Source organism: Spermophilus citellus (genome assembly GCF_964194105.1).
Source record: "Spermophilus citellus genome assembly, chromosome: 17".
NCBI lineage: Eukaryota > Metazoa > Chordata > Mammalia > Rodentia > Sciuridae > Spermophilus > Spermophilus citellus.
Genome location: NC_138199.1, coordinates 55,067,084 through 55,179,229, shown reverse-complemented (window position 1 = coordinate 55,179,229; position 112,146 = coordinate 55,067,084). Strand labels below are relative to the sequence as shown.

Below are 112,146 nucleotides of genomic sequence, written 5' to 3'. Positions count from 1 at the left end.
TTGGGTGACAGAACTTTTGTCCTACTATCAAGACTTGATTCTTGGGCTGGGGATGTGGCTCAAGCGGTAATGAGCTCGCCTGGCATGTGCGGGGCGCTGGGTTCGATTCTCAGCACCACATAAAAATAAAGATGTTGTGTCCACCGAAAACTGAAAAATAAATATTAAAGGGGCTGGGGATGTGGCTCAAGCGGTAGCGCGCTCGCCTCGCATGCGTGCGGCCCGGGTTGGATCCTCAGCACCACATACCAACAAAGATGTTGTGTCCGCCGAGAACTAAAAAATAAATATTAAAAATTCTCTCTCTCTCTCTCTGTCTCTCTCTCTCTCCTCTCTCACTCTCTCTTTAAAACAAAATATTAAAAAAAAAAGACTTGATTCTTATTGGGGTTCATTGCCTAGAGGAAGCCTCCCTGACTCTTCAGGCTGGCACCCTAGGCTAACACACATGGGCACAGCACTGACACACTGGTTAGGTGTGGTTTGTTCCCTGGATCGTGTACATGAGTCCCACAGGTTTCTTTCTGTAGCTCCAGGGCCTGGCCAAGAGCCTATCATGTAGTAGATCTTGGTGCAACACTGAACAGAAGCATGCACTGAGGGCAGAAGATGAAAACATAGGTTGACAAGTGGAAAGTTTTGAGCGGAAAGGCAGTCATTTTTTATGGAAGAGGATGGGAAGATTAAGAGTGCCAGTCTTACTGGCATTGCATGCCTTGCCAAAAGACAGGTTCGCAGGAAGGCAATTTGAGAGGTCTGCTAGGAGTAAAGGAAAATCCATAGCCACATCCTCCTTTTTTTTAACAAGCACTCTACTGACTAAGCTATATTCTCAGCCCTGATCTGTAATCTTTTTTTTAAAATATTTTATTTAAAATTCTCTCTCTCCCTCTCTCTCACTCTATCTTTAAAAAAATATTTTATTTATTTATTTAAGAGAGAGGAGAGAGAGAGAATTTTTTTTTAATTTATTTTTTTTCTCTTCTTTTTTTTAAAGAGAGAGTGAGAGAGGAGAGAGAGAGAGAGAGAGAGAGAGAGAGAGAGATGAGAGAGAGAATTTTTTTTTTAATATTTATTTTTTAGTTCTCGGCGGACACAACATCTTTGTTTGTATGTGGTGCTGAGGATCGAACCCGGGCCGCACGCATGCCAGGCGAGCGCGCTACCACTTGAGCCACATCCCCAGCCCAAGAGAGAGAATTTTTTAATATTTATTTTTTTAGTTTTCGGCAGAAACAACATCTTTGTTTGTATGTGGTGCTAAGGATCGTACCCTGGCCGCACGCATGCCAGGCGAGCGCGCTACCGCTCGAGCCACATCCCCAGCCCTAAATATTTTAATTACATTTTAGTTTTCGGCAGACACAACATCTTTGTTTGTATGTGGTGCTGAGGATCGAACCCTGGCCGTATGCATGCCAGGCGAGCGCGCTACCACTTGAGCCACATCCCCAGCCCCAGCCACATCCTTTTGATCTATATTTTCTGATCAAACTCAGCCACCCTGTGCCATCCTGAAGTCCCTTCAGCTCCTCCCTTCCTCTTGTACTTCATCTCAGCACACAGCTAAAAATCCTGTCCCTGACTAGGCTAAAAGATCCTTTAACTTTAGTCAGGGCCTTCTTCATTGCTGAATTCCCAGTGTCAAATTACAAGGCACGCAATTTGTTAGAATGAATACTTAACCCAGTCTTTTTTTTTTTTTTTTTTAGTTGTAGATGAACACGATACCTTTACTTGTTTATTTTCAGGTAGTGCTGAAGATTAAATCCAGTACCAGGTTTGAACTCAGTGCCTCCCACGTGCTAGGCAAACCCTCTACCATTGAGCCACAACCCCAGCCCTTCACGTAGTGTTTTATTTATCCCTACCCTCCCACTGTCCTCAACTGAGTGGTTACTGTATTACTGGTGTATTCTGTGTAGCCCAATACTAACTCACATTTCATTCAAGTTTTCAAATGTACTTACTCTGTTCAAGGCTCTGAGTTGATAAGGTATATAAAGATAACCTTCAAGATCCTACATTTAATCTAGAGGGAGTTAAGATATTGAACACATATAACTGCTGCAGAGGGATAACAAGTATATCTCATTAGGAAAAGAATGTTTCTCACAACAATCCTATGAAATAGGTACTATTATGACAATTTTATAAACACAAAATCTATGACACAAGGGAGTTTTAAGTGAATTGCCGAATTTTTCAAAGTGAATGGGTAACAAAACTAGGATTCAAACACAGGTTTGAATTGATATTCCAGCATAAGGAATGACATAAGGGAGAAGGAACACAGAGGTCAATTACAAGGAAGGAAGGGCAAATAATGGATTCTGGACAGAGTGCTTAAAAGTGTAGACTTGGGCATGAGGGTGGAAAGGAGGTGGAGCTCAAATCACTGGAGGTCCTCTAATGCTCTGATGCCTATTAGATTTGCAGGGGATGGAGAACATAAGATCTTTTCAGTCTGGGAAATAAGAGATCCAATGATCAATTGTGCTCTAATTTGGAAGACTGTACTAGCTGCCTGTGGAGAGAAAGAACTGGTGAAGGAAGGATTTAGTGGGAAGATCAGATGGGTAGGGATTGCAATTCTGTTCTGGGTTATAGGTGATGAGGTCTGGACCAGGGTACTGGTGGAAAGAATGAGAGTGATCAGAAATTAGACTCAATAGGTGGCTGCAGCCCAGCATGGTGGCACACGCCTATAATCCTAGCAGCAGGAGAGTTCAAAGCCAGCCTCAGCAACTGTGAAGGACTAAGCAACTCAGTGGGACCCTGTCTCTAAATACAAAATAGGGTTGGGGATTTGGCTTAGTGGTCGAGTGCCCCTGAGTTCAATATCTGGCACCCCCACACACACACACAAAAAAAAGCTGGTTGTGGTAGGGAGGTGTCAAAAGCAATTCAAATTTTGGGTGGCTTGTTAGGACATTTTTACCACTAATTTTGAAAACCCAAGGAGGATCAGATTTAGGAAAGTAGAGGAGTTGACTTTCAATATGGATTGTGTTCTTTTGGTGTCAGAGTTGGGTTGATCTCCCATCTAAGAGTGGGAAGAATGCTGACACCTTGTTCCCACTTCCCAACCTACCAGCCAGTCTTAGAATCCTTCAGTGAATTCATAATTCTGTTAAGGTTTCATTTAGCTAGGAATTATTAAAATAACCTCAACTGCTTCAATCATGTGCTTGCTTGGCACTGAGCAAGGTGATGTGGAGGTTAAAGAAACTTTTTTTTTGGTAGTAATAGGGATTGAACCAGGGGCACTTCATCACTGAGCTACAACTCCAGCCTTCTTTATTTTTTGAGACAGGGTTTTGCTCAAGCAGGCCTCAAATTTATAGTCCTCCTGTCTCAGCCGCCCCCGTAGCTTGGACTACTAAAGGCATGTGCCACCGTGCCTGGTTTACAGAATTTTTTTCAAATCTTTTTTAATGTTCCCTTGTATAATCTTCAGTTAACAGTATTTTATTTTGCTCACCTCTTTCTTGAGCATATCTTTTAAAAAAATGTTTACTATTACCCACCATGCACACCTATAATCCTAGCTCTTTGGAAAGCAGGAAGACCCTAAGTTTGAGACCAACCTAAGCAACTTAAAGAGACTCTGCCTCTAGATAGATAGATAGATAGAGAGAGAAGAATCAGCCCGCCATCCCAGAGTTCACAATCTTACTAGGAAGCAGTGAACATAAAATCATTTTATGTTCATAAAAGAACAAGGATTCTGAAACACCAGTTAGTTTTAGGGAGGCCAGCCAGGAAAATGCTGTAATAATTCAGATTTGGGTTGATAAGGGTGACATGAGGATATTTCTGGCAAATAAAAATGGAAATGTTTGACAAGGCCTGACTTAGTCCTCAAGGGTATAGAAGAGGAGTGGTTGAGGCCTTATCAGAGCAAGGCAGCTGCACATACTTACACACCACACTTTATACAAGTCAGTTTGCCTCTTTTGCTTGTTACCTTCTTTGTTCTCAGAAATTCACTTTTTTTTTCTTTTTCTTTTTTTTACAGTACTGGGGATTGAACCAGGGGTGCTCTACCATTGAGCTACATCCCAGGATCTTGCTAAGTTGCTGAGGCTGGCCTAGAACTTGTGATCCTCCTGCCTTACCCTTCCCAATTAGCTGGGATTACACATATGTGCCCCTTTGTGATTTTTTGACATGGATGAGTAGGGTTTTGTCTCATTAACAATTTGGGCTTGTTTTCTTAAACAAGTGGAAGGGCTCAAACATTGCAGTGGTATTAAAAAGGTTGAAAATGGTAATTCAAGCCCAGTTATACAGAACTTCAACAGGAGACCGAAGGCCAAGCAGATGACTATTGTAATCCCACTGCCCTTAAATGAACCCCAAATTCTAAAAAGTTGGAAGTTCCATGTCAATTTAGTGAGCATCTCCACATTCTATGTATTCTACTATACAAAGATTATAGAGCTAAAATGAGGGGGGAAAAAAAAAGAATAGAAGAAAAGCCATGTGGCAAAGAGGGAGCAGAAAGGTACACATTCCAAATCAGCTACTTAAGACTAAGAAAAACCTCACTACTAGTCTTCTTCCCAGGGCTATCTTTCCCCTCTCCTTGGACAAACCTGAACTTCAGAAACACAATTCCAAATACCTCAAATTGATTCACAAGAAACTATCCTTTGGGGCTGGAGTTGTGGCTCAGCAGTAGAGCGCTCGTCTAGCATGTACGAGGCCCTGGGTTCGATCCTCAGCACCACGTAAAAATAAAAAAGAAAAAAAGAAACTATCCTTTAATATTTTCAAATAAGGTGTTATTTATAAACCAAAACTCCAACCATTCCCAACCTGATTAGATGGGGCAACAATCACGACAGACTCTGCTAGTTTCCACAAATCATTGGTTTATTAGAAAGCTCCTTTCCCTCATTTTACAGCATATATAGCTCTATCATATGTGATAAAGTTAAATACAATCTGTTATGCTTGTAAGTAAGGATAGGTTATTTTGTTTTTCCTTTTTTTTAGGTTTTAAAATCACTATTCTGGAAGTTAAAGAAAACTGCCCCCAGGAAGGCAGAGAGGTGGCCAGAGTATGGCTCAATCTACAGGCTAAAGGGAAGCAGCACAAAAAATATTAATACTGTATTATTTAAATATTTACATGGGCTGAAAGCAAAGAAAAATGAATCCCTTCACTTCAAACAGATGATTTCATTTTTCCAGTGCTAGCTATCCAAAAAGTGATACTTCTGAATCAGATGAGGAGCACTGAGGAGGCAAGAAGGGGTGTTCAGCCAAGAGTCTTTGTTTGTCTAGCACTTGCTTCTCATTAGCTCAAAGCCTTTTTCTTTTGGGAATTTGAGAAGAAAGGCAGGAGCAGAGTCTTGGCCCAGGTAAATATGGTTTGTTTTTTTCTGTCAGGTGACCACTCAACAAATTCTAGCCACAGGAATTGGTAAGGAAATGCCAGAGGAAACCACTAACTACACCAAAGGAGATGGGACCTGCAATACAAGCAAGCACCTTTGCGTGTGTTAATTAGAGCTGAGAGCCTGGGTGAAGAGGCAAGAAGAGGGGGAAATGGGGCTGAGGCGGCAATTCCTCTGGTCAGTGTCATGGGAGAGACAGAAATAGGAACCACTACTGCTGAAACTGAGCTGGGTAGAAGGCCTGGAACTATGAAGCAAAAGGTATCTATAAATGTGTTCACCTCCCAACAAAAGGAGAAAACTGTCCCAACTCTATTACCCTCTGGTCTACTTCTACTTCAGTTTCTAGCCAACCCAAAAGGCACATTAAAAAAAAAAAATTGTCAGAGGGGCTAAGTTCTAGGAAGGCAAATGGTCTGCTTGGAATAAGGTACCCAGGGAAACCCAGGAATTCCCCCCAGATAATCAATGAATCTCACTGCTTCCAGAGAATCAAGCTGCATCTCGCCCTTCCTCTGCAGGGTCCACCTGTTTCTCTGTGTAAAACAACAAAGACCATCACAACTGAGCATCCCTCTGACACCCGCAGCTGAATGCTGCCCATTAACTCAAAAATCCCAGTGCTGGGGGCACCACTTAATGCAAATTACCTAACATTTTGTCCCAGCAAAAAATGTTTTGACATTTTTATAGTTCATAACTTCAAAAAATACATGAGCTTGATAAAATATACATGCTTAGTCATTTTTTGTATCTAGCAGAAAACAAATACTTTATTTTTTTTTTTTGTTTTCATTTTATAACCTTTAAAGTTTCTTAATTCAACTAGGGCAAACATATTTACACAAAGCCACCAGAACAAGGATCACTTAAAGAGCTGGATGTAAAAAATATTATTGCAGTATACTACAAATATGGAACCTTTTTATATGAGCTACAAAAAGCAGCATTTTACGTTTATAGAGTTCAGTGCAATTTTTACATTTAAAAAATCCTATAAATTAAGAAGGAAACATCAACACAACAGAAGAAAATATACCCTTCAGACACATGAGCTCCTCTCTGGGGAAGCACACGGGAGACTATGTTCCGCATAGCTTCAATTCATGATAGGATCTTCTTTTCTGAGATATGCAGATGCCTTTTCTGGGATGAGGGATTTGAGTAGTGCCAAATGTGTGGATGTTTGGGTGGAAAGTGGATCAAATGGCAGCCTGAGTTGCATCTGGTTCCAGGTCAGACTCCCTTTCCACCTCACCTGGGATAACATGTCACTAGGGGATAGTCAAAGACACTGCCCAAAGGTACCCAGGGAAACTGGGAAAGTGCTCCAAGGTCTGGTGCTATAGGCAGCAAGCTGGATTCCACAGGATCTAGTAGATCTTTCACTGTTGGAGAGATCGCTTGGCCTTCCTTTGTGGCACTGAGAAGGCAGAACCAGATGGGCCCATGGCAAGTGCTTTGGTGACAACCCACCAGAGAGGAGGAAAATGTTTTAAAATTTATAGAAGGGAAGAGCACAGGATAAAAAGTAGAAGGAGTAGGGAACTATTTAAATTTGACATTTTGGAGACATTGCTGCAAAGGGTTGGGTAGCACTTACTGGTGTTTCCTAGCTTAGAAACACAGGAGAGGGAGGGACAAATAGAAAGGAGGAAGGGGGGCGGGTAAATCCCTGATAATAACCAAAAGCAAACCTCAAATCTAAACCCATCCCTGCAAGCCAAAACAATTCTTTGGCTGTCAGACACTGCCCATCCCAGCTTTTGCTTGCTGGTATTAATGGCTCAACACCCCCAAGGGAAGAATCTTGGGTCACCTTCCCTGGCCCTACATATACTCCCATCCCCCAATTCATGTGCCATGGCTGGGGGGGTGCTGCAGGTCCTGACCTGAGAAGATGGGGTGAAGTAGTGGGTGAAGGTGGAGGGCAGTAGCAGCTGCTGCAGCAGGCCGTGGGGCAAGAAGGGTAGGGTAGAGGGCAGCATGTGGGACAGGGTGGAAGGTGAAGGGTCCAGGATGAATGGCTGAGGCAGGAATGATGTGGATGGGATGGCTAGCAAGAAAGGTGGCAGGGTGGCCAGGGATGATTGAGTGAGTGAGGTGGGACAAAGAAATTGGGGTCAGATGGGGCTGAGGAATATGATGCACTTGGGCAAGTGGCTGAGGATGAGGGTGGGGGTGAATGCCAATGGCGGCAGCAGCAGCAGCAGCATGATGTTGTAGGATGGCATGCTGAACAGTTGTGATGGAGGTGGCAGAGGCTGTGGCTGGCTGCTGAATGTGGATGGGCTGCAGGGCTGGAGTTGCTGGAGCCAGGGCTGCAGAGGCTGGAAAGGCCTTTACTTGCTTGGCCAGAAGCTGCTGCTGGATGTGTTGCTGTGCAGCCTGCTGGAGCTTGCTGTACTTCTCCATCTCCTCAGGTGTGAAGGTGATGGGCTGGCTCTCCAGGGGGGCCAGGGAAGCATCCTCAGCCCCATCTGTTGACCCAATACTAGGTTCCCCACTGGGAGGTGCATAACTGGGAAAGTGCTCAAGGTCTGGTGCTATAGGCAGCAAGCTGGATTCCACAGGACCTGGCTGACTGCCACTATCCAGGGACTCTAAGGTATCCCCATCACTGGGGTCAGGGAGGTAGTTATGGGAGATGGTTGGGTCCCCAGAGTAGCAGTCAGAGTGTGCTGGGGTACCTAGTGGAGCCACAGCTTGATCAGCAGTAGCTTCTTCAGACTTTGGCTCTTCTGGGGGTGGGTCTGATAAAGGGCCAGCTGTTTCCTCTGAGGGGAACTGATGCCCAAAGGGTGCATCATTACTCCCTGAGGGCCCTTCTTCCGTCTCCGACTGTTCTTGTTCTTCCCCCCTTTCCAAGCCAGACTCTTCACATTTCTTGTTGTTAGGCTTTCGGGTAGCTGGGAGCTTCCCTATCAGTGGAAGAACAGGCTTATTGCCAAGAGAAGGGGGAAGCTTGGGCCCGAAGTAACCTTGTGGTGGGTCCTTGAGCTTGAGCCCAGCTTTACTGGGGGTGGCCTGCACCTCCTCACTCATACTGGGTTTCCTCTCCACTTTCCTAGACTGGATCTTCTCCAACAGCAGTTTGGCAGTCACAGAGTTCTTGTCTTCAGGGCTGCAGTCACTTTCTGACCCCCTTCCTGTGCCAGTATTGCTGTTCTGGGAGGGTGGGCCTGTCCCTTTATTGTCATCTCCCCTGCCATCATCTTTTTTCCCAGTACCTTCACTCCGCCCTGATCGAAAATAGTGGGGGGACTGAGAGCGATAGATCTTTGAGCGAATGAAGTCCCGACGACCAGAACGCCTTTCCTCAGGACTCTCATGACCCCATGATCCCTTTCTGGAGCCTGATCTCTGGGAAGGGCTCCTGGTACTACGGCTGCGATCCCGGCTATAGCTCCGGCTCCGCTGCCAGCTATGGGCTGTGGTGCTGCGACTTCTCCTCTTGCTCCGACTGCGACTACAACTGCTGCTACGGCTGCGGTCCCGGGATCTTGAGCGCTCTCTGGTATGACTCCGAGAACGACTTCGAGACTGGCTGCAACTGAGGCTATAGTCATCATCAGAAGATGAATATTTGTGTCGTTTGGATCGGTGCTTGGAGCTGGCATAATCTGAGTCATCTGAGTCATGCGAGCGCTTAGAGTGTCTTCGTGATCGGTCACTATAGTCACTATAACTGTCATCAGAGTAACTGTGCTGTCTACTATAGCAGCTCTGGTCTGAAGAAGCATCTGAACTACTTGTGTAAGAGCGTCTGGAAGAACGGTGTGAGGAATGGTGCCGGCCAGACCGTGAGCGGCTTCGGGAATGCTCACTGCCTGAGTCTTCCTCCTCCTCTTCCTCCTCCTCCTCCTCACTATACTGGGATGGAGACTTTGGGTGCTGCCTGCGTGATGAAGCATCATCACTATCCTCATCTCCACTACTGGGTCGGCTCCGATGGCTAGATCGGCTGCTCCGTTTGGTGCCAGCTCTCCGCTGGCAGGATGAAGCTGGTGGTTCACCTTTGTGTTTCCTCCCACCATGATCCTGGGAACTGCTACCACCCCCACCTTCATCTTTTTTGCTACTGCTCCCTTCTTCAGCAGGGAGGGATCTCCTCTGGGAGTCATCTTGGGCACGTCGCCGTCTTCTTGGTGGTGCAGGGCTACCACTTCCAGGAGGTTCTGGTTTGGGTCCTCGTTCAGAATCTGCTGGGGCTGATGACTTATTCTTCTTTCGTTTTCGTTTCTTACGCTTCTTAGACTTCTCCCCAGACTCTGCCTTAGAGCTTTTCTCTTCTGTGTCAGCCTTGTGTTTCCGTTTGTGTTTGCTGGACTTTTTGTGTTTCTTTTTCTTTTTGTGTCGGTGGGACTTCCCAGATCGTTCTTTCTTGCTAGGAAGGCTTTTCCCTATATCTTCAGTCTCTGACCCATGGCTGCCCCCAGGCTCCTGTTTGTTCAGGCTGCTACAGGCAGGCCCTGAAGCAGGTACTTCCATTCTGCCTCCTGATGAATGTACTACATTCTCTCCTACTTCCTTGCTTTTATTTGGCTCACCAGGATCAAGGCCTTGGAGCTGGTCCTTTGAGGATCCTCCCATATCCTTCGGTTTTTCTGTCCCTTTACCCCTGGCATCTTTGTTCCTTGAAAGTTTAAAGTCAAAGTATAAAGGGTTACAACTGTAGGAAATGGATGGTTCTGCCTTGGTGAAAATTAATAGTTCTGATGGCCACTGGAGGGCAGTGCTTTCATCTTTGCTCAAAACTGGGAAAAAGGGGCCAGTAGGATGTTTGGGTCCTTCCTGGCTTTCTTTCCCAGCTGGGATGGCCTGACAGGTTTCTTTAGAAGGATTAGACTCACACATTTGGATCTCTGAAGACTTTTGACTTTGACTTTCTAAACTCTGCTCAGTTATATCCCCTCCTGTGGTCTTTTTTGTGTCAGGTTTGCTTCCAGGCTCTGAGGGCTCAGTCACAGTGGCTTCCTTCTGCTGCTCAAAGACTTCACTAACTGCCTTTTCTGCTCCTTGGCTTGCTGTCACCTTAACACAGCCTTTAGGCTTGGGAGAATTACTTTTTTTGCTTTCTGGGACATTCTTTGAGTGTGTAGTATTATCACCTTCCATTTGTTCACTGGCTCTCATAAAGAGTAAGAAGGGAAAATTAGGTTTTACTTTGCAGTGCGCTGGGGGAATATAGTGGTAATACTCTGGCTCTGTACCTCCAGTTCCTTCCTCTCGCTTCATCCTTTTTAACTTGGATAATGTTGAGGCAAGAGACCCTCCATCCTGAGGGTCTTCATCTTCTTTTTTACCATCAAGATTACCGCTACCATCAGCATCTCCCACCTTTTGCAGTCCTTGATCAGAACTCTTCTCATCAGATTTTGTTCCATCTTCAGAGGGCCCTTCCTCTGCATGATCCTTGAAAACAGATGCTATTGATTCAAGTTTAACAGGAGCCTTCTTGGCAAAGGAAAATGACACTCCCAATTTTTGCAATGGGGTCCCCAAATTATTCTTAAGGCCAAAGCTGATGCCTTGAGAGGATGACCCAGAAGCTTGTGCCAGTCCAGTGGGATTAGTGATCTGTACTGCAGTGAAGGGGCCTCCTTTATCTGTGGAGAATTCAGATCCCAAGCTACAAGTAGCAGTGGTACCTGTGCCACTATTTGTAGTTGATTCATCCTTGTCTTCATCTCCACCTTCTTCATCTACAGCCACCGTGGTTGGTCTAAACATAGGACCACTTCCAGGTGCACTGCACAATGGTTTAAAAAAGTGAGAAAAAAACCAAAAACAGGTTTAAGGCATTTTATATATCTTATAACGTACTCATCTTTTATGTTCTACCATTCATCTTAGGTAGGTCTCAAAGACACTAAGAGGTGGCCATTCTGTATCGCTGTGCTAATGAAGGAAGCTGCTCAGTGGAAGTTAAGCAACATCTCACTCTATTAACCAACCAACCTAAATTCCCAGGGCCAGCCAGTTACTGCTGTTTTTTCTTAAGCTGTCTATATTACAAAAAAATAAGGCTTATCTCAAATACCCCATCACTACCATCTTGTATAGTCTATCGCAACCTGCTTCTGATCATATTTATTACTATTATTATTCTACCCATTGGTATGCTAGGAAATGTACGGCTATATATAACTCTATCCACAAGGTTATATTTCATTCAGCTAAAGAAAAAAAAAAAAAGCTAGGCATGGTGCCAAATACCTGTAATCCCAGAGACTCAGGAGGCTAATGCAAAATAACTATAAGTTCAAGGCCAGTTTCAGCAACTTAGTGAAGCCCTAAGTATTGTACAAACACCCTATCTCAAAAAATAAAAAATTAAAAAGCTCAGTGGTAAGTTAATTGAATCCTCAGTACCAAAAAACAAAAGCAAAAACAAAAACAAATTTCTCAGATTTCATTTTTCAAAAAATGGGCATATTCTGTATTAAACATAGAAACTTCTACCATGATACTTCTACCATGGGTTGTTATGTCTGTTTTTGAAGCAAATAGCCTGTGTATATATCCTGGGCATTACATCCAAACATTTGCTTTGGTTTTATATATAATAATAGTACCTCCTCATCCATGGGGGAAGTTTCAAAACCCACAGTGGATGCCTGAAATTGTAGGTAGTACTTAACCATACACACATGTGCATGTACGCACATACGCTTTTTTTAAAAAAATATCTTTTTAGTTGTAGATGGACACAATACCTTTATCTTATTTATTTTATGTGGTGCTGAGGATCAAACCCAGTGCCTCACACATTCTAGGCAAAAGCTCTACTGCTGAGCCACAACCCCAGCCCCAACACACACACACACACACACATACACACACTCTCATCTATAATGAAGTTTAGTTTATAAATTAGGCACAGTAGGAGATCAACAACAACAATAAAATAGAATAGTTATAATAAGATAATAATAAAAGTTATATGTATTTGGTCTCTGTCTAGTGGGCATACAGCATCTGAAGTATGAATAGGTTGAACAAAGGGATGTTTCATGTCCCCAGCAGGACAGACTGGGACAGCTTGAGATTTCATCACACTACTCAGAATAGCACACAATTTTAAAAAAACTTACAAATTCTTTATTTCCGGAATTTCAAATTAATACTTTCAGACCACAGCTGAGTGTGGATAACTGAAACTATAGAAAGTAATATCACAGGGGCTACTGTATTTTCTGGGTACTCAGAACAATGGTCACATTGCTATCAAGCACTCTTCAGCTTTGACAACAGGTACAGTGAGAAGTCTTAAGAGTAGGATTCTAGGGCTAGGTTGTGGCTCAGTGGTAGAGCTCTCACCTAGCACATGTGAGGCCCTGGGTTTGATTCTCAGTACCACATAAAAATAAATAAATAAAGTGTGTGTGTGTGTGTATACAAAAGAGTAGTATTCTAGGGACTGGGGTTGTGGCTTAGCAGTAGAGTGCTTGCCTAGCATGGGTGAGGCCCTGGGTTTGATCCTCAGCACCACATAAAAATAAATAAGTTAATTAAAGATATTGTGTCCAACTAGACTAAAAAATAAATATTAAAAAAAGAGTAGCATTCTAAACTGCCTATATTGCCTAAATTTCACCATGTGTGGACTATCCAGTATTCTTTGAATTCCAAACTCAAGAACTAAATAGAATTATATATCCATTCAGATAAAAACCCTTGTTATATGACCAGCAGCTACTAAGTGTCCTCAACTCAGTTACCAAAAAACATTCAGATGATGTGGTGGTATCTCTTGCTACATGAACTGTTGCTATTGGAAAATGGGAACTCAACAGATTTGGATAGTAAGAGATATGCTATGTTATAAAGCCTACCCCACAGAAACAAACTACCTATACTATACAGCACAAAACTCTCAAACTGAATAAAAATATTTGTTTTGATTTTTTTGTCTTTGCCATGTTTAAAAAATTTTTTTTGGATGCTGACAGACCTTTATTTTATTCATTTATTTATATTTATATGTATATTATTTATACAGCTAAAGACACATGCAAGGCAAGCACACTACCACTGAGCCATAACCCTAGACTCTAGTCTTTGCCATTATTTCAATAACTACTATGGGGTCATGCATTATTTCTAGTATGAAGAAATATCTGATGATGGATCAAATATATATATTTTTAATTCTCTTGAAACTACTTGGTCTTTTTTTTCTTTTCATGGTGCTGTGGATCAAACCCAGGGCATTACACATGCTGAGCAAGTACTCTGCCACTGCACCTCTAGCCCTACTTAGTCATCTATTAAGTATTCATTTAAAAAACTGGGAACTAAAAGTTTCCTTTAAAGAAAAAGATGCCCTGAACTTTGGTGTACAATTTTTTTTTCTTTTTTTTTTTTTTGTGGTAATGGGGCTTGATCTGAGGGGTGCTCTACACTGAGCTCTATCCCTAGTCCTTTTTATTTTTTATTTTGAGACAGGATCTTGCTAAATTGTCCAGGTTGGCCTTGAACTTGTAATTCTCCTGCCTCAGCCTCCCAGGTAACTGGGATCACAGATACATGCCATCATTACACCTGGCATAGTGTATCTATTTTAAGGAGGCACCATTGCAACAATCCCAAACTTTCTTTTGTGTTTACATAAAGAGTTGCCAGTTGGGGCTGGGATTGTGGGTCGGTGGTAGAGCACTTGCCTAGCGTGTGTGAGGCACTGGGTTTGATTCTCAGCACCTTTTATTTATTCTCATATAAATAAATAAAGTGAAGGTCCATTGACAATTTAAAAAAAGTATATATTTTTTTTTAAAAAGAGTTGCCAATACAGGCACTTGTCTGTAATCCCAGTGACTTGGGAAGATTGTAAATTTAATGCCAGCCTCTGCAACTTAGAGATCTTGTCTCTCATAGTAAAATAATAAAAAGGGCTGGGGATATAGCTCAGTGCCCCTAGGTTCAATCCCCAGTATCAAAAAAAAAAAAAAAAAAAAAAAAAGTAAAAGGAGGTACAGAATCATTTTATAGGCAGTTTAACTCAATATTAGAGATTGCAGGCTAATTCTGTTAAAAACTTATACTATATATATTCTCTCCCTTCCTTCTTCCTCCAGAATGCAAGTCAATAAGAAGGAAGTGTGTGTGTTTGTGTGGGGGTGGGGTACAATATAAAACTAGTAAATCCAGTTGGGATGAAGTTCAGTGGTAGAGCATTTGCCTAGCAGGTGCAAGACCCTGGATTTGATCTCTAGCAAACAAACAAACAAACAAACAAAAAACAACTCGAAGACTGGGTCTCCAGAATCTAATTGTTTGGAAGTTCTGTCCTAGGTAAGGTAGTCTTCTTAAGGCTAAATTCCAGACAAAAATTCAATAATGAATAAGAACCATAAAAGAACATTAAAAACAACACTCAAAGGGGCAGGACCTTATAGAGAAATAAACTGATGGAATTCTGTAGGTTTCAGAGTACTAACTATATAGTACTTAAAAGGTAATGACAACCCTTAAATGTGTGCCCTAACATTTTTTCCTATAAAAAGAGGAATATTGGAAATGTGAATAGTAGTAGTGGCATCATTTACTGATTTACTGTGCCTCTTAGATGTGCCAGGCATTCATTTTTTTGGCGGGGGGAGGGTACTGGGGATTGAGCCCAGAGGTGCTTAACCACTGAGCCACATCCCCAAACCATTTTTATATTTTATTTTGAGACAGGGTCTCTCTGGGTTACTTAGGGCTTCACTAAGTTGCTGAGGCTGGCTTTGAACTTGCCATCCTCCTGCCTAAACCTCCAGGATTACAGGCATACACCACCCACCAGCATGCCAGGCACTCTTTTTAAGTGCTTACAACTGTGAGAAGTAAATTGTTACAATCTTCATTCTACAAATAGAGAAATTAAAGCACAGAGAGTTTAGATACAAGTTGAATAAGTAACACAGATAGTAAATAGAATATGGCCTGAAAAGAACATATAATCAATAAGGTTCTACTGAAAATCTTAAGGCTAATACTTTAAAGTATAATCTTAAAATCTATTAACTTAAAATCTTAAGGACTGTAATTATCTGTAGAGCACTCTGAAAGAAAATTTCCTTACCATTCAGCTTGTTTTCTTTGCTCTGCCAACTCATGGAGCCGCCGAAGCGCTTTTTCTTGTTTCTTCTCATCCTTGCGAGATCTTGAAGAGACATTTCGGGCAAACTCTCTCTGTTTGAGATCTTTTAATCTCTGGGTTAATGGAAAGAAAGAAACAGAAGGTGGTGATTTAAGAGTAACTGAAAGCAAAGCCTTTAAAAATTTACCGTAAACCAATGCTTATAGTACTAGTGTAGAATATGTCATTAGACTCTCTTATCATACTGAAAACATAATAGCAGATTACTTTGTGTATGACACTTGGACTATCTGCATTTCTAATTAGTACAGCATATTATTTGCTTTATTGGGCAATATAAAATTATTTCAGTAGCAATGAGGAGATTTATAACATTGGGAAGAAAGAAAAGGGACTATTTAATCACCTGCTCTTCCAGGATGCAAAACTAGACAAACAGAACATGAGATAAATTGCAGTAACACAGGTCAAAGAGAACAGAAAGGGTTTAGGCTATTACAGAAAATCGCTCAAGGTGCAAGATCTTAAAAAGCAATGTACAGCTTACATAGGGAGGTTATTTGAATCAGAACAAATAGAAAACATACTTTTATTTCACCATAAAAGGTGTTATCTCTTTTCAGCACAATTGGAGATTTCTTGATAACTATTAAACAAACCCAAGAGAGGTCTTCTAATGCTAGCATGTTCAGAGCTCACTAGTCTGACCAATTTCCTCTGGTCAGTCTGTTGAAATTAGAGAGTAATATGTATAGCTTTTCATTCCTTCATGACCCTGAGAGGAATATTCAGGGGGTGGGGAGGGAAAATAGAGATAAGTCAAAAATTTTATTACTTAAAATCCAGATAACAGGATGGTCTTTTATTTTCAGAAGCTACTATACAATTTTCCTTAAAACAAAAGAAACAGCAACAACCAAAAAAAGAACAGTGCCATGACACACTGGTGACAGAGTCCAGACATATCTATCTGTAATGAAGACAGAACTAAAATTATTTTCAACACCTTAGACAGTATTAAAAAACAAACAAGATAAAACATACTCATTAGCTTATGCTTTTACAATAGCATTGAGAAAAGGAATTTGACCCAATATAAAGTGGACATTGCTTTGTGGAAAGGCATGATGTTCAACAGACAAAGGAGTTTTCTTACCTAATATTTATGAAATGTATTTTGAATCTTTTTTAATTGGGAGGAGGAAGGGTAGAAAGACACACACAAAAAAAGATATACAGCTAAAGACACTAGTAGAAAAACTCACTCTTGTGATCTGGGCTCCCAAATTAGAAGGATTTGCTTTCAATACATCAGCTGAAAATGTCACATCACAAAGAAAAAAAAGTAAAAAATAAAACAAGAGTAGAAGAGAAAAAAAAATAAAGCAAGCATTACTACACAAGCTCTCTTAGTCAAGTCTACAAACTTATACTGAAAAATCAAGGACAAAGCCGTCAACTCTAAAAGGGCTGGGGAAAGGGGAAGCACCTACACAACATATATAGGTGTACATACACACAGACTGACACAGCAAACCCACCTAGATAAATGAAATTATCTATTTTTTTTCAAGAAAAATGCTTACAAACTTTGAAAAAGACCAATGCTGTCTAAAAGCCATTGGTCTTGTTTTCATTTATCTTTATTTTGGGGAAATTCAAATAACCTACAACTGGCAAAACTGTTACTGAGTTGTGCTGCCCACTATAATATGGAGGATCAACTATTTTAAGATGTTTACTTAAAATAGTAAAATACTGAGAGATTCATGTTTAGAATTCTAGTTTCCTCCTTATGATGGAGATGGGGCAGACAGAAAGGATCCATCAGCCTATTATATCTTTATTTTAGGCTACAAACCTAGTTTTTTAATTCTCCAAATAGGTTTTCCAGCTCAAATTTAAATAGAATGTGTATTTTTCTCTTATCTGCTGTCTTTCCCTAAGCCTCTTCATAAACCTGAACAGTCTCTTCATGCCCAGTCATTCCCTTCTTTCTTAAAAATATTTCATCACTCTTAGGAGGCACTTATTAACCTACAGTAGGGCACTGTCCAAAAGGTCGATTTTTTATAAAAAGTCTGAAGCCTCCAGGTTGAGTCAGAAATCAGGCTTTTCAATCATTTAGCAACCGCTTCCTGCATCTAAAAGTTAAAAGGACAGGAGCAGGTCCACATCATCGTGAAGACATCCTACCTCAAATCCCTGGTGCAAGCATACAGATGAAGGCATGGATGGAAAAAAAATGGGATGATGCCAATAAAATAAAATCTAAATTGCCTAGGCTCCCTCTAGGCAAATATATCTTGGTACTCTATAAGGTACAGCAAACACTCCCATGTCACCTTTACAAACTTTATAGTCAAATCTGGACTCTCAAAAGCAGAACTGGGAACCCCAAAATTTTACCCCAATCTTAAGATGGCATTCAGCAAACACTCCCAAACCCAATATGTACATTTGAGGTTTCTCAGGAAACAACATTCTGATGATAATAATGGAAAGCCATGCATTAACGCTCATATTTTCTTTTACCTAACTCCAAGTCTCTCCTTCTTACTGAAGTCCCTCATAAGAAGACTGAACTGTTAGCACTTTGTCATAACTCTAATCTAGCAACTGTCAGAGTTATTCATTCCTGTCTTTCAGAAAGACAGTATGTGTAAAGCTTCAGAATTAGAAAGACTTGGTTCAATTACTAATTACTGATAAAGCGATTTCACTCCTTGTAGCTCCAATTCTCTTATTATAAAAACAGGGCTATCCATCAATAGATTTACCAGATTAAATGTAAAAATAAATGTAAAGCATTTAATAAGTCACAACTGTTCAACACTGCTTTTTCCTTTATGTTGGATAGGATTATAACCTTTATAATCAACCCTGCAGTGCACAGAGCAGAATTAAATCTATAGAAGGGATCTGGCAAATGTCTAGTGGATAATGTGATTTTTCCCCCCCAAATAAAATTTCTATTATTTATAGAAGAGGTTGATATGAAATATTCTCACATTTCTAGTAGTGACATAATCAAATTATATAATATATTCTTCCAGCTATCACTCATATAAGAATTAAATTTCTTATTCAGGGAAACAAAAACCTGCAGAGAAAAGACCTTAAATTCTTTATATATATATATATATTATATGTAAATGGACCTTTATTTTATTTATATGTGGTACTGAGACTCAAACCCAGGGCCTCACACATGCTAGGCAAGTGCTCTACCACTGAGCCACAACCCCAGCCCCCTTAACAAATTCTTCACAAATGATCCAGGATTCAGAACTTTAAGTACCAAAAAATTAATTGTGGCTCTTTGGGTTAAAGACATCTTCAAATGAAAATGATATTCCAGTTCTTAGAACACAATTTAAACAGCATTAAGCTGGCAGAAAAATCTCTCAAGACACTAGTTTCTGCTCTACTAACTCAGAACAGATTTTATGAGGAAAATGTGAATCTGGTAAATGTCAATGTGGGTAACAAATTTACAGAAAAGGCTAGCCCATTAGCCATGTACTTTTCTTTAATTGCAAATTTCATGAACAGAAACATTCTGCCTCATAACGTCTACTAAACCAGAGGAACTATGGTAATCGGGCTTCATAGAAGATCATCTTTAAAATAATCCTTAAGAAATATGACATTTTACCACTGAGCTATATCCCAGTATTATCTTCTTTGAGACAGGTTCTCAATAAATTGCTTAGGGCCTTGCTAAGTTGCTGAAGCTGGCATCAAACTTGTTGTTCTCCTGCTTCAGCCTCCCCCAAATATGGCTTCTTTCTATTGTGTTTCTAGAACTTTTAAGACAGTTATTACTTTGTCAATCGAAAGGAGCAGCACTGTTCCTTCTAAATTGTGTATGAACTGGGAATAAATGAGACAAAAATATTTCTGCACATAATTTCCCTAACAATATAGTAAGAGTATGTCCAAAGAGTGACTTTTTATAAAAGTCTTTTATTAATCTTTTTTTGTATCTTCTGGTGCTTTCTTCTATCAAAACTAAATTTGATGTTTATATTTGATTGAATATACTTAACTAGGAATAAGTTCAATTATTATTCTCAAATATTTAAAATCTACTAAGTTAAATAATTAATTATCTGGGGATGTGGCTCAAGCGGTAGCGTGCTCTCCTGGCATGCGTGCAGGCCGGGTTCGATCCTCAGCACCACATACAAACAAAGATGTGTCCGCCGATAACTAAAAAATAAAATGTTAAAATTCTCTCTCCCTCTCTCTAAAAAAAAAAAAAATAAATAATTATCTGCAGTACTGGGGATTGAACCCCATGGCACCCTATCACTGAGATATAGCCCCAGCCCTTTTTAATTTTTATTTTGAGAAAGGGTCTTGCTAAATTGCTGAAGTTGTTTTCAAACTTGCAACTCTCCTATTTCAGCCTTCTAAGTACCTGGGATTACAAGTGTGCACTGCTGTACCCAGCTTCTACCATCTAAATTTAAAGAAAACAACAAAACAAAAAAACCAAAGTTCCCATGTGAAAGGTATTTTAGGTATCATAAAGCAGGCACAATTTAAAGTTCAATACTCTTTGCCACTAAAAATCCTGTGTTCTGTATTTACTCAGCTCTACAGAAAAAGCCTGATTTTGTCTCTTTAGCATTAAAAAATTATTCACGGTTTGTTTCTCTGACCAGACAGTAACAAGTCTCCCAGAACAAGGACCAAGGCTGTCCTAGCACTGCAATGTCCAGACTGTTTGACCAAAAAAAAAAAAAAAAAAAAAGAGAGAGAGATGCTCAATAAATATTTATCAAATTGGTTTCATTTTTGTTTTCTTTCTTTCATTCACTCATTCAACCATTCATTAGTACTGGGGATTGAACCCAGGGACACTATCACCGAGCAACATACCCAGTTCTTTTTATTTTGAGATAGGGTCTCACTAAGTTGCTGAAGCTGGCTTTGACTTGTGACCTTCCTGCTTCAGCCTCCTGACCCACTGGGATAACAGGCATGTACCACTGCACCCAGCAAGCATATTCAAGGTTTATATATGTTGTAAGCAGTGAGTTATTCCTTTTTATTGACAAAATAATATTTCCTTGTATGGGTATACTATAGTTTATTTATTCATCAACTGATGCATGGATTTGGGGTTGTTTCTATGTTTGGCTATTACGAATAATGCTGTTATGAACACTATTGTATAAGTGTTTGTGTAGACATGTTTTCATTTCTCTTAGATAAAATTGGTCATATGGTAATTCTAGGTTTTAATATTTTCAGTAAGTATCAATCTGTTTTCCAGAAGGGCTGCACCACCTTATTATTTCATTAGCAATATAGGAGGATTCAACCTTCTCCAAAACCTCTCCTAAACTGGTTAATTATATCTTACCTTTTTTGGGGGGTAGAATGGGGTTGAGAAAGAAACTCAGGACTCATATATGTTAAGCATGTGCTCTATCACTGAACTATATCCCCAGCTTTGTGTCTTTTTTTAAATTTTAGACATGCCAGTGGGTGTGAAATGGTAGCTCATTGTGTTTTTTGTGAGTTTTAAGTATAGACTATGTCCCTCCAGATCATACCTGGAGACAAATATTTGCCCTATATGTAAAATTTGAAGAAACATAATTTATAAGGGATATTTGGGTTCAAAACAAATATAAGAGCAGCATCTCAGTTCAGAGTTCTCTTTATAGTATTGTCATTCACAAACTTGTATTTACCTTTAATCTTGCTTTAATCTTTCAGACTACAATAGAACACAACAGCCTAATCCCAGAATTTCCAAACTACAGTCTATCACTATGATGAATTTAAGATTACAGGGCAGAAAACAGGTTGAAATGGCACAACATGAAAAAGGTTGAATCATTTTTATTTATATTGGGATTGTGTGGCAAGATGAAGAACAATTAGAAATACACAAGAGGATGCCTATTTACCTGCAATATTAGTTCCTGAAGGATATAAGATTAACACTACTCATAAAAGCATAACATTTCCCTAAGTAGACATAAGATTTTTTCCCCTTAATTAGGGTGTGATTGCTGGGTTTAAGTAGTCTAATTCCAAAGTTAAGCATAGGGTATGAGTACATAAAGATTTAAAAGGTGAAAAGGCTGAAAACATGCTCAATTTGTGGAAAACTGATAAAACGATTCAATGTTCTATCAAGCAAAATAGTCCCAAAGAAAATAGCATCTATAGTAATACTAAGCACAAGAGAATTTAAAATTTTCATCTTCCTGCCAGAGGTTAGTAAAACAAAACAACAGTATGCTCAAGTTCTGAGATGGATTCCTCTCTTCATATTTATTTTTCTCTCTCCGACTCTTTACCCAATGCTAGAGATGAAATCCAGTGCCTCACACATGCTAGGCAAGTGTTCTATCACTGAGCTATGCCCACAGCCCTTTTTTGTTTCTCAAAGCATAGCTTCAAAGTGAACTGTGTTGTTTAAGTCAACATTTATGAACCTCTGGGATTCCTAAGTACTTTGTGATTTTCCATTTTTGCCAATAATTACTTTATTTTTTTGAAGGATAAACATTCTAGGAACACCCAAAATACAGAGCACCTAAAGAATAACTTCAGGAGTATCTGATCTTGGTGGTTTTAAAAATTCTTTTAAGTGTGATGTTCTCTTAATTTTAGCTCTTAGGAATATCTTATCTTGCCGTTTTTATTTACTTCTGTGTTCTTCCTTCACTGAATATCAAAACAACACTTAAAAAAAAAAAAAAAAAAAAGGTTACATTTCTTCAAAACTGCAGTGGTTTGGCAGAAGTACAACTTGCTTTGATGTGCCTATTTGTCCGGATGCTATATGCATGAAGCATATAGAGAATCAAATGCTGGAAAATATCTCGAGAGACAAATATCCAATAACTAAATGGTAAAACCCCAAGTGGAAAGTGACCACTCCAAATTTTAATGAAGTCTTTGTGAAGCCCAAAAATGATCTTTCCTTCTATCATCAAGGAATTTCTCAGATTACATTTAAATTCAGAACCTATTTTATTTTTGAGCAATGAGGGAAATTCTAAAATTCTTTTGTCTTTTGTAATATATACTACCGGGTACTGAAATAGTCAACTAACAATAAGTAATTATCAAAAAGCAGCAACAAGTTGAGACAAGTTAACTAAATAATGTATTAATACATTCCATCCTACAACTCAGATTAGAGAAATCACTGGTTACTGTTAATGCCTTCATTCATGTTAGTTCAGTTACTTAAAGCTTAGAAAACTAGTACTATTATTTACAGCTAAAACAGACCTTGGTAGTAAATAGGATTTCGGTCTTTTCAGAATGTGTAAAAAGTACAGGGGTTTTCATACTAAGATTATTTTAGCAGAAAAAAGAGGTAAGCTGAAAACATTCTTTCCTGACTGAGATTCTGATTCCTTCTACAAGTTAAAGGGATTTCTGAAACCTCTTTATTTGACAAGTGATCACTGAAATAGCAAGGAAGCTGGTTCCAACACCATCAGTAAGGGCACAACTTTTCAATGTGCTACTTCCCCAAGAGTCAGTCAGAACTCATGGGGGTGGGGGTAATAGGCCTGGGTCAGAAACTCAAGTGTTCAGAGGGGTTTGGCAGATAACATAATGGGTCAGTCACATAGATGAATGTATGAGAAAAGATGAAAACCAGAGCTAATTGTACAATGAACAAAGAGACAACTTTAATTAATGGTTATGTTGAAATGTAGGCCCAAGGTCAGATATTTCAATTTTTCTCAAGACAAGCCAAAGCCTGAATTATGTAAACTCTCCTGAATAAAGTTTGTTTGTTTTTTAAATAAAGAGATGGGGTCTTGCTATATTGTGCACACTGCCCTCAACTGCTAGCCTCAAGTGATCTTTCTACCTCAGCCTCTCAAGTAGCTAGAACTACAGACATGCACCATTGTGACCTGCTTTGATTTTTTTAAAATATTAGGAACCGGGCTGGGGATGTGGCTCAAGCGGTAGCGCGCTCGCCTGGCATGCGTGCGGCCCGGGTTCGATCCTCAGCACCACGTACAAACAAAGATGTTGTGTCCGCCGATAACTGAAAAATAAATATTGAAATTCTCTCTCAAAAAAAAAAAAATATTAGGAACCAATTAAAATTAACAAGGGAAAAATAACACCATGAAGACCAGACAAAGTACATGGGTGAGACAATTTGTGATCTGCTTATGTACCTGAAGGACCCTTAGTGACACAAATAGAAGATAAAATTAGAGGAATTAAAAAAGAAAGAAAAGAACTACATCTCTCGCCTTTTTATTTATTTTATTTTTTGGGAGCATGGGAGTACTAGGGGCAATTTACCACTGAGTTACATCCCTGACCCTTTTTTAGGGGGAGGGAGGAGTACTAGGGATTGAACGCAGGGGCACTTGGCCACTGAGCTACATCCCCAGCCCTGTTTTGTTATGTTATTTAGAGACAGGGTCTCACTGAGTTCCTTAGCACCTCACTTTCGCAGAGGCTGGCTTTGAACTCGCAATCCTCCTGCCTCAGCCTCCTGAGCCACTGGGATTATAAGTGTGCACCACTGTGCCCAGCTCCCTGACAATTTTTATTTTTTCTTTTGACACAGGGACCTTTTAAGTTGCTGAGGCTGGCCTTGAATTGGCAGTCCTCCTACCTTCCAGTCCCAAGTTGCTGGTATCATAACATGTGCCCCCACGCCTGGCTCCAGCCTTTAAAAAATATATACACAATTTTTTTTTTTTTTTGTACTCAGGATTGAACTCAGGGGCACTCGACCACTGAGCCATATTCCCAATCCTATTTTGTAATTTATTTAGAGAAAAGGTCTCATTGACTTGCGCACCTTGCAGTTCCTGAGGCTGTCTTTGAACTCACAATCCTCCCAGCTCAGCCTCCAGAGCTGCTGGGATTAGAGGCATGGGCCACTGCACCTGGCTAAAAAATTTTTTTGAGACAGTAACTTGTAAAGCTACCCAGAGTGGCCTCAACTTGAGATCCTCTTGCCTCAGCTTCCTGAGTCACTGGGATTATAGGGATGTGTCACTGTGCCCAGTTCCAGACAAGTATTTAAAAAAAATATACAAATGATTAAAAAGATTAAGGATGGGAATGGAAAAATCTTTAGTTTCAATTTAACTCAAAATAAAGCCAAGAGAGGTAAGAGATGATCAACTTAATGTTCACTGAGTGCACATTAGAACTTATAAAATAGCTTCAAAAAATGGGTTATCTTTTGAGGAACTGTAGGGACTATCTTTGGAGATTTCAAAATGTAATAAAACTGATCACTTGAAAACTAGTGTTAAACTACTGAGAAGAGCCAAAATGTTCTGCTAGTTTTTACATTTATGAAGATTAAGATGGGTCTTCTTCTTCTTCTTCTTTTTTTTTAAGTTGTTGATAGACCTTTATTTTATTTATTTATATGTGGTGCTGAGAATGGAAGCCAGTGTTTCACACATGCCAGGCAAGGGCGCTACTACTGAGCCACAGCCCCCCTTAGCTGGGTCTCAATATTTTTACATTAATAACTTCGTAAGACCTTAGAAAATTTGAGAAAAACTAGTAGAGGGAGAGGCATATGATACCTTCCCTCACCATAAATAAGGGCAACTATGTAGCTTTTTTTTTGAGGGATTATTTGAGCTTAGTAAAGGTAAGGGTATTTTCAGGTCCTGCATATACTAGTAGTTTACCACTTAAAGGTCATTTCTTTGAAAAACTTCAATAGTCAAAATTTGATGGAAGATGCAAATTAAGGATTACTAATGTGGGGTAAAGTACTTACCTATTATCTCAGATTCATAATAATCCTGTGTGCCTTCCTGGAAGACAAGACAGGGTGTCTTTATGATTTTAGAGCATGAATTTGGGAAAATGGTAGGCCCATTTGTACGCTGAGTTCATGTCCATGAAAGAGGAATGAAAAATACCCTATCTCTTATTAGGGGTTATTTAATTGTGTTACACAAAGGATAATTAAAGGTTCCTTAGAAATTCAAAGTGAAGAAAGGAATTGCATAAAAATTTAGTACTGGTTTTAATGTTGATAAGTTTACAACATCCTATTTCAAGATTCTACCATTTGCAGTAAGATAGCAATATGAAGAAAGGTTTTGAAAAGGCCTACATTTCAACCAAATGAATAACACTCCATCAAAAACAAAACAAAAAATAAACTTAAAGTATATCTGTTCTTTTTTTAATAGTTAAGATGAATTCTTGATTAAGGTGAAGAAATGAACTCATGTGCTCATTAATCATATAAGCTAAAGAATTTTCCCAGATCAGGGATCACAGACACTGTTTCAGCGGATAGGTATAGTTCATTTCTCTATGAGAAAGTCTTTCTTTCTTTTAAAGTTTTTTTTTTTTTTTTTTGTAGTTGTAGATGGACAGCATTGCCTTTATTTTATTTGTTTATTTTTAATGCAGTGCTGAGGATTGAACCCAGCGCCTCACAAGGCAAGTGCTCTGCCTCTGAGCTACAGCCTCAGCCCTCTGAGAAATTCTTAATTTTATATTTTGATTTTGATTATGATCTCAACAAGTAATCAGTGAATATTTTGGGTTACTTTGATGAGCACTTCATAAATGTTTACAACAACATTAGGGATGTAAAATGATGATATGTTTGTACTAAGCAAAGGCCAAATGATATTACAACATCACATGTATTTGAAGGTTTTCAGTAGTTCTAAAAGTATAGGGCTTTTTAACCTCTGCACTATTGATTGCCATTTTGGTCCAGGTAATTCTTTGTTTCAGTGGGCTTTCCTATGCATTGTAAGAATGGCCTTTACTCACTTCATGTCAATAACACTACCCCACTAGTTGTGACAACCAAAAATGTCTACAGACATTGCCAAGTGTTCCTGGGGGACAAAATCTCCCCAGGTTGAGAACTACCTCAACAGAGAACAGTATAGAGAACAGTGGTGAAAGAACTGAGTTAACACAATGTGAGCAGGAGAGTAAACAGGTGGATTTAATAAACCAAAGCTATCAACAATTTCTACCTCACTCAGGATGGGAGCAACACCACTAAAACATTATCATAAGTCAATTAAATTAAGGTTCATAGGAATTTTATTAGTTCTATACTATAGTTCAGATTTAATTTGTAAATCTGTTTTGGTAAAATTTTTCCCTGTAAAAAGCAACTAAAAAAAAAAAAAAAAAGACTTCACTTAAAAAAAAATAAAAAATAATTATTTTTCTATACAGTATTCAAGTTTGAGTTACACTTCCCCTGGTTTACTTCTAGCTGAAACTTTACTCAAAAAACTTCCTATCAACTAGAAGTATAATCCTTCTATATGTCCCTTTTATGCCTTAAGTATCATCTGGGGCCTTTTAATATATCACAGACACTTTTTAAAAAATGTTTTTTATAGTAGATGGACACGATACCTTTATTTCATTTTTATGTGGTGCTGAGGATCGAACCTAGTGCCTCACACATGCTAGGCAAGCACTCTACCAACTGAGCTATATCCCCAGCCCTCACAGACACTTCTTAACTCAAGAAATTCTCAAGAGCCCCAAAAGGTAGGCAAGTACCTCTGTCTTTGTTAATACTATCAAAAATGATAACTTGAAAATTGGAAATTACATACACAGTGAAAAACTGGAAAAGTTACCGATAAATAGTATTCAAACTGGGCATGGGGGCACACACCTGTAATCACAGTGGCTCAGGAGGCTGAGACAGGAAGACCACAAGTTCAAAACCAGCCTTCTCAAGCACAGCTGACAGTATATTAAAAGCAATATCCCAAAGGAGTGTAATAAATTGAAAAGCTGCCTTGAATATAATTTTATCTAGAAGAATCTTAACTTGGTTATACATGATTAAATATGAAACAGATTGTTGCAAAAAAAACCAAAAACCCAACAACAAAAAAAAAAACCATCACAACCAGCTTACAAACTCTCCTTGTCACAGTAAAACTTGGTCAAAGCTTGTCTTTTATGCATGGAAATCTTCATCTTCCACTGGTTACATGGAAGATGAAGGAAAAGCTAAAAAATAAATAAATTTAAAAAAACTTTTTTGGGGGTTCAACAGTTCCAGCTTAAAGACACAAAATTATAAGTCTAACAAATACAAATATTATACTCCACAAAGACACAAGTCATGCAAAGTCCTACAAAATGAAAAGGCTCAAAATTCTTTAATGAGCCAGATTTGTCCTACAGATCCTAAAAATTCTTTTCCCCTTTCTAAACTTCCCATGGGAATTACTGCCAGAAATTAATCAGGTACAAGTTTCTTTTCTAACTCAATAAAAGCAAAAAAATGCAAAGAAAGAATAATTTCTCAACTCTTTCAATATGCAGCATTAGAGATGTTCTTTGTTTATTTTAAAAGTTAGATAGCAGCTAATTTTATTTTCCTTCTCAAGATTTATCCACCTTCCAAGGTAGTGAATAACAAAACGACTTACTGGTAGAAAACAATAGTGAATAAAACATAAACTCTTAGACTCACAGGTTGAAAAGACCACAGCTTAGAAATAACTCTTTTAAATTTAACAAAGGGAGAAATGGAAACAAAGCTTCTGGCAATCCTAGCTGAATTACCAAATTAAATAAAAATTTAGAAATTCCTCAAAGCCACAAATACATAAAGTTTATGAAAGTCACAATTCTTCATTATACTTAACATAGGGGTGGGGAGTGGCAGGGACAGGAAGGGGGTGTCTATGTCAGGACTTCTGCTACTGAGAAAAATCAAGTATGTCAGATGACTTCATATAAAGATTGGAAGACACAGAAACTACAGTCACCAGGTTTTTTGGGTACACTCAAAAAATTCAAAAGTGACAGCAAGAGATAAAGTATCCTTAGCCTTGTTAGGAAATAATTATCCCTCACCTGCTTGTGTGCATGATCATAGGAGTTAATGTGGTTGTCAAATTCCTGATGTTTCTGATACTGTTTATCACAGAGTTCACAGTAAAAGTTGGCTCTGAGGTCTTCCAAGGCTTTGGCAATTGCCTTCTCTTTGTCGACATAATCCTGTAAGAACCAGAAAATAACAAAAAATAAACTTGGTAGAACCTAAAAGGAATGTTACAGTCTTATCTAGCAGAGAGAGCTTTCATAAAATTTAGTGGTACTAGTAAAAGCTGGATGAAACACAAGTAGCAATTTGGTGAGGCAATTTGTTTGTGGTTGAACTAACAGTTAATTTCAAATAAAAAAATCTAACAGTATAATTTTACTTTCCCTTTGGCAATATGGTAGACAAAATACTCTGAATAGTCCTACTCCATTACTGGCTAAAAACCAACAGATTCAATATAAAACAATATTTATTTATTTAGTACTGAGTTGAACCCAGGGGTGCTTAACCACTAAGGTACATCCCCAGCCCTTTTTTAATTTTTATTTTTTGGTACTAGAGATTTAACCCAGGGGTGCTTTAACACTGAGCTATATCCCCAGCCCTTTTTGTTTTTATTTTGACACAGGGTCTCACTAAGTTGCTTAGGGCCTGGCTGAATTGCTAAGGCTGGCCTTGAATTTGTGACAGTTCTGTCTCAGCCTCCCAAGCTTCTGGGATTACAGGCGTGCCTGGCTCATTTTCTATTTTGAGACAGGGTCTTGCTAAGTTGCTGAGGTTGGTCTTGAACTTGCAATCCTACTGCCTCAGCCTCCTCAATCAGTGGGATTACAGGTGTGAGCCACCATTCCTGGCTTACAACAATTTTAATGCATTGCTGGAAACATAGGAAGAAAAGTAAATCACGAAAAGGAACCATAGGAGAAAATAAAACTAAACTATGAACTGAAATTGAAACCTGAGTTCCTTAGGACATGTGAATGACAAGAGGATGCGTCACTGGGATTTGAACAAGATGAGGTACGAGAACATTCATTAAACAGAAGAACATGGGATGGGATGGAGAAATTCCAGGATCATAGAAAAATTTGAATAAGAATGTTCACAGTGATATTTTTCATAACATACACACACACACACAAGTCCATCAACCGATGAACAGGTAATTGTCACACATTCATAAAATGTCATAATATAATTTTGCCATAGAAATTACTGATGATACATGCTATAACATGGAAGAACCTTGAAAACACAGATAAATGAAAGAAATCAGATACCAAAACATATTGTACGACTCCATATATTTGAAATACTCAAATTAGATTAAAGTAGATTAAATGGTTACTAAGGGAATGGGGAAGGAAGAAAGAACAAATGGCTGAAGGGTACAAGGGTTTCTTTTTGGGGTAACGTAAATGTGCCAGAATTAGTGGTGATGGATACACAACATTGTGAATATGCTAAAAATCATTAAACTATATTACTATAAAATGGTTAATTGGTAAATATGGTGTTATATAAATTTTATCAATAACAACAACAAAATCTACCTTAAAAAAATTCAAGATAATAATAAACCAAAAATTCAGGATAGTGCTTTAAAGGAGGAAAAAAAGGAATGTAATTATAAAGTTAATGATAATGCTTTTTTTCCTAAATTAACTAGAAGACAAACAATTGCTTATAGTTTTTCTTTGTATCTTACACATATTTTAAAAAATACCTTGTCAATATTTAATGAAATAATAAGGTGCCAAATGGATCTACAGTTTTTTTTTTGTTGTTGTTTGTTTTTTTTTTTTCTGTTAAAGGCCAAATAGCTATCCAGCTTGAAAAGAGCATGTCTGTCATTCAGAACCACTGGGGATGTTGAAGCAGGAGGACTATAAGTTCAAGGTCAACTGGGCAACTTAGCGACCCTGTCTCAAAACAACCACCACCACCAAAACAAAAACAAAAACAAAAAACAAGCAAGCAAAAACCCCCCCCAAGAGCTGGGGATATAGCCCAATGGCAGAGGGTTCCATCTCTAGTATGGTGGTGGGGGGGTGGGGGTGGAATTTTAAACAGGTGCAATGAGATGTGCCAGTTGTCCCAACTATTCTAGAGTGGGAGGTGGGAAGATCACATGTGCCCAGGAGTTAAAATCAGCCTGGGCAACACAGTGAGACAACATCTCAAAAAATACATAAAAAATGAAAATGTTTATATTTCAGACAATTCACCAAATATATCTGGCTTTTTCTATTATTTCAAATAATTTATTTATTCAACCAATATAGAATACTTAAATGCCAAGCACAGTATTGAATATAGTGTTTTTATTTGCAAGCCAATAGACACAGTCTCTCCTCAAAGCCCTTTCTGACCAGTATAATAAGTGAATGTACAAAAATTTATAATTATAAAAGAGGATGTTGCAAGACAATAAGGTAGAAAGGAGAATTGTTTAAATTGGTTGACTAGTAAAGATGTCTAATGAGGGTAATATTGAAGCTAAAAAGGATAAAAACGAACTCTGAAAGATGATGAAACATGGTGTCATAACAATTCTTGGCTATAGACAGCGCAGAAAGAAAAACAGGGTCCAAGTCTGGACCTGAAGAATGCCATATCCAAAGTTCAGGCAGAAAAAATAGACAATAAGAGAAATTACACAGAAGCAACAATAAAGATTAAAAAGAGAAATTCACAAAAGTATCAACTTCTAAAACTAAAGGAGCTGGGTGTGGTGGCACACACCTGTAATCCCAGAGACTTGGTTTGAGGCCAGTCTGGGCAATTTAGTGATACCCTGTCTCAAAATAAAAAATGAAAAGGAACTGGGACTGTAGCTCAGTGGTAAAGCACATCTGGGCCCCAGTTACACCCACGCATACACATACATAGAAAAAGAAAGGAATGTGATACTTTCATGTCTTAGGCATGTAATAAACCTCATGTTTTCCCTTTTATGAAAAGAAAATGTTTTAAATAGACATAATGGCCCATTGTATTGAATGCTGCCAAGAAACAGAATAGGAAAAAAAATATTGAAAAGGTCTATTGGATTTAACAGAGGTATTTAGTGGTCTTGAATAAAGTGGCTCAGTAAGAAGTACAAAAGCCATTGAAGCGTGAATACAGAGCAACAGGGAGAAGAAAATGGGGAGGGAAGGAAGTTGGAAGGGGAGAGGTTGCACCATATTATAATTCCAGATAAAATAAAACATACAAAAATTTAACATATTGCGGAGTTCAAATACAAGAAGTGGATAGTTCCCTAGTTACATGATGATAAGGTCTCAGGGCCTACAAAAATCTCAGATATGAAGGATTGGTCTCACCCTTAAAATGGGGACCAGAAACACAGCACTGTCCTTGAAATCATTAAGAAATTTGCCTTTGCTTTTCTAGTGGTCTCTAGCTTGCCATTTATTTTTCATTTAAGTGATATTTTCCCCAACATTTTATTATGGAAATTGTCAAACATACAGAAAAGTTGAAAGAACTATGCTATGAATACACATTAGGATTATGTAAATATGTTTTTTAAAAAGCTTTGAGAGTTGATGCCTCTTTAAAAACTGTTAAAATTTTCTTCTTTTTTTTATTAGTTGCTCAAGACAATACAATGATCTTGACATATCATACATTTGATTCAAATAGGGTATGAATTCTCATTTTTCCACGTGTACATATTGCAGGATCACATTGTTTATACATCCATGTGTATACATACAGCAATCCTAGTGTCAGTTGTATTCTGCTGCCCTCCCTATCTCCCCCTCCCTTAAAATTTTATTCTTTTCTCCATTTTACTGTTTTTTATTGTTTAAATAATGCCCTGCCCTTGCTGTTTTTTTCATTTATTCCTGCCTTTTCCCTTTTTGAATATTTTAGATATTCTTATACTTTTTTTCAAAATCTATCTGTAATACTTTTTAAAAATATTTATTTATTTTTAGTTTTCGGCAGATACAACAGCTTTGTTTGTATGTGGTGCTGAGGATCGAACCTGGGGTGCACGCATGCCAGGCGAGCGCCCTACCGCTTGAGCCATATCCCCAGCCCTATCTGTAATACTTAATATGTGTTTTATTTAGTTTTTTGGTACTAAGGATTGAACCAGGGACACTTAACCGCCAAACCACATCTCCAGCCTTTTAATTTTTTTTTTTTTTTTTGAGTCACTAAGTTTCTCACTAAGTTGTTTAGGGCCTCTGAATTGCTGAGACTGGCTTTGAACTCAAGATCCTCCTGCTTAGCCTCCCAAGTCACTGGGATTATAGGCATGAGCCACCACGCCCGGCTATTTAATAGTGTTTTTATAGTTAGTTGCTTCTCCTGACTTTCTCACCATGGTTTGTCTTCTTTTGTGGTTTGTAATTTTGATTGGCATCCCATTCTCTGTAGGAGTTCCTCACATCCTGGATTTTAGAAGGAGTCACTTCCACATATACCTTGCCCAGAGCCTTCACTGGATATGGACTGATTTTAGAAAGCTGATATCTAAGCCAAGAATTCCTGCTGTGAATGAAAAATGTAAATTCCTTAAGGTCTACAAGTGACTTAAGTGTGAAATTCTAACTTCTTATATAGGACTCTTTCCATTTCTACCCTGATAGGGACATCTAGAAAAAAATAAACTTTGCTTTTTTTTTTTTAATATTTTTTAGTTTTTGATGGACCTTTATTTTATTTATTTGTATGTGATACTGAGAATCGAACCCAGTGCTTCACACATGCTAGGCAAGCGCGTTACCACTGAGCCACAACCCCAGTCCCTGCTTTTTTCCTTTTACATTTTAAATACGTAATTTACCTTCAATTAATTATTTGAGTTTGTGAAAGTATTGTTATGTTCCAAAATTATTGTTATGTTCCATATGAAAAGGTAGGAACCAAAAGGTTCCACTTATCTTAGACCCTTTTATTGAGCTAGGTGGGGGTAGCTCAGGGGTAAAGTGCTTGCCTAAAGTGTACAGTGTATACAAGACACTGTGTTTAATACTCAACATTAACACCACTACTACCCCCCAAAAAGCCTCCTCTTATTGAAAAGTTTATTCTTTTCCCTACCTTCTTTGTTTAGTTAGTAGCAAAATATGTAAGAGTGTGCATCTTGGTTACTTTTTCTGTTCCATTAGCCTATCTCTGTGCCAAGATGATACTATCTTACTTATCATAGCTTTATGAAGACTTATGACTGGTAGAGCAAGTCCTTCTATCTTACATAGATGTTTATGACTGCTTTGACTATTCTTGGCTTTTGGCAGTTCCATATAAATTTTAGAATCAGCCTATCAAGTTCCAACAAAATCCCATTGGGAATTTCATTGTGTGTTACCCAATGAAATATATGAGGAATTATATATGAAGAATTTTTTTTTGGAAAACAACATCTTTACAACACTGAATTGGCTACCACAAACAAATCACTTTAAAACTTCATTTCATTCAATTGTTCTTAAATAACTTTCAATAATGTTGCATGTAGACTTTTTGCTGTTAAGCCTTTCACATCTCAATAGATGTATTCCTAAGAACTTTATCATATGTATGAATTTTTGTGGTACTGGGCACTGAACCCAGGGTCTCACACATGCTAGGCAAGTGCTCCACCATGAGTTACACCTTTAGCATTAACATGGCATTTAAGGATATACATATTTGCTATCATGTGTCATACTGCTCTAGTTTATCCTACAAGTTTTGATATATAATACTTCTTTATCTTTCAGTCCAAAATATTTACCAACTTCTACCGTGATTTCTTTTCTAAAGGATATGTAAAGATGTGATTTAATTTCCAAGCACAGGACTTTCCTTAACTTTTCATTGATCACTTTGTGGCTTGATAACTGTTCAAGCAAATGTTCCATGTTTTCTATTTCTCTTTTTTTTAATTGAGTTCATAAGTATATACTTAACTGTATATAATGATTAAGTAAAATTTGTTGTTTGTTCAAGTCTTGTGAATGTTGTTGATTTTTCCCACTACTATCACATGAGAGCCATGTTAAAATCTCCCTATAATGTTTGATACAACATTTCTCTTTATAGTTCTCTCATTTTTGTTTATTTCCAGTATTAGGGGTTGAGCACAGTGCTCTACCTTGAGCTGCACTGTCCTTATTTTTTATTTTGAGACATGGTCTTGCTAAGTTGCTCAGGCTGGCTTCAACCTTGACTTCAAATGTATTATGCCTGGGATAATTAATAGCATAAGATAAGATAATAGAGAATGCCCCAAATATATCAGTAATTATAAATTAAATATAGTCAAACTCAGGCAGGATGTCAGGCACATGCCTGTAACCTCAGCTACTTGGGAGGCTAAGGCAAGAGGATCACAAATTTGAGGCCAGCATTGGCCTGTCTCAAGATAAAAAATAAAAAAGGGCCAGGGATGTAGCTCAATGGTAGAGCAACCCTTAGTTCAATCCCCAGTATCAAAGCGGGGGAAAAAAAAGTTTAACTCTGGTTTCTAAACTTACATGCACATTATAGTCACCCATGTTTTTTTCTTTTTAAATTCCAAAACTCAGCTACACCATTGACCAACTGACATTTGGCAATATCCAGTAAATTGCAATCTGCAGGCATCACTATATTTTGAATAATGTTTCTTGTCTTCAGACAAGGTTTAGAAACCATTGGACTAAATAAATATCCAACAAAAAGACAAAGATTATTAAACTTAATTTTAAAAAATCCAATTATATGCTGTTTACTAATGATGTACCTGAAACCTTACAGAGGTGGATGTTAAAGAAATGGAAATACAAACACACACACCATACAAATTAAGGAGAGCCAGTTGTAGCTTTTGTCAGCAAAACAGACATTATCACTAGAATTCACTTCACTGGTAAAATAAACACTGTTAACTTCAAAATACACAAATCAAAAACTGACAGTCAGCTGGGTGGGCACAGTGGCACACATCTGTAATCCCAAGGGCATGGGAAGCTGAGGCAGGAGGATCTCGAGTCATGCTAGGCAAGTGCTCTACCACTGAACTATATATCCCCAACCCTCTTTACTTGTTTATTTTGTGACAGGTTCTCCCTAAATTGCCCAAACTTTCAATCCCACAGCCCCAGACATCAGAGTCACTGAGATTATAGGCATGCGTCATCATGCCTGGCAAAATAACAGATCTTTGATTTTTAAGGCTGACAATAAATCCTTATGACCACTGGCTGAAATATATTACTCCTTTCCTTCTTCCACACTACTTTAAAGAAGTCAAGATCTTAGATTAAATTTTTGGGCAGTTCAAAGTAGTTGTGAGACCTTATAAGATCTCATAAATTCCTGGGTAACGATAACTCACACAGCTGATGGGCTATAGTTTTGCTTCTTGAACTCCTCCTTTTTATGGTAGAACAGATTTTTAAAACTAAATCACATTTCTTTTTCACCTTAAATATCATGAGCAAAATAAGTTTCTATATGATAATCTTAGTTAAGTCTGTTTTGTATCTTCTAATTTACCTATTTTATGGAAGAGACTTAGTGCACTATAATGACTTAAAAGGAATGATCCCTGATCAGGCTTTTTCCACCCCCTTGGTATTGGGGATTGAACCAAGGGGTGCTTTACCACTGAGCTACCACCTAAGCCCTTTATTTTTAATTTTGAGAAAGGGTTTTGCTAAATTGCGGAGGCTGGCCTCAATTTGCAATCCTCTTGCCTTAGCCTACCAAGCTGCTAGGATTATAGGCATGTGCCACTGTGCCCAGCCTGACCTGGTCAGCTTTTTGAAAGCTAACTTACAACATGTTCTGAACTACAGTTTTATATATAACTAGGTCCTTATAAAAGGAAAATACCGAAAGAATAAAATTCAATTTGATACTTACACAGGGCATAATAAATCAGTGCTTTAGAATTGAGTTTAATTAGCAATGAACAAAAAAATTTCAACTAGTTATTTTAAAATTTATCTCGTTCATTTAAGAGAGAGAGAAAAGGAAAACCTTATCCATTGGCATCAAGCTTTCAAAGTACTTTTCTTTTTTCTTTCCTGGTGGTACTAGGGATTGAACCCAGTGCATTGAACATTTTAGGCAAATTTTCTAACACTGAGCTACATTCTCAGTCCTTTCACTAACAATTTTACCTCTGCTACTGCTTGATTATATGTGTACCAGGTACTGTGTTTTCAAGTACTAACTAGTCAGGCATGGTAGCACATGCAACCTGGTAGGGTTAGACAGGCAGATTATAAGTTTGAGGTCAGCCTCAGTAACTAAGACCCTGTCTCAAAATTATAAACAAAAAGTACTAGGGATGTAGCTCAGAGGTAAAACACACCTGCGTTCATTCACCAGTACAAAAAACAAAACTAAATCAGTAATGTAATCTTACCAGACTTATGAGGTAGTAGTAGTATCTTTATAATTTTTACAGAGGCAATAAATAGGAAAATAACAGAAACCTGAAAACTACTACTAGTCACCACCAAATGTAAATAAATACTGTCATCAAGAGAGATCTATTTCACCAAAAATGAGTATCTCTTTTACAGCGTGAAGACCAATGATACAAAAATGACTTCATTTAGTTACCTTGTACTTTTGTCTCAGTTCTTCTGTGTCTTCTTTTTCTACTTCTAAGACACGGCGGCGTTCGGTAGCATCTTCGGCATAATCGAGCTTGACAAAAGAGATAATAATTAGTTTTCTTTCCTAAAGTATCCTAAGATTAGCTATGAAAAAGTTATTTGCGGGCTGGGGTTGTGGCTCAGTGGTACAGTATTCGCCTAGCATGCTGGGTTCGATCCTCAGCACCACATAAAAATAAGTAAATAAAATTAAGGTATGTGTCCAAATACAACTAAAAAAAAATAAATATTAAAAAAGAAAGAAAAAGTTATTTGTACAACAATGTTTGAAAATAAAAACTTATGAATTTTGCTCAGCTACCTCATGCTTTATTGTCACCCCACAGAGAAAATAGCATGCAAAAGAATTCATTAATCTGGGGCTGTGGCTGTGGCTCAGTGGTGGATCACTTGCCTAGCTCGTGTGAGGCACAGGGTTCAATTCTCAACACCATATATAAACAAATAAATGAATAGGGATCCACCAATAACTAATAAAAATTAGGAAAAAAAAAAAAGAATTCATTAATCCTTTCATGATGGTGGCTTTCCCAACAGGCACATTTGTTGATGATAATTGACTGCAGTTCTCTGCTGACTACCAAAGAATTAAGGGTAAATTAATAAAATATTTGAGGCAATTAAAAAAGCAGGTATTGCCAGGCAGAGTGGTACACGCCTGTAATCCCAGCATGCTGGGAAGCTGAGGCAGGAGGATTTCGAGTTCAAATGCAGCCTCAGAAATTTAGTGAGACCCTCCACAACTCATTGAGACCCTGTCTCTAAATAAAATAAAAAAGGGCTGGGGATGTGACTCAGTGGTAAAGCACTTCTGGATTCAATCCCCAGTACCAAAAAAAGAAAAATCCCAGGCATCACAGATGATATCTATACACAACTTTACAAGGGGAAGTTTTCTACCCCACAAATATTTAAAAAATTAACACTGTCTATTGAAATAAGCACTAGGTCTGGGTCTAAGTCTGATCTTGCCTCGCTGTATAATCCTGGGCAAGCCACTCTTTATGCCCCAGTTAAAACAGTGACATTATTTCCATCCTATTTGCTTCGAAAATAGTACTAAATTAGACTGTAAAAAATAGTTTTAATTGTCCAAAGGAAATTATTAAAACTATATTCCATCTGGTTGGGTATAGTAGCACACGCCTGTAATCCCAGCAGCTCAGGAGGCTGAGGCAGGAGGATCATGAGTTCAAAGCCAGCCTCAGCAACTTAGCAAGGTCCTAACCAATTTACAAGACCATGTCTCTAAATAAAATATAAAAAATGAAGGGCTGGGGTTGTGGCTCAGTGGCAGAGCGCTTGACTCGCACATGTGAGGCATTGGGTTCAATCCTCAGTACCACATAAAAATGAATAAACAAAATAAAGCTATTGTGTCCATATATAACTAAAAAAATATTAAAATATGTATATATAAAAATGGGGCTGGGGATATAGCTCAGCTGGGAGTGTTCTTGCCTCTCACACACAAGGCCCTGGGTTCAATCCCCAGCACCACAAATATGTGTGTGTGTGTTGTGTGTGTGTGTGTGTGTGTGTGTGTGTGTGTGTGTGTGTGTGTATGTATATATATATATATATATATATATGTATATATATATATATGGCTGGGGATGTGGCTCAGTGGTTAAGTGCCCCCTGAGTTCAATCTGAGGTCCCCCCCCACAAAAAAAAAATCTATATTCCATCAGATAAGCATGCTCTATTGGCATCTAAATTTAGAGTTAACATCAATTTTAAACATCCATTAAATTATTGGTTAATGAGATCAATTTACCTCCATTTCCATTCGACCCATGCCCATGACATCATACTTGACAACAATTGGAATGGGATCTGTTCTTCCTGTAACAGGAACACATAATAAAGGTAAGACACAAAGTTAAGCCAACAGCTCACTTTACACATTAGGTTTGGGTGGTTAGAGATCTTGCCTTGGAGTGCAGAGACCAGAAAGCTACAGTGAACCAAACACAAGCCATTCTCACAGCTTACATCCAAAACTTCCTGTCCTAGTTTAAACCCAACTAACCACTTTGGTTGATCTTCCAGTTGGAGACAACTCCACATCACTATGGCAAAATTAAAATAGTAAGTAATGTAAACCAATTCTAAGAAATGGCACCAGGAGGTTTAAAATTTAAAACATTAGAAGTTCTTTTTTGAAACAATCCAAGAACAAATTCCCATCAAATATCACTTTACCCTGTCCACTAATATCTCCCCTTACTTAAAACTGGTAATAACTCATCTGATAATCTAAAATAGTCAAAGTAATATTTTTAAACACGATGTAGTAAAATTCTATAATTACAAGTCAGTATGGGTTTGATTTATTTTCGAAAGATGCTTACAATTTTAAATGGGGCTGTGAAAATTTTTTAGTTTTAATCTGGTGCTTGAGGTCCCATTTCCCCAAGTGGATTTAATACCGGCTGTGGTCAACAGTAAGCTGTGAAAAGGACTAGTTGCGAAGAAAATTGACTTTAAACTAATTGATCTATGCTGGAGATTTTTTTTTATAAATATATACTTAATCCACTCATAACCAGCCAAACAAAGCAAAATGGGGCAGACAAGCACTTTACTACCACAGCTGTTTTACATCACAACTTGCGCTGTTCATTGTGATGTAAGCCCACTGAAAAGAGGACTTACCTTATCCGTTGTACACCTTTAGTGAAAAAACACAATGTTTACTTCCCTCATCATTTCACTCAGGCTGGTGTAAACAATTGTTTTTTTTGTTTGTTTGTTTTTGTTGTTGCTGTTGTTGTTTTGTTATATACACATATATATTATACCTTTGGGCTAAAAACTGAGTTTTGTCAGGCTAAATCTGAAGTAATGGAAAAAAAATTTTTTAAATTTGATGATCATGACTGGCTTGGGTCCTGCAGAAAAAAGAAGAAACCATTTTCAAAATGAAATGACTAGCAACCACTTGTATCCAGTTGCTCCATATTTGTGGGATTTAATTTTTGTCCTAAAAACAAATTCAGAAGTTTACCTACTTAGTACCACAATCCCATTATTGTTTTTAAACAATAAATAGGGAGATAATTAGGAATAATTACTATAGTTTAAAAAACTGCTTAAGTCAATAAATAACATCTTACATCAGGGGAAAAAACAAAAACCCCAAAAACTTCTAGAATACAGTCTTCTTTTAGATACTAATGAAAATGCACTACTACCTTATGCCCAATGGTATAATAAATAAGCAGTGACTGCAATCTTTAGCAAAAGGACCAAATTAAAGACAGGTTATAAAAATGACTTCCTAAGTGCAATATCACTTTCATAACGTCTCAATCAGGGATTTACTGGTAAAAACAAATGGTCCAATGACAGAATTGAAAAGAAATTTATTTTTGTTTCTTTTTTGATCTATCAGAATTTGTTTTTTAAGAATCAAAATATTTTTGGTACAAATTCATTACCTCTGTAAACCCCTGTTTATAAACTCTGCATTAGTACTTTTGCCTTCTAAGGCAGTCAAAGTTTGTTTTAATTTATTTATAAATTGCAGTAGCCAAGTGCTAGTGCCCATTACATTGGGGGGGAAATCAAGTTTTTGACAGTATTAGAATTTAATGTGTAACTGATTTTTTTTTGGGGGGGGCAGTTCTAACACAGATACATTCCTTCTTAACATTACCCTTTAATGAACAAGGATCAGACAAGTTGCATAAGGAAAGGAAAGGAAAATGAAAAAGACCAAGCAGAAGGATGAAGGCTACAACAGAGAAAGTAAGCCTAACATATTGGTGCACTGATGACAAAAGGAGTAATTCAGTCTGAAAATAAAAAATTACCACTGCTAAGTTTACCATCACCACAACAAGTCCAGGATCATAATGCTGTAAAAAAGAAACACCATTTGTTAGGAAGAAACCATTAGGGTAGGAAACAGGCCTTCTAGCAGGCAGACAGGATAGTGTAAAGTACCAACTGGGCTTTGTCCCTCCCCCAATTTCAGCTGAGGACAGAGGAAGGACATTTTGTGCTGTAACAGCTGTTTTCATACTGGTCAGACAAGGGTGTGAGATTTTTGTACTGCTACTTGAGAACATGAACACTCTCCTTTTCAGTAATGCAAGAGTTGGGGGATGGGGTGGAGGTGCCAGTCAGTTTAAAGGGAGAGAATTAGCTATAGCTTCCAATCTCCCATTTAACTATTCGTTCTACTAATGATGTGATTACCAAATGGGGCAAATATGGGATTTTTCCATAAAGAAATCACATCAAAGACCAGGTCAGATCAACTGGACAGTGATCAACTCATTTGCTTCACTAAAAGAAGGTTTGGGGAAGAGTATGGGGAACAGGGGTTGGGTTTCAAGACCTCTCTGAAAATATATAACAATTAAGAGGTCCAGAAAACAATCTTGTATATTCAATGCTTGGAGAATGCTGTGAATTTTTCTTATAACCGAATAAAACTCTTTAAGTGGTTTTCCCCTTTGTTTCCTGCTAATGAAGACTTCCCAGGCCAACCAACATTCATCTTTCTCCAAGCAACAAAGCCAACCTTTGAAGGAGAGCTTCAGAGAAACTTCAGTAAAAAATAGCATTAAAGCAGGGCACCTTGCTGCATGCCTTAAGCCTCACTACTAGAAGGCTGAGCAATTTAGTGAGACCCTTGTCTCAAAAAAAAAAAAAAAAAAAAAAAAGAAAAAAAAAAGAAAAAAAAAAACAAAAACAAAAAAAGGGCACCAGAAGAACCATAAAATTTGCAATTACCCCATTCAGAGTTAACTCACAGAAAATAAAAAGTTTGGCTTTCAAAGCAATCTGAGGGACACATGACTTACTGCCTGGGCCAAGTACTAGTTTCTTAACATTATTAAAGAGGCTAGGGGCTGGGGTTGTGGCTCAGTGGTAGAGTGCTCACCTAGCAAGCACAAGGCACCGGGTTCGATCCTCAGCACCACATAAATGTAAAATAAAGATATTGTATCCACCTAAAAGCTTGAGAATAAATATTAAAAAAAAAAAAAAAAAAAAAGAGGCTATAGGCCATGGAAAAATCACAATGGGAAAAGACACTAAATAATACAGACAGGAAGAGGCTGCACCAAGTTTAAAACAAACAAACTTAATTATTAATTTTGCTATCAATAATAATTTGCAGTGATAACTTTTCAAAAGACAGGTAGCAGACTATCTGGTAATATGTGTTCTCTACAAAACTCGAAGTTTTTTTTTTTTTTTTGATATGGGGATTGAACCTAAAGGCACTTAATCACTGATCGATATCGCCAGTCTTTTTTTTTTTTTTGAGACAGGCCTTGCTAAGTTGCTGAGGCTGGCCTTGAACGGTGTGATCCTCCTGCCTCAGCCTCCTGAGTCACTGGGATTACAAAGTGCTCTACCATTGAGTTCTATTTGTCTATACACTAAAAGGTCATTTTATTTCTATTATAGTAGAAATAAATGCTCTTATTATATAACAGGTCTTATTAAAATGCAAATGCATTAAGATTTATAACCAGAGTGAACAAGATAAAATACAAAGTTGGGCATGGTGGTGTATCCCTGCTGTCAAGCTACTTGGGAGGCTTGGGCAGGAGGACTGCTTGAGTGCAGTACAAGGACAGCCTAGGCAACATGAGACCCTGTCTCAAAAATCAACCAACCAAGCTGGGCATGGTGGTGAATGCCTATAATTTCAGTGACTCAGGAGGCTGCAAGTTTGAGGCCAGCCTTGGCAAACTTTGAGAAATCCTAAGCAACTTAGCAGGACCCTGCCTCAAAAAAAAAAAAAAAAAAAAGGCTGAGGATGTTCCTCAGTGGTTAAGTGCCCCTATGTTCAATCCCTGGTACCAAAGAACAAAAACTAACCAACCAAAAACCTCAACAACAACAAAAATATATATAAAAACTCAATGATTACCTATAGCCACCTTGTCTCTGAAAACAAATCCTTAGGAATTCATTGTGAATTTAAAATATTTAAGGATATACAAATCTACAAAGCTAGCCCAAAGAACTGGATTTATAGAAAAAAACTTTCTTTTAGAGAAACACTATATTTAAAGGGACATACTCCAGGAAGAAAATATTTAAAAGGCAATCATATTCTGGTAATTAGCCACACTTTAGAAAGAGAAGACATATACATGACTTCCCTACAGAAATAAAGAAGTATCTAAAATGATTATTCAAATGATTGAACTGTCTATAGATGTAAGAAAACCACTATTTCTGTTGCTGTTATAAAGATTCATTCAATGCAAATATTTACCGCAAATATTTTATTAACTCTTACTACACTCCAGGCACTGTTCAAGGCACTGGGCATAAAACAGTGATAAAAAAGATGTTATGCCTCCTGAATTACCTATAATTAGACAAAATAATCCTTTTTTAACATGTGAAGGGAATAAAATAGAACATTTGTGGACCTAATGCACAAGCAGGTCACAGAGCTTTGAAATGTCTAAAAAGTTAGTGAACATGGTAGTGTACACCTGGAATCCCAAAGACTCATGAGACTAAAGCAGGAGGATAGCAAGCTCAAGAGGAGTCTGGGCAATTGAGACCCTGTTGCAAAATAAAAAACTAAAAAGGGCTGGGGAATGTAGTTCAGTGGTAAAGTGCCCTGGTATTAGTCTGCATTAATAAGGGTAAGGACTAAAGATTGACCCTAATAGGCCAGGTGCAATGGCATACACCTGTAATCGCAACAGCTCAGAAGGCTGAAGGATCACGAGTTCAAAGCCAGCCTCAGCAAAAGTGAGGTGCAAAGCAACTCAGTGAGACCCTGTCTCTAAAACAAATACAAAAAAGAGCTGGGGATGTGGCTCAGTGGTCAAGTGCCCCTGAGTTCAATCCCCGGTAACCCCCACCCTGCCAAAAGAAAAAAGATTGACACTAATAAAGCAGAAGTAAACATAAAAGTCAATGCAGTGGAGCCAGGTGCTTGCCTGTAATCCCAGAGGCTCAGGAGGCTAAGGCAGGAGGATTCAATCCCTAGTACCAAAAAACAAACAAAAAAAGTGACTACTTTCAGAATCATTTAGGTATTTTTCTTTGTAACTGTAGCATATTCTTTATAGTACATCTCAGGAAACACTAAACAGAAACATCAAGCAAGATTATAAGGTTTATATAAGAACAAACACTTTTTTTTTAATAAACTTTTTTAGTTGAACAACTTTGTTTTATTTATTTATTTATTTTATGTGGTGCAGAGGATCAAACCCAGTGCCTCACAGAGGCAAGGCAGACAGAAGCTCTACCACTGAGCCACAACCTCAGCCCCTAAAAACAAACACTTTCTACTTGAAACAGAGTTCTAATTATCCAGTACTACAAAAGCTAACTATAATCTTCCCATGTCCTACAAAACAACCAGAGATTAATTTGATTTTTCCCATGCAAATGTTTTGTAAGTTACAGAAGTTTAACTGTGACCTTAAGAAATCTCCATTTGATACTTTATAGAATTATCACAGCTGACTTTCCAGAATAAACAGTTTAATTTTAATCATAAAACCATAATGTTAATAAACAGGAACAAAGGTGAGGCAAAGGCAGAAGGGTTATGGAATCAGAAAGTCTGGAAAGGATATTTCAACCAGGGAAAATGAGATCCTCAAGCCCTTGGAAGAAGTAATAAAGAACTATGAGGTACTTTCCATTCAAGAGTAATTAAGAGTACTTTCACCCGAGATAAAATTATCTGAACTAAATTTATACTGACTTGTTGAAGGCCGTCTCATGCTAACCATTATACAATGCTAATTTTTAAAAATAATTAATTTTGGGACTGGCGATTTAGCTCAGTTGGTAGAGTGTTTGCCTAACATGCACAAGGCCACCGGTTCAATCCCCAACACCACAAAAACAAAACCAGAAACAAAAATAAATAATTTTGGAGCTGGGCACAGTGGCATACCCCTGAAATCCTAGCTACTCAGGAGACTGGGGCAGGAGGATTGCAAATTTGAGGTCAGCGTAAGCAATTTAGTGAGACACTGTCTCAAAAAAAAAAAAAAAAAAAAAAAAAAAAGGAAAAAAGAGCTGGGGATGTAGCTAAAAGGCATTAGGATAGCATCCTTGAGTTTGACCACTTTTTTTTTAAGTTTAATTAAAATAAAATAAAAATAGGTGCACACAATATCCCAAAACATGAGACTCAGGATAAAGGAGGTAGAGGATAAAAAAAAAAAAAAAGGGTCCTCAGTTTAAAGAATGAAATGGGGTAACACTTCTATAGAGTTTTACTTATGTTTGCATACTAATACCTGACACATTATGTGGGGGGCAAAGTAACATTTAATCAAAAAGCATTTGTTGACTCAGAATGAACATGTTCAAGGTGGGTTTAAACTTACTCAGGGATCTTGTGCAGTGGCATATGCCTGTAACTCCAGTGGCTTGGGAGGCCAAGGCAGGAGGATTTCAAGTTCAAAGCCAGCCTTAGCAAAAGCAAGGCGCTAAGCAACTCAGTGAGACCCTGTCTCTAAATAAAATACAAAATAGGACTGGGGATGTGGCTCAGTGGTTGAGTGCTCCCGAGTTCAATCCCCAGTACCCGCCCCCCCAAAAAAAAAACTTACTCGGATATAAATATTCCATCATCGTGATGCTTTTTTGCTTACCACCACAAGACACTCATGACTTAATTCTTTTGTAATCAAGAAATTATTTTATTAAGTAGAACCTATGACTATATTATACAGGTCTCCATCTTAAAAAGTATGCAAACTGTTCTAAATTAAATACTTGAGTTTTGCGTCCACTGTTCATTAGCAACTTGTTCAATTTATCTTATCTGTCATCTCATCTGCCCCTTAGCAGTCAAGGGGCAGAAGGCATCACTTTGAGAGGGTAGTGACCCTGGGGACTGAACCCAGGGATACTCTACCACTGAGTTACATCCCCAGCACTTTTTATTTTTTATTTTGAAACAGGGTCATCTCACTAAGGTGCCCAAAACAGCCTCAAATTTGTGATCCTTCTGCCTCAGCCCCCTGAGTCTCTAAGATTACCAGCATGCACCATCTTGCTCAGTTGGCCATCAAATGTTTAAGGAAAAAAAAAAAAAGGAGATTCCTTAAGATCACAGTTAAACTTCTATACCTTAACAAAACATCTGCACTGGAAAAATCAAACTGATCTCTCAATGGTAGACAGCTTGTTAGCATATATGCAAGGACCTGGATTCAATCCCAGCACCAAAGCTCTATAGAAATGTTACCCCATTTCATTTTTTCAAAAAGAAAAAAAATTAAGGAAAAAGAAAACTGGATAAAGAGCTTATACTTAATATCTAATAATAAAATATTAATAAAAATCTGAATTAGAAAGAGTCCACATGGCTGGGGATATAGCTCAGTGGTAGTGTGTATGTTTGGCATGCATGAGGACCTGGGTTCAATCCTCAGTGAAGGAAGGAAGGACAGGAGGGAAGATGAAAGGGAGAGAAGGAGAAGGGAAGTTCACTTAGTTGCTATAACCCATTTCAAGGATGGGAATACCTTAATTCATCCCTCTTAACAACAATGTTTTCAGAAAATTAGGACAAATGGTCTATTAAATTATGGAAACAGCTGGGCACAGTGGCACATGCCTGTAATCCCAGCGACTCAGAGGCTGAGGCAGGAGGAGCACAAGTTTGAGGTCAGCCTCAGCAACTTACCAAGATCCTGTCTTGAAATATAAAATAAAAGGGCTTAGGATATGGGCTGGGGTTGTGGCTCAGTGGTTGAGTGCTTGCTTCACATGCATGAGACACTAGGTTCAATCCTCAGCACCACATAAAAATAAATAAATAAATATTTTTTTTAAAGGGGGGGAGGGGCTTAGGATATAGCTCAGTAGTTAAGTGTCCCTGGTTTCAATCCCCAGCACCAATTATTTAATTAGTTAATTCTGGGGACATTTTTCCTCTTTAAAAAAAACAAAAACAAAACAGCCCCAAGTGAAAGTGAAAATTAATTGCTGCTTAAAGTACCTAGAGTGCACTCCAATGTACATGTAGGTGGACCAAAAATTACTGGTGGACTTCCAATCTATGTGGCTATCTCTTAACTAAAGAATTCCAAAAGAATGTACTTATGAAGAGTGATAGCCCTGGAACTCAGAGGATGTGAACTACAATTCTGTCATTAAATGGGTATGTGACATTAGCTATGTTTGTTTCATGATCCAAAAATAAAGGAGTTAGATTTAATAGTCTACAGGGTTTACTTTAATTTCTTTCTTTCTTTCTTCATTTTTTTTTTTTTTTTTTTTTTTTTTTGGTGATAGTGGTGACAGAAGCCAAACCCTTGCACATGCTTGGTAGTGCTCTATCACCAAGCTATACACCTACCCTTTTAATTTTTTTGATACAGGGTTGCATCCAATTAATTACCCAGGCTGTCCTAGAACTTATGATCCTCCTGCTTCAGCCTACTAAGATTGGATTCTAGGTATGTACAAACAACTATACTTGGTTGGTTCACTTCAATTCCAAAATTGAAGGGTAGAAAATATTTAGGGGAGTTATATAGATGGTGGCAAGTCAATAATCCAATGCCTTCTTAGAATTATTTTATGACTGACTCAGTGGTCCCTAACCACACTGAGAATTTTTTTATTCCAGGATCACTCTGTAACTGAAAAGACTTTCCAACTTCCTTTAAACTGCTCTTTCTTTACCTTTCATAGTACCCTCCCCCCACCACAATTCATTTCATCTTTTAACTCCTTCTGGAAAAGAGTTAGGTCCCAGGTAGAACCTAAATAAGGCTGGGCTACAAAATCTGTTTCCTATTAGGAGACAATATCTAAATAGGTTGGTGACTTTTTACAACCACAGCTTCAGTCTGAACAGCCCTCTCTACAAAATGCAGATATGCCCACTTTCCGAACTGGCACACAGATCAAAAGAAACAACAAATGGAAGATGGTTTATAAACTACAAATCACTATATAGAATGCTGTTAAGCTTTCTAAAAACGCCATCTCAAGAATTCAGGAAAAAAAAAAAGTAAAGTATTCCTTTTATTTCCAATTTTGTTTTTGTTTTGGGGGGTACTAGAAAATGAACCCAAGGATACTTTACCACTCATCTACATCCTCAGCCGTTTTCATTTTTATTTTGAGGCAAGGATCTCATTAAATTGCTGAAGGCCTTACTAAATTGCTCAGGCTGGCTTTGAACTTATGATCTTCCTGCCTAGGCCTCCTGAGTCATTAATACACTTTTGATGAGTGAAAGAATCATCTACCCTACTTGCTATAATAAAGGTAATTTTGTTAAAAAGCTCATTTTATTCATATAATCCACAGCAATGTTTTTCTAGCTATGGTTTATTCTATTTGCTTTACAATTTTTAGGAGGATTTTTTTGTTTACTTGTTTATGGTACCGGGGACTGAATCCACTGAGCCACATCCGGGCTCCTCTTTATTTTTTATGTTGAGACAGAGTCTTGTGACAGAGTCAATGACCTAAGTTGCTTAGGGCATTGTTAAATTGCTGAGGGTGGCTTTGGATTTGTGATCCTCCTGCCTCAGCTTCCTGAGTTGCTGGGATTATGGGCATGTATCATTCATTGCATCTAGCACATTTCCCAATCTCTGAAGTGGCATTATTTCTCACATTGTATGTTGGAGAGGAAAAATAAGACACAGGTATATAAAAAATTTATGCCATCATATTTAATTCCTGAAGCATCTCCCAAATCTTTTTAAAATTATGGGTGGGGCTGTGGTTATAGTTTATTGGTAAAACACCTGGCTAGCAAGCTTGAGACCCTGAGTTTGATCTCTAACATCACAGAAAAGGGGAGCAGGTTAAAAAACAAAAACAAAGAGTTGGGGTTGTGGCTCAGTGGTAGAGCGCTTGGCCAGCACGTGTGAGGCACTGGGTTCAATCCTTAGCACTGCATAGAAATAAATAAAATAAAGGCATTCTGTTCATCTACAACTAAAAAAAAAAAAAAAAAAAAAAGGCTGGGTGCAGTGGTGCACACCTGTAATCCCAGCACTTGGGAGGCTGAGGCAGGAGGATCGCAAGTTCAAAGCAAGCCTCAGCAAGAGTGAGGCACTAAGCAACTCACTGAGACTCTGTCTCTAAATAAAATACAAAATGGAGTTGGGGATGTGGCTCAGTGGTTGAGTGTCCCTGAGTTCAATCTCCAGTACTACACCAAACCAAACCAAACCAAACCAAAAATAAAACAACCTGTGTGCTTAACAAGATCACACTGCTTACTAACTGCAGAGCTGGAATTTAAACCCAGATCAGATTTCGAAGAAGTTTACAAAGTAGTAACCCAAGGTGGGTAAAACATAGGACTGGTAAGGTACACTTACATCATTTTAAACTTCGGGTCAACATTTATCAACTAGGAAGTTTCACAGCCATCAGGATTTCTGATTTCTTTAAAATATTCAGAAGATCTGACATTGAGACACTTCTATGTGGCATCAGCAAGAGCTGAATGGCAATGACTCCTCTCCAATCATAGCATATCTCACACTACTTCCTATAGTCTTAGTTGGCATCAACTGCATATATAATAACCCTGGCCCCAATTCTTACTTCAAGGTCTACATTCTTTGCTCCCTCCTTCTAAGCTTCCACTGGATTTTTTCCTGTTAACTCCCATTTGGTAGCTACCTCCTTTATAGGTTGTAGAAGGTTTACTAGGAGCAGAAAGATAGGAGTTAAAACTAATGAAACTACATTTATACATGAAAGATATTGTTTTGTTCTGTTTTCTAGGCATATGTGTCCCATTATTTTGATTTTGGTGGTAATTTTTAAATAAACTCCTTTTTAAGCTTGCTTTTTTTTGGGGGGGGGCAGTAATGGGAGTTGAACGCAGGGGCACTCTACCTCTGAACTACAACCCCAGCTCTCCTCGCCCCTCTACAAGTTTATCCAGCATAAAATAATCCCCTTCAACTTCACTGAGGTAGATGACCATGTCCACAACCCCATCCGCCTCTAAACTGGAATTCAGTTGCTGACCCCACCCCAGCTTTCTTATTGGCACCAGAGGGCACAGCACTCTGTCTATGGGTATCTCTGTTGGCCTCCCCTCTCGTGAGTCTTGCAGGCTGCTTGCCCTCCAGACCTTTGGGGCAAAGCCTACCAGTCTCTGGTCAGCTATGACGTAGAATGGCAGATACAATCTCAGGCAGCAAAAAGAGTTAACTGCAGAGATATGGATGCCCTCATTGACAAGGTACCAGTAGAAATGTCTCCAGGCAAACTGTTCCTTCACAAAGCCTCAAGACTTGAAGACTGCATGGCCTTCAAAACATGAAGGTTGGGCTCGTTCTCATCTGCCAGTTCCAGGTGCTTGGGCATGTAGACATCCTTCTTGGCTATCATCATTCCCTCCTTAAAAAAAGTTCATAAATGGCAATCCGATTCTTCTTGGGCAACAACATCCTGGAGGCTTCAGGGTCAGAGGGCAAGGCTGGAAAGGAGGGGGCATGTGTGGCCAGCTCTTTTTATTTTAAGACAGGGTCTGGCCAAATTGCTGAGGCTGGCCTCAAACTTGTGATCCTCTTGCCTCAGCCTCCAGAGTCACTGGGATTATAGATGTGTGCTACTATGCCCAGCAATTTTTTTTAATGAAGTTGGTCTCTTATAAGAAACTTTTTACTTTGCATTATCATCTTCACATTTCGATCTACTTTAAAATAACAAGTTATTGAAGAATGAAGAGATTCCACCAACATATACATACATCTACTAATAAGCATATTTCAAATGAGTTCACAGAAAAATCTGTAGATAATTATTTAGATATGAAACCGTTGCTTGCTTCGTCATCCTCACAATCTGATATTTTCCCACAGGTTATATCATTAGAGAAATAAAATGAAATTCCAAGTTAAATTGTTTGATATTCCCTCCCGCCCGCCCGCCCCCTCAGTACTGGGGATTGAATCCAGGGGCACTCGATCACTGAGTTACATCCCCAGTCCTTTTAATTTTTTATTTTGAGACAGGGCCTTGCTGAGTTGCTGAGATGGGTCTCAAACTTTTGATCTTCCTGTCTCAACCTCCTGAGATGCTTTGATTACAGGCATAGGCCACCTACTGCATGTCTTTAACTTAACCATTATGTTATTCATTATACTGAATATATATTGTATTTATTTGTTACATTTATCTTCCTTTTAAATGTAAGCAGATAGAGGTTATATCTTAATCATCTTGAACACTCAGTACAGATCTGGTATATTCTATGAATTCAATAAACATGCAGAAATAAAAAACATGAACGTAATGAGAAAACACAAACATAGTAATTATCATTCTTTAGGATCTTAAGAGTCCAGTGAGGATAAAAGAGACAAATAAATAAAATTCATATAATATGAAATATTAAAAATCCCACAAGATTCAAGTATTAGAGAAGACCAAATAGGAAAAAGCTGGGGATTGAACCCATGGGCCATATACATGCGAGCCAAGTAGTCTAACCACCGAGCTATATCCCTGGCCCAGTATTTGCTTTTTTTCTAGAAACCAATTACCATCCCTAAAAATTTGGCCAAGGTTCTTACCATTCATTTAACATCAAGTTTCGAGTGAATTCATAGTCATCATGAAAAATAAACATGGGACCTCCTTAAGTGGCCTATAAAATATGTAACATTTAGAGTCATCTCCAATTTTTTTATTTTTTGTGATACTGGAAATTGAACCCAGAGGTGCTTTACCACTAAGCTACAGCCCTAGCCCCTTTTTAAGATTTTGTTTTGAGATAACTGGCCTTAAACTTGAGATGTTACTGCCTCAGCCTCCTGGGTCTATAATCATGTACAACTGCACTCAGCTTCATGTACAACTGCACTCAGCTTCATTAATCTATTTATTTTTGGGCAGAATGGCTACCATATATTTAATTCTGTAGTACAATACTGGCATTTCTCACCACTTCATATCTGTTCAGGAGACTGTAGTGAGCCTGTACCTACCTACAGTTTAGGTTTATGATAGCATATTGATTAAAAGCATAGGTTTTAACACCTTGATCACACCACTTACCTGTTACAAGCTGTTGAGCAAATTATTGCTCAGAATGTCAATTTCCTCATCTGTAAAATGGAAATTATGTCTACTTCAAATAAAATTTAAGTGAGAAAATCCATGGTTAAGCACTTGGTAAATGCTTACCAAAAGTTAGCTATGCTAAAGGATTAACAATAAAAACTCAGTGAACAGGGGCTTGCTATTCAGACACAAGCATGAACTGACTACACACTGTGCTTCATAGCTGATTTGTTTTTATCCTCCTTAATATCTACACCTTCTTTGCATTTCTATTGGTATCACCCTATTCTAAATCTTTATCAGCTCATACCCAGACCTCTTTAAATCACCCATCTTCATCCTCAAACATACTTTGACTAGATAGTATTTTACTTCCACAACAAATGTCTGGTTGGTATAATAAAGAGCTTTTCTAATCATTCCTTCTTTTTTTTTAAAATATTTATTATTTAACTTTTCACATGGATTTCCTCTTTATTTTTTCATTTTTTTTTAACAGAGAGAGGGAGAGAGAGAGAGAATTTTTTAATATTTACTTTTCAGTTTTCGGCGGACACAACATCTTTGTTTGTATGTGGTGCTGAGGATCGAACCTGGGCCGCACGCATGCCAGGCAAGCGCGCTACCGCTTGAGCCACATCCCCAGCCCTCATTCCTTCTTTTGAGCCCTTCTGGAATTTACTATTAAGACTTTCCTCCTTTTTTTTTTTCTAAAATAAATATGCAACCTATTTAATTTCTTACCAGTGACTGTCTCTTCAAAGTAATTACTCTATCTTAATAATGTCCAATTTACTTCTTTTAACTGATTCACTCTTTTCTAAAAATAGGTATTACTAAAACAATAAATCTGTTCTAATCTTCATTTGAAATGCTTGTGTTTTCTGATTACTTTGCCATGAATTTAATATTTTTTAACTTAACCACTGAACCACATCCCAGTCCCTTTTATATTTTGAGAGAAGGTCTTGCTAAGTTGCTGAGGCTAGCTTTGAACTCACAATCCTCCTGCCTCAGCCTCCCAAGTCGATAGGAAGCGTGTGCCACCTCACCTGGCCCCAATCCCTTTCTGTTTAAGCCCTAAACTCAAACTTACTGTAGACTGCCAATTCTAATTTTATTAACAACCTGGACTTCATCTCTTTTATTTATATTATATTAATTAAATTCCACTTAGAATATCAAAGGCTTTCTCACAACCCATACACTTCACTAAATCTGATTGTGAACTACTAAAATTATGCTTGCCTTCAGAAAGGAATAGAGGCTATTATAACTTAGCTACACACTCCCTGGACTAGATGAGTTCTGTATAAGTATGCCTTTCTGACAATCCATATTGCAGTTCTGGGACCTACATTTGTTGTTCTCCCCCAATCCACTCATTCTCAGTATTAGATCTTTCTGAGAAAGGAAAAGGCATAAAAATAACATTGATTTCAAAGTCAGACTTAAAACTGAATGGCAGAGACTCAGTAGCTACATGATATTTCCAAAACTGTTTCACTTTACAAAATAAGCATATTAATATCTATTTCATTAAATGGGAAAATAAGAATCATCTAGATTCTAGATCAATATTTGGTCCATAATGTGCACTTTTTTTCCCCAAAAGCAAACACAAATTTCAAAAGGAAAATACAGTAAAAGGCCAACTTTTCTTTATGCAAAGGCTCTATCCAGAAAAATGTTATCTACGTCACTGTAATATTAAAAGAAAACTATTTTTTCACAAACAATTTTTTTTTTCCTAAGTTTGTGAAGCTGGGGATACAGTTCAGTGGTAGAACACTTGCCTAACATGTGTGAGGTCCTGGGTTTAATATCCAGCACTGCTCAAAAAATAAATAGCTGGGCGCAATGGCACATGCCTATAATCCTAGCAGCTTGGGAGGCAGCGAGTTCAAAGCCAGCCAGTGAGGCGCTAAGCAAAACAGTGAGACCCTGTTTCTAAATAAAACTACAAAATGGGACTGGGGATGTGGCTCAGTGGGTGAGTGCCCTGAGTTCAATCCCTGGTATCAAATAAATAAATAAGCAAGCAAGCTGGGTGCCGTGGCATATGCCAATAATTCCAGCTACATGGGAGACTGAGGCAGGAGGATCCCAAATTTGGGGCCAGCCTGAGCAATTTAGTAAGACCCTGTCTCAAAATAAAATAAAAAGGGCTGGGTTTATAGCTCAGCCTGGTTGAACACTTGCCCTTTGTGTGAAGGCCCTGGTTTTGATCCCAGCACTACAAAACAACAAACAAACAAATTAATAATAAATAAAAATTTTGAAAAGAAGTCAGTGAAGTTTTGTTTGCTTTTTGGTTGTTGTGGTTGTTGTTGTTGTACATGTGTGTATGTGGTGCTAGAGATCAAACCCAAGGTCTCACACATGCTAGTTAAGTACTCTACCACAGACTACATACCCCTATCCCCAAGTTAGTGAAGTTTTAGAAATCAACATTCCAATGTCATGACAAAGTCTAAACTATAACACTACATATTTCTATTCTATTGTACTGAAGTTTTGTTTTCCTTTGGTAATAAAATGTAGTATGAACACTAATGTTGGCCTTACCTACTACTTTCACCATTTATTCCCTAAGAACTAGAGAAGGAAGGGAGTATACATACATAAAACCAAAGAAACACCCCCAATTCTACTCTGCTTTGATATTTTCTACTCTAGGTCTTCCCTAAGACAATTTTATATATTGTTCTGAACAGTAAATACAAGTACATGACATTTAAAAACTTACAGTAAAAAGCAATTCAGTTCCCCTTCACTGAGTCTGCCTTTACAAAACTTTTTCCTGGCATGATCAAGTAAATACAAATATAATTCCACAGAATTAACCCTTTTAATTTTTCATGTTAGAATGCCTCAGTTTGGGGCTGGGGATGTGGCTCAAGCGGTAGCGTGTTCGCCTGGCATGTGTGCAGCCTGGGTTTGATCCTCAGCACCACATACAAATAAAGATGTTGTGTCTGCCGAAAACTGAAAAATATTAAAAATTCTCTCTCTCTCTCAAAAAAAAGAATGCCTCAGTTTTAATGCCCAAACTATTAAGATGTTCTCTCTTGGGGCTGGGGTTGTGGCTCAGTGGCGCCTGCCCTGAAAGTGTGAGGCACTGGGTTTGATCCTCAGCACCACATAAAAATAAATAAATAAAATAAAAATACTGTATCTACCTACAACTAAAATATATATATATATATATATATATATATATATATATAAGAATGTTCTCTCAACATATTTTTCAGCCAGCCAATGACTGCAGCCAAGAGTGCAGCTACCTGAAGCATAAGCTTTGGAGTACAACATCACATGCCTGGTTTGTAGATCATCTACTGGATTTGTGAGTCTAAGCAAGTTCTTTTTTGTTTGTTTTTGAGACAGATTCTCCCTAAATTACTCAGGCTGGCCTCGAATTTGTGATCCCCCTGACTCAGTCTCCCATTTTTAAAAATTTATTTATTTTGGGGGGTACTGGGGATTGAACCCAAGGACACTCAACTACTGAGCCATATCCCCATCCCACCATTTTTGATTTTTTGTATTTTATTTACAGTCAGGGTCTCACTGAGTTGCTTAGTGGCTTGCTAAATTGCTGAGACTGCCTTTGAACTCCTGATCCTCCTGCCTCTGCCTCCTGGACCACTGGGATTACAGGTGTGTGCCATGGTGCCTGGCTCAGTCTCCCAAATTGCTGGGATTATAAGAATATGTATGCTACCACACCTGGCTCAACCAATGATTTTAGATAGTAAATTTTTTATGTTTAAAATGAATTAAGGGGCTGGGGATGTGGCTCAAGCGGTAGCGCGCTCGCCTGGCATGCGTGCGGCCTGGGTTCGATCCTCAGCACCACATACAAAGATGTTGTGTCCGCCAAATACTAAAAGAAATAAACATTAAAATTCTCTCTCTCTCTCCTTCTCTCTTACTCTTTAAAAAAAAAATAAAAAATAAAAAAATAAAATGAATTAAAATAATACAATTCAGAAAAAGATGCAAGAAAAGTCTGGCAACACATTCCAAATAAACAAGAACTTTGGAAAAGCTACTTCAGTACAAACAAAAGAGATGTACATGCTACTGCTCAGAAATTAATTGTGTATTAAAAACCATATAAACTATTTGGTAATCAGACAGAAATAAGTTTAAGTATCTTATATTCTGGACTTGGGATGTGGTTCAGTGTTAAAGTGCTTGCCTAACATGAGTAAAGTTCTGGACCCAATCTCCAGTTTCCGAATACTTATGATCCCAATAAAAAAAATGTTTTAAAAAGCATTTTATATCCCAATTAATTTTTAATACACTTTTAAATTTTGTTTTTGAGACAGGGTCGTGCTATATTGCCCAATCTGGCCTCAAACTCCTGGGCTCAAGAGATTTTCTTGTCTCAGCCCCCTGAGTGGCTGATCTATAGGTATGCACCACTGTACTCAGCTTTAAATCATAATGAGCTTTAAAACTTCATGAAGAGACAGTTTCCTGTGTTTCAGAAAATAGTTAAATTTGGGGATTGGTGTGTAATTCATTTAAAATAATGGAATGGGCTGAAAATATGGCTCAGTGGTAGAGCACTTGCTTAGCAAGCATGCATGAGGCCCTGGGTTTGATCCCCAGTAATGTTAAAAAAAAAACAAAAAACATAATTACATAAATTCAGAACATAATGGGCAACAGGTTCTCAAGTAAAACTTTCATATAGAGAGTGCATTTAAATATCTATGATCATTTAACACATATGGTAGTTTACCATATTATGCACTGTTCTGTACCTTGCTTTTCCTCTCAATGCTATCTTGGAAATTATTCTATACATATTTAGTATGTACTAAATTACTCCAATCTTTTTAAACCCATATGGTTTCCCTTTATACCATTTTATTATTCTATTTCTTCAAATCTAAAATGCCAATAATCATAAAACATTTTATGTGCCCCTAAAAAGAAATTAAAAAGGTGCTGATTGTAACTATAACATCATTAACAAAATGCATCTGATTTTAGTTTTATTAAAATATGGGGAAAATCTTAGTATCAATAAAATATGGTAGACTGTTTCTAATCTTTCGTTACTATAATCAGTGATATGAATAACCTCAATCATATGTTATTTTGTACAGTACAGAATATATTCATTTAGATGGTTATAAATAGAATTACTGGATTCAAGGATACCTGCATTCTAATTTTTTTCTTTTTTTTTGCAGGGGGCGGTACCAGGGATTAAATTCAGAGGCACTCAACCACTGAGCCACATCCCTAGACATTTTGTATTTTTTATTAGAGACAGTGTCTCTCTAAGTTGCTTAGCACCTGGCTTTTGCTGAGGCTGGTTTTGAACTCACTGTTCTCCTGCCTCAGCCTCCCGAGTCACTGGGTTTACAGGCATGTGCCACCACGCCCAACCTAAAACTTTTTTCCTCCCCGCTGCTTGTTAACCTTTAAGCCATCCAAACTGTTCTCAGTAATGGTTTTGCCAATTTATATTCTCATGGTTATAATGCAATTAGCTGTTTTTCCATAACCTAATTAGGTTTTTTTTTTTTTTGCCTTTTTTAGTCCAAGTAAAACATGGTGTCTCATAGTTTAATACACACAGCTCTTATTAAGAGAAGGGTTTGAGGGCCAGGTGCATCGTGCACACCTGTAATCCGAGTGACTTGGGAGGCTGAAGCAGGACGATCATGAATTCAAAGCCAGCTTCAGCAAAAGTGAGGTGCTAAGCAACTCAGTGAGACCCTGTCTTTAAATAAAATACAAACTAGGGCAGAGATTGTGGCTCAGTGCTCCCAAGTTCAATTCCCAGTACCTGAGAGATGGGGCAAGGTCAGGGCGGGGCGGGGGTGGGAGGAGGTTGAGGGTATTTTTATGTTTAAAAGTCATCTTCATGGCTTTTCTATATACAGTGTTTTTATTTCCCCTTTTCAATTTAGATAATTAATCTTTCATACTAATAAATACATAAAAGAAATTTGTCCTATGTCTATACTGAAATATTACAGATAGTTCCCCAAGTTTATTTGTTTTTAGGCTTTATTTATGATGAAGTATAGCCAAATATCTCATCCATTTGGTGGAGGTGGGTACTGGGTATTGAACCCTGGAGAGCTTAACTACTGAGCCCCATACATTCTCAGCCATTTTTATTTTCTATTTTGAGATAGGGTCTTGCTAAATTGATAATAAGGCTAGCCTTGACATTATGATCCTCCTGCTTTAGTCTTCCAAGTATTTGGGATTACAGCTCTGTAACATAACAGATAAATATAAAAGAGCTGAGTGCAGTGCTGGGATTACAGCACTACACTCAGCTCTGTTATCTTTTTCTATGTTTTAGGTTAAATTTAGAAAAGTATTCTTTACTCAAATATTATTTTAAAAATAATATTTCTCCCATTGAGCCATCCTAATAATTTTATGATTTTACTTTTTAAAATCTTTTCTGCGTCTGAGGCTGGGGGCATAGCTCAAATGGTATACCACTTGCCTAGCATGTACAAGATCCTGGGTTCAAGCCCAAGTAGTGCACAAATTTTTATTCTCCTAAAATCTAATTTGGGGTAAAGTATGACAATGAGAATATGACTTTTTCTCTAGATTGTTATCCAGTTGTCCCAACAATACTGTTAAGTGATTGAGGTTCTTTTTAGATGTAAATCAGAGTTTCAAAAGCAGAGATGACTAGTGAGCTCCTCGGACTCAGCATGACAGGAGCTGATAAGGGATTTAGGAGCCCTAAAACCTATACAACATTAAAAGCACAGATCCTATAGTCAAATATCTAACAATATAATGTATATTAATTATTACTGTTGTTAAGTCTGGGAAACAGAGAACAGAAGACACAAGTATCTCTATTTATGATTTTTATACATTTAGTTCTGATTAAGACTTAAAAATGGATTTTCTCTAATTCACTTAAAATACTTAAATATGGCAGGACATAGTGGTGCACACATATGATCCCAGCTACCCAGGAAGTTGGAGCAGGAAGAATGAAAGTTCAAGGCCAACTTAGGCAACTTAGTAAAACATTGTCTCAAAATGAAATAAAAAGGGCTGAGGATGTAGCTCAGTGGTAGAATACATGCCTAGCATGAATAAGGCCCTGGGTTCAAATACTAGGAGGAAAAAATATCCAAATCTAAATATGCTCTATACAATAGAGATGGTAACAGTAAGCATTTACATAGTATCTTACAGTTTTCATAAAGTGATTTCACTTACATTAATTTACTGCATCCTCATAACCATGACTAAGAAAAGATGGGCAGAGTTAATTTCCATTTATCACTGAGGGGAATAATCCATTGATGATGGCTTTTCCCTTTACTTAAAGGAAATGGCAACACAGCACAAAACTCAAACCCAGATCTTATGTTTCCAAATGTCGTTATCATACTGCCTTTATACCTTGTTATCAATTATTTTTACACAAAATAAATGAGAATCCTTACTCAAGGAGCTTGAAGCAATATGTCCATCAAAAATTCAGACTGATCACATGCTTAATTCTACACATGACACGAATCCACAGAATTATAAAACATGGTTCTTTGCTTGAAGAATCCTTCCAAGACCTACACATGTTAAAAAGGCAAGTCTTGGGGCTGGGGTTATGGTTCAGTGGTAGAGCGCTCACCTAGCACGTGTAGGCCCTGGGTTCGATCCTCAGCACCACATAAAATAAATAAATAAAATAAGATGATATTGTGTCCAACTAAAAAAATGTATTTTTTTAAAAGGGCAAATCTTGGGGCCCTAGAAAATGAGGGGCGGGAACCCCATCTTATCTACTTTATCCATGCCTTATATTACTCACAGCCAGCAAAACTAAAACATTTTATTAGCTCAGTATATTTATTGGTTATCTAAATGTATTGACTGAACCCCTTAGAAAGGCTAAATAATGAAAATAGTATCAGACCTCACTCATTTTTTCCCAAGAGCTGAACTTTTGTTTATGATCAAAGAATCAGTCAAATCATCAAAAAGATCTTAGCAATAACACAACAAAGGAAGTTTGGGCACCATTTCTGAATTACACCTACAGACTAAACTTATCTCACAACAAAATAAAGATTTTTGAGCTACATTCCATTACATTTCAAAGCTGCATTTCAAAGGTTTAAAACAATTTCCAGAACCGAATCCAGTTCAACTGGTACAAAATACAACTATCATTCACTATTGCTTCATTTCCAATTAAAAACATCCTTCTACCTCTACAATAAGCAACTGTCCATAATATTTCTCATTAACACAGTTTTCTTTGTGTTATTTCCTTCAGATGATACCTTGTCAACATATTTTTATACATAACTTTTATCTTTTAATACTATCATCTATGATATATAATAAAAGTTCTTTTTCCAAAAAACTTTTCAATTATTTTAATAAATACAAAGGGAGAACAAAAGTAGTTAAATATGAAAATTCAAATACAAAAATAAACCCAGTGCAATTTATATCCTGACACAAGAAACTTCATTCCAAAGTTAACATGCTTTATTATTCCCCACTCTATCCAGTGACAAGATAGCTACACTGGAGCCCCAAGGACTAACACTGTAAAAGTCTTGTAAAAGTCAAAATAATTTTTAAACTTGACAAAGAAGCCTAATGAGACCAGGTTTAAATTTCAGTGGATGGTTGCATGTTAAACATGTTAAGAGTTTCAAATAAAAAGAATTCAAAGTTGACAATAATCTAGTGAAAATAAAGAACTTACAAAGTGGGTTGGGGATGTAGCTCAGTGATACAGCACTTTCTTGGCATGCATGAGGCCCTAGATTCAACCCCAGCATGTGAGTGTGCTCACGTGTGCACAAACACACACACAAACTTACAAAGCTTGAACCACATACAGTGATCAGTCTAGAAATTACCAAGGAAGCATTATCATTTTCTCTATAGTTACAGGGCTTTCTTCAGTGGGTATTTATAGCAAAGTTTTTTTTTGCGGAGGAAGATGTCATAAAATACCTAAATGCCATAAATGTGGTTATGTTCTAGGTTAAATCATGTATGAATTACAGAAACAGCTATGTGAAAGAAACAGTATAAGACCTGATAGTGTTAAATCTGACACTGGGAAGTAAAAATTTATTTACAAAACAAACTCTGCCCTTAATATTGGAAACATTCTTTCCCAAGGATAAAGACATGTACTAACCATTTAAATAAGCTTCACAAAACAATATGAATATACTTAACACTAACCTATATATTTGAAAATGGTTAAGCTATAGGGATGGTGGTGCAGCTCAATGGTAGAACAAGGTCCTGGGGTTCAGTTCCCAGAGTCAAAAAAAAAGAAAAGAAAAATGAGTAAGGTGGCAGACTTCATGTGTTTTTTACCATAATTAAAAAGGAGGAAGTTTTTTCCAAAAGGCTTCAAAATATAAAGTGTTCCTTTACATTTTAAATGAATAGATGTATGAGCTATTAAGTGCTTACCATATGCCCATTACTAAGGAGACAGAAAATACAAATAAAGCCTAATTTCTCTTTTCAAGGTGCTCAAAGTTAAAAGAGAACCAAAATTCAAAGGAGTTCTTAAATAATAATTATTATTTTGGATCATCTATCAATTTACCCATCTTTTTTTTTTTTTTGATCTGTTTATTTTGAACCCAGGAGCACTTTACCACGGAGCTACATCTCCAGTTTTTTTCTTTCTTTCTTCCTTCCTTCCCTTCTTTTTTTTGAAACAGGGTCTCAGAAAGTTGCGGAGACTGGCCTGGAACTTGTGATCCTTCTGCCTCAGTGTTCTCAATTGCTGGGATTAAAGATTAGAGGCATTGCCTATTACACCCAGCTACCTATCCTTTCTTAAAGATACACATACAAATTAATAAATACACACACACACTCCACCACCAGGCTCTAGTGGTACTCTAATCTATTGTGTACCAGAGTCTTATTTATAGGACAGCTATAAAAACTTTGTTGTTCAATTTGGGTAAAAGTGTTTGATTCTCAACGTTAAAAATTCTGGGATTCAAACAGATCTGCTCACTTCTATGACATGTCCCCATCTTGTGTGCCTAAACACAGATAGCAGCAATCAACAAGCTCCTGGGCATCCTCAATTAGGAAGAGATATTTCAAACTGGAAGAAAAGATCACATCTAGTCTTCTGACCCTCTTCTAAGCAATCACCTCCACTCAAATGAACCTAACACAACTACTATATAACTGGGACAAAGTCTATCAAAAATCCATCTCTATTTCACTCCTGATTACTCCATCTCTCTTCTGGACTCTGATAAAATCTGTGGTCTATGCCATACAAATTCACAGTTAGAGTATTCTTTGTATTGTCTGCAGAGTTTTCTGCCACTTGGAAAACAAGTTATGGTAATCAAACCTCTCTCACCACAAGAAAAGATTAATACTTGGTAATAAATATTCAATAAAAATATATTTGTTGAGCCTAAGGATCACCACTGAATAGAATTTACAGAAGTAGAATCTTAAAAGCAAAGGTTTTAATGTTTGAAACATCCTGTTTCATTCCCTGTCCTCTTGCTTCTCTTAACATGCTTAACTGATAACACTCCTGTATTCAAATGGTGAAAATCTGTTTTCAAAATTCAAAGGAGTTAAATCAACATTAGCATACCTAACTCCAAACATCCTTTCTATAATGAGCCTCTCCATAATCAGATGCAGAAGTATAATGATTCCCCTCATTTCTGAGGTAGCATCCATATTACATGTGTATCAAACAATAGCTAATAAATCTGAGAGAACTAAAAAGTAAATGCAGGTGAATTTTTTTCCAATTAACAACTCAAAAGCAGAAATATTAGTATTTTGTTTTCAAATAACTAGTAGAGTTAAAAAGAAAACTAAATGCAATAGAAACCTTAATCCAAACATTTTTCAGGCCTGATCTGAACCTGAAAAGTGACCTCTCTGCTTAGAAAGCCCTACAATTTTCATTCTAGTTCATGTAGGTTAATTTTTTATCTTCACCACTACATGGATTCTAATCACAGAGCTAAAGAGCCAGAGTAATCACAAGCTTCAGACAGACTTGGGAAGGACAAAAGTTAAAACCCTGTGTTGAATTCTATTTATAATACTGAAGCCAGGTGTAACTCTGATACTATGTATTATTTTTATTTCACCAATCTACCACCTCCATTTAAAATTTTTTGTTGTTGTTTTTGAACAAGTTGAGCCCCACACAATATGTTTGACCTGAAAGTTTTAATGACACAGCAGCTTGCTTCTGCAAATTACTAGCACACGTGGAGGATATACAGAAACTTATAATACAATCATAGGAAAAAATGGACTATTCTAGTGGGGGAAAAGTGGGAAGAAAACCCCAAACACTTTTTTAAGAAGACAACAAATATATTCAGATAAAAGATTTGCATCAGAAACATTGTTTTCTTTCTTTGTTTTGGTAAATTTAAAAAACTTACCCTGAAGAGATTTTCCCAATCCCTGGCCCAGCTTCCACCCATGTTTCTGGAGTAAGCGGTGTCCAATATTATCCTGACAGACAGAACAGAGAGACAAACCAAAAATATTCCAATAATATATTCTTCCCTTCCTAGTGACATTTAAACAGGTGATGAGCAAGAGGTAATTCTACATATATGCATGCAAAAAAGGTGCTGATAACAGGGTAAATGTGCCCAATAAAAGGGACATTAATGTAAAAGAAATGCTGGCTAGTATTTTAAATGGGAAGAACATATTGGGTAAGGGTCCTTTTGAATAGTGTGCTGGGCAACTTTTGTACATAACACTTAAAAAGGGGAAGGAAAAGGGGGAAGAATACATTTATGAAGTTTTAAAACTAACATTAAAAAGCATAAAATCAAGGTACTTATACAATCATATCCACCACCTAGACAGCACAACTTTAAGATTTTTCTTTAAAAAAAAAAAAATCTACATTGTGTTTAGTTATTTTGTTTATGTGTCAGGCTTTCAAGAAACAAAGTAAGCTGTAAGTGTAAGACTACCCCACCAGTAGAAATGAAAAAAACAATCAGCAAATCCAGGCTAGACTTGATTGGTGTTTTAAATATATATAATATAAAATATAAATATTTAACTAGCATGCAGCCAATATTAAACTGAAAAAACAGTGAGGTTAGTAAAACAAGAAATTAAATTGATTAAACAAAAATAAAATGAGCTCAAGCACAGACTGAGTGATGCATTTCAACATGTAGTCTAACAAAAATGCTAAGATGTTAGAATGAAACAGGCCTAGCAATAAGTTAACAGTAAAGAACCATTAGTGCATGTAGGGGGAAAAAAACCAACATACATAATGTCTCATCTTCCTAGGAGAAATCAGAAAAGGTATTTCAACGTAAACTGTATAAAAAGATTCCAGAAACAACAATTAAGTGTCAGCTTTTGCCTAAAGGATCAAGGTATCAGAAACTTCTACAGCCTTCTGTCCAATTCTCTGCTTTTTACAGTTATTATAAAGTACTCAGATAAAACTAAACAACCACTAACTGTACCAGAAAAAAAAAAAATGATGCTGCTCATTCAAAAACAACAACAACAACAAAACACTTAAAAATTATAAACCCAGGGCTAGTGATATAGCTGGTGGTATAATACTGGGCCTAGCATGCATAAGTCCTTGGGCTCAATCACTATACTGCATGTATGTATCTATGTATGTATGTGTGTATGTACACCTATATGTATACACAAAATGTTCAACATGCATTTAATTTATAATATTAATCTAGTATTGCCATTTGGAAATAACCACGTTATGTAAAATCTATTTACAAATCTAAAAAAAAAATCACAAATCTCTCACTATAACTAAACATTTCATATTAGACTGCTTCTTTCCCAGTTCCAAATGCAAATGATAAAATGCTTTTTGGAGTCACAGGGGGAAGAAAAACATTATACATACATATAAAACAAGTGTGGTTCACAAAAGGGCACTAGAAATTATTTTTACTAATAATTTAAAGAATTAGAAAACACTATATGGTATGTATAATCCCAAGAGATGACTTTCACATTAAACAATCAACCCTGTTACAGCTTCTGTTCTACCCTGTATTACCTGGAAATGCATCTTCTATCCCAGTACTAAGTGTGTCTAAGTATTTACTAACTTTATTATTTTAAAAAAAAATTAAGCACTGAGAATATAGCTCAGTGGTAAAATGTTTGCCTAGCATGCACAAGGTCAACCTCCAGCACCACAAAAAAATTAAAATTAAAAAATAATAAAAATCTCAATAATAAGTAATACTAGCAGAAAATGGAAAGGTAAAGAGGCCCTTATGGTTTTAACATGGAAACAAACTTACCTGCATATAAAATCTTTATTTCATATCATAATTTTTATAACTGAAAACTCTAGAAAGAATATAAGGATAGTAGAATGACTATAGTTCTGTAATTGATTAAATTATTATTTAATCTATTACTAGATAAACGCTATAACTATATTTGGCACTAAGGCTTGGGCATTAATGCTGACAAAAATTGTTGCCCTCCCATCTGTTGTTTTGTTGTTGTTTTGTTTTGTTTTTTAAAGAAAAAAAATTTGGCTAAGTGGAGATGAGACATTATGCTGACTGTGTTATATTATGAATGCACTAAAATAAACAGACAGATGAAGCAGTATGCTATTTCCAAAAGCAGTGCAAGTGGAGTGAAAGCATTTCCATACGAACCTGGCTTTAAAACTGGGCTGTCAAAAGAACAGTTAAATGTAACACAAAGTAAGAAACTGTCCGATCACTAATGGTCGTTTTTTTTTTTTTGTCTTGTTTTCAATTCACTGCTTGCAAGTAATGTATTTATTAAAGAAGAGTGAAAGCATAAGTAAATTCACGAGTCAAGACCAGCTGAGAGATTCAAGAGCAGCATGTTGTGACTGACAACAGTGAAAGGAAAAGCAAATGTTAAAGGCAGAAGGAGAAAAAAGAAAAACTTAAAGTTATACACATTAGCACCACTTTTACAAAACCACTCAAGAGGATGGCTGTCATTTTCTCAAAAAAAAAAAAAAAAAAAAAAACCTACTGATACAAAATGATAATGACATTTCTCTTCTAAAACTTAGATTAAAACTTAAAAAAAATTAAATTTATTTTCCCAAGTATGAATAGGAAATGAAATGTTCAGGGCTATATTAAAATATTTAACCTGTCATCTTAAATTCTTAATCCTTCTGATTAAAATAAAGGCAACAGAAAGAGACACATCTCCCAGAACCTCCTCTTCTCACCAATCTCCTAGACTCCTCACCAATCTCCTAGAGTAAATTAATACAGCAAACCTGGACCTTTCTTATCATTTTAAACTACCTGCTTTTGGAGGGGGAAAAAGCAGTTCTGGAACTCTCCAGGAAAAGCTACTATTCAGGGCTGGGGATGTGGCTCAAGCGGTAGCGCGCTCGCCTGGCATGCGTGCGGCCCGGGTTCGATCCTCAGCACCACATACCAACAAAGATGTTGTGTCCACCGAGAACTAAAAAATAAATATTAAAAATTCTCTCTCTCTCTCTCCTCTCTCACTCTCTCTTTAAAAAAAAAAAAAAAAAGCTACTATTCAGTATAGTTCCTTTCTTTAAAAAAAACAAACAAAAAAAAGTTTTATAAACACTTGTCAAAATCTAATGGGAGCCAAGTGTGGTGGCCCATGCCTGTAATTACAGCAGCTGTGGAGGCTGAGGCAGGAGGATCGCAAGTTCAAAGCCAGCCTCAGCAATTTGGAAAGGCCCCAAGCAACTCTTAGAGAGAAGCTGTCTCAAAATAGAAAATAAAAAGGACTGGGGATGTGGCTCAGTGGTTAAGCACCCCTAGGTTCACTCCCTGGTACCAAAAAACAAAAACAAAAACCAAATGTGATAAGAATATAGGTAGGGGCTGGGGATGTGGCTCAAGCCGTAGCGCGCTTGCCTGGAACGCGTGCGGCCTGGGTTCGATCCTCAGCACCACATACCAACAAAGATGTTGTGCCCGCCGAAAACTAAAAAATAAAGATTAAAAAATTCTCTCTCTCTCTCTCTCTCTCTCTCTCTCTGTCTCTGTCTCTCACTCTAAAAAAAAAAAAAAAAAAAAAGAATATAGGTAGTACAAGGAGCACACAGCAGAAAAACTTATGAGTACAACAAAGCAGACCTGTCTACCTCTGAAATGATCAAAACTTTCACTGTTAAAAAACAAGGGACTTGGGGGTTGGGGTTGTGGCTCAGTGGTGGAGCGCTCACTTAACATGTGCGAGGCCTTGGGTTCATCCTCAGTACCACATAGAAATAAATAAATAAAATAAAGGCATTGTGTCCAAATACAACTAAAACATATTTTAAAATATTAAAAAAAAACCAAAAACATAAGGGACTTGGGCTGGGGTTGTAGTTCAGTGGCGGAGCACCTGCCTCGCACATGTGAGGCACTGGGTTGATCCTCAGCACCACATAAAAATAAATAAAGATGTTGTATTCATTACTAAAAATAATATTAAACAAAACAAAACAAGGGACTCTGCCAGGCCTGGTGGTACAAGTGTAATCCCAGTGGCTTGGGAGGCTGAAGCAGGAGAACTGGAAGTTCAAAGCCAGCCTCAGCAACTTATCGAGATCCTGTCTCAAAAAAAAAAAATGTAAAGGGCTGGGGATATGGCTCAGTGGTTAAGTTCCCAGGGTTCAATTTCTGGTATCCCACAAAAATGAATTTTTAAAAAGGGAGTAAATCACCAACCTACAGAAAGTAATATATTCTTGGGCTGGGGATGTGGCTCAAGTGGTAACACACTCGCCTGGCATGCGTGGGGCACTGGGTTCAATCCTCATCACCACATAAAAATAAAATAAAGATGTATCCACCGAAAACTGAAAAATAAATAGTAAAAAAAAGGAATATATTCTTCCTATTTAGGGATATGATTTTGCTAATTATTCCTGGATGCTGTTTATAACAGTAAATTGACATAAATAACTTATAGCTCCAACAGGTAATCTAGATAGAATAAGGGCAATATATACTGAATTTACCTCTAAAATAATAACTATAAGGAAAAAAAATTTTAAATGAACTCTTTACTATTTCAGTCACTATAATAGTGACTAAAAACCAGCCAAGAATGACGGTACATGCCTATAGCACCAGCTACTAGAGAGGCTGAGGTAGGAGGATCACTTCAGCCCAAGAATTCAAGACCAATCTAGGCAACATGACAAGATGGGGTCTCAAAAAAAGAAAATAGTTTTTATTCGTTTTAATTTATTAACAAAGTTGCAAGGAAATCCAAATTTTAAGATAATTAATATGTCAACAGTATTTTGCCCAAGGGTGATGAGCAAAAAGTTGGTTTTCCACATGATTCACAGAGAGTTCCCACACACCACCTATTACATTCTGTTCTCAAGATTCAAAATGGTGGCTATGTGGCATGCTTTTTGGTTGGAAATAAAGTTCTTCTAATTGTGGTTAAAAAATAAAGCTGAACTGAAAAGCCAATGTTTTTTTCACCAAAATTACTTCAGTTGGCTTATTTTTCCCCCTCAATTTAATTGTACGATTAAAATACTATACTTTGAAGCTGGGTGTGGTGGCCACATGACTGTAGTCCCAGTGACTTGAGAGACTGAGGCAGGAGGATTCGAGGCCAGGAGTTCGAGGCCAGCCTCGGCAACCTAATAAGGCACTAAGCAACTGAGCAAGACCCTGTCTCAAAATTAAAAATAAGGGGCTGGGGATGTGGCTCAAGCGGTAGCGCGCTCGCCTGGCATGCGTGCAGCCCAGTTTTGATCCTCAGCACCACATACAAACAAAGATTTGTGTCCACCAAAGGCTGAAAAATAAATATTAAAAAAATTTTTTTTAAATTAAAAATAAAAAAAGTTGGCACAGTGGCGCATGCCTGTAATGCCAGCGGCTCAGGAGGCTGAGGCAGGAGAATCAAGTTCAAAGTCAGCCTTAGCAATGGCGAGGTGCTGAGCAACTCAGTGAGAGACTCTGTTTCTAAATAAACTACAAATTAGGGCTGGGAATGTGGCTCAGTGGTTTAATGCCCCTGAGTTCAATCCCTGGTTACCCTTCTCCCATTGCCGCTGCCAAAAAATATATAAAAAAATAAAAAGGGTTGAAGATATAGCTCAGTAGTAAACACCCCTTGGTTTCATTCATAGTACCAGGGAAAAAAAGCTGTAAAAATGTCCATATTTCCAACCTTTGTTCTTCTCTATTATGTGAGAAGAGAGGTACAATTTTTAAATGGGAAGATCTTTGAAAGCAACAAATGTATATCATAAAAACTTATGAATATGGGCTGGGAATGTGGCTCAAGTGGTAATGCGCTCACCTAGCATGTGTGAGGCACTGGATTCGATTCTCAGCACCACATAAAAATAAAATAAAGGGGCTGGAGATGTGGCTCAAGCGGTAGCGCGCTCGCCTGGTGTGCGTGCGGCCCGGGTTCGATCCTCAGCACCACATACCAACAAAGATGTTGTGTCCGCCAAGAACTAAAAAATAAATATTAAAAAAATTCTCTCTCTCTCTCCCTCTCTCCTCTCTCTTTAAAAAAAAAAAATAAAATAAAATAAAGATGTTGTGTCCACCTAAAACTAAAGAATAAATATTTTTTTAAAATATTTATTTATTTATTTTTTAGTTCTTGGCGGACACAACATCTTTGTTGGTATGTGGTGCTGAGGATCGAACCTGGGCCGCACGCATGCGAGGCGAGCGCGCTACCACTTGAGCCACATCTCCAGCCCAAGAATAAATATTAAAAAAAAAAACTATGAATATGCTGAAAACAACATCAGCAATTAAAAAAAAAAAAAAAAAAACACTTGCCAGGTATGACAGTGCATACCTATAATTCCAGCTACTTTGGAGGCTTACGAAAGGAGGATGGCAAATTAGAAGCCAGCCTGGGCAACACTTAGCAAGACTCAGTCTCAAAATAAAATTTAAAAAGCAAGATGGGTGGAGGGGGAAGCTCAGTGGTAGCGCTTGCCTAGCATGCCTGAGGCCATGGGTTTGATCCCCAGTAAAGGGGGTAGAAAGGGGAATATTCATTAACTATTTGTATTTCTCAACATTTTAATTTATTAATTATCAAGCAGAAAAATTTCCCAGGAAGTTCTCTCTGCTCCATGTAGTTTTATACCACCACAGTAACAAGGACTATTTTTGCAAAAGTACCACCAACATGTATGATAGGTGCCTGCCAAATCAAAGATAAAATTTTACTGTATTGTATGGGGCTGACTCCAAATTTTTATACAAGAAAACACAGTATTATATTTCAGGAGAAAGTTATGCTACAGGCATGTAAGTGACTAGATGAATTTCACAATGAATTTTCTTTTAGTTGACAGCCATATTCAATTTACACACTTTAGCATATTTATTTTCAATAGTGACAAAAATAGCAAGTCTCTTGAGTGGATTGTAAGCTTTGCTGATTGTGTATCAAAGACTGTGTAAGCAAGAACCAAATGCTACTAGGTGAACCCATGCAAACAACAGGTTGTAAAAATTCCCAAAACAAAATAAAAAAAATCTATAGCTCACTACAGATAACACAATGAAGACTAGAGAGAAAAGCCATATAGTAATGCTACACCATTCAGCTCCAAGAAGCACATTTATAGTGCAGTCCACATATGGTCACTGCTAAATGTCAAATCAGCAGTCTTATAGAGTTACAGTTTGGAACTAGTGGAGTCCACAGATCTAAACAGATAATGCAACATGACAAAAATCCAACTATACATATACTTCTAAATCCCTAGACAAGCAAACTAAACATCAGCAACTAGAATTTGAAGTGACACTAATTTTTAAAATCTACTCAATCAACCTGACAACTATTAAGCCAGGATTTTAATCAGTCAAATAGAGCAAAAACCAATTTAATGCTTATTGGTAGTTGCACTTCCAACTGCAACAATGACTGCATATTTTAAGTCTACAATGTAGGTATCTTGCCATCTATATAATTTAACATCATTCCCCCATCTGATTTCTCACATCTTCAAACTATAGTCATAAGGACCAGACATCCTAAATCATACCAACCAATTCTTCAAAGGATGATGGAATCCTAACTTGATCTATGACTTTAGATAAAATTTTGTTTTCTAAATATTGTAAGTACATGGAGGTCTTAATTACAATGGCTGGGATCTAAAAGTCATAAAGCAATAATGGCTTTTTAAAATTCAAGTTCAAAAGAGATTTTATAGTAAGGATAAAAGTTAATACTTTGCACTTTTACTTTAATTCAAATAATCAAGTTGTCTAGCAATTCTTTCATAATTTTCTTAGAAAAGTGTTTCACCCTTGACCAGAAATTTCATCAAAGGATATTTGGTTGGTTGAAATAAAGAAAGGAAAATAGAACTTTACAGCAGGTATTAAATACTTAACGAAAGTTAAATTTTCATGTGTTTTTAACTGAAATACTTGTATCATCTCACTAAGAAATCTAACTTCAGAAGTTCACTAAAAATATAATGCATTATTACATCTTCAAATCTCATTTCCCATCTTGCTAGTTTGCATCAAATTTACCCTATTACAAAACAAAAAGACCTTAATCCTATACTCACAATAACCCTTCAACGGGCATATTCTTGGCACAAACCTGTGCAGAGACTTCCACGGTTACCAGCTGCTGCAGATTACCTTTGTTAAAAAAAAAAAATGACTAGACCTTTAGCTCCTGCAATGATCTGTAGACTCCCAAAGCTGCATATTTCCAGCCACTTTTGAGTTGCATGCTGTAGCAAAACAGTCAGCACCTCTCAATAGATATTGCTGCAGAGAAAGATTTTAATTCAGCAGAGTCTCTTTATGTGTTAGAAGCAACGACATTTCCCCCTAAGAACAAAAATAGCTCAATATAGCCAGCCAGCCATATAATGCAATATATACTTATTATTTAGTGGGAATTACTTAGGTATTAGGGTTTTTTTTCTTGGGGGAGAAAAAGTGGGGGAAAACTACCTACTACTTTGATGCCAATCACGGGAGTTTCTTTTAAAATTTAAGTTTTATACCCAAATGATTAGGTAGCAGATATAAGATCCTTTCTTATCTTGTGAATCCCATTTCTACCTAACCCAATATAGGCCATGAAGCTGTAACTACTACTTAACCTATCACATCACAAATAATGCATATATGTGTTTCCAGGAGTAAATTTTCATTAGAAGCATACTTATTAGTATAATATACACCTTTGAATGTGTTTATTTACTAAAAAAAATAAATATACAGTCTGAGTACTATACTACTTGCTATTTTAAATGGAGAAGATAATAGTATTTAATAAATTATACATATATCGGGCTGGGGATGTGGCTCAAGCGGTAGCGCGCTCGCCTGGCGTGCGTGCGGCCCGGGTTCGATCCTCAGCACCACATACCAACAAAGATGTTGTGTCCGCCGAGAACTAAGAAAAAATAAATAAATATTAAAAAAAAAAAAAATAAATTATACATATATTAGTTCTCCTCCTCATTGAGATTTCTCAACAATGATTACTCAGGGGCTGGGGATGTGGCTCAAGCGGTAGCGCGCTCGCCTGGCATGTGTGCGGTCTGGGTTCGATCCTCAGCACCACATACCAACAAAGATGTTGTGTCTGCCGAGAACTAAAAAATAAATAAATAAATATTAAAAATTCTCTCTCTCTCTCTCTCTTCTGACTCTCTCTTAAAAAAAAAAAAACAATGATTACTCAAACTGTCGTCTTCTCCTTCTTTCTTTTTTTCTTTTTTAGTTGTTGTTGGACCTTTATTTTATTTGCTTATTTATATGTGGTGCTAGGAATCGAAAACAGTGCCTCACACATATGAGGCAAGGGCTCTACTGCTGAGCTACAACTCCAGCCCCTTAGACTCTCTTCTGACAGTGCTCTCCCTATGATGTGTGCTAGAAAAAAATCCTGGACATTGTGAGGCAAAGTAGCATTAGCCTTATGTGCCACAGAAATAAGTTTTGTGGCCCCAAAAGAAAACTTTTATTATAAAACGTATCACTTAATGCTTTTTAATACTCTGTTGAGTATAATAATAATAAATACTAGGCTGCAAATTCAGCCTAGTATTTAAATATAAATTTCCTGCTACTGCCAAGTCAGAATACTTAGAATTATAGTTTATATAAGAATATTAACCAACTATACACCTTATAGACTATGGTATTGGGCTTTTCTGCTGATAGTTTGTTCTTGAACTTTGACCCCCAAAAACCACGTTTATTAAATTGAAAAAATTATTTCTCAAGTACAAGATACTGATCATGGCTACTGATTTCATTATAAAATTCTGCCTCATGATAAGTCCCAAAATGATACTGAGCAAGGCATAAAGTGAGTTTTAACTTAGCAAAATGGGCTTGGCAATTTATCCTTATGTCAAAACTCAAGACTGGACTTTCAGCACATCAGATGTGACTTCTCCCTCTGCAGCATTATCACATGCGTCATCAATTACTGCCATGCCTAAGTCTAGCATCATGCCAGCACATTAAGACAGAAGATACTATACGCAGTGTTCACTGGACCAGAAGGACAGAAATAAGAAGGGGAGGTGGGGGAGAAAGAAACCCTAGAGAAGAAATTAAAAAAAGGCAGACCGTGCAATACAAACCAGATCATGGCTGCTTAGCTAATATGGGCCAACTGCTGTGGAAGAAAAATGTCGAACACCCCAAGTTGTGTAAATTTCTGTAAACATCTAAACACACACACACAAACACACACAACACCAACCTAATTAGGAACATAAATATATGTTGATCCTTTACTATGTTACAATTTCAAAAAAGCTAAAATTAAAAGTATTTGTACTCTGTATCACTAAATTGACTTTTTTTCTTAAGGGAAAAGAAGCTAGTGTTTCTTAAAGGGAGAGAAGGGGTTTGTCTTGACTACTATAAAGATTAAGATTCCCTCTTTGATGATTTTTCCCCAATCAGGTTTTTCCTATGACTCAATGAAGCCCTTATTAATTATGTACACTTAAGCACAAATATTAAATGCTGACAATAATGACATTTAGACATTGTAACAACGGACTGTGTTATTTTAAAATATGGGTTTTTCAAAATAAAAATAATGTTAAAAAATCAAGATTTCTTTTTAAATTAAGAGAAAGGGAAAATAAATCTCCTTGTTCTACGAGTTGGTATCATTAATGCCCCAAACTAAGCAGTGTGGAAAAATATAATTAACTTTTGACCAACAACAACAACAAAAAAAGAGAGACATAGTTAAAGCTACAGAGACTATGTTTATCATGTTTCACTAAAGTCTGATAAAAAAAAAATATATTATTTCTTAACCATTTCTAATCACTTCACATATGACTGGGCACCCAAGAAAGGTATTAAAGGATCAAAATACATTTTACTCCTTTATTTAATTTATAAAAACACTAAGCTTGAACTTTCTATCTTTATCAGAATATCAATATGGGCCAAAATAATATTTTTCCATTGAAATTCCAATTTGTTTTTCCATGTTTTGGACTAATTTCCCAATGTATTAAAAATATCAAATCACATCCCAAACTCTTATTTGATTACTGCAGGGCATGCAAGAAAATATCTCTAACTAACTATACTATCAGTTATTAATAAGCTTAACTTCACTCACATCAAGTGTCACACGAACACTACCTAACTAACTGGCTAAGAGCCAAAATTTAGCACTGATCATCTTACCGATTCTATAGGCTTGTCAAGTGATGCTTGTTCAATTTCCAAATGTCCTTCTTCATATTGATCAAAGTGATTACCCTGAAAAAAAAAAAAAAAGACTACAGTTATTTTACAAAAGCAATAAATCATAAATATCAAAATTGTTAATAAGCTAGCTAATCAAATGAGGGGTTATTTTAAGCTTTAAGCTTTTCATTCTCAGTCAACAACAAAAAAACCCACAAATTCAGACTTTTTTCCCCCCCAGTACTGGGGATTCCAGGGACATTCTACCATTAAGCATCACATCCCTGGCCCTTTTTACTTTTTATTTTGAGAAAGGGTCTTGCTAAATTGCTGAGGCTGGCCTCAAATACTTCAGATCCTCCTGCCTCAGCCTCCCTAGCTGCTGGGTTTACAGGAGCACTTCATCACATTCAGCACAAATTTAGACTTTCACACACAAAAAAAAATCTATCAACAACTAGGAGCTGGAGTATAGCTCAGTGATAGAGTGTTTGTCTAGCAGGTACAAGGTCCTGAGTTTGATCCTTAGCACAGAAAAGAAAAGTAACTTATTACATCAGGTAACTAATGCAAAATGAAATTTTTAAAAAGGGTTGGGGAGAAGGGGGCTCAATGGTAGAATGCTTGCCTAGCACACCAGCAGGCCCTGAGTTCAATACCCAGAATTCCCCATCCCCAAAACAGGGATGGGGCTATAGCTTGGTGGTCCAGCAATCCTGGGCTCAATTCTCAGTACCAAAAAAAAAAAAAAAAAAAACAAGAATAGGAAGAAAAGGAAATGAACATCTTCTAGGAAAAGTCAAGATCATTCTTACCCCGCCACACAAAATTACTCATTTTTCCAAACAGATGATGAATCATTAGCAAAATCTTACAAGCTTAAAGTTGTTTTAGAAAATACCACAGATAACAAACTGTAATCAACAAATAACAGTTACTTAAAATTTCTAAAGACAGCTAGTTAGATTTCCAAATTATTCTGGATCTATGAGCTACTAATCAGGATAAATAATATAGTTTGAGTCTAGAAAAAGACACACATTTATAATTAATTGATCTTCAACAAAGTACAAAGACAAATTAATGAAGAAATAATAGCATTTTCAATAGATGGTGCTAGAACTAGGTATCTACATGCGGGAAAAAAAAACAATTTAGCTGGCTGGGGTTGTGGCTCAGAGGTAGAGTGCTTGCCTCGCACAATATGTGTGTGTGTATATATGTATATATATATATATACATATATACACATACACACACACCACATTTTCTTTATCCATTCATCTGTTGAAGTTGTACCTAGGTTAGTTCCATAGCTTAGATACTGTGCATTGAGATGCTATAAACATTGATGTGACTGCATCACAACAGTATACTTTGGGTATATACCAACTAGTGGGATAACTGGGTCAAATGGTGACAAACCATAATTTAAAAAACTAATGCGGGCTGGGAATGTAGTTCAGTGATATAGTATGTTTGCCTAGCATGTGTAAGGCCTTGGAATCAATACCCAGGCCTGCCATTAAAAAAAAAAAACAAAACTGGGCACTGTGGCATACCTATAATCCCAGCAGCCAGGGAGGCTGAGGCAAAAGGATTGCAAGTTTAAAGTCAGCCTCAAAGTCCTAAAGCAATCCAGCAAGACTCGTCTCTAAATAAAACATAATAAAGGCTGGGGATGTGGCTCACTGGGTTAAGCACCACTGGGTTCAATTCCTGGTACAAAAAAAAAAAAAAAAAAAAAATGCTTTGTAGACCTAAATATAAAACCTAAAATGGCAAAAGATTCTAGCTGGGTGCAGTTATACAAACCTCCAGAGGGTGAAACAGGAGGATTTCAAGTTCAAGGTCAGTCTGAACAACATAGTAAGGCCCTAAGCAACTTAGTGAGACTCTGTCTGAAAATAAAAATAGTTGGGGATGTGACTCAGGGATAAAACACATCTGGCTTCAATACATAGTACCCCCCACCCCGAAGAAAACATATAGGAGAATATCTTTGTGACCTCAGGCTAGACAAAGATTTCTTTTTTTTTTTTTAAGAGAGAGTGAGAGAGGAGAGAGAAAGAGAAAGAGAGAGAGAGAGAGAGAGAGAGAGAGAGAGAGAGAGAGAGAGAGATTTCAATATTTATTTTTTAGTTCTCGGCGGACACAACATCCTTGTTGGCATGTGGTGCTGAGGATCGAACCCGGGCCGCACGCACGCCAGGCGAGCGCGCCCCCACTTGAGCCACATCCCCAGCCCTAGACAAAGATTTCTAAGACACAACACAAAAGCACAATATATGAAAGAAAAACAGGGGCTGAAGGTGCAACTCATTGATAAGAGTGTGTGCTTAGCCCATACAGAGGTCCTCAGTTCAATTCCCAGCATTCACATATACAAGACCATCTGAAAAATCTACAATTAATGACATACGACATTCTGGAAAAGGTAGAACTATGAAACTACAGATATAAGGAGGCTGACTCTTAGTGGGGTAGGAGGAGACGCATGGGAGGAATAGATGGAGGAATAGATGAATTCTAGACAGGGAAGAGGGGTGGAAGGGGAAGGGAGAGGGCAGGGGATTAAGAACGATGGTGGAATGTGATAGACATCATTATTCAAAACATGTATGAACACAGAATTGGGTGTCAACATACTTTATATACAAACAGAGATATAAAAATTGTTGTATATGTGTAATAAGAATTGTAATGCAGGGGCTGGGGATGTGGCTCAAGCGGTAGCGCGCTCGCCTGGCATGCGTGCGGCCGGGGTTCGATCCTCAGCACCACATACCAACAAAGATGTTGTGTCCGCCGAGAACTAAAAAAAAATAAATATTAAAAATTCTCTCTCTCACACTCTCTCTCCTCTCTCTTTAAAAAAAAAAAAGAATTGTAATGCATTCTGCTGTCATTTTTTAATAAAAAAAAAAAGATTTTACTAAAAGATTAGTGGTTCCTAAGGGGTTTTGGGAAAGAAGGAATGAACAGGTGGAACACCGGAGATTTTTAGGAAAGCGGAACTATCCTCTATGATACTATATAATGGTGTGCACATGTCATTTGTACAAACCCACAGAACTACAAAATCAAAAGTAAACCCTAAAGTAGACCATGTATTTTGACTGCTAATGAAGTATCCATACTTATTCACTTATTGTAACAAATGTACAGATGTACTGTAACACATATGCAGGATGACTGGGGAGGAGAGGCACTGTCTGTAAAGGAGAGATTGGATACATGAGAACTCTACTTTTCCTTCAACTTTGCTGTGAATCTTTAAAAACTGCTTGAAAAAATAGTTTATGTATTTAGTTTTAAAAATAAATAAACAAAAACGAGAATAAACTCATATTCAACATTTCTAAAGCATTTCTTCCAAACAATATTTAAATTTTAAAATGTACCATAAAACTGACAGGTAACCAATTGACAAAAATGGCTACTTCTAAGAAATGAAATGGAGAAAGAAACCCTCATTTTTTTTTTTTTACTTGTTACAATGTAGCCTGAACATTTAACAATATCTATAATTATTTTCGTTACTAGGGATTGAACCCAAGGGTGCTTTACCACTCAGCTATGTCCTCAGTCCTTTTTATTTTTTAAGACAGGGTCTCCCTAAATTGCTTAGGGCCTTGCTAAATTGCTGAGGATGGTCTTGAATTTGAGATCCTCCCTCCTGCCTCAGCCTCCCAAATTACAGGGATTACAGGCATGTGCCATGGCACCCAAATATTATTTGTATTTCATTATTATTATTTGTGTTTAATAATATACCTTTATAAGTAGGGAATCACAATGTTCTAAAGTTAAGACACTTCTAGCAGTTTCCTCACTTGTGACAAGAAGCTATTCCAAAAGGTAACATATCTAGATGTATGATTAAGCTTCAGTCTAACAAAATGTTTGAATAAGAACATTTCGGCTGGGGATATAGCTCAGTTGGTAGAGTACTTGCCTCACATGCAAGCCCTGGGTTCAATCCCTAGCACCACGGGGGTGCGGGGGTGGGGTGGGGGAACATTTCACATACACACACAAAACACAACAACTTAAGAGGCCCAATTTCTAGAGCACAAATCACCTTAAAAGATTGAAAGTATGAGGGGTTAGGGTAACAGCAAAAATATGAAAGTACTGAGTCTTTACAATGACATATGACATTCTGGAAAAGGTAGAACTATGAAACCACTGATACAAGGAGGCTGACTTAACTTAAAAAAAAACTGTACAAAATAACAATCGCATCAATATGTACAACTATAATGCACCAATAGAAAATGTGGGGGAAAAAACACTACAAACATCATCTTTTCATTGTGTTTATATAAAAAGGATGTGTTCTGCCAAGAAAAATGGCATATGCCCATAATCCCAACAACTCAGGAGGCTGAGAGAAAAACCAAAAGTCCAAGGTTGCTGGGCACGGTGGCACATGCCTCTAATCCCAGTGGCTCGGGAGGCTGAGGCAGGAGAATCAAGAGTTCAAAGCAGCCTCAGCAAAAGCAAGGTACTAAGCAATTCAGTGAGATAAAATACAAAATATGGCTGAGAAGTGGTTCAGTGGTCCAGTACTCCTGAGTTTAAGCCCCAGTACCAGGGCAGGGGGTGTCTAAGGCCAACCTCAGCAATTCATTGAGACCCTATCTCAAAACATTCCTATAATCCCAGCATCTTGGGAGGCTGAGGCAGGAGGATTGCAAGTTCACCAGCCTCAGTAATTTAGTGAGTCCCAAAGCAGCTTTGTGAGATCCTATTTCAAAATAAAATATGGGGCCAGGGCTGTAGTTCCGTGGCAGAGGATTTTCCTAGCATGTGTGAGGCACAGGGTTTGATCCTAAGCACCACATTAAAAATAAACAAATAAAATAAAGGCATTCTGAGGCTGGAGTTATGGCTCAGCAGTAGAGTGCTTGCCTAGCACGTGTGAGGCCCTGGGTTCAATCCTCAGTACCACATAAGAAAATAAATAAATAAAACAAAGGTATTGTGTTCAACTACAACTAAAAAAAATAAATATTAAAAAAATTTAAAAAGGCATTTTAAAATTTATTATTTGTGTCCATCTATAATTACAAATTAAAAATAAAATAAAATATTTAAAAAGGGCTGGGGATGAGCAGCCCTGGGCATTTTAAAATTTATTTTTCTATCCATCTACAACTACAAATTTAAAAAAAAATAAAATATAAAAAAGGGATGGGGATGAGCAGCCCTGGGTTCAATAACTGGTACCAAAAAAAAAAAAAAAAAAAAAGAAAGAAAAATGGCTGAGGCTGTAGCTCAGGGGTAAAGTGCTCCTGTTTCTATGCCTAGTACCTCCGCACTCAAAAATGAAGAAAGAGGGCTGGGGTTGTGGCTCAGTGGTTGAGTGCTCACCTAGCATACATGAGGCACTGGATTTGATCCTCAGCACCACATAAAAATGAAATAAGGATATTGTGTGTCTACCTACAACTAAAAAATAAATATTTTTTTAAAATGAATAAAGAGGGGCTGGGGCTTGCCTTAGCACATGTGAGGCACTGGGTTCAATCCTCAGCACCACATAAAAATAAATAAACAAAATAAAGATATTGTGTCCCTCTATAACTAAAAAAAAAATGAATAAAGACATGTTATTATTGTAACCCAACACATAGCATTCAGTAATTTTTCTGCCATCTACTAGTAATTGTCTTGATACAGGGCATATAAATAAAGAATGAATACCTGGAAGGAACCATGGTTTATGGTAAACAGAGAATTATAATATGATAAGTACCACAGCAGAGGGGTAAACAGAAAGTTGGAGGAATACAGATTAGTAGCGTCTGGCAAGACTGGGAAATGGAAATGAGCTAGAGCTCAGCCAGGATGGGAGCTAAGGAGAAATATGAAGTCTGTCCCATAGGGGGAATGGTAGAGTACCAATCCTACCAAAGGCTGCCTTCATAGAGTATGAATTTATTCTTTGAGCTATATTTATTCTATGTGGTAGTTGAAGATATTAAGAGAAAGAATAGTATGATTACTAGATGAGCAAAGATAGAAGAAAAAAAAAAAGAGTAAGAGAGCAATATGATTTTTCATTAAAAACTGTTTAATAGAGGACTAGGGAGATAGCTCAGAGATAGAACAAGTACTTAGCAAGAGAAAGAGGTCCTGTGTTCAATCCCCAGCACCAATAAACAAACAAAAAATGTTTATTAGGGATTGGGGGTAGGTAACGGAAAACTTCTGGAGAACATAAAAGACAGTGTAATGTCGGGAGCTGGCACATAGGAAATGAGCACCCCTTAGCCTTGAGTGATGAGATGTGGCAAGCCAGCCATAGGCTTTGTGTATGTGAACTATGAGCATTGAGTGCACAAGTGGACTGAACCGACAATGCCCCTCCATTTGGGTGGGCCTTGCTCTGGTCTTTCTACTTGCTCGGCCATGATCCCCATACAGCTTATGAGATGGGTATAGACTCCCTGATGTCAGTCAATCTGCTGACAGCAAACATCATGAAGCTAGACTCAACCCCCTGAAACCTGACCCCCTGCCTCATTTGAATGACTTATCCAAGGACCCCTAAGATCAGAGGAGCCATCACAGTACCCAAAGAAAAAGGTATTTCTCTGTCTCTGTGATTATTTCATGCAGCCCAGTTCACCTGGAGTGACCTTGAGTGTTTAATCGTGGAACATGACAGTGGAGATTTGGAGGGGATTGCCTTAAAGATTAAAATAGCTCTATCCAAAAAAAAAAAAAAAAGGAATTAAAGAGTTGTGGTGGCCTACACCTGTAGTCCCAGCTTCTAAGGAGTCTGAAGCAGGAGAATGTCTTTAGTACAGGAGTTTGATATAAGCCTGGACACCACAGTAAGACCAGGCCTCAAAAAAAGGTGGGGGGTTGGGGGGGTGGAATCTGTCACAACCTAGAGGAGCTTAAAGACACATAACAACTAAAAAAAATGAAGTATCGGGCTGGGGATGTGGCTCAAGCGGTAGCGGGCTCGCCTGGCATGCGTGCGGCCCGGGTTCGATCCTCAGCACCACATACAAACAATGATGTTATGTCCGCCAAAAACTGAAATAAATATTAAAATTCTCTCTCTCTTCTCTCTTCTCTCTCTCTCTTTTTTTCCTCTCTCTCTCTCTCTTTAAAAAAAAAAAATGAAGTATCCTGTATGGGATCCTGGAACAGAATATGGTCATTAGGGAACACCAAGGAAATCTGAATAAAATTTGGAACTTTGTTAATGATAATTTATCACTATTAGTTCATTAGTATGGTAACTAATATACTAAACTACATAAATCTTAGTAATAGGGGAAACTGGGTATAGGGTATGAGACGTACATGGGAACTCTCCATACTGTCTTAGCAATTTTTCTGTAAATCTGAAACTGTCCTTAAAGAAAAGATTTACATATTTAAAAAAAAGGTTTTGGAATGGTCAGTACCACTACATACATACACACACACACACACACACACACACACACACACACTCAGCTTCTTTTAGCTTTGTATAATACCTTCAAGAAATCTTTACCTAATAAATTTGTGAAATACTCAGTGTAGTATTTGGCAATCAGCTGCTGAATTCAGGATTTTTTTTTTCGGGGGTGGTGGTGGTGATGCTAGGGATTAAATCCAGGGCCTTATGCGTGGATGGCAAGCACTCTACCAACTGAAGTATATCCCCAGCCCCCAGGATAATTTTTACCATTCCTATTTTATAATAAGAAAACTGATACAGCGGGCTCATGCCTGTAATCATAGTGACTTGAAGGCTAAAGTAGGAGGATCACAAATTCAAGGTCAGCCTTGGCAATTTACCAACACCCTGTCTCAAACTAAAAAAGTAGGCTGAGGGTGGGGGCTGGGGTTGTGGCTCAGTGGCAGAGCACTTGCCTAGCTTGCATGAGGTACTGGGTTCGATTCTCAGCAAAATAAAAGGCATTCTGTCCACCTACAACTACAAAAAAAATTAAAAAAAAAAAAGTAGGCTGAGGTTGTGGCTCAGTGGTACAGTGCTAGCCTCATGTGTGAGGCAGTGTGTTCAATTCTCAGCATCACATGTAAATAAATGAATAAAATGAGGTTCACTGACAACTAAAAAAAAACTATTTTTAGTTCCATATTTCCACCACTGTATTATACACAGAGAATCAAAAAATTTTAAAAACCTCCACAATTCTAAAACAATATTCTCTATAGAAGGCAGAATTAGTGAAAATCTTTTGCTTATCATAAAAGACAAAGACTAGAAAAATTGACAGTACTACAGATTAGAGGAGACAAAGGAGAAATAACTAAATGTAATCAATGTGAAATCCTGAGTAGGATCCTAAATAGAAAAAGGATATTATTAGAAAAACTGCTAAAATAATACCTGTGGTTTAGTTACTAATACTCTGCCACGTTAATTTCCTAGTTTAGGTAATTTTATTATGGTAATTATGTGGATATTTTAGTAAGAAAAGATGAGCAAGCGGTATACAAGAATTCTCTGTACAATTTTTACAACTATTCTACAAATCTAAAATAATTTTAGAGTAAAAAAAAAATCTTTCAAAGTTATGGAATAATCTCCAAGACATATTGTCAAAATATCTAAGTGCTAAAAACAATGTGCCTGCATGCTATCCTTTAAGTAGGAAGAATAGAAAATGCTTGTATGTGTAGCCGTGAAAAGAACACCCATGTAATTGGAGTGGTCATTTTTGACAGGTGATTTACTTTTCACTCTGTCTTTTTAATGTTATGCTAGAAAATCAAAAAGAAGAGGAAGAAAGGAAAATAAGATGTAATTTTTAACTCTCAGGATACAAACTACAATAGTAATAATCGTGATGAAGGTGGGGTGATAATAATAGATATTTTATTTCTTGTCTCCTCTCCTGCCTTCAAATTTTTTTCAAATCATTCTTCCCAAAAATAGTCAGTATGATACCTGATTACTTTGAAGGCCTTAACAGATTTGGAAAAGTATTTTTCACTGCTTGCCACCACTTTCAAAACCTCATTAAATCTATCAAATCCCTTTAGGGCTAGATGATCATATAATGTATCATACAAACCAGGGCACTTTGAGAATAAAAAGGAAATAAATATTATTCTAGGACAAAAAGTATAAACCAGAACATATGGCCATCCTAGTAAAATTCATAGATCCTATGTCTAAAATTTAGTTTTAATAATAATTGGTTGGGTTGGGCATGGTGGTGCACACCTGTAATCCCAGCAACTTGGGAAGTTGAGGCAGGAGGATGGTGAGTTCAAACCCAGTCTCAGCAACTCAGCAAGGCCCTAAGCAACTGAGCAAGATCCTATCTCTAATGAAATATTTTAAAAGGGCTAGGAGGGCTAGGGATATAGCTCAGTTGGTAGGTACAGCACCACCAATAAAAGAGGGGGGAGCTGGGAGCCAGGCGTGATGGCACACTTGTGCCTGTAAACCCAGCAGCTTGAGAGGCTGAGGCAGGAGGATCATGAGTTTAAAGCGAGCCTCAGCAAAAAGCAAGGTGCTAAGCAACTCAGTGAGACCCTGACTCTAAATCAAATACAAAAAAGGGCTGGGGATGTGGCTCAGTAGTCAAGTGTCCCTCAGTTCAATCCCTGGTACCCACCCCCCCAAATATATACACACACATACACACATATACGTGTGTGTGTGTGTGTGTATATATATATATATACATATATATATATATATATAATTTTTTTTTACTAGGCCAGGCATGGTGGTGCATGCCTGTAATCCTAGGGACTTGGGAGGCTGAGGCAGGAGGATGACAAGTTAAAGGCCAATGCCAGTAATTTAGTTAGACTCTGTCTCAAAATAAAATAAATACGTAAACAAATAGAACCAGGGATGTAGCTCAGTGGTAAAACACCCCAGCGTTCAATCCCCAGTATCAAAAAAAAAAAAAAAAAAAAAAAAAAAAGAAAGAAAGAAAGAAATTGTAAGTGTACATATACATATACGTACACCCACTGACCTTCCCTCAAAAGCCTCCATTTATGCTAGCTCTAATTACAAATGAATAAAATATGAGATTGGATATGCGGGTCAGTGGTAGAACTTGCCTAGCATGTGTGAAGCCCTAGATTCTATTCCCAGTAAGCAAAAACAAGAAAATAGCCAGGCTCACCTGTAATCCCAGCAGTTTGGGAGTCTGAGACAGGAGAATCGTGAGTTCAAAGCCAGGCTCAGCAATGATGAGGTGCTAAGCAACTCAGTGAGACCCTGTCTCTCAATAAAATACAAAATAGGGCTGGGGATGTGGCTCAGTGGTCAAGTGCCCCTGAGTTCAATCCCCAGTACCAAAAACAATAAAAACAAAAACCCAAGAAAATAGAATCTGGCTGACCTGCCCTGTGTATCATGAAAATACACAGTAGCTCTAGTTTCTCACAGGTCAAGGATTCTGCTTCCAAATGTGAGACAAATGTGAAAATAAATTTAGCTTTGATGATAATTTAAATATAGACAGGGATTGCCCTATCAATATAAGTATAATCTTATTTGTTAACTGATTATGATTTTGGCATCCACATAATCCCACAGCTGTGTCTTTCCTGGGTAACTTGACCATTGAGCTATATTCACAGCTCTTTTCATTTTATTTTGAGACAAGGTCTTACTAAATTGCCCAGGATGCCCTTGAATCGGTGATCCTCCTGCCTCAGCCCCGAGTCTCTGATATTACAGGCTTGTGCCACCACACCTGGTGTCAATTTGTTTGGTTTATATTTTTATTAAATTCAAAATTTGGGGGGCTGGGGTTGTGGCTCAGCGGTAGAGCACTCATCTCACACGAGCGGGACCCTGGGTTCGATCCTCAGCACCACGTAAAAAATAAGTGAGTGAAATAAAGGTATTGTGAATAAATATTATTATTATTATTATTATTTATTATTATTTTGCTTATGGCCTTTTATTTGGATTCTTCACTCAAGCCCTACAAATGTCAAGAGTAGGCCTGCTTATAGGAATGGGGAATGGGGGGTGGGAGTGATAAAAGTTCCAGGATGGAGTAAGCCAGTCTGATGTACTCATTGTAATAGATTTCCACATTATTTTTCTGGTAATGGATACGGAAGCCAGGGTCGCTTTACAACTGAGCTACATCCCAGCCCTTATTTTTAAATTTGAAACAGTCTTGCTAAGTTCCTTAGGCTGCCCTTGAATTTACGATCCTCCTGCTTTGGCCTCCAAAGTATCTGGGACTACAGGCATGTGTCACCTTGCCTGGCTCAACAATTCTTAAAGCATTTAGAAAGGTGAGAAATAATAGTTAGGAATTCCTCTGGAACCCACAGTAATGCTGCATTGTTTCTTTTCACTGGCTGGTATGATAGATTCTCTATTCAGACACTTTGACCAAAATTCCACAATGGTCCACAGAAGAACACATGTATTTACAATATGTCACACAGAAAGAAACTCACAACTAAAAGGTGATTATTGTAATTATTAAAACAAATCCAAATTCTAACTATCCATAACACAATCTTCATACTTGAAATATCCCTCAACTCACTTTATAAGATACCACAGCAACTAACAATTCAACCTAGATAATTCACCACACAGCAGAGAGTCCCTAGGTCTGAACATTTTTCTCAGATTCTACTAAGCTTCTCTCTCCAATATGACTTCCTTAAAAAAAAAAAAAAAAAAAAGGAACACTTTTATTTCAGACATGCAAGAAAAGCTATTTCAGAATTTACTAATTCAAAGCATGTATCTATATACATGTAACAAAAGAAGCAACATCTTATTACAGCTCAGCACAGAGCATCTAAAGCAAACAGGCTAAATGCCTGTCTTTATTTACTCATCAATTAAAATATCAAACCAACTTCTATGTGTCTAATTGTGACTCAATACAAGAAAAATGAGGAAAACACGAAAGACTTTGCATGCCAAGACTTCTTAAGTCCAGGGAAGTAAGAAATTATAAGAAGTATAAAATAGGAGAGGTAAAACAACGCAGTGATTAAAGACTGAGATCAGTCCAAAATAACTGAAGTTCTTTTGATTTGCTAGTTGTGTGACCCTGGATAAGTTTTTAATTTGTAAAATGGGAGTAACAATAGAATCTACTCTATGGGGTTAGTGGGGATTACATGAGATAATAGTGCATAACTTACTGCCGAACACAGAGTACTCTGTGCTCTATCAGGTGCTACTATTACTAATAAAAGTGTTATTACTCAAATAAGACCAAAGTGTTGTAATAGCACAGAAAATGAAGCAACTAACTCTGCCTAGGGAAGATATCAATGTCAGAGATAACATTAAATGGAGTCTTTTTTTTTAAGTGTAAAAACAATTCTTTAACAGCTGTACAGATACTGAAGGTATCATATTACCCTCACTTTATGAGGGTAAATGTGAAAATTTAGAAGAAATGAACAAATTCCTAGGAATGTATAACTATCAAAATTAAGGTAAGAGCTTGGTCCAATACCACAGCAGCCACTGTTTTATAGGTGGCATTTAGTACTTGCCATAGAAAGTATGCTGTGACCCCTGTAAAAAGGAACTAAGCCCTAACCCCATGTGGTGGTACAGCATGCACTGTGATGCAAAAGGATGTGGGCCCCTACCCAGAAGAGGGCTGTTGTAGTTGAGAGATGGCCTCGGTCCCCTAGGGCCTAACGTGAGGTGTCTTGATAGGAATTGGCCTCTGCTCTCATACTTGGATTAGTGCTGTCTCATGGGAGTGAACAAATTCTCACTCTTGTGGGACAGCACTAGTTACCAAGAGAACAGGCTCATTTGCCTCATTTGCATAACCCTTGAATAAGTAGGAATTTGCTAGAGAGAAGAGCATTCTTGACAACATATGCAAAATAAGAGCATATGCAAAAGCAAGAATAATCAAAGAGCCTAAACATGTCCAGGTAACAATAAAAATCCCAGGATACAGACAACAAGGAGAAAAATGAAGAAATCAAGTACAGTTGTTATAATGGCATCAGATAGTTTTAAACCAGATTAGTGAGTTTGGATCTTACACTAATGATATCAGGAACCACAAAGAAAGTCGCATCTTAAGAGAGAAAAGGTTCAAATCTGAGTTTACTAACTGTGTAGACTAAATTTCTCTAAGACTCAGCTTTTTCATCAGTAAAATGGGGGATACCACCACCACCACCATCTAGTTTGGAGGGTATCTTGGATTAGATAAATATCCTAAAATTCCTTGGTACTAGAGCTGGAATGAAATATGTAATCCACAAATAGTAGCTGATATTACTCTGATACTGTTCTGTTCTCACCAGATAACAGAGCAGTCAATTTTTTACATCATAATAGTCAGGGGTAAGTTTATAATATCCTCTAACTTGAACTGTCAAGTTCAAGTAGAAGTATCAAACTCCTTTCCAATTGACTTTGTGTTCTTGCTGTGATGGTTGGGGTTTTTGTTTGTTTGTCTCTTTCTTTGGTTTTGATGATGCTGGGGATTGAACCCAGGTTCTCTGTATATGCTAGGCAAGGCACTCTACCACTGAACTATTACCCCAGCCCCAATCTATGCTTTTTCTGGAAACAAATGATCAAACTGGACTGCTTTGGTCTGTTTTTTCTTTTTTCTTCCTGTGGTGCAGGGGATTGAACCCAGGGCCTGTGCAGGCAAGGCGAGCACTCTACTAACTGAGCTATATCCCCAGCCCTGTTTTCTATCTTTTTATGATGCCAAGCTAACAAATGGACACGCAATAATTTTGGGGAAATTAAATGGGGTTTTCTGATAGACCTACACATGGTGAAAATGTCAACAAGAAGCCATAAACAATCAATTAATTTTATTACACAAGATATTTTTAAAACAACAACAAAAAATCATCTTTAAAGACAATTATACCAGTCAGGCACGGTGGCGAATGCCTGTAGCGGCTCAGGAGGCTGAGGCAAGAGGATCGTGAGTTCAAAGCTGCCTCAGCAAAAGTGAGGTGCTAAGCAACTCGGTGAGACTCTGTCTCTTTATAAAATTCAAAAATATAGGGCTGGGGATGTGGCTCAGTGGTTGAGTGCCCAAGTTCAATCTCCAATACCAAAAAAAAAAGACAAGTAGGGGCTGGGGATGTGGCTCAAGTGGTAGCACGCTCGCCTGGCATGCGTGCGGCCCGGGTTCGATCCTCAGCACCACATACCAACAAAGATGTTGTGTCCGCCGAGAACTAAAAAATAAATATTAAAAATTCTCTCTCACTCTCTCTCTCTCTCACTCTCCTCTCTCACTCTCTCTTTAAAAAAAAAATAATAATCTTTAAAAAAAAAAAAAAGACAAGTATACCAACTACTTCTTACCAGTTAATTAATTGGCAGATAACTCTACCTCACATGAGAAACAATGCTTTGCAAACTGATATGGTGCCAACACTCATCTCCTTCAAGAGAGGCCAAGCTACACAGTGCAGCAGAAAGAAAATACAATAGGAAAATACAAAAGAAAATACAATGGAGTTTAAAACTCGGCTTTAGAGCCAGGATTGTAGCTCTGCTAGTAAAGTGCCTGCCTGATATGCACAAGGCCCTGGGTTAGATCCCCAGACCCACAAGAGAAAGAAACAAAAACAAAAACTGGATGCAGTAATCCCAGCTACTACAGAGGCTGAGGCAAGAGGATCACAGGTTCAAGCTGGAGGAAAGTCTAAGCAACTTAGCAAGACCCTGTCTCAGAACAAAAAACAAAGGTTGAGGATGTAGCTCAGTGTCCCTGGGTTTAATACCTAATATTGCAAAACAAAAGAAACAAAACAAATAAGACTCAGCTCGGCACCAGATAAACTGTATACCTGGGCCTCAATTTTCTCATCCATAAAATGGAAATACTATTTTATTTAATTCCCTAAATTACTAGAACAATCAGAAAAGAATGAAATAAAGGCACTTCTTAAGCCATGACAGTATACAAGTATACAATATTATCATTATCATCTCCAGGTTAAATGATCTGATAATGTCCTGGTGCCTCAGTTCTTTTAACTTCCTTTCCTACAACCATCCTGTCTTCCATTGTACCTTAGTTATTCACTTTCATGGTCATAAACAATAATTTCAACATTGTACTATCCAACCACCAACAACTTCTATCTTCCCAGCTCATTTTCTCTGGTATACTCACACAAACAAGTCCCTCTAACAACCTAAAATATATTGATCCTACCAACTTTTCACCTTCTCACCATTACTACCACCATCTCCCACAACCCCAAAGTCTTTATTCATTACCCTATCAAGCTTAAAATCAGATGGTCCATTATTATTATCACTTCTCTGTATATATCCTCAATTCATGGGGTTCCATTCACATTAACTTTGGTGAATAGAGACTGGTTATCAAGAGCTTTAACTGTATGGATATAGTATATCCAACAAAACTAAATATCAATTAATCTTGTTATAAGAAAGCAGGAATTTTAATGTCTATCCATTAACAAAAACATCTTAAATCACTAGTGCATTCCTGCTTAAAGTACTAAAATAAAACTTACTTTGCAGCCCTAGCTTTTGCTTTGTCCTCCCCTCTCCCTTTTTTCCAGTTCTGGAGATCCAACCCAGGGCCTTACACATAGTAGACAAGTAAAATACCACTGAGCTATATCCTCAGCTCCTACTTGTTTTCTTCTGCCCAAATAAATGTTCTCCCATTATTTTCCTTTGCAAAGATGCAATTCCATCCTTCAAGATCCAGTTTAAATGCTAGCTTCTCCATAAAAGCATGTCTAATCATCCCACTTTAAAGATTCTTTCCTTAGGAGTTTTGCATTTACTAACTGTACAATTCATTTGTTAATCATGTCAATCTTAAGAATAACAAACAAAACATCATCATTACTTTTCTTACCTCTTGACCTAGAAGTCCTTGAGCAAGTGGGGAGACACTTCTTAAATAACTCCTCCCCACAGACATCCACACACTTCTTAGTACAATCACTTTTTTCTTCTTTTCCTGATAATTCTAAAAATTAAACCCAGGGCCTTATACATGGAGTCAAGCACTCTACCTCTTAGTTATGCCCCCAGTCCCAAATATTTTTTATTTAACCTAGTTTTCAGAAATTGGTCTATATTCTAGAAATTATTCTCAAGGTAAATATCTCTTCCACAGGTGATACCCTAAAGCAATATTAAACGAATTAATATTTCAACCATTTTTGCCCTTTAAGATACCTCATAATTTTACTTATAACTAAAATAAAATTATTGGACCATAGCCAAAAAATCTGCAAGCATCTTCTTTAATTTCTTCTATAGTCAAGACCTGGTATAACGGGTTAGGGGTGTGTTTCAGTGGTATAGTCTAGTCAGAATGTGTGAAGCTCTGGGTTTAATCCTTAGAGTGAGCACATACACATACACACACACACACACACACACACACAAAATTTGTAAAGATGTAGAGTAGCCAGACACTATGGTGTACACCTATAATTCCAGCAACCCAGGAGGCTGGAGCATCACAAATTTGAAGTCAGCCTCAGAAACTTAGTGAGGTCCCAAGCAACTCGGTGAGACCCTGTCGCAAAATTCAAAATTAAAAAGGGCCAGAAATGTAGCTCAGTGGTAAATTGCTCCTGAGTTCAATCCCAAGTACAAAAAACAAAACAAAGTACCAAATTAATTTCTCAATTTTGATCAGCACTGTCTACAAAATGATTAAACAAAAATTAAGCTTTGCTTCCCTCATTAACTCTGGAAAAATAATGTTATATGACCCAAAAGATGTGTTCACTTTTCCTACTATCATTATTAAAATGTCAGAAGACATGATCACTTTTTCTTATTATAACTTTTAAACTGGAGAGCCATTTTGTATTTTAATTCTATAAAACACTAAAATGAATTGTAATTCCTCTTTGAAATCAATGTAATTGCCAAAGAATGACAAACTAATGACAACTAATAATTGGAACCTCATGAAATGAGACAAAATATAATATTATAAAGATATTTTCTGGTAGCTTTAGTGACATGCAATGCAGAATTTACCTTCCTCGAGATGTCATAAGAAAAGAATAATTAAGGAAAGTAATAGGAATCTCCTGTATTGCTCTCTAACAACTTTAATTCCTTACTATCTATAACATTTTCTCAAACACTGTGTGCTACAAATCTACCTACAATTCGAGAACAACTTTAGGTTTGTTCTCTTCTATTCATTCCTAAATTAGGTAAAAGACAGCACTTGCTTGCCTCGCACATGTGAGACCCTGGGTTCGATCCTCAGCGCCACATAAAAATGAATAAACAAAATAAAGATATTGTGTCCATGTATAACTATAAATAAATAAATACACACACACACACACACAAAAAAAAAAAAACATTTGGGCTGGGGTTGTGGCTCAGTGGTAGCGTGCTTGCCTAGCATGCGTGAGGCACTGGGTTCAATTCTCAGCACCACATACAAATAAATAAAGGTCCATCAACAACTAAAAAATATTTTTAAAAAAAATACTAAACATTTGTTTAAAATTCAAAGAAATCACTTAATATAAGCATGTCAATACAGAATATTCCTTTTTTGAACTTGGGCATATTTAACTTTTTGTACTAACACTATGCATTAAAACAAATATGGTTAGACTTCCACAGTTAAATGTACAATTCACTTTTTTTTTAAATTTTAATATTTATTTATTTTTAGTTTTCGGCGGACACAACATCTTTGTTTGTATGTGGTGCTGAGGATCGAACCCGGGCCGCACGCATGCCAGGCGAGTGCGCTATCGCTTGAGCCACATGCCCAGCCCGACAATTCACTTTTTATAAATGGAAAATCATTACAACATCTTCTGGTATTCGCTGCAATATCAAATCAATGACTTCTTTCAGTATTTGTGGTGGTCATTTGTAATTCTTTTGGTAATTATCATGAATCTGCTTTCACTAATTCTAAATGGCAATGCTAATATGAAAAGGATTAATGCCAGGGTGGGGATACGGCTCAGTTGGTGAGTGCTTGCCTCACTGCCTCAAATGCAAAGCCCTGGGTTCAATCCCTAGCACCACCAAAAAAAAAAAAAAAAAAAAAGAAAGAAAGAAAGAAAGAAATGAAATGAAAAGAAAAGAAAAGCAAAAAAAAGGATTAATGCCAGACATACAAGCAAAAGTACCAGGCTGTTTCAAAGGAGGAACTTAATAGAATTCAAGAACTGGATTGGTGCACGTCTGTAATCAAAGTGGCCCAAGAAGCTGAGACAGGTATACCAAAAGTTCAAAGCCAACCTCAGCAACTTACTAAGACCCGGTCTCAAAATAAAAAATAAAAAGGTCTGGGGATGTGACTCAGTAGTTAGATGCTCCTGAGTTCAACTCCTAATATTTAAAACAAAACAACAACAACAAAAAAATACCTGGAGATATATATATATACCTCAAGCTGGAACCCATTTTCATTAATAAAATATTAGAAACTGACTAAATCATAAGAACAAAGACAAAACCTCTACATGGATTTCAGATCCATAATTCAAAATCTCATGAATTTCTGCTACTTCCTTTCAGAAAACTTTTTTTTCCCTTTCTTTGCATTGCTGGGGATCAAACCCAGGGCCTTACACATGCTGGGCAAGTACTCTTATCATGAGCTATACCTTTTAGCTCCTAAAAGAATTTTATCAGTAGGGGGGATAGGAAGGGCAGCAGAATAGAATAGACATTATGATTCCATGTATGTATTATATGTCAAAATACATTCTGCTGTCATGTATGACTAAAAAAAATAAAAATAAATCGTATGGTTAAAAAAAAAAAGAATTTTATCATGAGACTGGGAGTATAACTCAATGATAGAGCATGTGCTTAGCAAACTCAAGGCCCTGGAGTAAATTCCTGGCACCAAAAATAATAATTTTTTTCATGATGGGCATGGTGGTATAGACCTGTAATCCCAGCAACTCAGGAGGCTTATTAGGCAGGAAGATCACAAGACTAGCCTAGGCCACTTAGCAAAACTCGGTCTCAGACAAAAATTAAAAATACAAAAATTTTTTTGCAAACCCAGAAGAAATCACTTGGGAATGTATCTCGGATAGCTATAAAGCAGCATAATCACAATGGCTAATTACATATGTTTTTTATATTTTTAAGTCAAATATTTTCATGTTCACTATATAACATATCATTAAGACCTAAGAAAATGTGATAAAAGAATCCCTCTGCAGAGTATTCTTTTTTTTTGAGAGAGAGAGAGAGAGAGAGAGAGAGAGAGAGAGAATATGAGAATTTTTTTTTTAATATTTATTTTTTAGTTCTTGGCGGACACAACATCTTTGTTGGTATGTGGTGCTGAGGATCGAACCCCAGCCGCACGCATGCCAGGCGAGCGCGCTACTGCTTGAGCCACATCCCCAGCCCCTGCAGAGTATTCTAATGAGAACTGTACATGAAAAAATACAATAGGGACTTCTGTTTTTCTATATTTTTGACTGTACTAGAACAGCCCTGAGATACTAATCAACAGTATATTTGTACAAATATGCTTCTTATTGGCCTCTCATGCCTAAGTACACCAGAAGCCTACAATCACAGTTCTTCACAACCCCAATATAAACACCCCACAAAAAAAAAAAAAAACTTATGTCTCTGTGGTGTTATTCCTTGATATGTCCCACATGTTCAAGTGTTTTCTACTTTTAACTATATACCATTCACTCTAGTTTTTGTTTTTTAATGGAACGCTTCACAAATTTGTGCATCATCCTTGAGCAGGGCCATGCTAACCTTCTCTGTATCATTCCAATTTTAGTATATGTGCTGCCAAAGCGAACACCTCTTCACTCAGGGAACCTTCCCTATGTTGATCTTTGGTCCTCTTGAATATATTATCCAATAATATTATCATTTTGCATATATTAATAATCATACCGATTTATCATCAGCATTTTGAAACTGGTATTTTATTGGTTCCAATCCTTGCCACCTATCATACTATGGGATTGGAAACAGAAATGATTTTGCCTAAGTTTCAGTATCCCGAGCAAGCTAACACTGATTTTCATAGCTTATGGCATTTCTTCCAAATGAGGAAAAGAGACACAGGAAATGATTAAAACACTCGCCCATATGTCATCTCTGGCATCCCTGCTTTAGAATGCCAATTCTATTCCAAAGAACCACACAATGTACTAATCGGCTTCTGTGACCTAAGTATCTTAAAAGTATGAACCTCTTCATTTAATGTTTCAACTAAGAAAAATCTGAAGGTCATATCCTAGAATCATATGAAACACAATAAGGGGACAGGAGGTATAGCTCAGTATTAGAACACGTGCCTAGCTTGCACAAGGCTGGGTTTGACTGCCAGCACTTAAAAATAAAAAAAGACAAACAAGAAGGAATTCTACAAATAAAACATTAACTTGCTTGCTGCTATTTAACAGTATGATCACTTATATGAATTCTAAAAATTTCTTGGGCAACTTTTACTTGTTTTTTGGGGGGAGGGATTTAATCTGGGTACAACCTCAGTACTTTTATATTTTATTTACAGAGGGTCTCTCTAAGTTGCTTAGAATCTTACTAAATTGCTGAAGCTGACCTCAAATTTGTGACCCTCCTGCCGCAGCATTCCAAGTCTCTGCGATTACGGGTGTTTGCCACCATGCTTGGCCTCATTGATCAATTACTGTCATTAAAACCCTAAAGAAGCTGGGTGTGGTGATGCAAGCCTGTAATATCAGTGACTGAGACAGGAGGATTGAGAGTTCAAAGCCAGCCTTAGCAAAAGCGAGGCACTAAGCAACTCAGTGCAACCCTGTCTCTAAATAAAAAATACAAAATAGGGCTGCTGCGTATGTGGCTCAGTGGTTGAGTGCCCCTGCATTCAATCCCCAGTACAAAAAAAAAAAAAAAAAAAAAAAAAATCTAAGAGAAGACTAAGAACAACAACTAATAGTCCTCTGCAAGTAAACATACTAAAGAACATTTCTTCACTAGCATTCAGTTGCATCACCATTAATGGCCGCACAATAAAAAACAATAAAATATAAAACACCACACACCAGCCCCCAACCTATGCTGGAGATTCAACCCAGGGCCTTGCAAATGGTAGACAATTGCTCTACCAAAGCACTGTATCTTAATAGCATCTTAGAGCTATATAACAACGTAGATCAAAACTTTCTTGGGGCCAGGGTTGTAATTCAATGGTAGAGTACTTGCTTCACATGTGTGAGGCACTGTGTTCAATCCTCAATACCATAAATAAATAAATAAATAAATAAATAAATAAGGCATTATGTACAACTACAAAAAATAAATTTTATAAACAAATAAATGATATTGAGTCCATCTACAACTAAAAAATTTAAAAAAAAAAACTTTCTTTAATGGATCTGAAATTCAAAATGGTGACTACATCTGTATCTTAAATTACAATATGTATTTTCCATTAGTTTGTGTAACACTTTGATCTGTAAATAAATGTCTTATTTGGTAAACACAGGTAGAAGTCCCATCTCATTCAGAAACTGAAGTCAGATTCTTAAAGAAATAGTTGAAACTTTTAAAAACATTAAAAAAAAAAAAAAAGGCAGCCTAGATAACACAGATTTCCAAAGATAAAATACCACTTTAAAAAGCTAAGAGAGGGGCTGGGGTTGTGGCTCAGAGGTAGAGCGCTCGCCTCGCACGTGCGAGACCCTGGGTTCGATCCTCAGCACCACATAAGAATAAATAAGTGAAATAAAGGTATTGTTTCCAACTACAACTAATAAATAAAAAACTAAGGGGGGGGGGGGGAGCTGGGTTTGTGGCTCAGTGGTAGGATGCTTGCCCAGCACATGTGAGGCACTGTTTTTTTGTTTTTGTTGATGTTGTTGTTGTTGTTAAATATTTTATTTCTTAGTTGTAGTTGGACACAACACTTTTATTTTATTTATTTTATTTTTATGTGGTGCTGAGGATCGAACCCAGGGCCTCGAACATACTAAGCCAGCATTCTACTACTGCGCTACAACCCCTAGACCAAGGCACTGGGTTTGATCCTCAGTGCCACATAAAGATAGATAAATAGATAGATATAGATAGATAGATGGATAAATGAAGTGAGGGTGTTGTGTCCTAGGGGAGGATACAGTGTGGCTCAGTGGTAGAAAACTTGCCTAGTAGGCATGAGGCCCTGGGTCTGATCCCAGCACCACAAAAATATATAAATGAATAAATATATCTCAAATCAACTTTGAAAAAGTTAGTCAAGGGGCTGGAAGTATAGCTCAATGGTAGAGCACCTGCCTACTATGGACAAGGCCCTGAGGCTTGATTTCTAGCAAGGGGATAACCTAGACAAAACTAAACTAAAATAGTTAACAATATATCCTTGACACAGTGTAACTTATCACTGTCAAGAAGCCTCCCTAAAAGCCTCCAGCAGATCAAAAAGAAACAGATCTGGACAAAACAGAACAGAGTAAAAACTGTAATTGTATCACCTTTCTAAAAGCTCACTTATACTTTGTGACCTATAAGTTTATCCTCCACATTTGATGACTCATGTACAGCTATATAAAATATGTAATTGCCAGCAGAGATAATTTGAGCACAGGATTCAAAAAGTCATTCTGAATCCAGGTTTTGCCATTTAATGGATGCATTATACACATCTGTTTCCTTAACTTTCTGTGCCTCAGCTATTTCACCTGAAAATAAAAGTAATACCTACTTTATTGTGAAGAGTATACAACACACATAAGCCTCATAGAAAAGTATCTGGGGTTTGTTTTGTTTTGGGATATTCTCCAATACCCATCTAGGGAGGCTTCTTGACAGTGATAAGAACTTAAAGAGCTACCTATATCCCCAACCCTTTTCACTTTGTGATAGGGTTTCACTAAGTTGTTTAGGACCTCTCCAAGTTGCTGAGACTGGCTTTGATCCTCCTGTCTCAGCCTCTAAAGTCACTGAGATTACAAACATGCACCACACCAGGCACCTCTGTATTATTACAATAGTTACCAAATTTAAAAAATGTATACCACTGGTAACAATTACTGCCTATATTCATAAATGCATCAAATGGCATACAAGTTAAGCCTCTCACTACATTAGACAAAATACCTTTGGGCTGAGGTGTAACTCAGTGGTACAGCCCTTGTCTAGTACCCCTGAGGTCTTGTGTGTGACCTCAGCACCAAAAAAAAAAAAAAAGAAAAAAAAAGAAAAGAAAAAAGAAAGAAAGAAAGAAAAATTGAAACTTTAGATGTTCACAAAAGTCTAATAATAAGCCCAACTATTTTAGAGATAACATTCAAATGCTCCAAAATTTGCACTTCATAGTAAATTGGTAAAGAGTGAAATTCTAAAATCTCAAATTACATTTCCAAATTAAAGGAAAAAAAAAAAGAGAGAGAGAGAGAGAGTCATTTGGAACTTACCAGAGAAGATGAACAGAGAAATTTCCAATGCTATGAGATCTGCTTAAAGCAACAAGATCTATTCACTGTGTTTGGAAACCTACCATGGGTTTGTTTTCAAGTGTAGTCAGTGGTTTAACCTCATTTATCACTTAAACCTTAAAAAGAGGCCACTTTTAATCTTGAATAATCTGAACTTGAAAAATGTTACAGATACATTATTTGCAGGAGCATTCTATTACATTTCATTTCTCTCCAATAACTTTAAATCAAAGGGCATCATTAATAAAAGTCAATCTATATATTCCCCTTTAGTAAACCATCCAAAAAAAAAAAACAAAAAACCACACTGTTTTCACCTCACTACCTCACCCCCATGCAGTGTTCTACCATTGAGCTACACCCCCAGCCTCTAAGTATTTTTAAATGAATGCTTTATAGAAATGTTAGCATAATACTTATAAAACAGGCAGGGAATGTAACTCATGCTTAGCATGTGCAAAGCCCTCCCTGGGTTAGATACCAATCACCACCAAGAGGAGGAGGGGGGGGGGTCATAAAATTTTTTAACTTCTTATAATTGTCTAAAAGGTTTCCATTCCCAATACTCTTATTGACCCCAAATGCTGGAACATACGAATTTTAAAAAACAAAATTTTTCTGGATGACCCAACACAGCAAGAGTGGGTTATTTCAACATAAAAGCAGAAAATTAAATCATATATATCTTCAAATTACCACTAAACAACTAAAATCAGGTCCTACAGTAACCCCCTCAGAAGAGAGTCATCTCAGAAACTGGATACTGAAAAGGTACAGTATAACCTCAATTTTTTTTTGGTGTGTGTGTGTGTGTGTGTGTGTGTGTATAACAGCATTCACATCCTGCTGTCTACAGTTTCAAAATCTTCATTCAAGGTCCTGCAAACCCTGTTTGATAAGCCGGCTGAAATTCTGTGTTTGACAGCCATTTTTCCTCAAAACTTAAAATTGTCCATATTATGTTTTTATTTTATTAGGATTTTTTTTTTTTTTTTTTTTTTTTTTTTTTTTTTTTTTTTTTTTTTGGTGCTGGGGATTGAACCCAGGGCCTTGTGCATGCAAAGCAAGCACTCTACCAACTGAGCTATGTCCCCAGTCCTGGAATTTTCTTTTCTAAAAGGCATTTGAAAGTTTTCATTATCAATATGTCTCCTTAGAAATTACCAAAAAAGGTTTCACACATTGCAGCCCAATCATGTTTTCTGGTGCTTGCTTTAAAAAAAAAAAAAAAAAAAAGTATTTCTGGGGCTGGGGTTGTGGCTCAGCCCTAGAGCACTCTCCTAGAATGTGCAAGGCCCTGGGTTGCATCCTCAGCACCACATAAAAGTAAATAAATAAAGGTATTGTGTCCAATTACAACTAAAAAATAAATTTTTTTAAAAAATCTTTCTCAGGGGTCAAATGGCTAGTACAAACTGCTTCAAACTTCAGTGGACCTCCGTGATATTCTTACAATATCCTGAGGTTCTGTATTGTGCTGCAGCTATACAGCAGACACAAGGCTTTTCAACACCCCCCCACCATCCCTTAATGCTGCAAAACTTCTCATGGCCCTCTATATACTACACTGTCAACAGCGTTGGTTTTAAACTGTTAAGCTGCTTTACCTGTTTATTTACCAACCCAATCATCTCAAGGAATTCCAAACCTTCAAACTGCTCTCTGAAACACATTTAGAGTATCCCCGTGTTGCTTTGAGGAAGATCTGCAGCGGGATTAAAAACTTGAGTTCTGAGGTTCATCCCCTGACCCAAATTGCTATTGCCAGGATATGCGGTAGTAATGCAGTGGTTTCTTTGGGACTCTGAGGACGTATTTTACCTAGAAATAGCCAATCTCTACAAAATCTTTCAGTCTCTGATATTTCTGCAGTAACAATGCCCAATAGTTATGTATTTTAAACAGCCAAAAGACGAGTTTTCTATTCAGGTTTCCCCACCGGCCAATAAAACTTGCCATCACAAGGGTATTTTTCCATACCAACGTCTGGGAGCGGGGGGTCGAAATCAAGCTTTTGGCACTTGTTATCACACACTTGGAAAAGCCATTATCATTATGCTTCTTACAAATCTCCTTTGGAGGTAGGATTTGGAGTTAAGCTTACAGCGGTCCACATTCCTATAACTTATTGTTTTCCAAGCCCAAATAACGGCCTAATAACAACATTAGCATCAATACCCGGAGAAATGTCCATGTTTGACTAACAAAAAAAAAAAAAAAAGCGGATAATAGCTAAAGTACCCTTTTCCTGGATAAGAGAAAAGGAAAATCAAGACAATAGAAGGATGTATTTATCGCAGTAAAGAAAAGCGGAGAGTAACCCCAAGAAGATCCGTGTGAGCAAAACCTGGCAGGCGTTGAAAGCCCTGGCCTCGGCAACACTCGCCCCAAGCCTTTCCAACCCCATCCAACCCTCTTTTCCCCTGGGAGCCAGTCCAGCGCCTGCACAGGACCGTCATCCGACGAAAGCACAGCCCCCCACAAAAGCGCCCGGCTGGGGTTCCGAAACGCAAAGCCAAACCTGGGTTTAAAAAATAGGAGAATGGGAGTAAGAGGAGATGCGGCCTCGGCTCAAGCTGAGAGGCCCCTTGAGAAATCCGAGGCAGAAGAGTGAGGCGGTTCGCCAGCCCGAGCAGAGCCCAGAAGGAAAGCGAGCCGGGAGACTGGAGCTAAGGAGGTTCCGGGATCCGCCAGAGGCTTCCCCGGATCCTCGACGAGGCCCGTGTTTACCTGAAAGTCTCGGTCCTCGTTGAAGCGGGAGAAGCGGTCCGCCATTTTGCCGCCTTCACTCCTCTCAGGACGACGCTCTCCGGTTCGCTCCTTCCCTCCCGCGACGCCCGCCCCCCTCCGTCGTTCCCCGCCTCCTCCCACGCCCACCGGGCGCGCGCAGCCTGGGGAGTGAGCGAGCGAAAATGCGCGTCCTGACGAGAGCTGCGTCGGCGCACGCGTCTCCCAGCCCCGGAGGCGGAACCTTCCTTCAAGTCCCCGCCCCGCGAACCCCCAGAGCAACTCTGGGGCCGCGCTTGCGCCCTCGCGCCCGAAAGACGGAAGCACTTCCGGAGGGAAAGGTCAGAAAGGCGAGGTGCGGCTCAGTTTGGATGTTTTGCTTTTGCTCTTTCTCGAGTTGTCTTTTCTCATCATTGTTTTTCTATGTACGCAGAAGTCTGTTTTCCTTTATTCACCAAATGGCAGCATCATGAATGACTGGAAATGCAGACTTTAGAACCAGTTTCTTTTTAAGTGTATTTTTTTTAACTGACATAATACTCGTTCTTATTATAGGGTACTTACAGTACATAGAGTTCGATACATGTAGACAATGTGTAATGAACAAATCGCGGTAATTGGCCTATTTAATTTCCAATCTTTTTTCACCCTGAAGACGAAAGAGGAAGAATCCCTTCTCTCATAGGGCTTACATTCCAGCGAGAGAAGTCAAGTAACTAGTAAAATAATTGCATAACTGAACATTAACGACGGTCAAAAGTAACTGGGTGCAGTAGTGAGAAGGACCACCTTAAAACGACCTTGGTCCTAAGGCACAGCAAGGGGCTCGCAGCCTTGGGGCAGAGGGAACACTAGACTTAACAGCCCAAGGCTGCAAAGAGCTTGACATTTTCCAGAAATCCTTAGAGAGAAGTATTTCTCAAGGGACTGAAGTTGATCCAAATCTAAAGCTCTCTGGGTTTCAGTTTACTTTGTGTGCGCTGGGGATTGAATCCAGAGCCTGGCGGGAGTACTGGGGATTGAACCCAGGGGTATTTTACTACTGAGCTACGTCCCCGGCCCCCCCCCGTTTTTTTTTTTTTTTTTTTTTTTTTGAGACAGGTGCCTCTTGTTAAATTGCTCAGGCGGGTCTCCAACTTATGATCCTCCTACCTCAGCCTCGGAAATACTGGGATTATGGGTATGTCGCCCTGCTCTGCCATGCAAGCTTTTTATAAACTGTGAAAATTGAATTTAGTAATTAATCTCTACTGTGCCTGCCCAGTGTTGATTTTCTGTGGGTTAAGAATCAGTTTTTCAGCCGGGCACGGTGGCACATGCCTGTGATCCCAGTGGCTCAGGAGGCTGAGGGAGGAGGATTGCGAGTTCAAAGCCTGCCTCAGCAATGGTGAGGCACTAAACAACTCAGTTAGACCCTGTTTTTACATAAAAAAAAAAAAAAAAAAAAAAAGGATGAGGATGTGGCTCAGTGTGGCTCAGTGTTCAAGTATCCCTGAGTTCAATCCCCGGTATTAAAAAAAAAAAAAAAAAAAAAGTTTTTCCATCCTATGCCCTTCCTGAGGACCTCACCCAGTCCTCCAGCACCCTTAGCAGAACTTCCCAGATTTTGAAAAGAATAGTTGTCAGAAATAACACAATGGAAAAATGGCGAGCTGGGGATACAGCTCAGTTGGTAGAGTGCTTGCGTCACATGCACAAGGCTCTGGATTCAGCATGTGAATCCAGAAAGAAAAGGAAAGAAAAAGAAAAATGCCCCTACTCTACCCTGAAAGAGTCAAGTGGAATGTAATTTTTCAGAGGAAGAGTGTATATCCTTCACCCTTTTGTTACCCTCAGCCCACACACAACTTCCAGCCCTTGCAGAATACAGTGAGAATTCCCTGTCTAAGGGGAACAAAGGGAAATAAATGGTGTAAAGAGACTTTAGGGTAATTGATGAGGTTGAATCATATGTATACACACCACACATTTACCTCCTCTCTCCAAACCCCACTAAAATAACAAATGAATGAAAACAGCATAAACTCTCACGGACAAAGAGCCCTGGAGAAGGATCAATATCAGACAAGATTTGTCAATATTTCGGAAACTGTACAACTTAGATAAGTAAATGGCTTTAGTAGAGTGGAGAAAACTAAGTGATGGAGTGCAGGATGCCAGGAAAGTTGATTAACACTGAGGAGTATGAACAAAGCCTAGTTATTGGAAGCACCTGGTACCCACTGATGGTGAGGGTCTGGATGGGGCTGAAAGCAGAGGGTTGGTTCCAAGGCAGGCTGGGGAGCAGTTAGACTCTAAATCCCTTTTACCATCTAGGTAGCAGCTGGAGAGTTTTCTCATGGAAAGACTGAACCAGGTAGGCTCTGGATCTTAGCATACCTGGCACAACTAAAGAGGAAACAGCTGCTGAAGTGGGAGGATTTGGTAAAGGCCAACAGTCTGGTCAGAGTCAGAATTTCTCCCAGCTAAGAGATCACAGGAACCTTCTCTGGGAAATTGTTTTAGGGAAGAAAGATCTTCATGTATCCACAATGGAGGGTGGGAGTAGTCCTCCCTAACATGAAGATCAGGTTCGTGCCCAAATACCCCACAGAGAAGTGCTTCTTTCAGGAATCCCTGTTCATATAGAGCTTCCACTCAGCTTTTTTTTTAAGAGAATTTTTTAATATTTATTTTTCAGTTTTCGGTGGACACAACATCTTTTTTTAAATTTTTTTAATATTTATTTTTTAGTTTTCGGTGGACACATCTTTATTTTATTTTTATGTGGTGCTGAGGATCAAACCCAGCGTCTCGCACATGCTAGGTGAGCGCGTTACTGCTTGAGCCACATCCCTAGCCCCTCCACTCAGCTGCTTTTTAGTCCCTCCCTCTCATGTATAAAATCAGAATTACCAGACATCTGAAGGGAACCTGTGCTAGGAAAGAGACACCCGCCACACACACACACACACACACACACACACACAGAAAATAAAATCAGAGGAACCAGAGATAATGAAAAGAGATGAAGAAATCATAAAATAACCATGGAGACAGAAGATGGCATCAGAGAGCTGGGGATATAGTTTCAGTTGGTAGAGTGCTTGGCTTGCATGCACAAGACCCTGGGTTCAATCCCCAGCACTGCCTCCCACCCACTTCCCCAAAAAAAAGATGGCATCAGAGAACAGGGAACACATCAAAGAGCATGAAATGTCAGGGAAAAAAAAAGTATTCAGGCCAGATGCAATGGTGCACACCTGTAATTGCAGTGGCTCAGGAGGCTGAGGCAGGAAGATCGTGAGTTCAAAGCCAGCCTCAGCAAAATCCAGGTGCTTAGCAACTCAGTGAAACCCTGTCTCTAAATAAAATACAAAAATGGCCTTGGGATGTGACTCAGTGGTCAAGTCCAAAAAACAAACAAACAAAAAAAAACTAAACTAAAACTAAATAGCTGATGTTGTATCTTTTTCTCAGTTAGGAGGTACATAGTATCAACTTATCCCCATCTTGGTAATGTTGAGTTTCATTTCTTGTCTAAAGGGTTTTCAGTTCAATTGCTACATTGTAAAGGATAATACTTTGAAACCATGTAAATATCTTTTTTTTTCTTTTTTCTTTCTTTATTTTTTCCTTTTTTTTTTTTTTTTTTTGTTACCGGGGATTGGACATTGGACTCAGGGGCTCAGCACTGAGCCACATCCCCAGTCCTATTTTGTATTTTATTTAGAGACAAGGTCTCTCTACTTAGTGCCTGGCTTTTGCTGAGGCTGGCTTTGAATGTGCAGTCCTCCTGTCTCAGCCTCCCAAGCAGCTGGAATTAAGGTGTGCACCACCAGGCCTGGCTTATTTTTCAACCACCTTTCACTCAATGGTTTTATAATCCACAGGTGACCTTTGCCTGAATCCTTTATTACAAACAATAGTTACAAAATTCTATCATCTCTAATTCTATCATTTCTCTTACATTTACAACAGGAATTTTATAAAGAAGAGTTTTCTCCTCTCTTCTTCACCCTTTTAGGATATCACTATAGTTTTGTGACTGCTGCTGCTGCTGCTGCTTCTGTTTCAGTTTTATAAACCAATGTAATCATTACTCATTTTGATGTTTAAATGATCCCATATTTTCCAAGGGAAAGCGTGTGTGTGTGTGTGTGTGTGTGTGTGTGTGTGTGTGTGTGTGTGTGAGAGAGAGAGAGAGAGAGAGAGAGAGAGAGAGAGAGAGAGAGAGTATGTGTGTGTGTCTGACTGCCAATTGGAACCAAGGGGCGCTTTACCATTGAGATAGATCCCCAACGTTTTTATTTTTTAGTTTGAGATAGGCATCTCTCTCAGTAAGTTGCCCAGACTGGTCTTGAATTTGTGAACCTCCTGCCTCAGCCTCTTGAGTCACTAAGATTACAGGCCTGCACCACCACATTTAATCACCACAACCATTTTGTGGACAATGATGTAGAGGCTCCAACAGGTAGAATCACTTGATCAAGGTCACACAGTAGTCAGTGAAGAGCTAGAACCAGAACCCTGTGTCCTTCTCATTTTACCACTGATTCTCTCTTCCTCCTTCCTTTCCTTCCCCCTTGATACTGGGGATTGAACCCAGGGTTGCTCTACCACTGAGCTACATCCCAGTCCTTTTTATTTTTTGAGATGGAGTCTTGCTAAGTTGCTGAGGCTCTTGCTAAGTTGTTGAGGCTGGCCTCAAACTTGTGATCCTCATGCTTGCCTTCTGAGTCACTGGGACTACAGGCATTTGCTAATGCACCTGGTATTTTATTTTCTTTTGAGACAAAATCTTGCTATTTTGCCCAGGCTTGCCTCAAATTCCTGGGCTCAAGTGATCCTCCTGTCTCAGCCTCCTGAGTAGCTGGGACACATGTCACTGCACCCAACTTTCACCACTGCCTCTCTTAAACTAATAACATAGTTTATAGGTATCACAGCATTTTTGTCCCAAAATGATGCAAAGAGGTGATAGCATAATTATCCTCATTGGGCAGATAGAGAGGCAAAGCTCAGAGAGGTCAAGTAATTTGTTCAAATATGGTCTGTTTATAATAATAAAGGAAGTTAGAGAGACTGCCTTTGCTATACTTGCAAGATGCCCAATGGATAACTAAAAGTAGGATAAATCTTGTCAGCTCTTTCTTCATTTTGTATGTGTCTCCTTTATTACCTTACATTTGTGACCTGCTCAGTTATATAGATAGGCATATTAATTATTTAAGAAATATTCATCTAAAAATTGGTAAGGATGCAGCTTGGTCGTACAGTGCATCTACCATGCACAAGGCCCTGGGATCAATCTCCAGTACAGAGAGAGAGAGAGAGATTGATAGATGTATATATGTATATAATGTCTTATGAAGCCTAATTTTATTTAATCTATTTCATTCCCCTTCAAGATTGAGACAAGATTTGTAGGAACATTTACAGCATCCTGTTTCAGATCCCTGGATGATACATGGAAGTCTGCAGTCACTACCCTACACCTTCCTGGAACAGCGCAGCCTTGCAGGAGCATAACACATAATGAGACTGTCCCTGGACCCAAACAAGGAGCAAGTGACTCATGAGAACCGGATTTCCTTTTTCCAGGATCACAGGTCTGATAGATAAACATCCTGAGCATCAAATGAAGATTGCCCCCTCCACTGATAAAGACTTTTCTGGAGCCACCTGGCAGAACCAGAACTGAGATAATGATCAACCAGACCACAGTTTGACCAAGATGGCTTAATTATGCATACTTCTTATCCCCTGCCCTAATTCTTCCTCATTTTAAGCCTGCAGCTCATATCAACACTCCAAACACAGGGCTGAGATGCTTGATCTCACTTTGCCTTGCCAATATAGCCATATTGATTAAGGTTCCTCTCCTGATTTTCACCATGAACTTTTTCTGTTTGGTGTTTGGGGCCATTACCTGACCTGATTTTTTTTTTTTTTTTAACCAGAGATTGAAGCCAGGGGCACCTAACCACTGAGCCCTTTTTTTATATATTTTAATTAGAGACAGAGTCTTGCTAAGTTGCTTAGAGCCTTGCTAAATTGCTGAGACTGGCTTAGAACCCACAATTCCCTTGCCTTGGCCTCCCAAGCTGCTGGGATTACAGGTGTACACCACAGCACCTATCTCTGAACCTACTCTATCAGAACCTCTGGTCTAGGACTACATTTGTAGTCATCAATTTCATCTCCAGTAACAGGAACATAACTGTGTGAAAAGGGATGGAATTAAAGCAGTAGAGGAGAGGAGCATTTTCTTTTTATTTATTTATTTATTTATTTTATTGGTTGTTCACAACATTACAAAGCTCTTGACATATCATATTTCATACATTAGATTGAAGGGGGTTATGAACCCCCAATTTTACCCCAAATGCAGATTGCAGAATCACGTCGGTTACACATCCACAATTTTACATAATGCCCTATTAGTAACTGTTGTATTCTGCTACCTTTCCTATCCCCTACTATCCCCCCTCCTCTCCCCTCCCATCTTCTCTCTCTACCCCATCTACTGTAATTCATTTCTCTCCTTGTTTATTTCCCCTCACAACCTCTTATATGTAATTTTGTATAGCAATGAGGGTCTCCCTTCATTTCCATGCAATTTCCCTTTTCTCTCCCTTTCCCTCCCATCTCATGTCTCTGTTTAATGTTAATCTTTTCTTCCTGCTCTTCCTCCCTGCTCTGTTCATAGTTGCTCTCATTATATCAAAGAAGACATTTGGTATTTGTTTTTTAGGGATTGGCTAGCTTCACTAAGCATAATCTGCTCTAGTGCCATCCATTTCCCTGAAAATTCTATGATTTTGTCATTTTTTATTGCTGCATAGTACTCCATTGTGTATAGATGCCACATTTTTTTTATCCATTCATCTATTGAAGGGCATCTGGGTTGGTTCCACAGTCTAGCTATTGTGAATTGTGCTGCTATGAACATCGATGTGGCAGTATCCCTGTAGCATGCTCTTTTAAGGTCTTCAGGGAATAGTCCGAGAAGGGCAATAGCAGGGTCAAATGGTGGTTCCATTCCCATCTTTCCCAGGAATCTCCAAACTGCTTTCCAAATTGGCCGCACCAATTTGCAGTCCCACCAGCAATGTACAAGTGTACCCTTTTCTCCACATCCTCGCCAGCACTTGTTGTTGTTTGACTTCATAGTGGCTGCCAATCTTACTGGAGTGAGATGGTATCTTAGGGTGGTTTTGATTTGCATTTCTCTGACTGCTAGAGATGGTGAGCATTTTTTCATGTACTTGTTGATTGATTGTATATCCTCCTCTGAGAAGTGTCTGTTCAGGTCCTTGGCCCATTTGTTGATTGGGTTATTTGTTATCTTATTGTCTAATTTTTTGAGTTCTTTGTATACTCTGGGTATTAGGGCTCTATCTGAAGTGTGAGGAGTAAAAATTTGTTCCCAGGATGTAGGCTCCCTATTTACCTCTCTTATTGTTTCTCTTGCTGAGAAAAAACTTTTCAGTTTAAGTAAGTCCCATTTGTTGATTCTTGTTATTAACTCTTGTGCTATGGGTGTCCTATTGAGGAATTTGGAGCCCGACCCCACAATATGTAGATCTGAGCCAACCTTTTCTTCTATCAGACCCATAGTCTCTGATTTGATATCAAGGTCCTTGCTCCATTTTGAGTTAACTTTTGTGCATGGCGAGAGAAGGGGATTCAGTTTCATTTTGTTGCATATGGATTTGAGAGGAGCATTTTCAAAAGAAAAAAAAAAAGAAAGAAAGAAAGAAAGCACTGCTGCCACACAGCCCCACCACCACCCTGCAATAGAGGGCCAGGATGCTAGACTTGCTTCTTGGAGGGCATTCTTGATCATATCCATTCCCTTATTCATTAAAGATACACCAGGTGCCTAGTCTGAATCAGCCCATCCTGGGTGCTAGAGGCTTTGAGCTTAACAGAGAAAGTCCCTGTTCTCATCTAGTTCATGTTCTAGCCTGGGGAGCCGGTGAGGAAACAGAACACAAAGAAAAAACAAGATCATTTCAGGCAGATAAGTGTTTAAGAAAAAATAATAACACTGGGTGATGTAAGAGAAAAGAACTGGATGGGACTAGTTTAAATTCAGCAAGTCAGGTGAGACCTCAGGAGGAGGTGACATTTGAGCTGAGAACTGGGAGTTATAAACTGGGACAGAGTATTCCAGGCTGAGGCACCGCCAGAGACAGAGGCAGGGATGGTCACTCAGGGCTCTGTACTCAGAATGGTCCCATACTTGGTTTAATACTCTGCTATTGCTTCCTGGAAATTATTATTATTTTTTTAATCTTTATTTTTATTTATTTTTATGTGCTGCTGAGGATCGAACCCAGGGTCTCATGCATGAGAGGCAAGTGCTCTACCATGAGCCACGACCCCAGCCCCTGGAAATTTTTAATTATTTTTTTAAACAAAGGGCCCACAATTTCATCATTCACTAGGTGCCAGCCCTGGTTAGAGGCACTGCAAGAAGTGGGGGAAGCAGATCCCCCAACTGCTGGGGATTGAACCCAGAGGTACTCTTTTTTTTTTTTTTTTTTTTTTTAAAGAGAGAGTGAGAGAGGAGAGAGAGAGAGAGAGAGAGAGAGAGAGAGAGAGAGAGAATTTTTAATATTTATTTTTTAGTTCTCGGCGGACACAACATCTTTGTTGGTATGTGGTGCTGAGGATCGAACCCGGGCCGCACGCATGCGAGGCGAGCGCGCTACCGCTTGAGCCACATCCCCAGCCCCCCAGAGGTACTCTTCACTGAGCCATATCCCCAACATCTCCCCCACACACTTTTATAATTATTATTTTTTTTTAAAGAGAGAGGGAGAGAGAGAGAGAATTTTAATATTTATTTTTTAGTTTTCGGCGGACACAACATCTTTGTTGGTATGTGGTGCTGAGGATCGAACTCGGGCCGCACGCATGCCAGGCGAGCGCGCTACCGCTTGAGCCACATCCCCAGCCCCACTTTTATAATTATTTTGAGACAGGCTTGCTAAGTTACTTAAGGCCTCACTAAGTAGCTAAGGCTGACCTTGAACTTTTGATCCTCCTGTCTCAATCTCCCCCAGTCACTAGAATGACAGCCAAATACCATCAGCCCACCTGGGACCATCTTGAAGTTCCTGTAAAGAGTTGGAGCATACTCTATGCCTGAGGGACATTTTTGACAGATTTAGAGAAAAGAAGCAGTGTGATCCTATTTACATTTCAAGAGCTCCATCAATACCTCTGTGTCCAGTAAGGATTATGAGGGATCAAGGCCATGTTATGTAAGCTATCACATATGTTGGCATAAAATTATAATATTACCTTAATATATTTTTAGCATCTGTAGGGTTATTTTGATAGCTCCCTTTCCATTGATATTAATTTTCATATTCTTGCTTTTTTCTTGATTAGACTTGTTTATTTTTTAGCTGTATTATTTCTTCTCTATTTCATATATTTCTGTCCCTACTCTTATTTTTTCTTCCTACTATATAACTTGAAAATAATTTGATTGTTATTCTAGCTTCTTTCTGATACAAGTACTTTAAGTTATAAATGTTCATCTGAGTACTGTTTCATCCTACAGAAGCTTTTATTACTCAGTTCAAAGCACTTTTTATTTACTTTTCTTGTGCTTTCTTCTGAGATACTTGTAAGTTGTGCCATTTAATTTTGAAATAGTTGACATGTGGGGGTGGGTTTCTATTTAGCTTAAGGTAATTGATTTCTAATGTAATAAAACATGCAGGAAACACAGTCTGCATGATTTCAAATTTTAAAAAAGTAATGGAAATGCTTTTTATATTGATTGCATTGGTTACATATATGTCAAAACAGATCAAATTGCATACTTCAAATATGTGCATTTTGTTGTACTTCAATTTTACCTCAATAAAGCTACAGCAAAAAAAAAAAATAATGGAAATATGGGAAGATCATACAAGAAAAGCAGTAATGAGATGATACACAGTGATACCTTGGACTAATATGGTGGCAATAGAAATAGAAAGCAACATTTTTGGTTTTTGTTTTATTTTCAGTCCTGGGGAGTGTGTGCTAGCCAAGCACTCTGTCACTGAGCTGTATCCCCTATGTATAATAAATAATGTATATTTTGAAGATGACTTGGAAGAAAGTTAATGGATTAGATGTTGGGAATGAGAGAAAGGATGAAAAGGAATGAAAAATGGCTTCCAGGGGCTGGGGATGTGGCTCAACCGGTAGTGCGCTCGCTTGGCATGTGTGCGGCCTGGGTTCAATCCTCAGCACCACATACAAAGATGTTGTGTCCGCTGAAAACAAAAAAATAAAAATAAATATTAAAATTCTCTCTCTCTCTAAAAAAAAAAAAAAAAAAAAAAATGGCTTCCAGGGCTGAGAGCATGGCTCAGTGATAGGGTGCTTGCCTAGCATGTATAAGGCCCTGGGTTCAATCCCAGCAGAGCAAAAAAGAAAAAAAAAAAAGATTTTTTTAGGTGTGTTGGAGTGGATGATCAGTGATAGAGCACATGGTTGGCATGTGATACACAAGGCCCTGGATTGGATCCCCAGCACAAGAAGAAGGAGATGAAGAAAAAATTTGAGGTGGGCTGCTCTAGGAGTTTCTGTGAGGCATGAGGCTATGGCACCCACCTTCCATCTTCAGACTGTCCAGGATGAGTGAAGAAGCAATCATTCAAAGAGACTTACTGAATATTTAATCTGTGGAAGAGACAGATATGATTCAGATGTGATCCTCAATGCCCATGGGTACATGGGTATAGGGAAAGGAAGGAATCTGTAAAGGGCACAGTGTGGGCGAAGGGCAACACAGAAGAGGTCAATTCTTTTTCTTTTTTTTCAGTACTAAGTATGGAACCCAGAAGCACTCTACTACTGAGCCACATCTCCAGTCCTTTAAAAATATTTTTTTATTTATTATTATTATTTTTTTTTAATTTTCAGAGTCTCATTAAGTTGCTGAGGGTCTTGCTAAGTTGCTGAGGCTATCCTCAGACTTGCAATCCTCCTGCCTTAGCTTCCCAAGTGTCTGGAATTACAGTCATGCCACTGTGCCTGGTGCTAGATGAGGGGTGTTTTTATTTTGTTTTACTTTGCTGTATGGGGGTGACCAGATCCAGGGCCCTGGAGCATAGTAGGCAAGAACTCTATCACTAACCTTCATCCCCAGTCCTTTTTTATTTATTTGTTTATTTGGCTATGTATTAAGACAGGGTCTTGCTAAATTGCTTAGGGCCTTGCTAACCTAGCCTCAAACTGTGCCTCAGCCTCTGGAGTTCCTGGGATTATAGGCATGCAACACCAGGCCCAGCTGCTAGCTGTGTTTTCATAGAAGTTGCCATGTTGCTTTCCAGGCAGT

At 37.9% G+C, this 112,146-nt stretch overlaps 1 protein-coding gene, 1 long non-coding RNA gene and 1 pseudogene across 13 annotated transcripts; 1 reads left to right on the top strand and 2 right to left on the bottom strand.

Annotated features, from left to right (window-relative positions):
* Nucleotides 1-5,435: 5,435 nt before the first annotated feature.
* On the bottom strand, nt 5,436-100,958 carry GPATCH8 (G-patch domain containing 8). 11 transcript variants are annotated; one of them, XM_081273002.1, is made up of 12 exons: nt 100,815-100,873; nt 74,688-74,762; nt 73,613-73,647; nt 65,670-65,686; nt 63,420-63,492; nt 43,878-43,923; nt 39,604-40,808; nt 38,723-38,790; nt 36,887-36,973; nt 28,354-28,497; nt 15,478-15,608; nt 5,436-11,160 (listed from the first exon to the last, which is right to left on the bottom strand). In XM_081273002.1, the coding sequence occupies exons 8-12, from the start codon at nt 38,747-38,749 to the stop codon at nt 7,263-7,265; spliced, it is 4,287 nt and encodes a 1,428-aa protein (XP_081129128.1). In that variant the 5' UTR covers nt 38,750-38,790; nt 39,604-40,808; nt 43,878-43,923; nt 63,420-63,492; nt 65,670-65,686; nt 73,613-73,647; nt 74,688-74,762; nt 100,815-100,873; the 3' UTR covers nt 5,436-7,262. The 11 variants fall into 11 exon arrangements, with proteins under 11 accessions (XP_081129128.1, XP_081129126.1, XP_081129129.1 ...); XM_081273000.1 differs by having other exon boundaries at nt 40,764-40,808; XM_081273003.1 differs by lacking the exon at nt 43,878-43,923.
* LOC308637023 lies at nt 40,815-43,838 on the top strand. Its single transcript, XR_014019534.1, has 3 exons — nt 40,815-41,592; nt 41,623-41,802; nt 41,960-43,838. It is a non-coding gene; the product is annotated as an uncharacterized lncRNA (long non-coding RNA).
* LOC308637022 (small ribosomal subunit protein eS10-like) lies at nt 49,754-58,177 on the bottom strand (annotated as a pseudogene). Its single transcript has one exon. The product of its transcript is annotated as a small ribosomal subunit protein eS10-like (transcript).
* Nucleotides 100,959-112,146: the final 11,188 nt, after the last annotated feature.

What these genes read in the sequence shown, in the direction of transcription:
- GPATCH8 (XM_081272995.1), bottom strand. Translation starts at nt 100,859, where the DNA reads ATGGCGGACCGCTTCTCCCGCTTCAACGAGGACCGAGACTTTCAG. An exon ending in ATTGGGAAAATCTCTTCAGG is followed by an intron (nt 38,791 to 63,419) that starts GTAAGTTTTTTA and finishes TTCCTGTTACAG; the next exon opens with GAAGAACAGATCCCATTCCA. An exon ending in ATGATCATGCACACAAGCAG is followed by an intron (nt 15,609 to 28,353) that starts GTGAGGGATAAT and finishes CCATTAACCCAG; the next exon opens with AGATTAAAAGATCTCAAACA.